General features: G+C 50.8%; 11 protein-coding genes, 1 long non-coding RNA gene and 1 pseudogene across 27 annotated transcripts; 6 read left to right on the forward strand and 7 right to left on the reverse strand.

Annotated features, from left to right (window-relative positions):
• Window positions 1–10,326: 10,326 nt before the first annotated feature.
• PRODH2 (proline dehydrogenase 2) lies at window positions 10,327–21,150 on the forward strand. Of its 2 annotated transcripts, none has more exons than XM_053607241.1 (10): window positions 10,327–10,569; window positions 10,645–10,841; window positions 10,931–11,069; window positions 11,156–11,242; window positions 15,329–15,409; window positions 15,492–15,647; window positions 15,717–15,883; window positions 19,274–19,384; window positions 19,735–19,820; window positions 20,865–21,150. In XM_053607241.1, the coding sequence occupies exons 1-10, from the start codon at window positions 10,393–10,395 to the stop codon at window positions 21,110–21,112; spliced, it is 1,449 nt and encodes a 482-aa protein (XP_053463216.1). In that variant the 5' UTR covers window positions 10,327–10,392; the 3' UTR covers window positions 21,113–21,150. The 2 variants fall into 2 exon arrangements, with proteins under 2 accessions (XP_053463216.1, XP_053463217.1); XM_053607242.1 differs by having other exon boundaries at window positions 20,928–21,150.
• An 866-nt stretch (window positions 21,151–22,016) lies between these two features.
• On the forward strand, window positions 22,017–30,830 carry LOC128596608 (inactive serine/threonine-protein kinase TEX14-like). The gene is made up of 17 exons (XM_053606174.1): window positions 22,017–22,063; window positions 22,649–22,793; window positions 23,526–23,715; window positions 26,700–26,877; window positions 27,202–27,367; window positions 27,445–27,590; window positions 27,671–27,731; window positions 27,807–27,931; window positions 28,025–28,117; window positions 28,554–28,889; window positions 28,979–29,136; window positions 29,207–29,400; window positions 29,486–29,558; window positions 29,646–29,734; window positions 29,824–29,967; window positions 30,170–30,557; window positions 30,645–30,830. Exons 1-16 carry the CDS (start codon window positions 22,017–22,019, stop codon window positions 30,266–30,268), a joined length of 2,244 nt encoding a protein of 747 aa, XP_053462149.1. The 3' UTR covers window positions 30,269–30,557; window positions 30,645–30,830.
• Window positions 30,831–30,901: 71 nt separating this feature from the next.
• Window positions 30,902–42,897, reverse strand: ARHGAP33 (Rho GTPase activating protein 33). Its single transcript, XM_053607243.1, has 20 exons — window positions 42,782–42,897; window positions 42,596–42,680; window positions 42,134–42,214; window positions 41,891–42,028; window positions 41,184–41,276; window positions 40,244–40,366; window positions 40,081–40,158; window positions 39,930–39,996; window positions 39,792–39,851; window positions 39,553–39,705; window positions 39,369–39,471; window positions 38,086–38,230; window positions 37,923–38,005; window positions 37,730–37,837; window positions 35,701–35,846; window positions 34,913–35,066; window positions 34,683–34,828; window positions 34,520–34,594; window positions 32,644–33,315; window positions 30,902–32,552 (listed from the first exon to the last, which is right to left on the reverse strand). Exons 5-20 carry the CDS (start codon window positions 41,274–41,276, stop codon window positions 31,291–31,293), a joined length of 3,468 nt encoding a protein of 1,155 aa, XP_053463218.1. The 5' UTR covers window positions 41,891–42,028; window positions 42,134–42,214; window positions 42,596–42,680; window positions 42,782–42,897; the 3' UTR covers window positions 30,902–31,290.
• A 5,044-nt stretch (window positions 42,898–47,941) lies between these two features.
• Window positions 47,942–55,714, reverse strand: PROSER3 (proline and serine rich 3). 5 transcript variants are annotated; one of them, XM_053605434.1, is made up of 11 exons: window positions 55,607–55,714; window positions 54,696–54,792; window positions 54,195–54,397; window positions 53,270–53,397; window positions 53,057–53,151; window positions 52,161–52,243; window positions 51,916–52,055; window positions 51,291–51,466; window positions 50,204–51,176; window positions 50,032–50,113; window positions 47,942–49,869 (listed from the first exon to the last, which is right to left on the reverse strand). In XM_053605434.1, exons 1-11 carry the CDS (start codon window positions 55,615–55,617, stop codon window positions 49,764–49,766), a joined length of 2,094 nt encoding a protein of 697 aa, XP_053461409.1. In that variant the 5' UTR covers window positions 55,618–55,714; the 3' UTR covers window positions 47,942–49,763. The 5 variants fall into 5 exon arrangements, with proteins under 5 accessions (XP_053461409.1, XP_053461410.1, XP_053461407.1 ...); XM_053605435.1 differs by having other exon boundaries at window positions 51,916–52,025; window positions 53,057–53,154; XM_053605432.1 differs by having other exon boundaries at window positions 51,916–52,243; window positions 53,057–53,154.
• Window positions 55,715–56,776: 1,062 nt separating this feature from the next.
• Window positions 56,777–59,084, forward strand: HSPB6 (heat shock protein family B (small) member 6). Its single transcript, XM_053605439.1, has 3 exons — window positions 56,777–57,021; window positions 57,937–58,059; window positions 58,163–59,084. Exons 1-3 carry the CDS (start codon window positions 56,824–56,826, stop codon window positions 58,319–58,321), a joined length of 480 nt encoding a protein of 159 aa, XP_053461414.1. The 5' UTR covers window positions 56,777–56,823; the 3' UTR covers window positions 58,322–59,084.
• Window positions 59,085–59,134: 50 nt separating this feature from the next.
• Window positions 59,135–63,941, reverse strand: LIN37 (lin-37 DREAM MuvB core complex component). 2 transcript variants are annotated; one of them, XM_053605437.1, is made up of 9 exons: window positions 63,750–63,941; window positions 61,351–61,426; window positions 61,115–61,165; window positions 60,768–60,797; window positions 60,602–60,687; window positions 60,344–60,513; window positions 59,495–59,632; window positions 59,334–59,407; window positions 59,135–59,261 (listed from the first exon to the last, which is right to left on the reverse strand). In XM_053605437.1, exons 1-9 carry the CDS (start codon window positions 63,781–63,783, stop codon window positions 59,180–59,182), a joined length of 741 nt encoding a protein of 246 aa, XP_053461412.1. In that variant the 5' UTR covers window positions 63,784–63,941; the 3' UTR covers window positions 59,135–59,179. The 2 variants fall into 2 exon arrangements, with proteins under 2 accessions (XP_053461412.1, XP_053461413.1); XM_053605438.1 differs by having other exon boundaries at window positions 60,347–60,513; window positions 63,750–63,938.
• A 1,746-nt stretch (window positions 63,942–65,687) lies between these two features.
• Window positions 65,688–71,677, reverse strand: PSENEN (presenilin enhancer, gamma-secretase subunit). 4 transcript variants are annotated; one of them, XM_053605446.1, is made up of 4 exons: window positions 71,560–71,677; window positions 66,667–66,827; window positions 66,132–66,236; window positions 65,688–65,947 (listed from the first exon to the last, which is right to left on the reverse strand). In XM_053605446.1, exons 2-4 carry the CDS (start codon window positions 66,725–66,727, stop codon window positions 65,808–65,810), a joined length of 306 nt encoding a protein of 101 aa, XP_053461421.1. In that variant the 5' UTR covers window positions 66,728–66,827; window positions 71,560–71,677; the 3' UTR covers window positions 65,688–65,807. The 4 variants fall into 4 exon arrangements, with proteins under 4 accessions (XP_053461421.1, XP_053461420.1, XP_053461419.1 ...); XM_053605445.1 differs by lacking the exon at window positions 71,560–71,677 and adding an exon at window positions 67,482–67,599; XM_053605444.1 differs by lacking the exon at window positions 71,560–71,677 and adding an exon at window positions 66,958–67,129 and having other exon boundaries at window positions 66,667–66,789.
• LOC128596080 (uncharacterized) lies at window positions 67,249–69,390 on the forward strand. Of its 2 annotated transcripts, none has more exons than XR_008383062.1 (4): window positions 67,249–67,349; window positions 67,464–67,548; window positions 68,210–68,585; window positions 69,155–69,390. It is a non-coding gene; the product is annotated as an uncharacterized LOC128596080 (long non-coding RNA). The 2 variants fall into 2 exon arrangements; XR_008383061.1 differs by having other exon boundaries at window positions 67,249–67,315.
• Window positions 69,481–73,148, forward strand: IGFLR1 (IGF like family receptor 1). 3 transcript variants are annotated; one of them, XM_053605441.1, is made up of 5 exons: window positions 69,481–69,545; window positions 70,807–71,019; window positions 71,504–71,688; window positions 71,965–72,340; window positions 72,421–73,148. In XM_053605441.1, the coding sequence occupies exons 2-5, from the start codon at window positions 70,863–70,865 to the stop codon at window positions 72,744–72,746; spliced, it is 1,044 nt and encodes a 347-aa protein (XP_053461416.1). In that variant the 5' UTR covers window positions 69,481–69,545; window positions 70,807–70,862; the 3' UTR covers window positions 72,747–73,148. The 3 variants fall into 3 exon arrangements, with proteins under 3 accessions (XP_053461416.1, XP_053461415.1, XP_053461417.1); XM_053605440.1 differs by lacking the exon at window positions 69,481–69,545 and having other exon boundaries at window positions 70,453–71,019; XM_053605442.1 differs by lacking the exon at window positions 69,481–69,545 and having other exon boundaries at window positions 70,453–71,019; window positions 71,968–72,340.
• Window positions 73,149–73,460: 312 nt separating this feature from the next.
• KMT2B (lysine methyltransferase 2B) lies at window positions 73,461–93,858 on the reverse strand. Of its 3 annotated transcripts, none has more exons than XM_053605799.1 (37): window positions 93,486–93,858; window positions 92,299–92,371; window positions 90,048–92,053; window positions 89,724–89,837; window positions 89,467–89,617; window positions 88,910–89,195; window positions 88,677–88,732; window positions 88,156–88,434; window positions 87,768–87,862; window positions 87,388–87,486; window positions 87,135–87,248; window positions 86,841–86,987; window positions 86,640–86,735; window positions 86,118–86,235; window positions 85,474–85,587; window positions 85,099–85,283; window positions 84,934–85,023; window positions 84,749–84,853; window positions 84,551–84,624; window positions 83,846–83,961; window positions 83,657–83,748; window positions 83,439–83,576; window positions 82,602–82,760; window positions 82,244–82,364; window positions 82,088–82,166; window positions 81,833–81,993; window positions 80,490–80,717; window positions 79,115–80,408; window positions 78,947–79,036; window positions 78,759–78,868; window positions 75,415–75,552; window positions 75,257–75,331; window positions 74,988–75,165; window positions 74,579–74,686; window positions 74,379–74,462; window positions 74,131–74,260; window positions 73,461–74,047 (listed from the first exon to the last, which is right to left on the reverse strand). In XM_053605799.1, the coding sequence occupies exons 1-37, from the start codon at window positions 93,852–93,854 to the stop codon at window positions 73,772–73,774; spliced, it is 8,148 nt and encodes a 2,715-aa protein (XP_053461774.1). In that variant the 5' UTR covers window positions 93,855–93,858; the 3' UTR covers window positions 73,461–73,771. The 3 variants fall into 3 exon arrangements, with proteins under 3 accessions (XP_053461774.1, XP_053461773.1, XP_053461775.1); XM_053605798.1 differs by having other exon boundaries at window positions 87,732–87,862; XM_053605800.1 differs by lacking the exon at window positions 92,299–92,371 and having other exon boundaries at window positions 87,732–87,862; window positions 93,486–93,605.
• Window positions 93,859–94,876: 1,018 nt separating this feature from the next.
• Window positions 94,877–99,583, reverse strand: ZBTB32 (zinc finger and BTB domain containing 32). 2 transcript variants are annotated; one of them, XM_053605801.1, is made up of 6 exons: window positions 98,373–99,583; window positions 96,372–97,360; window positions 96,005–96,078; window positions 95,827–95,895; window positions 95,560–95,724; window positions 94,880–95,387 (listed from the first exon to the last, which is right to left on the reverse strand). In XM_053605801.1, the coding sequence occupies exons 2-6, from the start codon at window positions 97,259–97,261 to the stop codon at window positions 95,107–95,109; spliced, it is 1,479 nt and encodes a 492-aa protein (XP_053461776.1). In that variant the 5' UTR covers window positions 97,262–97,360; window positions 98,373–99,583; the 3' UTR covers window positions 94,880–95,106. The 2 variants fall into 2 exon arrangements, with proteins under 2 accessions (XP_053461777.1, XP_053461776.1); XM_053605802.1 differs by having other exon boundaries at window positions 94,877–95,352; window positions 96,372–99,583.
• A 21,656-nt stretch (window positions 99,584–121,239) lies between these two features.
• Window positions 121,240–129,604, reverse strand: UPK1A (uroplakin 1A). The gene is made up of 7 exons (XM_053607023.1): window positions 129,524–129,604; window positions 127,533–127,733; window positions 124,934–125,008; window positions 124,699–124,806; window positions 123,076–123,255; window positions 121,800–121,883; window positions 121,240–121,719 (listed from the first exon to the last, which is right to left on the reverse strand). Exons 1-7 carry the CDS (start codon window positions 129,602–129,604, stop codon window positions 121,675–121,677), a joined length of 774 nt encoding a protein of 257 aa, XP_053462998.1. The 3' UTR covers window positions 121,240–121,674.
• A 3,757-nt stretch (window positions 129,605–133,361) lies between these two features.
• LOC128597026 (40S ribosomal protein S3a-like) overlaps window positions 133,362–134,009 on the forward strand; it is an 849-nt pseudogene continuing 201 nt past the window's right edge.

Here is a 134,009-nt window from a genome sequence, read left to right on the forward strand (position 1 = left end):
ATTTTTTTATTGTTGTTGCAGCCGTTATTGTTGTTTGGCAGGCCTAGGCTGGATTCGAACCTGCCAACTCAGGTGTATGTGGCTGGCACCTTAGCCACTTGAGCCACAGGTGCCTAGCCGTGAAAAAGATTTTTTATTTACCTTCAGAGTGATGGGGGAGCAAAAGCCAAGACTCCTGAGCCCTTCCAGAGGAGCTGTCAGTGAGGCCAGACAGGGAGGGGCACACTGAAGGTGTCAGAGAGGTAAAGCGTCATTCTGAGTCTGTTTCTCTCACTCATTTAGCCCTTAGTTATTCTGGACCTAGGATGTGCTTCCCCAGAGACAGGGACTGCAGCTGTTGGGCCACAAAACAAAGACACCAGGGAAGAAGGAAGGAGTAATTTAGCGACAGCAAGGAGAAATTGTGGAAGGGCATTGGAAGCAGGTGTCTGTGATCCCAGGTTTGGCCAGAGTCTCTGTGTTTTGACTCCCTGGAATATGAGGTGTTGATGTGAAAGTTTTTGAGGGTCAGGGTGATGGGATACTGCCCCTCAGATGCCACACCCAAGTCTCCATCCCTGTCACCCTTGGGATTTGGGATTTCCATGAGTGGTAAGTCTCTCTGCTACTTACCCACACGTCCCCCAGTGCACCTCTCCCCTCCATCCCCACCCTAGTGAAATCCCATTCCTGCCCATCCTGTTCCTACCTCAGCTCCGCCTTGGGCTCCCAGCCTCTACTTTACTCTGATCTACTCTACACTTGGTGGCCAGGAGGATCTTTCTAAAGCCCAGATCTGACACTTTCCCTTCCCTGCTTAGAATCCTCCATGGCTGTTTAGCACCCTTGAGGTTAACCTACCCCCAGCCGTGTCTCCAGTTCTGTTGGAGCTGTCCTGGCTGAGCTGCTGAGGAATCTGGAAGGCCTAATACTGTGGTGGATTTATGAGGGGTACCCCGCGACCTGGGCACAACAAAGGGACCAGACACAGGACTCAGGAGACAACCTAATAGTCACCAGTGGGAGACAGGTGTAATAAATTGTGCTCTACCTGAGGGCCACATGCTGATTTAAAGACTATTTTTGCTTATCTGTTGGATATCATGAAAAGTATGCACAGACCTTTTTGCACAGACCTTTTTTTTTTCCTAATCAGCTTTCGTTAGTGTTTGTGTATTTAATGTGTGGCCCCAAACAGCTCTTGTCTAATGTGTGGCAGAAAACAAAAAAGGTTGGATACTTCTGTGTCTAGACCAAAACTCTGGCCTACAGGAAATACAGAGGTACACTAATAATACCACAAGGATATAATCAAACAAATCCACTATATGGTACATTCTACAAGACAGCTGGTCAATTTTTTTTTGTTTGTTTGTTTGAGACGGAGTCTCACTTGTCGCCCTTGGTGGAGTGCCATGGAGTCATAGCTCACAGAAACCTCAAACTCTTGAGCTTAAGCTGTTCTCTTGCCTAAGGCTCCCTAGTAGCTGGGAGGACAGGTGCCGGCCACAATGCCCGGCTATTTTTTTGTTGCAGTTGTAATTGTTTAGCTGGCCCAGCCTGGGTGTATGTGGCCGGAGCCCTACCCACTGACCTATGGGAACCGCCAAGGCCAATATTATTTAAAACAAATACAAGGACTACAAGAAAACACACAAAAGACAAGAAACAACAACCAAATGCAAAGCAGGAAGCTGGATTGGCTCTGGTTTAAAAAAAACAAAACAGCTATAAAAGACATTTTGGAGATAATTGGGGAAATGTGAACATGAATGAGACATTAAATACTAAGGAATTATTGATATTTTTCTTAGATGTGAGACTGGTGCCATGGGCATGTACAGGAATGTTCTCGTTCCTGAGACAGGCTTGCAATGTGTCACCAGGTCTGTGACTTACACTCAAATGAGTGTGGCAGGGGGGTGTTTAGATTCAGAGACAGAGAAAGAGCGTTAAAGAACAAATAGGGCAAAGTTATTTAATCTAGGAGGGAAGTGTATAAGTGATCTTGTGGCCATTCTTTAAGTTTTTTCTACAAGATTGAGAATTCTCATGCTAGAATGTCAAGAGGCTAGCGCTGTGGCTCAGGCCTATAATCCTAGCGACTCTGGGAAGACTGAGGCTGGAGAATTGCTTGAGCTCAGGAGAGGCCAGACTTAGCAAGAGTGAGAACCATTTCCGCTAAAAATAGAAAAACTAGCCAGGTGTTGTGGTGGGCGCCTGTAGTCCCAGCTACTCCGGAGACTGAGGCAAGAGGATTGCTTGAGCCCAAGAGTTTGAGGTTGCTGTGAGCTGTGAGGGCGTGGGACTCAACTCCAGGGCGCCTGAGTGAGACTCTGTCTCAAAAATAAATAAAATAAAATAAAAATAAATAAATACAATACAATAAAAATAAATAAATAAATACAATATCAGGGGGAGAATAAATCATTAATGATGGGACAGCCATACAACAAAGCCCTCTGCAAATGTTAAAAATGGGGCAGCCAACTGCAGAGAAAATTAACAAAGCCAATACTGGCATTTTGTAAAGATGAGCAAGAATGATAAAATCCCTAGTTAGACTGACCAAGAAAAAAGAGAGAAAGAACAAATTACCAATATCAAGAAAGAAAGGGAGGTTAGGACTACGGATTCTATAGTCATCAAAAGGATAAAAAAGAAGGCATTATGAACAACGTTGCGCCGACAGATTTGACAATTGTAAATGACATTTCCTTGAAAAATACAACATATGGACCTTCTTCGCAGAGTCCCTGCGGTTTCCTGCTTCTCAGCAGCGCTTCCGCGGAAGCAGCGTTCAGAGCCAGCCCTCCGCCCGCGCCGCCGCCGCAGCTCGGCCGCTGCCATGACGACCGCGTCCCCCGCGGGGGCCGCAGCTCACGGTCAGGGCTCCGACTCCGCCAGATCAAGCCGGCGCTCTATGCCTCTTACATCTGCCTGCCCGTGGCTTACTACTTTGACCAACGACGTGGCTTTGAAGCCTTTTGCCAAATGCTTGCTTGCGGGAACATGCTGAGAAAGTGATGAAACTGTAGACCCGACGGAGGTGGCCCCGTCTCAGACTGGGAAGACTGGGAGAGGGGGTCGAATGCGTCACACTTGGAAACTGCACAGACCGGCCACTGACAAAAAACGACCCTTCTCTGTGTGACTTCATAGGAACGCATTACCTGAAAGAGCAGGTGAAATCCGTCAAAGAACTGGGTGACCACGTAACCAATCTGCACAAGGTGGGAGCCTCCAGGATCTGGCAAGGCAGAGTATTTTTTGACTAGCGCACAGTGGTAAGGAGAGCCCAGCCTTAGGCTAACTCCCCATAGTCACGGGGTGACTTCCCTGGTCCCCAAGGCAGTGTATGTAGGTTGGGATTTTCTTTACCCTTTCTATAAGCTGTACCAAAACATCCACTTAAGTTCTTTCATTTGTACCATTCCTTCACATAAAGAAATCTGGTACTGTCCCCTCCAATACAGAAACAAAAGCTAATGTAAGATGAAAGAGAAAACATGAAGAGCCCCGTATTTATTAAGGAAACTGAATTCATTATCAACAACCTTCCCACAAAGAAAACTTCAGGCCCAGATGGCTTCACTGTCAAGTTCTATCACAGACCAAAGGAAGAAATAACATAGGCCAGAAACTGCATCCTCATCAATTCTCCCAGAAGCCACTGCTCTTCCTCTTCCTCTAAGCGGCCTGAGGTGATTTGTGAAAATGGTTCGCTATTCACTTGACCCAGAACACCCCACAAAGTGTAAGTGAACAGGAGATAGATAAATATGTATTTCCCATTTGGGAGTAGGCTAAAAGAAGATAACCGGAATTAACCAAACACCTGTATTTTCTAGCATGCAAGTCAAGAGGTTTAAATCTTCGTGGTCGGGCGGCGCCTGTGGCTCAGTGAGTAGGGCGCTGGCCCCATATGCAGAGGGTGGCGGGTTCAAACCCAGCCCCGACCAAACCGCAAAAAAAAAACAAAAAAAAAAAAATAGCCGGGCGTTGTGGCGGGCGCCTGTAGTCCCAGCTACTCGGGAGGCTGAGGCAGGAGAATCGCCTAAGCCCAGGAGTTGGAGGTTGCTGTGAGCCGTGTTGACGCCACGGCACTCTACCGAGGGCAATAAAGTGAAACTCTGTCTCTACAAAAAAAAAAAAAAAATCTTCGTGGTCATTTTAAGAACACAAGTGAAACTGCCCAGGCCATCAAGTATCTGAAGGATGTCCCTTTAAAGAAACAGTGTGTACCATTCCCATGTACAATGGTGGAGTTGGTAGCTGTGCCCAGGCCACACAGTGGGGGGCTGGACACAGGGTCGGTGGCCCAAAAAGAGCACAAAATTTTCACTGCACACGCTTAGAAATGCAGAGAGTAATACTGAACTTAAAGGTTCAGATGTAGATTCTCTGGTCATTGAGCATATCTCGGTGAACAAAGCACCCAACATGTGTCGCGGAACTTACAGAGCTCATGATCGCATCAACCCACCCATGAGCTCCCCCGCCACATTGAGATGATCCTTACTGAAAAGGAACAAATTGTTCCCAAACCAGAAGAGGATGTAGCACAGAAGAAAAAGATATCCCAGAAGAAACAAAAACTTACGGCACGGGAATAGATGCAACATAAAATAAACTCAAATAACAGTAAAAAAAAAAAGAAAGAAATGACATAAAATCTTTCAAGTTGGGGACAGAGCTATATGTGCTGAGATGACAGTGATCCTTCAAAATATATTAAGTTTAAAAAAAAAAAAAAAGCGGTGTGCTCCAGCCTGAGCAAAGTGAAACGTCACCTCTACTAAAAAGAGGAAATATTAACCAGGTGAGGTGGCACACATGTGTAGTCCCAGTTACTCATGAGCTTGAGGCAGGAGGATTGCTTGAGCCCAGGAGTTTGCTGTAAGCTAGGCTGAGGCCATGACACTCTAGCTTGGTGACAGAGTGACACTCTATCTTAAGAAAAAAAAAAAAAAGCTTGGCTTGGCGCCCATAGCTCAGTGAGTAGGGCACCAGTAACATACACTGGAGCTGGTGGGTTCGAATCCAGCCCGGGCCTGCCAAACAACAACCACAATCAAAAAATAGTTGGGCGTTGTGGCGGGCACCCATAGTCCCAGCTACTTGGGAGGCTGAGGCAAGAGAATCACTTAAGCCCAGCAGTTTCAGGTTGCTGTCAGCTGTGACACCATGGCACTCTACCCAGGGCAACATAGTGAGACTCTGACTCAAGGAAAAAAAAAAAAAAGCAGTGTGCAAAAGCAAAAGCAGTATTTTCTCATTTGTGTAACAAATAAAGGAGATATACAGGTGCCTTAGAAAGGTGCACAAACTATCTGTGTAAGAATATCTTGTTGCCTTAAAGTGGTGCACTGAAATTCAGGTGTGGGAGAAACACTTATTTTTTTCACTCTGCCTCCTTTTGTATTAATTTTTTATATGAACAGTGCATTTAGTTAAAAAAAGATTTAAAGACTTTATAGCACTGGGTTTGCTGGATTTCTAATGTGTCTCTTGTCACTAAGCTCTGGGAATCTTACATTGAAGAGAAGATAGCAGAAAGGGGAAATTAAAAGCTCATGCCTTAGGGTCTGGGGAAGGGATGTTAAATCTGCACTTGGCCACCAGCTGGCTGTGTGACTGCAGGCAGGTATCTCCATCTCTCTGAGCCTCCACTTTTAACATCTGTGAATTGGGAGTTGTACTAAAGGATTAATCTTGCTCAGCTCCTGGTGGATAACCTTGAAGCCAGGGGTGGGAAACCTTCTCCTATTGGAAGGCGGTATTAATTTAGCTGTAAGCAAACAAAGGCCATATCCAAGAAACTTCAATTAGATATACTTAAAAATGTATTGAGCATATCCCGGTGAGTTAGTTTGTAAACATCTAACTACTATACGCTTAATAACTTCAAAAAATGAAAACGATTTGTTAATTTTAAAGTTAACTACCCTTTTAATGATCTTGTTGTGTCAGCTTTTTGTTGGAAACGTTTGAATATTTGGTTGCAGCTTGGAGGTCTGCAGTTTCAGTTGATCCTCCAGATGGGTATCAATCATTTGTGACCTTATGGAATCTCTTGATTTGAGTTAGGTAGGAAAATGTAGATTTGAGGCAATTAAGTGTTGAAAAGCAAGAAAGTATTTTTTGGACATTGTAGCAAAGATGTGAGCTTTCTACTGCATTTTTCGGTATTTCTTTTTCTTTCTTTCTTTTTTTTTTTTTGAGACAGAGTCTCAAGCTGTTGGCCTGGGTAGAGTGCTGTGGTGTCACAGCTCACAGCAACCTCCAACTCTTGGGCTTAAATGATTCTTTTGCCTCAGCCTCCCAAGTAGCTGGGATTACAAGCGGGCACCACAATACCCTGCTATTTTTTGGTTGCAGTTGTCATTGTTGTTTGGCTGGATTTGAACCCGCCAGCTCTGGTGTATGTGGCTGGTGCCCTAGCCGCTGAGCTACAGGCCCCAAGCCCATTTTTCCTTATTTCAACTGGATCTTTCTTAGCATCAAACAATGACTTTAAAATGTCATCTACTGAGACATTTCCATCTGTAGTTCTTTAGATGCCTTGGTGATACTAACTGGTGAGGCTGAAATACTAATTTGAGTGTGATGTCACAGTTCTCAAAATCAGTAAATCTTTCATTGTGTTCTCCAATTAATAGGTCTATAACAGCTTCGTATTCTTCAAATGATTCACGCTTTGCTAACTTGGGAAAGTGTTCATCTGAAATTTCCTTTTGAAGAAGTTTTTTGAGAAAGATACCTTTTTTTCAAAATGCTTGGATTTTTTTGCCACTAAGTTTTGCAGTCTTAGTTTTACCTTGCAGAGAAATATTCAAGCCATTTGTATTTGACATGATATCACACAGAAATGCTGCATTCCTGTATAAATCTTCTTTCAATAATTCACACTGGCAATTCTTTTCTTCATAAAATTTAACTATCTGTTCTCTTAGAGATGAAATTTTGTCTGACACCTGTCCCTGAAATAGCCAATGCACTTTAGCAGCATTTTACACATTGAATACCTCATGTTCAACTTTGGCATGTTGTAAAACTGATGATGCTGTGTTGCATTTCATGAATATAGTTAACTATACTTATAACTTGCGGCAAAGTGTCACTTAAAATAGTAGCTTTGGCTTGGTGCCTGTAGCTCAAGCAGCTAAGGCGCCAGCCACATACGCCAGAGCTGGGGGGTTTGAATCCAGCCCGGGCCTGCCAAACAATGACAACTACAACCAAAAAATAGCCGGGCATTGTGGTAGGCACCTGTAGCCCCAGCTACTTGGGAGGCTGAGGCAAGAGAATCGCTTAAGCCCAGGAGTTGGAGGTTGCTGTGAGCCGTTATGCCACAGCACTCTACCTAGGGCAACAGCTTGAGGCTCTGTCTAAAAAAAAAATAGTAGCTTTAGCACTGAGATTTTGCTGACCCAAGATACAATGAAATGAGAGCATCTGGCGTGGTGCCTGTGGCTCAAGGAGTGGGGCGCCGGTCCCATATGCCGGAGGTGGCAGGTTCCAACCCAGCCCCGGCCAAAAAAAAAAAAAAAAAGAAATGAGAGCATCTGGCTCTGTTAATACTTTTTAAAAATCTGTGCAATAAACCTTTCATGTCTTTCTATCATGGAAGGTGCACCATCTGTACAGACACTCACTAAATTTACCAAATTCAGTCCAACTTCATAACATCTATCTTGAAAACTGTTGAAGACATCTATTCCCTGTGTTCTGTTCCCAAGAATGCCCAAAGTAACTCTCTGTAGCAAAGAAAATCTTCTGTTATGTCCCAAATGAAGTATAAAACCTGTGCCAAGTCAGTAGTATCGGTTGATCCATCCAAAGACATTGAATAAAACGTATTTTCCCTTTTGAAGTAGTACATGAGGTTGTTCTGTTAAGTTGAAGGCTAATTCATGCTACAAATCAGTCTCGGTTCGGTTCTCCTTGAAAGAGGCAGTTGTTTATACTTTGAAACGTTATGGAGGTCTAAGCATCCTACAATGTGATAGCACATTCCTTTCATAATTTTGACATCACTGAATGGCTTTTCTTTTTTCCTGAGTATACTTTATAAATTCCTTTGGTGGCATTATTTCCAGGTCTTATTGCTGTTTGAAAGACTTGTCTTTGCATTTCTTCCTTTTATTTCTGTAATACAAACTTCAGGGTCTCACCCTCTAATTAAAAACATTTGAGGTTCTTGTGAGTACGGTAATGCTGAATTTCTTTAATGTTGATATTGCGATATCACAAAGCAAGTGAGTAATCTTATCCTTAGTAGAAGCCAGATAATATTGAGATTCCCAATCCTCGTGAAAAGATCTGGTGTCTTCCTTCAGGGTTCTCCTCTTGGACTTCTTTGAGATGATGGGCTATTAAGCAGACAGAATTAAAGAATACCGTTGAGCTGTGCAACTATTCAAAAATTCCACTTCCAACAGAAACACGGTGCACCATTGTCAGAAGCTGATGACAGACCAGCAAACTCAACCCTAATAAACTCTTGCCAACCAGCATTGTGCAGTAGTGGCACCAGGCAGGTGGGGGAAGTTAGAACTAAATTATGAGTGTAGCAGCCGTCAATTTAGCCCTTATGGCTTACTAATGTTCTAATTATGGCTTACTAATGTTCTAATTGTGCCCATTAATCTGGGAGGATTATTTCCTTGAAATTTATTTTATTTTTTGGTGTGTTTATTTTATTTTATTTTGAGACAGAGCTTCAAGCTGTCGCTCTGGGTAGAGTGCCGTGGCATCACAGCAACCTCCAACTCCTGGGCTCAAGCGATTCTCCTGCCTTTGCCTCCCAAGTAGCTGGGACTACAGGCACCTGCCCCAACACCCTGGCTATTTTTTGGTTGCAGCCGTCATTGTTATTTGGTGGGTCTGGGCTGGATTTGAACCCGCCAGTTCAGGTGTATGTGGCTGGCACTTTAGCTGCTTGAGCCACAGGTGCTGAGCGTGATGTGTTCATTTTTAATACAAAATAAAACTATAAAAGATGAATCAAGGCTTGGTGCCTGTAGCTCAGTGGTTATGGTGCCAGCTACATACACCGAGGTTGGCAGGTTCAAACTTGGCCTGGGCCAGCCAAACAACAGTGACAACTACAACCAAAAAATAGCCGGGCGTTGTGGCGGGTGCCTGTAGTCCCAGCTACTTGGGAGGCTGAGGCAAGAGAATTGCTTGAGCCTAAGAGTTTGAGGTTGCTGTGAGCTGTGAAGCCATAGCACTCTACCAAGGGTGACATAGTGAGACTCTGCCTCAAAAAAAAAAAAAGAAGGAAGGAAGGAAGGAAGGAAGGAAGGAAGGAAAGAAAAGAGAAAACAAAACACAGAAGTCTCCCCAGGCTTCTACCCAGTTACAACTCCCATCCCCCAGGAGTAACCACCTCTCTGACTGCTGCCATAACCATTGCAGCTTGTCCTGTTTGGCTTCTGGCTTCTTTCACTCCTACTGTGGGGTTTAGCTACGTGGTTATATATATTAGTAGTTCATTCACTCTGTTCCGTTACTCTATAGTATAAACATACCACAATGTATTTACCCATTCTCCCAGGGATAGAAATTTGAGTGTTTCCCATTTGGGGTCATTACAAGCAGTGCTCTTCTGAACATCCTTTCCTATACATATTTCCTAAAGCTCATGTTCAAGGTTTCTGGGATATGTGCTTGGCGTGGAACAGCTGGGTTATAGGTAGCATGTATTTTTTTTTTTTTTTTTTTTTGAGACAGAGTCTCACTCTGTTGCCCTGGGTAGAGTGCCCTAGTGTCATAGTTCACAGCAACCTCAAACTTTTGGGCTCCAGTGATCCTCCTGCCTCACTCTCCCAAGTAGCTGGGACTACAGGTGCCTGCCATCATGCCCAGCTAATTTTTCTATTTTTAGTAGAGATGAGGGTCTCACTTTTACTCAGTCTGGTCTTGAACTCCTGAGCTCAGCCTCCCAGAATGCTAGGATTACAGGTGTGAGCCACCACACCTGATCTGGTAATATGTATTTTCACATTTATTCAATAACACTACACTGTTTCCGATTTTAAGATGAAGCAATTGCAACAACAGAGATTAGGTAACTTGCCTGAGATCCCAGAGCCAAATTGCCTGTCTCCAGAGATCCTTGCTCCGAGTCCAGACTCTCATCTGGCTCCTCTGGCACATGGTATGCACTTAGTTAGCATGAGCTGCTATGGTGTAGATTGTTGGGGTCTGTCACCGGGGGGCTCCTCTGTTACCATTATTCTGAACTCTGTCCCTATCAGTTAATAATTAACTGTCCCTCTAAGGAGCCTGTGGTCCTAAAGATTTGTCTGGTTAATCAGTCACTAGCCCCCCAGCTAAGCAAGGGGCAGTTGGTGAACCTGCTGCCTCCAAAGCCCCTTCCCCTGGTGTGGAGGCAGAGGGGGACTCATGATGCTCCGCACCTGTCGTGTGTTGTATTCCCAAGGTGGCCCCTCTGCAGCCAGCTGGCAGCCCCTGAACTTTGATGGCGGAGCCTTCCATCTCAAGGGCACAGGAGAACTGACACGGGCTTTGCTGGTGCTACGGCTATGTGCCTGGCCCCCTCTGGTCACCCACGGGCTGGCGGTGAGCAGTGACTCTGAGGACTGGCCTGGAGGCTCCCCATGCTGCAGCTCTGAGCATTGACTCCTTGTCACCCAGCTCCAGGCCTGGTCTCGGCGACTCCTGGGCTCCAGGATCTCCAGGGTACTTCTCCGAGCATCCTTCTATGGGCAGTTTGTGGCTGGTGAGACAGCAGAGGAGGTGAGAAGCTGTGTGCAGCAGCTCCAGACCCTAAGCCTCAGGCCGCTGTTGGCAGTGCCCACAGAGGAGGAGCCGGACTCAGCTGCCAAGACTAGGTAAGTAGAGGACCAGGGCCCAGGAGGGCAGGGAGGATGGCACGATGGGGCTTTGCAGGTTCCGGTCCTCACAACTGCTGGCTGGGCAGTGAGGCCTGGTATGAGGGGAACCTCAGTGCTATGTTGCGGTGTGTGGACCTGTCACGGGGCCTCCTGGACACCCCTGGCCCTTCTGGGAACAACCTCATGCAGCTGAAGGTGACGGCGCTGGCCAGCACTAGGCTCTGTGTAAGGGACAGGCAAGACTGGAGTGGGGGGTGGGGCTCACTGCCCACCAGGGTCCCCTCACCACCCCGCCTACCACCCCATTTCAGAAGGAGCTAACTTCGTGGGTCAGAAGGCCAGGGGCCTCCTTGGAGCTGAGCCCTGAGAGGCTAGCAGAAGCCATGGACTCTGGGCAGGTAAGGACTTTAAGTGTGGGGTGTGGGTCCCCTGGATTTGGAGGTAGCAGGCATCTATAAACAGAATGCTCAAAGTATTTAACTTCCACTAACTTCCCAGGCCTAGAACAATCAGAATAAATGTGACTGTAACTCAAGAGCATGGCTGAAATAAACGGAATAGAGGTCATCTGGAGGCTTGAGGTGAGGTGCCCGGCGGGCTCTCAGAAGAGGGCTTAGAACAGTAGCTATTTATCAGCCAAAAGAAAGTGTATCAATATGTTATCAATCAACACAGCCAATGTGTGCTGGCAGATGTAAATTCTGATTAGACCAATGGAATTTTAGTTTATTCATTCATTCCTTTTGATTTTCATTATCCTATTTCTATCCTCCCCACCATTGGTAACTACTACTCCATCTTGTATAATGGGTATCTTTCTGTTGCTAAGAAACTTTTTGCTAAGTTTGGGGGGGTATGTTTTTCCCCCCCTCACCGTCTCTCACACACTCACACTCACTCTCTCATACACTCAAACTTGGGGGCATTTTTCTGTTTTACCCAACATTTTTTTTGTTTGTTTTACCCAACATTTTATAAAAATTTTAAACATAAGGAGAAGGTAAAAGAATTGTACAGTGTTATTGTACCCTCAATGAATCCCCAACAATAAAAAAAAAAAAAAAAAAAGAATTGTACAGTGAATACCCATATGCCTGCCCCCTTGAATATTTAATAGTGTTTTCTTTAAATCACATCCACCCTTCTATCTATCCCTCTATCCATCCATCCTTCAATCTGTATTATTTTTTGAGCATTTCAAAGCTGCAGACATCAGTACACTTTCTCCCTACATGCTTCAGGATGTGAATTATTAATTAGAGCTCAATAATTTTTTACAGTGCTTTTTAAAAAGTAAAACTTACATACAACTATAAATTGTTTGCAAATGTGTACCTCTTGGTAAACATTGACAAATACACTCACCCAGCAATCAAAATCCCTGTCAAGACAAAGAACATTTCCCTCACATCAATCAGGGGCGTGATTTAAATGTACACAAAACAGCATTACGTCAGCTCTCCCCTTCAGTTTCTCACTTTCCCACTGAGTACTCTGATTTTAAGACCTATCCACGAGTCTGTGCTCGTCTAATCCATTGCTTTGAATCACTGCTTCTAGAGGTGTCACTTACCACTCTGGGGATGGACACCTGGATGGCCTCTGAGTCTCCACTACCCCAAGTGATGCTATGGTGGACATGCTGATATTTCTTTTTCTAATCTTGATGTTTATATGTTTTTACTTTTCTTTTTATTTATTTATTTTTGTTTTGGTTTGGTTTTTGTTTGTTTCTTTTTGAGACAGAGTCTCACTCTGTCACCCTTGGTAGAGTGCTATGACATCATCATAGCTCACAGCAACCTCAAACTCTTGGGCTTGAGCAATCCTTCTGCCTCCCCCAGTGGTTGGGACTACAGGACTACAGGACTACAGACCACTATGCCCAGCTAGTTTTTCTATTTTTGGTAGAGATGGGGTCTCACTCTTGCTCAGTTTGGTCTCGAACTCTTGAGCTCAGGTGATCCACCTGCCACAGCCTCCAAGAGTCCTGGGGTTACAGGTGTGAGCCACCATGCCCAGCCTTGATTTTTTTTTTTTGAGACAGAGTCTCAAGCTGTCACCCTGGGTAGAGTGCCGTGGTGTCACATCTCACAGCAACCTCAAACTCCTGGTCTCAAGAGATTCTCTTGCCTCAGCCTCCTAAGTAGCTGAGACTACAGGCACCCACCACAACACCTGGCTATTTTTTGGTTGTAGTTGTCATTGTTGCTCGGCAGGCCCAGGCTGGAATCGAACTGGCCAGCTCCAGTGTATGTGGCTGGCGCCCTAGCCTCTTGAGCTACAGGCGCCAAGCCCAGCCAGGATATTTTTTTTTTTTTGGTAATTTAAAAATGTATCAGGGCAGCGCCTGTGGCTCAGTGGGTAGGACGCTGGCCCCATATACTGAGGATGGCGGGTTCAAACCTGGCCCGGGTCAAACCGCAACAAAAAAACAGCCAGGCATTGTGGCAGGTGCCTGTAGTCCCAGCTACTCGGGAAGCTGAGGCAAAAGAATTGCCTAAACCCTGGAGTTGGAGGTTGCTGTGAGCTGAGACGCTACAGCACTCTACTGAGGGCGATAAAGTGAGACTCTGTCTCTACAAAAAAAAAAGTATCGGAGAACACACAGAAGCAGGATTTAGCAGTCCAGAAAATCAGCTTCGGATTTTCTCATAAAGAGTTTCACCTCTTTCTGAGCGTTAGTTTACTCACTTGGAGACAGTGATAGCAACTTCTCAGAAGTTTTCAAGATGAAAGCAGATGAGTTTGGAAGGCTCCTGCCAGGCAGGCATCCGGCTTTGCACAAAACAGGGGGCCACCCTCAATGCTTCTTCATTCACTTCCCATGGCCTCCCCAGTACCTTTGTACCTGGTTTTTGGGTCTAGAGGTGGGGAGGTACTTGGCATTTCCAAAGGGTGGCAGGGAAGCCAATGTGGCTGAAGGGCAAAGAGTGAGGAGAGAGAGGGAGCAGAGGAGCCACAGGGGGCCAGACCAGGTGGGCCTTGAGGGCCACAGTGAGAACTTGGGCATTTGATGAGGAAACCGAGGTCCTAGGAGCCTAGTTTCAGGTAATACATATGGCACTTCATACGAGCTAGCTGTGCTCTAAGTGCTTTCTGTATGTTAATTCCTTTCCAAGCCTCCATCTCCTCACTGGAAGATGGGGCTTTGAAAACACTTGTCTATGAAGATCATTGTGAAAATTAAATAAAATAGTATATGAAGGGCTCGGCCTGGTAGCTCCCCCCGTAACTCCAGCAATTTGGGAGGCTGAGGCAAGAGGATCTCTTGAGACCAGCCTAGGAACATAGCAAGACTTGGGTCTCTACAAAAACGTTTTTAAAAATTGGCTGGGTGGGCTAGGCGCCCATAGCACGGTGTTTATGGTGCCAGCTACATACACCGAGGCTGGCAGGTTCAAACCCGGCTGGACCAACTAAACAATGACAACTGCAACAAAAAATAGCTGAGTGTTGTGGTGAGCACCTATAGTCCCAGCTACTTGGGAGGCTGAGGCAAGAGAATTGCTTAAGCCCAAGAGTTTGAAGTTGCTATAAGCTGTGACAGCACAGCACTCTACTGAGAGCAACATAGTGAGTCTCTGTCTCAAAAAAAAAGAAAAGAAAAAAATTGACTGGGTGTGATGGCATGTGCCCATAGTCCCTGCTACTTCAGGGAGGATCTCTTGAGCTCAAGAGTTGAGGTCGCTTGCTGTGCATGGTGGCTTATGCCTGTAATCCTAGCACTCTGGGTGGCCAAGGCAGGTAGAAGGCCTGAGATCACGAGTTTGAGACCAGCCTGATCAAGAATGAGACCCTAGTCTACTAAAAATAGAAAAAGAAAAGCACTAGCCGGGCGTGGTAGCAGGTGTCTGTTACACAGGAGGCTGAAGCAAGAGGATTGCTTGAGCCCAGGAATTTGAGGTAGCTGTGAGCTATGATGCCACAACACTCTACCCAGGGGGACAGAGTGAGACTCTATCTCAAACAAACAACAAAAAAAAAGAGTTGAGGTTTCAGGGAGCTCTCATTGTGCCAATGCACTCCAGCCTGGGGACACAGAGAGACCATCTCTTAAGAAGATAGCATATGAAATCATCTCCGAGTTCCACTGTTATAACAGCTGAGTGTGAAATATGTGTTGGTACTGTTCTGCCCTGATTGTGTCCAGGCACATCTCACATGTTACCCGGTTTTATGTACAAGACAACCCCAGGAAGTACATACTATTTATTTTCATTTTACAGAGGAGAAAACTGAGGACCAGAGAGGTTATTTGCCTTGCCCAAGGTCCCATAATAGGTTAGGGAGCCAGGATTCGAACCCTGAGTGTGGGCTCATGACCACCTCAATAAATAGTATCTGTCTGATGTTGCTACTCCGCAGATTTCTAGTGACATCTAAACTTTTTACCCCTTTCCTGGTGGGGAGGGAGAGGAGGCTGAGGCCTTGGAACTGTCCAGAAGTCCTGAGCTCTTCTCACCTCTCTTGCTGCCCCCCAGAACCTCCAGGTCTCCTGCCTCAATGCTGAGCAGAACCAGCACCTCCAGGCTGCCCTGAGCCGCTTGCACCAGGTGGCACAGGTAACATCTCCTGCCGTGGTCTGGCTCCATTGCCCTTGCTGGATACCCCTGGGACCCTGACTGTAGCCTCTCTCCCCATCAGCATGCTCAGGCCCAGCATGTGAGGCTCCTGGTGGATGCTGAGTATACCTCACTGAACCCGGCACTCTCTCTGCTGGTGGCTGCCCTGTCCTCGCGCTGGAACAGCCCCAGGGATGGCGGGCCCTGGGTGTGGAACACTTACCAGGCCTACCTGAAGGTGTGTGGTATGCTCTGGGAGGTGCGGGCTGGGATTCCAGCACCCTAACCCACCCAGACCGGCCTGCAGAACACATATGAGCGGCTGCAGAGGGATGTTGAGGCTGCACGCAGAGCCGGCCTGGCCTTTGGAGTGAAGTTGGTCCGAGGCGCGTATCTGGACAAGGAGAGAGCCGTGGCCCGGCTCCAAGGGACAGAAGATCCCACTCAGCCTGACTATGAGGCCACCAATCGGAGGTAGGCCTGGGCCGGAGGGAGCTTCTGTGTTGAGCTTCCCAGGGGTGTCTAAGCTGTCCTCCCGCTCCCTGGCCCAGCACTTCCCACCCTCCCCACCTCTTCCTTGTCCCCTTTCCCCACATTCATCCCCACTTGCAGCCTGAGTCAGGTCTTATTCCTCCTCAGTTCACACTCCTTCCCTCTGCCACCGACACTCTCAATAAGCTCCAAATCCTCCAGTGCTCACGGGCCCCGTTATCCCACCTTCTCGTACTTCCTCTCCTTCCCGTCTTCCTCTCAGTCGCTTCACTCTAGCCACACTGGCCTCCTCCATGTTCCCTGGGGCCTTTGCACTTCCTTTTCCAGTTGCCTAGAACGTTCTTTCTTCAGACAACCACAGGGCCCAATCCTTTGCCTCCTCCTTAGGTCTTCACTCCTTGATACCTCCTCAGGGGGCCACAGGGACTTACCCAGTTTACAGGACAAGTGGTCAAACCATGGTTGGGAACTAGGTTGATATTCGAGACCTTCAAGGGCTCCTAGGCTTAATACCAAAGGCTTAAAAACTGGTACCAAGCCAAGCGCAGTGGCACACACCTGTAGTTCCAGCTCTTCCGGAGGCTGAGGTGGGAGGATCACTTGAACCTAGGAGTTGAAATCCAGCCTGTGCAATGTAGCAAGATCCCATCTGTTAAAAAAAATAAAAATTAATAGTTTGTACCACTTTTCATATACTATAAAATTCACCATTTCAACATGTACGAGTCAGTGGAATTTAGTATATTCACAAGGCTGTGCAACCATCACCACCATCTAATTCCAGAATATTTGCAACACCCCCAAAAGAGACCTCATGCCCATCAGCAGTCATCTTCCATTCCTTCTTCCCCTCTGCCCCTGGCAGCCACTAATCTATTTTCTGTCTGTAGATTTGCCTTTTCTAGACAGTTCATATAAATGAATTTGTAAATATATGGCCTTGTGTATTTGGCTTCTCTCAAGTAATGTTTTAAGGATTTGTCCATGCTATGGTATGCATCAGTACCTCATTCCTTTTTATGGCTAAATAATATTCCATTATGTGGATTACCACATTTTGTTTATCCATTCATGAGTTAATGGACGCTGGGACTGTTTCCACTTTTTGGTTAATGCTGCTATGAATGTTCATGGTTTAATATTCTTTTTGGGGTTTTTTTGAGACAGAGTCTCATTATGTTGCCCTCAGTAGAGTGCAGTGACATCACAGCTCACAGTGACCTCAAACTCTTGAGCTTAAGGGATTCTCTTGCCTCAGCCTCCCAAGTAGCTGGGACTACAGGCACCCGCTATTTTCTTGGTGTTGCAGTTGTCACTGTTGTTTAGCTGGCCTGGGCTGGTTCGAACCCACTAGCCTTGGTGCATGTGGCCGGCACCCTAACCACTGTGCTCTGGGTGCTGAGCCATGGTTTAATATTCTTGTGTTAACCTACATTTTCAATTCTCTTGGGTGTAGACCTAAGAGTGGAATTTCTGTCATATGATAACTCTGGTGTTTAACTTTCTGAGGAGGTTCTAGATGATTTTCCAAAGTGGCTGCATCATTTCATAACTTGCACCAACCATGTGCGAGTGTTTTAATCTCCCACATCTTTTCCAACATGGTGCCTTTCATGTTTTAATATAGAATTTGAAGACATATTAAATTCACATGATTCAAAAAACCCAAACGTTGTGAAAATGAATATACTTACATATTTCATTTCCTTCTATCTCCCTGTCCTTCCCAGGGGACTATTTTTGTTAGTTTCTTACATACGTTGCCTGAGTTTCTTTATGTATGTACAGGAAGATATGACAATCTTGTCATATTTATTTTATTTTTTGTGCAGAAGGCATCATGCCTGCACTATGCTCAAGTGTATATCTAAAGGCAGGACAGTCCACTGAGAATGAGCCAGGCTCTGGAGCATCGGACAGCCTGAATTCAAATCCCTGCCTGGCCATGTCCAGCTGTGTGACCTGGAGACAAGTGACAACCCTTTTCAGCTTCAGTCTCCCTCTCTGTAAAGTGGAGATAACAACAACATCTACCTCATAGCATTGATTTGAGAATTAGATGAGAAACTAGATCTTCTCAGAGGAAAGAGAATTCCAGAATTCCATGCAAAAGGGTTTAACGAAGGGAAATGTAGTGATGAGACTATTTATAGAAGTGCAGGCAAGGTTAGGGAAACTTCCCCACAAGGAATGTTTTTTTTTTTTATGGTTTTTTTTTTTTTTGGCCGGGGCTGGGTTTGAACCCGCCACCTCCGGCATATGGGACCGGCGCCCTACCCGCTGAGCCACAGGAGCCGCCCCCCACAAGGAATGTTGAGGGGGCAACTCAGAAGAGCAGGAAGTATTTCGACCTCTATGCTATAGCTGAGGGAGACAGGCCACCCTAGCCGAGCTGTGGCCACCCAAAGAGAGCAAGGGAGGCGCGCTCTCCCTCCTTCCACCTTCTGATTTCCTGCACACGATTTCAGGGGTGATGGTGCACGTAACAGTCAGCTTCCTGAGGGGCAGTTAACAGACATGGGGGGCAATGGAGAGTGCCCTGCACAGCCTGTGACAGTCACAGTGTGGCATACGGGCTGCAGAGAGCTTGGAAAGCACTGGCCAGTCTGTTTACCTTTCCGTGTCAGTGCCCAGAGTGCCCTCATTCTTTTTGACAGCTGTGTGGTACTTCACTGACCTCTGCGCCATACTTCACTTAGCCAGCTCCCTCTGTAGGGACTTCTGGGTTGTTGCTGATCATGATCTGTAGACAATGCTGCAGCAAACAGCCTCAGGTAAACGTCACCTCGTGGGTGTGATGTGACCCTTTGCTGCGAGACTGCCATTCTGCCAGACCTTATACACACCCTCATCTCACTCCATCCTCACAGCAGTCAGCGAATTCATACTGTTACAAAGTGGCTCAGGGGGCCAGTTGTGGTAGCTCACGCCTGTAATCCTAGCACTCTGGGAGGCTAAGGTGGGTGGACTGCCTGAAGTCACAGGTCCCACACCAGAGTGAGACCCTGTCTTTAAAAAATAGCTGGGCATTGTGGCAGGTGCCTGTAGTCCCAGCTACTTGGGAGGCTGAAGGCAAGAGTTGGGAGGCTGAAGGCATTCTTGGGAGGCTGAAGGCATTCTTGGGCTCAAGAATGTGAGGTTGCTGTGAGCTATGATATTACAGCCCTCTACTGAAGGTGACAAAGTGAGACTCTGTCTCAAAAAAAAAAAAAAAAGGAAAAGAAAACAAAACAAAAACCAAAGGGGGTCAGGGAAGGGACATCCCTTGCAGTGGGTGCAGATGGAACTGAGCCACTTAGGCACATCCCACCCCAAGTCCCGGGGCCCTGACCCTCACTCACCAGGTGAGCTGAATGGAGCATCCCCCTTTAGTTACAGCCGCTGTCTGGAGCTGATGCTGACCCAGGTGTCCCACCACGGCCCCATGTGCCACCTCATGGTGGCTTCCCACAATGAGGAGTCAGTTCACCAGGCAACCAAGCGGTATGAGGTGGGGGATGGGAAACAGGGACCCACAAGAAGGTCCCCCACTTTCTCCTGCTTGCTCACTATGCCAGGCGAGGTGCAATGGTGAGGTGTCCTGGGGAGGACGTTACAAGCATTTAGCCCCTGGTATGCCTGAAGGTTTGTAGGCCCCAGAAGGACAAGGCATTGTCTCTTATTTCCTGGGCCATGGGGAGGTCTGAGCATTCCAAGGAAGTGGCTGGGACTAATTGGGGGACTTCCAAGGGACTCAAAATGTAGTTATTTATCATGGAGTTTGGAAATACTTCAATAGACGTGCAGCTCTGGATCCAGCCACTGCCTAGATTGATGATGTGGCTTTTCTGCAGCATGTGGGAGCTGGGCATTCCTCTGGATGGGCCTGTGTGTTTTGGACAACTCCTGGGCATGTGTGACCACATCTCTCTGGCACTGGGTATGTGAACAGCGCATCCCTCCCTTCACACCCTTCCAACCCCGGGCCTCCCTTCCTCTCAGCTAGATCCTTCTGCTATTCTCACCCCAGGCCTGGCCGGGCTCCTATCCATAGCCTGCTGCTGGCCCAGCCTCCAGACCCTGCTGGATAAATTTGCTATTCCGATATGTAGGGCCTTGCAGGGCTGTGTCTCTGTGTCTGCTGTCTGTTGTTTCTGCTGGTTCTTGATCACGGGGTCTTGTTTCCTGTATGGTTTGTTATCTTTATCATGCTGCTCCCCAGGGCGTGAGACCGGATGGTTTACGTTTTCTTCTGCCATGTGCTAAGGGGTACAAAATCACCTTATCCTACATTCACAGCTTGAGGTTTCTTGAGATATCCCAGTGATGCAAATTTGGGTTGCAAATACAGTAGAACCTCCACAGTTGACCTCCTCCCTACATTGACCACCTTCTTAAGTTGACCTGATTTTCATAGACCAGACATGCACCACATGTACATATCAGTACCATAGGCCTAGTTCCTTATGTTGACCAGTTTGTTATAGTCCCTTGGGTGGCCAACTCACAGAGCTTCTTCTGCTGTATGTGAGGGGGCTAACCCCTTCCCAAAGATGGATTTTTATGCTTTCTTCCCTGGTGTACTTATGGCCAAGGCCATTCTCTGGGTGAGGAAAGGGGGGAAGGATTGACTGAAAGTGTAACTTCTCTGGGTTGCAGCTTAATTTGGGGAACAGTCTCCTCTTATAACTTACTTTGGTCAGGCTTGACCCTCAACTGTACCCCTGCAACTGAGTGAAGTCATCAGATAGCAGCTCAATTTTGCATTCAGGAAAGAAGCGGCTGCCTACGTGTCCCTTCCCTCTATGAGTTTGCACTTCCTCTTAATTCTTGGAGTTATAAATTCCTTACTCAGTTGGCATTTTTAATAACTTTAAGAACGTTTAAAAAATATTTCCTCCAGGATTTTTAGTTTGTTCAGTGAGAAATTTTGTCCAATTCCCCTAGTCTGCCATGTTCTTGGAAATGGAAATCTCTGTTCCAGATGGGGAATGGGAAGCCTCCCTCAATCTCCAGCCCATATGCTGCCAACACTCTCCCCCCACAGGACAGGCTGGCTATGCGGTATATAAGTCCATCCCCTATGGCTCCTTGGAGGAGGTGATCCCCTACCTGATCCGGAGAGCCCAGGAGAACCGGAGTGTGCTTGAGGGTGCCCGCAGGGAACGAGAACTGCTCAGCCAAGAACTGAGGAGGAGGCTGCTGGGGGGAGGCCTAAGGGTACGCCATTAGCACCCCTGGGGGTCATGTGGTCAATAAAGGTCCCAAGGAATTTCCCAGGCTGCTGTGCTGCATTGAAGCCACTTCCTTAAGGAAGAACTCATCTTGACCTCAGCCAACCTGAGCTAGGGGATTCTGCAGCTCAAGAGATCTTGAGTTCACCCTGGAGTGCAGTAAAGACATTGATCGAGGACTAAGGAGGCCTCTCCTCAACTCTGAGGTAGCCTGTCTTTGGATGGGCTTGGTCAGTGACTGATGCGGGAACTTTCTTCACCCCAGTGAATGCCCAGATGAAGAGCAGAAACCAAGCCATGAAAGCCAAGAAGCTGAACCAAGGCCACATGTCCAGGGAAGGACAGAAAGAAGAGGCTCTCAGTAAATAAGCATTGAATAAGGCCCCTTCTGGGCGAGGGTCTGAGGTGAACAATGCTGGGGACACAACAGTGACAAAGACAACCCCAGGCCCTGCCCTCACAGGGCTCTTAGTCTGATACAACTCATCTTCACACTGTGAGAGCCTAGAGTGATCAAGGATGTGATGGGAGAAGCCCACAGTAGTCAGGGCTATGTTGTGGAAGCCCAGGGGGCTGTGTAAAGTCAAAGGAGGCCCCTGACCCACACTGGGGGTGATCAGAAGGGCATCCCAGAGAATTGATAAGGGCTTGGTCTCTGTCCCAGGGCACTAGAGATTCAGGAGGGTTTCAGAAAGCGGAAGGACCAGAAAGTGGAGACAGGTTGGGAGCCCAGGGGAGGGTGGGACAGGGCTGGGCTGCAGGGAGGGCAGATGGAGGCTAGTAGAAAGGACATCCAGGTGGCTGAGAGGGTGGGCTATGGAGCTGACAGTCCGGGGGAAGAGATGGTCAGGGGGAGTACCAGGCCTCTATTTTACAAAGGGGCACAGTGGAGCCAACCCTACATGGAGACGGGGAGAAAACACGGTTTTGGGGAGATTCTGAAGCCAATGTAGGATCTACATCGTATGACAGGACCTGGGGAATGTCCAGGGGGTGGCATCTTGAGGGGCTCCTAGTCCTGGGGCTCAGGGGAAAGGCTGGAGCAGGGACAGAGAAGAAACTACACAGGGGTCGGCTTGGCGCCTGTGGCTCAAGCGGCTAAAGCACCAGCCACATACACCTGAGCTGGCGAGTTCGAATCCAGCCCGGGCCCGCCAAACAACAATGACGGCTACAACCAAAAAATAGCCGGCGTTGTGGCCGGTGCCTGTAGTCCCAGCTACTTCGGAGGCTGAGGCAAGAGAATCGCTTGAGCCCAGGAGTTGGAGGTTGCTATGAGCTGTGATGCCACGGCACTCTACCCAGGGGGACAGCTTAAGGCTCTGTCTCAAAAAAAAAAAAAAGAAAGAAAGAAACTACGCAGGGGCGAGTAAGAAGCACGGGCAGACAGCCAAGGACAGCTGTATTGGGATCAAGGGCCTACACCCCCCAAAAGTTCTCAGGGTAGGCAACAAGGGAGGAACGTGCAGGGCACAGCTAAATACTCTGGGTCAAACACCGCAGTCTTCTCTCCCTGGTCAGTCCTGGACCCCAGGAAAAAGCTTTCTGGGGAGGCTGAGGTACTGCGCAAGCGTGGCAGGAGGCCATCGAAGCGCATGCGCCTAGCCTTCCCGCTCCTATTGCAGCAAGGGCTCAGCGGTCACGTGACAGTCACGTGCAGAGCACTATGGAGCCCAACGGTAGGTGCAAAGCCGCAGTGCCAGAGGTATGGGCCAGAGAACATTCCTCCAGCTTTCAAGGCCTTCAGATCTGTCAGGCACTTACCCCTCTGCCCCCAGCCCTTTTTTGCCCTTAGTCCCCACTCCCAGCCTGAAATCCCGCTCAACTCCCAGACCCCACCTCTTTAGCAGGCCCTGTCCTCATTTCCTGGGGCTTTCACCAGACACTCCTCACTCCCAGATTTCACTCAGTCCCTTCCCCCAGCCTGTAGACTCACCCCAAAGGCGGACAATTCCCTAGACCTAAGTTCACGCAGACCCAGGAGTTCTGCCTTTAGTCCCCTGTCCTCCTACCGAACTCAGACCCCCCCCATCCCTCCTCAGCCTCCTTTCCCCAGCCCTCAGGAGCGTCCTTCCTTGGATCCTCTCACAGCCTCTCAGATCCTAAACCACAGGCCTTATATCCTTCAACTAATAATTGTCAGAGCTGCCTCCTGCACCCTCGATTCCTTCACCAGGCTCAGATCCTATCCTCACAGCCCTTTACTACCCTTGCAGCTCTGCCTCATGCCTAAAACCCTCTCTCAGCCCTCACACTCCCTTAGATCCTTGAAGATCCCTGACCTTTGGGGGTATAGCTCTCCCAGAGCCCACCTGTTTTCTCATTCAGACTTCCCATCAGATCCCCTACCCATCTAGACTGCCTCCCTAGGCTTCCAGCCAGCTCTGTCTTTATTGCTTTATTGTCCCCAGAGGCCCAAACCTTCACTTCCTTCTGCCCTCATGAAACCCAGAGTCTGCAGCCTACACATGCCCTTGCTGCCTTCAGGCTTCCCTGTGGAGCTGGGCTCCATCCGGGATCCAGACACCCAGGTGGGCCGTCTTCATCGCCTGGCTGTGGCTGGGGGCCCAGGCTGGGGCCTGGCCAGGCTCCTGCGCAGAGGTGAGGGCCTGGTTGCTGGGACCGCCTGTGGGGGCAGGATCAAGGAGCAGTATGGATGGTGTAGCTTCAGTTGGCCAGACAGCAGTTTTGTCCTGGGAACTTTCTGCGCGCCAGGCTCTTGGTTCCATGATGGGATGTAAGGGTGAACATTACATCTAGATCATTGTGAATAAAACTGGCAGGCTGAGGCTGGGGATGAGGGGGAGACACATCAGACAGGATGGCTTTTCTTTTCTTTCTTTTTTTTTTTGAGACAGTCTTATACTGTCTCCCTGGGTAGAGTGCCATGGTGTTATCATAGCTCACAGCAACCACAAACTCTTGGGCTCAAGTGATCCTCTTGCCTCAGTCTCCTGAGTAGCTGGGATTACAGGCACTCACCACAGTGCCTGGCTAGTTTTCTATTTTCAGTAGATACAGGGACTCCATTGAGCTCAGGCTGGTCAGGAACTCCTGAGCTCAAGCAATCCACCCACCTGGGCCTCCCAGAGTGCTAAGATTACAGGTGTGAGCCACATGGCCAGGATGGCTTTTCAAGTGGGGTGGTGCTTGTACCCCACAGTATAGGAACCAGTCATGCAAAAGGGGGAGAGAAGGGAGGATAGACTCGTGGAGTGGGGGATAGCCTGTGCAAAGGGCCGTGCCGTCAGTCCCATGAACTGCGCATGTGTAAGTAGCCCACAACTCTGGGAGAGGACTGGTGCTGAAAGGGCAGCAGGTCCAGACAACCAAGGGCTTCAAAAGGAGTGATCATTGTGTTGGTTTTTGTTGTGTGTCCCATGGGGAACCATTGGCATCGCAAGTAGGAAATTAACATTACAAGTAATATTGAATTAACAATTTACAATGTCCATTTTCATTGATTTTTGGTAAGTTGATAGTGTATCAGGCCACTTTCTGAACTTAATAGTTGTCATTGTTGATTCTTTTCAGTTTTTTTGTTTTTGTTATTTGCCAGTGGTGACAGTTTGGTTTCAGCCTTCAGTAGTTAAACTCTAATTTCTTTTTCTTGTCTTAAGGTATTGGCCAGAATTCCTGAACTATATTGTTGGAGGATATGTTTCTTTGTTTTTGATGTTAAAGGAAATGAGTCTGTTTTTGGTTAAGTATCATTCTTGCTGTTGGTTTTGGTTTATAACTTTTAGCAAGTAAGGGAGTTTCATCTAAATTTTCTCAGGTGTTTTTTTCCTAGTTAGAAGTAGGCATTGAATTTTATCAAGAACATTTTCTGTATCTACTGTGTTACACATGTGATTTTTGTTCTATAATCCATCCATGAATGAATTTTATTACTTTGATAGATTTTCTTATGTTGAACCATTAACTTTACTTTATTATGGGTTTTGCCTATATGATTATAAATGGAATTGATACATGATCTTATTTTCTAATTCTAGAAGCTCTCATCAGGTTTTGGAATTAAGGTCATTACTGTCTTTCAAAAGGAGCCTTGCTCTCTTTTTCTTTTTTGGGGAGCAACTTGTACAAGATTATCTATTCCTTAAAATGATTTGTGTTTTAAGAAGAGACCTCTACGGAGCAAGAGAGGTGCAGAAAGTCAGTTAGGATGCCTTTGGAAAAGATGGTAATGCCTTTGGACTTGATGAGAAAAAAAAATGATGGGCTGGGTAAAATATGATGCAGCAAATATGGTGCGTTCAGAGGTTCTTTCTTATTCATTTGTTTGTTTTGGGACAAGAGTCTTACCCTGTCTCCCTGGGTAGAGTGTCTTGGTGTCATAGCTCACAGCAACCTTAAACTCTTGGGCTCAAGCCATCCTCTTGCCTCAGCCTCCCCAGTAGCAGGGACTACAGGCATCTGCCACAACGCCCAGCTAGTTTTTCTTTCTTTTTTTTTTTTGTAGAGACAGAGTCTCACTGTATCGCCCTCGGGTAGAGTGCCGTGGCGTCACACGGCTCACAGCAACCTCTAACTCTTGGGCTTACGCGATTCTCTTGCCTCAGCCTCCCAAGCAGCTGGGACTACAGACGTCCGTCACAACGCCCGTCTATTTTTTGTTACAGTTTGGCCGGGGCTGGGTTTGAACCCGCCACCCTCAACATATGGGGCCAGCGCCCTACTCACTGAGCCACAGGCGCCGCCCTAGTTTTTCTGTTTTTAGTAGAGATGGTGTCTGGATCTTGCTCAGTCTAGTCTCAAACTCCTGAGCTCCTTTTTTTTTTTTTTTTTTTTGAGTGGTGGGATCCCAGAGTGGTGGGATTACACACATGAGTCTCCATGTTCAGCCTTTACAGAGATTCTTGAAGGACTACATTTGGAGGGATTTCAAGGTGCGTTGGACCAAGTGTGTGATTAATTAGCCATGTCTACCAAGGACATAGGAGTACAAGGACAAGGACACTATGCATTTGTCCTCCATGGCATAGAGGCTGGAGGAAGTGAACTCAGGAATGATGTGTAGGGATATACAAGACCTGGGGCAGAGGAAAATGGTTGGAAGGGGGAATCTGAGCACCATGATGGTGGGGGAGAGGACACAGATGTGTAGGTGGGGTCTTGAGGAGGTTGCTACCTGGACTTAGCCCTTAGATGCAGTGTTCAGAAATACATTTAAGAGATTTCCTGATAAAATCCATAGAGTTTGATTTCCTTGAAGAATTGGAATCTGGCCTGATGGGACCTGTGTATATAATGCTGAATCAGCCCCCGGTGGAGGCTGTGTGGCCCAGCAGTGCACAAGGTTCCTGTAAGATGAAGATCCCAAGAAGTCCCCTTCCTCCTGGCACGTAGGGATCTTTGTGTGATTTTGACACCTTTGGAATAGGTGGACATTTGCATGGCAGGTAGATGCCACCCCTCGTTCCAGCTCTGTGGACATCATGGTGACTTTTGGAGCACTGTGTTGAGATAGTTGAGTTAGAGTCCTCAGCAGCTGGAGGGTGGCAGTTCTGGGACATAGAGACAGAACTGGAGTCAAGGGTCACCTTATCAAGGAGGGACTGTGGAGGTTGGGAAATAGTAAGGATGTTTGCCTAGTGGCTTTCGGGACCCCTGCCCCAGGAGTCCTAAGGCTCACTGTCTGTCAGTTGTCCAGGTAGATGGTGAAAACTCTGCTGGGCAGACAGGGCTCTTCCTCTCAGCACTGCTGGGCCACACCTCTGTTGTGCAGCTCCTGCTGGCCTTTGGTGCCAATCCCAACCAGTGAGTGGACAGGTGGTGGTGCTCCCATACTCCCGGGGTTCCTGTCCTCTGAGGCCTCTCTCCCTCATGATGCCTCTGCCACTTGGTGGGACCCTCCTGGACCTCTCCTCATTCCCCGTGACTACTCCCATTCTCCTGATGCCTTTCCTGCTCACAATGGTCTTTTTATCCCTTCAGAGACCCCATGTATCCTCCCATGACTCCTCTTATCCCAACCCCTACGTTCACAGTGACTCCTCCCATCCCCAGGGACTAATCCTGCCACTTTCTGTCCTTGTTTCATCCCTTTCCTAATCAATTCCCACCCTCATTGTGTCACCGTAGCCGCTGCCTTGATGGCAGCACGCCGGTCCACGCGGGCGCCTTCTCCGGCTGCAGCCCAGTGATGCTACACCTGCTGCAGGCGGGGGGTGACTTGCGTCTGCATGACCAGCAGGGTCGCACACCACGAGACTGGGCTGAGCAGGGTGGTGTCAAGCAGAGCTGGGAGGTGAGCAGTGGCCCAGGTGGCAGTGGGAGCATCAGGGCCAGCACCCGCACTGGCCTCACCCATACACCTTGATCCAGGTGCTGGAGCTGTTACAGCTCTGCCGAGCTCACATATCGGCATTAGTGCATGGCAATGAGCTGGCGCTCGCATCTCTGGGCCAGTTGCAGGCCAGATCTGGGAACAGCCTGCAGGGCTCCTTGTCTTCATTGTGGCAGACAGACAGGTAACAGTCCACACCCTGAAGCCCACCCACCCACCATACCCACCTACCCAGATTTATCCTCAGCCTGCCCTTTACCTCAGAGCACAGAGACTGGAACAGAGTGGGAGATCTCCCCAGGTCCCAACCTTGGGGTTCGGCCAGGTAAGTGGGAGAGGTTGGGGAAGTGGAATTACCCCTGTCATCTTCGTGCCTCATGGTCCTGCTCCCCATCCCCAGTTGAGCAGCTTGTGGCCACTGGGTCTAGTAACGAGTGTACCCCTTGCGGACCCCAAGGAGCTATTGCCAGCCCAGGGTGAGCCTGACCGAACCTACGAGAGCAGCTCCCACACCCTCATGGCCAAGTGAGAGCCCCTGGCATGCCCTTGCAGAGTCTCCTTACAAGGAAAGCTCACCTGGTCTCAGACCTGCACTTCCTCCCTGTCCCCATTCTCCAGCCTCCTATGGAAGGGACACTCCGTGACCATGCGGCAGCTGAAGGCCCCTGGAACCCAGCCTGATGTACTGCTGGCTGACCTTCGGCACTGCAGGTACCCCATTCTAGCCTCCCCTACCCCACCTGGTCCCACAGGCCGGTCTTCCACCTGCCTGCCCAATTCAAGTGCTTTATAAAACTGAAGACCCGGGAGTGTGGCCACCGTAGCCACAGTTAGCATCTTCACTTCTGGGCCAGCACCTGGCATAGCGCCCTCCTGTGGATCCTCACCCCAGTTCTGAAAAGTGGGTACCCAGTTCTGTATGAATGTCCTGTAGCCCCCAGAGAGGAGGTGGGTGCAGGAGTGGTACCATGGACAAGGTATGAACTGGGTGTTACCCCCGCTAGGCCCTGTGACCTGGTGTCTCAGATTCTCCTTTGTCCAAGGCGGGTGCCCCCAGCACCTGGTGGGTGGTCTGTACCCAGGAGCAGCTCCCCCCACCAGGTGGTTCTGGGCTTGCTCATAAGTGGCCTGCTGTCCTCCTGCCCAGCACCCTGCACCACCCCAACCTGTTGCTGCTGATGGCACTGAGCCCCTCAGCAGACCTGTCGGGGCTGTGCCTTCTCTTCGAGCCTGTGTGGCTGGGCTCCCTGCATGTGATTCTGCACCTGCGGGGACCGAGTGAGGAGGGGCCCCAGGCTGTGCCAGGCCTGCTGCCGGGCCAGCTGCTGCTGCAGGTGCTAGAGGCCCTGCTGTTCCTGCAAGCCCGCGGCCGTGCTCACGGCGGCCTCAGCTCCCATGCTGTGCAGCTGGTGCGGCCTGGCCTGGCTAAGGTGGGCAACCTGGAGCATGGGCGTTCACTGCAGCAGCACTGGCTGTGTCCCAGGTGGGTGCCTGCCCCACCTGCTTGCCCCCGTGTCCCCCGTGTCCCTGTCCTGCAGCCATTTTGCTCACCAGTCTCCTTGGACTCCACAGGCTGCAGCAGGGCCACCCCTGGGGAGGCCCAGGCCCAGGGCTGCCCCCACCCCCTGAATTGTACCCATGGCTGTCACTTGAGCTGATCTGTGGTGACTTGCCTGCCACCACTTCAGACCTCTACAGCTTCTGCATTTTAGCCCAGGAGGTCTTCACTGGTGAGTGAGTGATTCCCCACCCTACCCCACTGAGGAACCCCAGTGGGTCCCTAATCATGCTTCCTTGCAGGAGAGCTGCCTTGGGCTGGAAGAGAGGGCCCTGAGGTGAAGGCCAAGCTGGAGGCAGGTGAGAGCCTGGCCCTGGACCCCTTGGTACCAGCCCCCTACCAGGCCCTGATTCAGGCTGGGCTGGGCCTAAGGCCTGCTGACCGCTGGGGCAGCCTGCAGAGTACTCGATACCTGCTACGGGAGGCCATGGCCCAGGTACAGGACAGGTTAGCAGGGGTGGATGGCAGCCATGGAACCCCAGGCAGGGCTCATGTCTCCATACTCAGCCTCCCTTCCACAGGACTCTGTTCCTGAGGTGAGCTCCCCAACAGAGTGGACCACAATGTCCTCTGCACTGCTCGGCTCTCCCCCAGGTGAGTGGGCAGGAGGGGGTGATGGTGGGCACTGGGCACAGCTCAGCTGTGCTCTCCTCAATCCAACCAACTGGTCTGTCCCCATAGAGAAACTATACTATGATGTGGCTCCCAGAGCCAAGACTACACCCAGGCCTGTGCCACCTGTGATGTCCCCTGGCCCCATTCCATCCCAGGTAGGAGTCAGGGCAGGGATAGAAGGGACTGAGAGAGCTGTGGGACACCTGGGCAACCCATGTCAACTCTCTGACATCACTCTCTACAGGCCCTGGAGACTCCTGAGGTCACAGGCCACAGCGGGTTCCAGAGTGGTGCAGCCTGGGACTCAGGCAGCAGCTTGACTCTAGACAGCAGCCCCAGCCCCAGCCCCGGCCTTTGCCCTGGCCCCAGCCACAGCCCCACAGCCAGGGTCAGCCTGAACTGCTATCCGCAGCTCAACAGTATGGATACCCCAGGGCCCTGTAGGACCATCACATCACTAACCTGTGACCCCCGCCCTCCAGTTAGTCATCACCCCCAAGTTCCCTGGCTGTTTCCCCTCTTTCCAGGGCCCCCAAGGACTCCCAGCTGTCCCCTGACCTGTGACCCATGGCCAACCCTGCTTCCCCCAGGGCCCTGCCCTACACTCCAGCCTTGAGGATTCAGCCTCCCTGCTGGGGATCCAGAGCTCTGTGGAGCAGTTTGAGAGGAAGTTCTCAGCCAAGATCTAAACTGCAGCGGCTGCTGTGGCACGCTCACAGGGTTACCCCACTGGACCCCCAGCCCTGTGAGCCCACCCCCTGCCTGCTGACCCACAGAGGCTTCCCACACCTGGGAGACTGCTGGCAGGGAAGGCCACCAGGGCAGGCTAAAGAAAGGTCCCCTAGCCCATCCTGTGCCCACTCCCACTTCCCAAGTCCCTTGGACTTTGTGGCTACCAGGTGGCAGCTCCAGCTTTTTCCTCCTTCAGGCACCCAGTACTGAGCTGATTGGAGGAAATTTCTTCTCCAGTCTGCAGAAGTGAGAAAAGGGGCGTGGTGGGCGGGGATTGGGCCCCTTCCTCATCCCTGAAATAGCCCTTAGGTCCCACACCCTGCTGCTCCCCAGGATGGATCTGCTGGAGGAGATAACAGCAGAGCTTCAAAGAAGATGCCAACCCAGAGGCGAACCCCACTTGTCTGACCTTGGCCCCACTCCTGACACAGATTCCTGGAGTGCCCATGGTGCCCTCTCCGCAGACGTCACCCCACAGAGCTTTCCAGGAGTAACTCCCCACTCAGTGTCTGCCTCAGAGAAAACAAAATGATAGAGCCACCCGTCTGTGTTTCTTCATTCACTGAGTTGCCCCAGCGTGACCCCAGCAGTCACATTTTCACCATTTTTATTCATTAATTTTGTCAGATGGTTTAGTGGGGTGTGTAGGGAAAGAAGGGTTGGAGCTATCCCTGTGCCCCCTGTGCACAGGTCAGGACATGCTGGGGGCTCCTGGAGGGAAAGGGAGGACAAGGTGTCAGCCTAGCCCTCCTTCAGATTTGTGTGAGGGCACCCAGGATGGAGGATGGTGGGGTGAAGGGTGTACCCCTCTGCCCAGAGTAGGGAAGCTATGATTATTGGTTAGGGACCCACATCAGAAACAAGTTACAAAGTTAGAAACCTGGGTAGGGTCAGGAGCTCAAAATACAAAAAAGGGACTGGGTTGGGCCAAGATCCAGTGAGGGGGAATGGAAGGGAGGAAGGGCCTTCCCAGTTCTGCTCAACAGTAGCTTCGGGTCTGTCCCTCAGAGTGGAGGGACCAGCTGGGAGTGGGGTAAGGGGGTGGGGGACCAGCCCCCTCCCCTCTTTGCCCTCCATTTCTGTACAAGGACCCTCGGTGGAGCTCGCCCCCCCTCCCATAGGCTGGCGGGGCTGCCCTGTAGACCTGGAGTGGCTCGGGAGGCCCCCAGGGTCCAGGTACCCCATGAGGGGTGCAGGGGCCCCAGGGTGCCCGCTGTTTCTGAGGGAGGCGTGGGGCTGGAGGGCCAGGATCTGAACGGCTTCGGGGGTGGGCAGGAGGAGAAGAGGAGCAGGAAGAGGCAGGTGAGGGCCCCCTGGGCCCCAGAGATAGGTTAACGTAGAGGGGCTCAGGTTGGGTGGGACGCCGGGCAGGGTGCTGGGGGACCGAGTAGCCAAGGCGGTCAGGGGGAAAGCAGGAGGAGGGTGGTGGGTAGCTGAGCAGGAAGTTGGGGGACCTGTGGAGAGGTGGTGACTGGCCAACCATGCCATATGAGGCATTGAGCCTATCAGAGGCCATACGGCGAAAGGGACTCCAGGACCGAGTGTGACCAGAATAGGGGGACCCTTCACTGGCCCCTATCTCATAGTACAGGTTCTCTCCCCTGTCAAGTGGTGTGGGAGGGCCCAGGGAGCTCCTCCATACTGGGGTTGGGGAGCTAGTCTGGAAGGACATGGGGCTTATGGGGTATAAGCCTGGTTTGGGGCCCCCAAGAAAGGGTGGCAGGCGCTCCCTGGGAGCTGGGGAGAAGAAGCCAGGGGTAGGAACCTGTGAAGGGACAGAACACGGGGACTGGGCTGCTGTTTCTGGAATATCCCTGTACATACCACCTGCCCTGAGCTGGGCGCTGACTGGGGTGGGGACTCTGAGTCCCCTCCTTGAGGTCCCCAAGGGTCGCTGGCCCCTCACCAGGCTCCCATCACTTTGCTGCCTTGGTAAGTAGGATGTGAGTCCTGGGGCCCAGGCATCCTGCTGGGCTACAGAGTGAGGGGGTGGCCCACTCCCTGAGGTCCCTAGGGGCTCCTCGCCCACCTCCAATGACAGTGAGCGGCGGAAAGGGGAGTGGGGAGCAGGTGGGGTGCTCCCATGCTCCTGTTGGCTCTGTCGCTCTGCCACCTGCTGAGCCCGCTCAGCCAGGGCCAGGGCCATGAGGCGTGCTGGGTTCTTGGGGGGTGGAGGTGGTGCACCACCAGGGCGCAGGAGGGTCAGGGATGGGGGCAGCAACGGTGAATCCATACCAGGACCTACACAGAAGGGAATGGAAAGGTGGCTCAGCTTGGGTCCTGGGATGGCCTCAGGTCTGTGAGAGTGTGGGGTGGGCTGAACAGGACTCACCATACTGGCTCTGGGCTCCCCGGGGACCAGGCAGTGCCAGCTTGCTGCAGATCTCCTGTTGGCAGTGGTCGCTCAGCTGGGCCTCGGCTCCACGCAGCAGCAGGGGGATGAGATGGGGACGCAGGCCTGGGCCGGGGCTGACAGCTGGTGTTGGGGAGACTGAGGCAGGTGCTCCCCCAGCCCCCAGCAGTTCTAGTACAGCAGGTGGCACTGATACAGAAAGAGGCTCTGAGATGTCCAGGGCAGTGGGTGAAGCAGGGCTGGTGGGTTCACGAGGTGAGGGAGCCTGTGGGGTTGCCCTGGGTGGGAAGGCAGAGGCAGGGGCTGGGGGTGCTGGGCTGGCAGGAGGTGCAGGGTCCCCTGGGGTGGGGCTGCTGCAGCGGAAGGTAAGGGGATCAAAGTCGAGACCCCGGAGTCCCTCCAGGCAGCGGGGTGGGCTGAAGTCCAGCTCGTCACCATCATCTAGCCAGGCTGAGGTACGGTGTGAGGGGGACCCAGAGAGTGCTCCCAGCCCAGCTGCTGAGGACTCAGAGGATGAGGAGGAGGTCGAGGAAGAGGATGAAGATGAGGATGATGAGGATAGGCTCTCACAGGAGCCAGCAGGTGCTGGGCCCACAGGGAAAGCATCACTGCTGGAGTGTGGCCGCCGTAGCCTGTGCAGCCTCTGGAGGCCTAAAAGGATGAAGAAGGGGGCAATTAGGGACCAGGGGTCAGAACTTTACAGGCTCATCCATCAGAGAGAATAGGGCACACTGTTCAACAGAAAGCTGGGAGAAGAACATGAAGAGGCGCTTCCTTGGAGAGGTGCCCACAGTGACTGTGAGGCCAGGAGAACTGTTCACACCTATGGGTGATAAGGCAAAACCTTGAAGAGAACCAGGAATGCTGGCACAGTGGCTCACACCTGTAATCCCAGCACTCTAGGGGGCTGAGGCAAGTGGATGGCTTGAGCTCGGGAATTCAAGACCAGCCTGAGCAGGAGTGAGACCCCTTCTTCACTAAAAATAGAAAAACTAGCCAGTCATTGTGGCCAGCACCTGTAGTCCCAGCTACTCAGGAAGCTGAGGCAAAAGGATGGCATGAGCCCAAGAGTTTGAGGTTGCTGTGAACTATGACGCAACAGCGCTCTATCCAGGGTGACAGAGTGAAACTCTGTCGTTAAAAAAAAAAAAATGGGATAACTGCTTTTGGAAAACAAGTGGGCCTTGTCCTGTACAGCTGAAGGTGTTCATGGCAGAGCAATCTCCCAGGAACCTGAGTATGGCAGGGATTTGTCATAAGAGCCTCCAAATTCACCGAATAGTAGAAGCAAAAGAAAAGAATGAGCCTGAGCCACAATCAGCAGTGTGGATGGATGGTAGTTTGTACTGTGTGGTGAAGTCAAGTTCCACACACTGGGATACCCCCTTTCTTAATGATACCCTTTAAATAAAGTTTCAGAAATGAATGACTAGAAGGGAAAAATATGTTGTTGCACATATATCTGTATCTGATAAAACCCTAACAACAAGGGAATGAGGACCATGGAATTCACAGGACAACTCTGGTGGTGAGGCAGCAAATGGGAGAGGGGAGGAACTCACAGGTAAGGTATTGGGGTTCTTTTGGCTCTGGCCAGGGGGTTCATGGATGTTCATAACATTATTTAAAATTATTTTCAAAAGGCATGAATAAAAGACTGCTTTAAAGGATCCTGCATGGACCAAAGTGTACAACGTGTAGTGAACCAAAGGTGACTTTATCTAGCTCATTGTACCTAAAGTCCCAATTAAAATTTTTAAACACTCCAGGGCTGCCAAATTTGAAGTACAACATTGAAGGTTAAACAAGGGCCCCAGCTCCACTTGACCACAAGTAGGGCCCAGCCTGTCCTTACCAGCCCCGCTGGCCTGCGATGACAGAGACTCCTCGCTCTTAGCAGATCTCAATGTGACCGTGTCAGGTCGGCTGCCTGTGAGGACAGGTAGGAAGGTAGGAGAGGGAGGAGGGCACACCACAGACCACCTCCCACCCACCTTGCCAACTGCAGCGCCTCTGACCTGAAGGTTGTGGTGGGGCACGGGTGCCCCCCAGCCAGGGCAGGGGCTTCTTTCGGGGGACACTGGGGCCCCGACCCAGTGCAAAGAATGTCCTCCAGCTGCTACCCCCTGGCTTCCGCTGTTTCTCCCCTCTCTCCCCTTTCCTCCTGGGGTGTGGGTAAGAGAGAGGAGTTGGTCTGAGAAACCAGGGCCTGGGCCTGCCTGCTTCCCTCCCCCAGCATCCCACTTACCTTTGCACAGGTGAGGCTGGAGCCTTGGGAGTTGTAGGCTCAGTGGGTGTCCCCAGCCGGCCCTGGGTACGAGCCTGGGCTTCTTCCAGCGTCAGCAGGCGAGTGGAGGGACTGCTGCCTGCAAGCGACTTGGGCCTGGGAAGGAGGCAGCGGCCTGGGGAGTTGGAGAGGGAGCTGTCAGTTCTGGGGCCACCCAAGGCCACAGGCAAAGCCAAGCGCCACAGCCCAAGCCCCGGCCCCGCAGCGTGCCCACCCGGGCTGGCAAGGCAGGGGGCCAGGGTGGATCAGGCGGGAATGGGTGGGCAGCAGGCAGTGAGGAGGAGAGGTGAGGCAGAACAGGCTGATGAGGAGGCAGCTCCCAGCAGCCAGTGAGGGCAGCGGCTCTGGCTTGTTACCTCGGGCCAGAGGGCCCTCCGACGTGCTGAATCCTGACTGGGCTGGGGTCCGGGACAGGGCAGGGAGTCTGGGCAGGGCCAGGGTGGGGTCAAGTCTGGGGACCTCCCACCTCCTCCCAGGTGGACCCATGGCCCCAAGGGCCCCCAGGAGCTACAAGGGGTGAAGGAAGAACGGCGTCCAGGCCAAGAAGTGGGAATCCTGAGCGTAGGAGCTGAAATGAGAAGGAGGTGGGGCGCGGGGAGGGATAGGCCGGGGCGGGGTCCTCAAGGAGCCAGGAGGGAAGCCTGACTTCAGTGGGATTTGGATAGGGCTGGGGGCCCACTTGCCCTCCCACTGCAGCCCTGACAATGAAGGGACAGTAGCCATGACATCAGGGGCTGTGAGGAGCATACCTGCAGGGTCAAGACCAGCAGAGGTGAAGGTATCACTGAACAGGACATCCACATGGGTGAGCAGAAATTCTACCACCACTGACTGCACCCGAACTTCCCGGAAGGCTGCCGCCCCACCCAGCCCCACCGACTCCAGCTCCATGGACCTGGATAGGAGAAGAGGGTGGCCAGGTGCCTTGAGCCCTAGACGGCAGGTTCTGGCTACTCCAAGTGAAGCCAATGAAGGCAACAACTGTCGGTTCAATGTCTCTGACCTGCAAATGACCAAACCTAGAACGAGGTTCTCAGCCTTTCCCCAAATTTGCTACCTCTCTCCATCATCCCCAACTCAGTCAATCCCAAACACCCTGGGGTTGTCCTTCAGCCTTCTCTTTCCTTCGCATCCACATCCAATTTGTCAAAATCTCTCTAGAGTCTAAACTCTTCTCCCCTCCATCGTCTCCACCCTGGCCCGGCCCCCATCCCTTCCCACCTGGACATCCTGTCAGCCTCCTCCCTGGTCTCCTGCTCCTATGCTTGCCCCGATGGTCTGGTCCCCACCCACAGCCAGAGGGAGCCTGGGAAACCTGAGTCAGCCCCTTCTGGCTCACAGCCCTGCCCCAGGGGCACATTACTCCAGGTAACAGCAAAGTCCTTAGCTTGACCCATGTCACTGCTCTGTCTGGTCCCTTGTCACCTCTCTGATCTGATTATGTCCTCTCTCTCAACTCCTCACTCACTTGCTCATTCAATTCCAGCCACACTGATCATAAGGACACTTGTACTAGACTGTTTATGGCAGCTCAATTTACCATTGCCAAAATGTGGAAACAGCCTAAATGCCCACCAACCCAGGAATGGATTAACAAGCTGTGGTATATGTATACCATGGAATACTATTCAGCTATTAAAAAAAATGGAGACTTTACATCCTTCGTATTAACCTGGATGGAAGTGGAAGACATTATTCTTAGTAAAGCATCACAATTCCAGCCACACTGGCCTCCCTGAAATTCCTTTAACACACAGCACTGAACTTAAGCACTTGGTGTTCCTCCCCAGATGGGCACATAAGTCCCTCCCTCATCCCCTCCAGGTCTTGCCTGAAATGTTACCTTCTCAATGGAGTCTTCCCCATCCACCTTATTTGAAATTGTAAACCTCCTTCTCTGGACCTCAGATCTTTCTTTTCTATTTTCCCCCATACTTCTCATGCCCACCCTCTGACGTACCACTTGTTTTACTTATTTACATTATCTGTGTCCCCAGAAGAATTTGAACTCCTCCAGGACAGAGATCGTGCCTGTCTTGGTCACCATCAAATCCTCTAGGGCTTACCCTGCTATTGGTGGTAGAAGTATTGAAGCCTTCCCTGCCATTCTAGTTGAAAACTTTAAACTACCATTATCCTGGGCACCTACCTCCCTTGCTTCCTATCTTCCTCCTTGATGCTCATCACCATCACACATTATTACTCTGTATTCTTCTCGTTGATGATTTATTGTGAATTCCTCCATGAAAATGCGGGCCCCAGGAGGAAGTGTTCCTCACTATGCATCGCCAGTGCTAACAACAAGGCTAGGTACGTGGGAGGTACTTGACAAACACGTTTTAAATGGGCCAGGCACAGTGGTTCATGCCTGTAATCCTAGCACTTTGGGAGGCCAAGATGGGTGGAATGCCTGAGCTCAGGAGTTCAAGACCAGCCTGAGCAACAGTAAGACCCCATCTACTAAAAATAGAATAACTAGCTGGGCTTTGTGGTGGATGCCTGTAGTCCCAGCTACTTGGGAGGCTGAGGCAAGAGATGGTTTGAGCCTAAGAATTTGAGGTTGCTTGAGCTATGATGACACCACGGCACTCTAGCCAGGGCAACAGAGAGAGACTCTGTCTTAAAAACAATCAAACAAAAAAACCCCAACCAAATATGTATTAAATGAATGAACAAGAGAACAAAAGTCAGGGAAGCTCCTGGGGTGATTTGGGGGAAGCTTAAGGCCTGCCCCATGGGAGGGAGCTGAGGGTGCAGGCTGGTAAGCTGCCAGCTTACCGTAGCAGGTTGGGTGCCCAGACGATGGCCAGGTTGCGGGCATGCATGCTCGTGTTGGCACTGTGTCTTGCCATGCGAGCCAGATGCCTCAGCAGGTACTCCAGGGTCCTGGACGATGGGAGCAGAGGGAGGCACCTGAGCCTTACCTCTCTTGAAAACCCACCACAGCCCTTCCCTACCCCTCCTATTTTACCTGTAATGCGGTGGCGGCAGCTGCTGGATGACGTCGTGGACCCGTACCAGACGTTCCTCTTCCCTAGGCACTGACATGGCCTCCTGAGATGGTGGACAGGCGTGAGGAGGACTGGGCCAGATGTGCCCCAGCACCCTCCCGCCTGGGCAGCTCCCTGACTCACACTGAACTTCCCATAGAGCTGGTAGGTGAGCAAGGGGTTTGGCAGCTCTCGGAAGTAGAGCTTGCAGAGGGAGGACACACTGTGGATGTCCTGCAGGAAGGCAGGGCCAGACAGTTCAGGGATCCTCTCACTGTCAAACTCATGCCTGAGACCATGTGGCAAGGAGAAGGAAGAGTCAGGTCAGAGCTGGCTCACCCAGCCAAGTTCCCCTTACCCTGCCCCCCAGTGTCCACAGATGGGTGTGACCCTCTTCCCCAGGTCCTGCGCTAGGCTCTTCAGAGACAGAAACTTACTGAATTCCCCCAACAACACTGTGTGGCACAGACAAAAAGAAGACACTGAGGCTCAGGCAGGAGACACCTCTGCCTGTAGCTACCCAAGACTGACTCTGGAGTGTGAACATGTTCCTACCATGAAGTGGCATCAATCACCTGGCTTTAAGAGGTCACTGGAAAATGTGGGTAAAATCCCAGCATTCCCCTACCCATAACTCTCTGGTGGGGCCCTGCTGCTTGTGGCCTAAAGTCCCGCCCACCACAACCTCACACCTCTCTCACTGCTTTCCCAGGCTTCGGGTTGTCACTTGTCAGCCTCCTGTTCAGCCCCTTGCTCTTGCCTCATTCCTTCCCACCTCCAGACTATCCATCCACGGCTCAGAACCCTCCTCACTTGGAGTAAAAACCAAAATCCTAATAAAGACTCTGCATGTGCTGCCCTAATGACTTCTTAGATGTCATCTCCTGACACTTTCCCCTTTGCCCTGGCTGCTCCCCTGACAGCGACAGCTTTCCCACAGGGCCTTCTGTCTCCACTCCTGCACAGCTCCCCCACAGGCCTCTCTGACCACGCAACTTAGAACTGTAACGACCCTTCCTGGCTTATGTTCTGGTCCCCTTCCCTGGCCTATTTTCCCCACAGCACTTGCCATCTTCTGGTAAACTGACATTTCCTTGTTTGTCTTTTCCTCTAGCATGTGAGTTCTGTGAGGGCAGGGGGTTCTGGCTTTGTCATTCACTGCTGTCTGCCCAGTGCCTAGAACAGTGCTTGGCACGTGGCAAGTGCTCAGCGAAGCTTGACCCCTGTGCTTAGCGCGCTAGCTTCTAACTCTACTCTCACTTTTCAGGCCTTACTTAGCTGGGGAGTTGCCTCCTCAAGGAAGTCTACCTCAATTCTCTGCCCCTCTAATTCCCAATAACTATGTCCCTGGCACAGGGCGCGTGGCTGGAATAGAGATGGTGCTCACTAATGCATGTGGACAAAAGGGGTTGGCGGAGGGTCCTCACCGCAGCCTCTGAATGTTGGAAGACACGCCAGAGAGCCGGTAGATTCCATCCACCACCCCATGGGCCTCGATAAACTCGGAGCAGCAGCGCAGCACCTGGGGCACTGGGAGGAAGCAGCAGGTCAGGGCTGGGCAGGCTGCCTCCTGTGTGGGATGGTGGGGTCTTCAAGTGCCTCAGAACTTACCGTCCTGGCCTGAGTTGCTGAGATGCTCCCCAAGGTCGCAGCCAAACACCCTCTGCCGCAGGATTCCTCGCTGCCGCAGACGCTGCCGAGAAGGGCGGGAGCGCATAAAGGTGCGGAGGAGGCCAGCCAGTTTCCCACGTGGCCGAGGCACAGCTGTGACAAAGACAGGCCACATGGGGTCAGTGCAGCCATTGGCCTAGGGGGAGGAGGGCAAGTACCTGACCCCTTGTTTGTATTACCTGAAGTCAGAGATGAGATACCCTGAGGAGCCGGGATGCCACATGAAGGACCATCAGAATCTGCAGGGTGAACAATGGGTGGAAAGGACGGATGGAAGGTGGAAGGCTACAGGAGGGCCTCCCACGCATGGCACTTACCAGCTTTTAAGCCTGGACCTGGCCGCTCAGTGAAGAGTTCCACGCACTCACTGGGGAAGAAACCGACCTGAGGAAGGATCATGGTCAGTGGCTGGGCTGCCCAGGCTGGCACAATGCCCTAGCCCCAATTCCAACCACCAGCTGGGCTCACCTGGAAGCCTCGTTTGCCCCGCCACCAGCTCCGATCCTCCGTGGGTGGCATGTCGATCACTGAGACAATGTCTCCCACCTGGGAGTAGGCAGTTGGAAGGAGGGGATCAGAGGGGCAGAGGAAATGGGGATCCCAGATGGAGTCTGCTCCCCTACAGCCTCACCTCAAAGGACAGCTCATCTGGTGCCTGGGCTGTGTACCGTTTAACCACATGAGCAGCGGCCACTGCGGGGATGTTAAGTGAGGCCTCCTCACTGAGGAGCAGTCGCCGGCCATGATTGTCCAGCTGAAGGGGAAGCAGGATGTGGCAAAGAGAGGCCAGAACGTGTTAATAAGGCAGAAAAGTTCTTCCATGCCCAATGAAGCTACTGCCTGTCCCTCATCTAAGAGCTTCTGTTGCTCAGAGCCATTAGTCAAACACTTAAATTCCTGCCCCCTCTAAAACAAATTCCTTTCTTTCCCCTCACAAGTCCTAGAACTCTCCTGCCCCTGTCTTCCCAGCCACCCTGCACCTGCAGCCTCCATGGCAGACACTGCGTCACTATTTGCTATCTAAAACCCTCTGGGGCAGCACCTGTAGCTCAGTGGGTAGGGCACCGCCACATACACTGGGGCTGGTGGGGTCGAGCCCAGCCTGGGCCTGCTAAACCACAATGACCACTGCAACCAAAAAATGGCCGGATGTTGTGGCAGGGGCCTCTAGTCCCAGCTAATCGGGAGGCTGAGGCAAGAGAATTGCGTAAGTCCAAGAGTTTGAGGTTGCTGTGAGCTGTGACACCACAGCACTCTACCGAGGGTAACAGTGAGACGTTGTCTCAAAAAAAAAAAAAAAATACCCTCTGGACTAGGCCATTCTATAGCCAGGTGTTCTGTGAGCTACAGCCAAATCCATTTCTGATACACCTTTAAATCCTTACATTCCCACCATTCAACATCTTCCAGCCACCCCCACAACACTCTTTCTCTCACAGGCATGCACCCACACAGATGCTAAAACATCAATGGCCCCTTTCTTTTCTGTGCCCACACATACTCCCAGGCAAGTTCTTGTCCCTCAGACATCCCCATCCATTCTGAACTCCAAGCCCACTGCCCAGGTTCACCTCCATCCAGGTGAGTACAGGCCCACAGTTGAGGTTACTGTCCACCAGTCCTGACAGAGTCTCCAGGTACTGCAGCAGCAGTGGTACCAGCATCTGGGGGCAGGTTGTTATGGTGGACTCCTGTGAGTGGACCTTGAGGCAGCCCACTGCCCTCCCATATCGCCCTAGCTCATCTCTGGGCAGGGTTGAAATTCCACCTGAATGCATGGGTGCTGCTTAGGCTGTTAAGTATTGAAATATAATAGAACCTCTGTAAGTTGACCACCCAAGGGACTGTAACAAACTGGTCAACATATGGAGGTGGTCAACATAAGGAACTAGGCCTACTGTATTGACACTTACCTGTAATGCACGTCGGGTCTATAAAAATTGGGTCAACTGAAGGAGGTGGTCAACTTCAGAGGGTCTACTATAGTGGCCTACCAATTGGCAAACTAGGCTGTGGCAATCTCCTGAGTAACCCAACTGGTATATCCATGCTGACCCTCCCATGGAGCCCTCTGGACCCCCTAATGATCCTAAAAGTAAATAGAGCTAAAGGGAGTAGAATCCTGCTGTAGTTCTAAGGCTTCTCCATTTGGATTGGTTGGGACTTGGGCCACACCAGTGTTTAAATGTTTATCTATTTCCCCCTACTTTGATAGTTTCACACATTACTGATGAGGACATGCTGATGGTTGAGCAGGCTGAGACAACAAGCAGAGTACCTGGGCAGCCCTTGCACCCTCCGGGGGTGGGGGAAGCTCTGGAAGGCAGGAAAACCTCCTGTCAAATATGCACCGGTGGAGGTGAGCATCCAGGGAACGGAAGTCATCATAACTCCGGAGAACTGGCCAGGAACGGCCCTGTGGGAGCAGGAAGGACAAAAGGGAGCCGTGGTCCCATTACACTGAGCTGAGGACTATGGTGGCCAGTTACTCAGCCTAGATAAGAAGCAGGGGTAGCCTCACCTGACAGGTCACCTGTACCCCAAATACCAGCTCATTCTCTCCAGAGAAGCTGGGACCTTCACGGTCTGGAGATAGTAGAAGCTGCAGTGGGAAACAAAGGCCCAGGTGAGAGCTTCACTTTTGTTCCCGTCCTTACCTTTCTAGGCTGACACTATCTAGGGATGGATTTGGGTCCCTCTCCTGTACCTCCCCAAGAATGGACCTGGTGATATGTTGGTCAGAGTACAAGACTCTGGCATAGAGCAGACACCTAACAAAAGGTTGTTGAATGAACACAAAAGCAAATGGATGAATGAATGAGCAGCTCTCCCCATCTGCTCCAGCCCCTGCAACTTTTGCTACTGACTGCTCAGATGGGTAGAAAAGCCAATCATAGGGACAGGTTTCAGGGGTAAAGCATCTGATATTTTTGCAGAGGTGGGGAGGATCCCACCTTTCCACCTGGGTTTAAAGCACACCTACCTGAATGTGGCCAAAGTCAACGTTCTCATAGTGAAAATGGGCACAGTCAGCCAGCCGGGGGAAGGGACCTCGAGGAGCTGAGAGTCTGGGAGACAAGTGACACATTACCAGTGGCTCCACAAGGCCCATCTCCCACCCCCTTACCCCATGCTCCTAAGCTGAGCCCTTCCCTCCTTCACCCCTCACCTCTTCCCAGGCTTCCCTTTCACATTGGGCCCCCCAGTGGGAGGTAAGGGCTGCACTGAGCCCTCTCCCGGGCCATCCAGGCTGTCAGTGCTGCGAGCCTGTAGATCGGAGAAGAGAGTCAGAGGCCCCCAGAGATGGGAGCAGAGAGACAACGAGAGCATTGTTATCTGCTGGCCTGGGCCTAGAGGCTGGGTTGCTCCACACACTGCTCTGAGCACGAAGTAGGAGAGTAGGTCAGGGAGAGGTGAGGGCTGGGCTCAGGACAGGCCTGCTTCTTCGTGTGTGGTCTGGGGTGGTGGACTGGGGCCAAGGGTGAGGCAGGCGACAGGAGAGAGAGCATTCTGATCCCATTCCTCCCTGTTTAAAACCCTCTGTAGCCCCTACAGTGTACAGTTCCCTTCTACCACTGCCGGGAGAATCATAGCCCCTATTTCATCAGCCTGTCTGCTTCCAACCTCTCCCCTCCCACCGCTAGCTTTTTCACAAGCGGCAGAATCATTTCAGAACACAAATTTGGCCCGGTTTCTTCATGGATCCTGGACCTTCAATAGCTCCCTGTTGTCTTCAAGACAAAGTCAGAATTCTTTGGTCTGATAATCGAGGCTTCCCTGAGCTGTTTTCTGTTACCTCCCTGGGCCCATCTCTCCCTAGTGCCCCTGCTCTCAGAGCCCTCAAACTTCTGAGTCCGACTAAACACCATCTTTTTGCTTCCTTCTCCGCCTTTGCAAAGGCTATTCCTTTGGCCTAAAATACATGTCCCCACCCTTTCATTCATCCTCACCTCTCAGGTCTCAACTCACTTGTGCCAACCTCCAGCAAGTTCTCACTTTCAGACCTTTCAGATTGTGCCAGGTATCTGTTATGGACTCTTTCCATTTTCCTGAGGTTCTCCTATCTCAGGCTCCACGTCTCTACCTGAGCTTCCTCCTTCACAGCCTTGAGCATTCTGAGATGTCACTGTCTTGGTGACAAGTCTATCTTCCTCACTGGACTGTGATCTCCCGATAATCAGGGCCACAGGCTGAGAGCCCTGGTATGCCTAACACAGAGCTGGGCACATAGATGGTGTGCTACACAGATAGGATTGTTCCTGATTTCTCTCTGGGTCCTTGATTCCCAGGGCCAGCCCAGTCACACATCAGGGGCTGGGTAAAATCTGATGAATAAATTAAGCATCAGCCAAACAAGGAGGGATTGGCCCAGACTGGGCTCTAGCTTCTTCCTCCTCCATATCCTTGCAACCCGGAGTTCACTCTCAGGTCTCAACCTCAGGTGCTCTTCCCCTCCAGCCTGTGAAGCTCCCCAAGGAACGATGGGACTTGACTCTCTCTGTGCCTGGAGCACGGGCCTCACAGAGGTGGTCTCAGGGAATGCTTATTAAACGAAGGAATGAGGGAATGAATGGATGAATGGGTGGAGCAGTATGGTGGGAAAGGGAGATGGCGGGGAAGGGGGTGAAGACTAAAAGATGGAGAGGACCCAAGGATCAAGCTCAGACACAGTGCTGGTTTGCTGGGGTCCAGTAAGGAGGAGAGTGGCTGGAGAGATGGGGTAAAGGTTCAGACTGGAGGGGGTGATGGGTGCGTTTTGAGGACTAGGATGGGGTAAAAAAACGAGGGAGGAGAAGAAAAGGGTCAGGCTGAGGAAGGAGCTGAGTGGGGGTGGGGCTCAGGAATAAGAAAGGGGCTGTTGGGAGGAGGCGGCGACGGCTACACCCGGGAGGGATGAGGCTGGGATAAGGATGCTAAGGAAGACGCTGGGATGGGGGCTGGTGAAGGACCCAGGAAGCCCTGCGGGGGCCACCCAAGTGGCGCGGGTCTTTCCCTAGACCAGCCCCACCTTCTCCCAAGCCCGGATCCTCAGCCACTGTCATCCCCATTCAGGGCGTGGATGGGGATGCACGTTGAGGGGGCGGGGTCGACGTATGGGCTCCAACTCAGGACCGGGCCGGGGTACGAAAAGGACCGCTACAAAAGGGTGGGGGGCTGCACAGGCCCGGGGCTCGGGCGGGGCAGGGGGTGGAGCGCACTGGGCGGGGCTGCACGCGGACAGACTGACACGCGGACCGACCGACTGACCGCCGCATGGGTCCCTCACCACCATGGTCGCGTAGCCTCCTCAGGCCCCGGCTGCGTTCGACCCCTCGCTCATCATCCTTGTCGCCGCCGCCAGCGCCGCCGCCGCCGCCATGGCGACACAAAGGGGAGGGCGCGAGCCGCGCGCGGGCGGCTGATGGCCCCGCCCCTAACGGCTGCCCGTGGCTCCGGCGCGCGCCCCACGGGGGCGGGGAGCAGCGGGGACGCGGCGCCGCTTCTTATTGGCTCCACTCTCGGCCTTAGGAGGGCGCCCCGCCCACCTGACGGCTTTTCATTGGCTTCGCTTTGGGCCCCGTCCCGGGTTCTACCACTTCAGTCCGGCCCCCCGAAGTTTGACAGCCACACGCCCATGCCTGCTTTTCATTGGCTGTTATCCCCTTCCTGAGACACACCCCCAGCTTCTTTATGCTTTGCTTCCGACACTTCTAGCACTAAGCAATGGACCCTCCCCCTTTGTCCACGCTCAGTAATCACTCCTCTGACATTCTTCAGTGGATTCTCCCACGGCCTCAGGGCTTTGCTCCATTGCTCAAGCCGCTTTTCAAACACCTCGTCCTATAATACTGAAGGAAAGTACTACCAAATCCAAAAAGGGGGGGGGGGACCAGATATGTAGCAGCACCCCTCGCCCCCTACCATAAGAATGTGACCTTTTGTAACTGTCCTAGGAAATAGCCCCGAGCTGAAGCAGATAACCGGTAACTGGTTCTGAAAGAAAAAAGCTAAGCAAATGTTTAACTGCTGATCTTGTCTTAAGACAGATGAGTAATGAACCAGAGTTCTTCTTATCTGGAAAAGCCCCTATGTCTGCTACCCCTCCCTAAAGCCCCTGCTATGTCTGCTACCCCTCCCTACTTTGTGCTTTTTGCCTTTATAAGCTTGTAAAACCTGCTGTTCAGGGCTTGACTCCTCGGCTCCTAAAAGGGTTGTGAGTCAAGCCCCAGCATGCTGGAATAAAATCCTCTTGCTGTTTGCATCAAGCTCCGTCTCTTGCGGTTGATTGGGGTCGTCATCGCTCAGGGCAGAGTGGGGGGTCCTGCCCCAAGTCTTTCAATACCATCTTGTCATTCCTTTCCTTTTCTTTTTTCTTTTCTTTTTTTTGAGAGTCTTACTTTGTCGCCCTTGGTAGAGTGTCGTGGCTTCATAGTTCACAGCAATCTCAAACTTGGGCTCAGCCTCCGGAGTAGCTGGGAGTACAGGCGCCCGCCACAACGCCTGGCTATTTTTAGAAATGGTTTGGCTCTTGCTCAGGTTGGTCTTGAACTCCTGAGCTCAGGCAATCCACCGTCCTGAGCCTCCCAGAGTGCTAGGATTACAGGCGTGAGCCACCGGGTCCAGCACCTTGTCATTTCTGACTCCGATCCTGCCCTCAGAATGCTGAGGGTGCTTCGCCTATGGACGGTTTTTTCATTGCCTCAGGCAAGTGACACAGCCCTAGGGTCTCTGCAATTTGGCCTGGCCTTAGGAACAGGATCTCACTATGTTGCCCAGACTAAAGTGCAGTGAGCTGTGATGGCACAGCACTCTACCAAGGGCAACATAGTGAGACTCTATCTGAAAAAAAAAAAAAAAAGAAACTAATTGCCTTACTCACCTAGCCTTGGAAATCACATCTTGTCAATTCTACTGTTCTCTATGGGTTGAATCCTGCCCAGATTAATGGGAAGCAGGCTTAGACTCCATCTCTTTTTTTTTTGGTTTTTGGCCGGGGCTGGGTTTGAACCCGCCACCTCCGGCATATGGGACCGGAGCCCTACTCCTTGAGCCACAGGCGCCGCCCTAGACTCCATCTCTTGATGAGAGGAGTGTCAAAAATTTTGCAGCCACGGGCACAGCCTGTGGCTCAAAGGAGTAGGGCGCCGGCCTCATATGCCAGAGGTGGGCGGGTTCAAACCCAGCCTGGGCCATAAACTGCAAAAAAAAAAATAAAAAAAATTGCAGCCACATTTTAAAACTGGTGGTATATGGGGCCAGAGTCTTACCCATCCCTGGCCAAACTGCAACAACAACAAAAAGTAGCTGGGCATTGTGGCAGGCGCCTGTAGTCCCAGCTACTTGGGAGGCTGAGGCAAGAGAATTGCCTAAGTCCAGGAGTTAGAGGTTGCTGTGAGCTGTGATGCCATAGCACTCTACCAAGGGAAATAAAGTGAGACTCTGTCTCAAAAAAACAAAAACAAAACTAGTGGTAGGGGGCGGCTCCCTAGCTCAGTGGGTAGGGTGCTGGCCACGTACACTGAGGCTGGCGGGTTCAAACCTGGCCCAGGCCAGCTAAAGCAACGACAACTGCAACAACAAAAAAATAGCAGGGCATTATGGTGGGTGCCTGTAGTCCCAGCTACTCGGGCTTAAGAGATTCTCTTGCCTCAGCCTCCCAAGTAGCTGAGCTATGGCGCTGGGCCAGCAATGTTTCTTGTTCAATGTTCTTCTTGTCCACTGGAATGAAAAGGTATAGAGCTGTGAGGCATCATGCAAGAACTGTGACTAGGTTTGTGCTTTGCGGAAGCCCAAGCTAATGGAGGGATGTATAGGCATTGCAGTCAACTTTTCTTGCCAAGCCCCACCTTTTAGTCATTTCAGCCCTGGTGACAGAATGTGAGTGAAGAAGTTCTAGAGGATTCCTCCTCACAGCTGTCATCACCTTTGAGTTTTCCACTTGAACCCCAGACCTCATGGAGCAGAGACAAACTGTCCCCAACTATGCCTTGTCCAAATTTCTGACTCACAGAATTCTTGAACATAATAAGTTTTAGGGGTGGTTTGCTACCAGTAATAGCAATTAGGATTCTCTTTTGTCATGTCAATCGGTTTAAGTGTAATTTCCTCAGGAATCCGTCTAGACCCCATCAATGCCCCAACTAGATCAGCTTATGCAACTATAAACATCTTCCATTTCTCATATCTAAACAGCTATTTCTTTCTTGTTGATTTCATTTAAATGTATAGTTTGTTCAAAAAGGGTAAAAATAAATATGCATGTGTCTGTGACATACAGAAGGTGCAAACCCATCCTAACCCCCATTTTTAATAAATACAGATATCAAAACAATACTGATCATACTTCATCATAATTTTATTAAGAAAAGTTCCTAACATACAGAAAAGTTGAAAAAAATTAAACACCCATATATCCACCACTTAGATCCTACCAATAACATTTTACTACATTAGCTTTATGTCACTTCTGTTACTCTACTTATCCATTAATCCAACTAATCTTCAGAACCATTTCAACATAAATTGCAGCAATCAGTATATTGTCCACTAAATATTTCAGTGTATATATCTTTTTTTTTTTTTTTTGAGACAAAGTCTCACTTTATCACCCTGGGTAGAGTGCCAGGGTACCACAACTCACAGCAACCTCAAACTCTTGGGCTTAAGCAATTCTCTTGCCTCAGCCTCCCAAGTAGCTGGGACTACACTGCCCACCACAGCACCTGGCTATTTTTTTGTTGTAATTGTCAATGTTGTTTGGCAGGCCCAGGCTGGGTTCGAACCTCCAGCTCGAAGGTTGTATGTGGCTGGTGCCCCAGCTGCTGAGCTATAGGTGCCGAGACAGTGTATATATATTTAATTAGAGCCCAATATTTACTTCTCTTTTGAGGCAAACCTTACATACAATAAAATTCACAAATTTCACTGAATTTGGTAAGTGAATATATCTTTATAACCAAAGCCACCCAGCTGTCATAGCAACTGCTTCTTTTACATGGCTCTGAGGCATGTGTCAGAGAGAGAAGGGAAACCGGTTAGACTGTATCATCTGTTCTAATTGAACTTTGGAAGTTAAGTTCCTCTGCATTCTACTTGTTGAGGGGCCCAGTTCCAAGAGGAAGGACTTCCTTCCTGCTGATGGTAAATGTATCAAAGAATATGCAGACATTTTTACAGAAACAGTAAAATTTCGATAGTCCAGATAGGAGATGGTGATAGCCTAGACTGAGGTGAGGGTAGTGAAAGTGGGAGGAGTTGAATTCTGGATAGATTATAAAGGTGGAGATGGCAGGATTTAATGGTCAACTAACTGTGGGTGGAAAGGAAAGACAGAAGTCAAAAACAATCATAAGGCTTTTGGCCTGAGCAGGAAAGAACAGAGTTGAAAAAAGTGGGGGAGGAGCAAGTTCAAGGGGATCGGAAGCTCAGTTTAGGACCTATAAAATTTGAGACATCTCTTAGACTTTTGGGTGAGACAAACATGACAAAGGATGATGTAGGAACATGAAGTTTAGTGGCCAGGTCTAGGCTAGGGATTGGAATTTGGGCCCTATCAGAATAGAGATGAGATTCAGACACATTTAGACAAGAGTACCTGGGAGTGTGTGTAGACAGAGAAGTGAAAGCCAGAGCCCTGGGACAGGCCAAAGTTGATATGCTGGGCAATGAGGAGGCAAGACCAGAAACATAATAAGAGGTGTTCTGGAAGTAGAAGAAAGTGCTTCAAAGAGGGAATGATTAGCTGCACCAAATGTTACTGTTGGCACAAGTAGGATGTGGTCTGAGGACTGACCATTGTCCAACGTTCTGATGATTCTAGTAGCTTCATTCCCAGAGGACACTCCCTCTGGTCACATCTGAGACAGGACCCCTGAGTTGGGAATCTGAGAAGATGAGTCCTAGGCTTGCCTAAAGTCTTGCCTGGAAGCTCTCCGCCACCCCCCCACCCCCCGCCAAGGAAAATGAAACAAGAAAATAAATTTTGCTTCAGTGGTCAGGAAAGAGCCACAAGAGGAAAGGAAGGAATTCCTTAAGTTGGCATGACCCTTGCCCTTTCCAGAACAACCCTTTTCTCAGAGATGACCTGTAACCTGAAAAAAAAAAAGTTTCGTGGGACAAAATAGAGTTTATACAATTCAAAGTCGTCTGGCCTCAAAGGAGGCTCCTTCCCTTCACAGCAGCCTCCTTGGAGACCCAGGTGGTGACCTGGCTGAAGGGGACCAAGATTTGGGTTCTTCCACAGGGTTCAACAGGAAGGATAATTGGGCATCCACTTTCCTAGAGGAAGGCCAGGAGAGCAGAGGCTGTGGTATGTGCTCAGAATTAGGGTCTAGAGCTATAGATGGAATTCTGGGAAAGAGGCTCAGCAGGGGTGGGCACCTAACAGGAGTCAGAGAATTCAGGGACCCAGTATCCCAGACCTGGGTGATGGAGGGTCACCTTTTCTCCTCACGCAACTCTGCTCTTTGGGCTCTTAGCATCTGCAGCACAGGGTCATCCTGGAACTCGCTGCCATCAGAGTCTGGGGAGAAATGAATGAGTTTCATGGGGCCAGACTCTCAGGAAGCGGGTCTGTCACTGAGACTGGGACAGGCACCAGCACGTGGCTCACCTTCAGCAGCCTCCAGAAGCCGGCCTGCCAGGGAGAGCAGGTCTTTTGAGGGGGTGTGGCCAGCAGCCAGTGGGGGCGTGGCCACAGCCGCTGTGGGTGGCTCCTCAGTTGGAATGGGTGGGACCTTCGGCTGTTGATACCCAGCTTCAGGAGTGGTTTTGCTCTTCCAAAGCCCTGACACAGTTAGGGGTGACACAGCCTTGGCTTTAAATTGACACCGCGATTCAGATAGGGGTGGCATGACCTCTGAGCGAGGAGGAGTAACCTTGGTGTGGGGGTGTATGGCCTTGACTTTCTGAGGTTTAGCCTTAGGTAGAGGTGGGCCCTCCAGATGAGGGAGCGTGTCTTCCAGGCTGTCAGGGAACAGCCGAGCTGTCACTACCTGGCCCAGAGCACCCCTGAGCTGTGGGCCAGGCTCTTCGCTAGCTGTGGTCATTCGCTCAGCAGCCTTGCTCTGGGCTCTGTCCTTCCGAAGTTTGGAACCCAGTCTCTTGGGCTGGGCAGAACTGCATGGCTCAGGGGTGGGTGGGCCCTGGAGGGAGTCAGGGGGTGTGAGGGTAGAGGCCAGGGGAGCCGGGGTAGAGGCTGGTAGTACTGGGAAGGGAGCTGGGGTGGAGGCCATTGGAGCTGGAGTGGAGGCTGGGGGAACTGTTGGGGCCATTGGAACTAGGGTGGAGGCCAAGGGAGCTGTGGAGGCCAGGGTTACTGGGGTGCTGGCCAGGGGTGCCAGGGTAGAGGCAGGCTGTGTGGGAGGAACAGCCACAAGAGATATCCAGGGACCAGGCTGTGGGGCCCAGAAGAATCCGTGGGGGTTGGGGTCCCAGAAGAAGTGTGGAGAGGACACTGGGGGAAAAGGAGGTCTTTCCACACGGAAGGCCTCTGGGGGACCAGGCTGAGCTGTACTGCCCCACAGTGGTATACGGTTAGGCTGAGTTCCCAAAGAACCAAGGGTCTCCACAGGGGTAGAAGAAATCTGCAGACGGATAGAGAGATTTGAGAAGGAGAGAAAGTGAATAGAGGGTCCTCAGTCCTCCTCAGGATCCCCTTTTCTTTAACTCCCCTCAGACTCCTTCCTGCCCTGACTCACAGGAGTGGTGAAGGTAGGGGTCTGGGACAACACCCAGGTCCCATCACCCTTGCCTCCTTGAGCCTGTTCAAGCTTCCGCCGCTGCCGCCATTGATACAGGATGTCATCCTCTGGCTGAAGGGGTGCCCGAGAGGAGGCAGGGGCTGGAGCAGGGGTGGGAGCCGGGGCCGGGGCTGCTGTAGGGAAAGTCAAGGGAAGAGGGGTTAGCCAGGGGCGGGGTGATCAGCCTGCGCACACACGCACTTGGACTGTACCTGGGGGTTATCCAGACAGGTTCTCCAGATAATGTCCCAACTCTTCTCTGCAGTGGGACATGGGGAAGGGAGGAAAGTCAAAGGAGATGGCACTCCTGGGTTTCTCAACCTGTTTTCATTCAATTTATTCATTCAAAAGATATTTATGGAGCTCTTACTGTGTGTCAGGCACTGTTCTGGACATTGGGGTTACAGCAATGAACAAAACATATTTTCTTCACAACACCAACAAGAGAGGAAACACGATTATTAACTCTGTTTTACAGTTGGGGATGCAGATCCCAGAGAGGCCCAAAGTCTCATAGCTGGTTAAATGGCAGAGCTGGGACTCACATCCAGGTTGCCCTCAATCCTTGCCTCCCAGCACTTACCAGGTGCCCTGGGACCAGAGCCCTTGCTGGGGTCAGGAGTGAAATTCATGGAGGAGGGAGAGAGGCCATCCGAGCTGATGGGGAATGAGGAAGTGCTGGCATCGCTGGGGCTGAGGGAGGAGGAAGACATGGAGGCCTTGCTGCAGGGAGAAGCCAGATGTGAGGCGATGGAGGTCTTAGAGGCAGAGAGCCACCTGGAGCTATAGCAGTGGGAAGGGTGACAGAGGAGGCGGAGGCGGAGGCACCTGCGTTTGAGCAGCCTGGAAGCTCTGCTTTGTAGGCTCAGCGTTTCCAGGTCCACTAGGGATGAGTTCCATGTGTTGAGGTTCTGTAGGGTGAGAGGGTCAGAGGCTAGTCCCCACCCACAAGACTGCTGGGAAAGGGGCCCTAGAAAGAGGGCCTGGAGTGTAGGTCTCCACCCTTCCTGGCCCTCACAGCCCAGTTTAGAATCTGCTCCTTCTCAGGGAAGAGACCCAGTTTTCCCTACAGTGGTTCTCAACCTTCCTAATGCCTCCTAATGCCGCGACCCTTTAATACAGTTCCTCATATTGTGGTGACCCCCAACCATAAAATTATTTTTGTTGCTACTTCATAACTGTAATTTTGCTACTGTTATGAATCTTAATGTAAATATCTGATATGCAGGATGTATTTTAATTGTTACAAAGGGGTCACAACCCACAGGCTGAGAACCGCTGCTTTAGAAGCACCTTTCATGGAAAGGTGGAAATGGATAGATCCCACCTTCCTGACCACGGCTGACTAATCAACAGTTCTATCCTCTGGTTCACAGAGATTGGCTCAAAGATGAGTGAATGAGAGTGAGCTCTGAGGCTTTGGATGGAGCTATTAGAAAAGCTCCCACTTTCTTCTGGAGTAGTTGAATTAGTATTATGGGAGCCTAGAGCCACTGAGAGTCATCTTAGCTACAGAGATTGAGCCCAAGAGAGTTGGGTTTAACCATGTTCAAACACCTGGACCCAGCCATTCCTGAAAGCATCCACTCTGGCTTTCTCAATTATATTAGCTAACAATATTTCTTTTCTATATAAGCTTCTTTGAATGGGAGGATCATCTCTAATTCTAACACAGGGCTGGTGCTGTAGTTTAGGCACACAAAGGAGTAAATTAGGGATGTCACCTGATTTATTTCCTGAAGGGGAGCTACAGCTTGGGATTTACTGGCCACAGGAGTTGGGACTTCTATGTGGAGTCTTCTTTCTGGTTCCTTGGTTTCTGCTGAGAAGCTCCAATTGAGTTATGAGGGCCATGAGGAGTGACTGCTGGGGGGATTGATCAGGAAAGGTTTTAGGCTATGGGAAGAGGTTGCAATGAGTGGGCCTGAAGGAGGTACCTGCTGCAAGTTGACTGCTGGGGTCTGGAGACTCAGACCGCAGCCACCAAAAGTCAGCTGGGCTTGGGCCTGCAGTCTGGCGTTCTTCTCGGCTTGTGGGCTGAGCTTGGCGGAACCTGTTTATATACCTATAAACATCAGGGGATGGGAGGTGAGTGGGGTGAGAAGAGATAAATAATAACAATAATAATCGCAATAGGCAATGTTTACCAAGCACCATAGCACAGACTGGTAGTTCTCCCTTAAGTTGTTTTCTTTGCTTATACAGTAATGTAACTTTTACCTGGGCACACGGCCACTCTTTTATTTACAAGGGGCCCACCATTTACCAGGTGCCCTGGGGGCTAATGGTCATGTGACTACGTTCCTGACAAATAGGGTACAAAGAAATGTGATTTTGGAAAGTCTATGTGGTTGGGACCTTTTTGGTTTATGAGAGAAAAGACAACACTTAAGGATAGGACTGCAACCAGACAAAAGGAGCCTGTGTCCCTGAAACCCCCAGTTCTGCCTGGACTAAGGTAAGGGAGAAATAAGTCCTATCTTGTTTAAGCCATAATTAATATAGGACTCTTTGTTATAGCAGCTGAACCTGTATCCTACAAATCTAGTGTTCACTATGTAAAAGGAATTGATAGAGATCATTACGTATAGTAATTCACTGGAAGTTCAAAGCAGCCCTAGTATTTATATACTCAGTTGAAAGAAAAAAAAAAAAAACCCTGAGGCCAAGATCATACAGAGAGAAAGTGAGAGAGCTGGGATTTGAAGTCAGGCAGTGTAGCTCCAGAACTCTTAATAGCACACATGAAGTGCCTTGTCCTAAGACTGCTGCATAAACAGCTCTGGGTGTGATGATTATTATGGCCTTTCTTTTCCCTCCCTCTAACCCAAATTTCTTTCCCCCCAGGGCTACGGTACTTACTTGGCCACCACGGAGTCCCCGCTGTCAATCAGAGTGAGTGGTGGGGAGGCCCCCATGTGTTCCTCAGTGGTGCTGAGTGGGGAAGGGATCCCTGAACTGGATGGCCAGGACTCCTCAAAGAGCTCAGGGGAGTTGGGACCTGTAGCTAGAGCTTTGAAAGCTTGTGGGAGCCTGGATCTCTGGGATCTGGATGGGCTCAGGGTCTAGGATGGGGGAGAACACAGGAAGAAAAAGTAAGGGGTCTGAGGGGTCATTCCTGTTGGGAAATGAAGATACATATGAAGTCTCAGTCCAGAGGGGTGGAAACACAGTCTACAATGGTAACAATCTAGAATAAGTGGGGCTGTGATGGGGGATTCGGGTGGTAGAGATTAGACAAAGGCAGAGCCATGAGAGGGGAAGAGGGACTAATCCCCATCTCTCAGATCATATGTCTTCTTACCCTCTAGTGGTCACTCTCTTGTTATTGGGCTGATGGTCAGCACACTCAGGTGTCCTCACCTTGGGGCACCAACTCTGGCTTCGGGATGGCCAGTTGTAGCTTTGACCCAGGGAAGCATCTCCCAAAGTTCTGTCTTGGATGGAGAAAACTGGCAGGCTGCAAGGGAAAAGGTAGGTTGGCAGTCAGAACATGATTATTACAACCCTGAGGAGGAGACAGGAGGGCAGAACCAGACAATTCCTGTGAATTCCCATGATGTACCACTGCACAAATAACCATGGTGGAAGTTGTGATTCCCATGAGCACTAGGAACAGTCTAAACCAGCAGTTCTCAACCTATGGGTCGTGACCCACAGGAAATGTATTAAAGGCTCGCGGCATTAGGAAGGTTGAGAACCACTGGTCTAAATAGAAAAGATCCTAGGAACTGGTAGCTGGTGCTTTTCAACCCTGAAATCAGTCTAGGAGGGGCCTTTTAAAATTACAGATGCGTGGTACCAACAGAATCAGAATATCTGGAAGTGGGGCTAGGCATCTGTCATAGCATCCCAGGTGACTTTGAAGTTTAGCTCAGCTTAGGAACCAGGACTAGACTTTATCATCAGATACCTCTCAAACCCTTGGGGGTGGGGATGGGGCACTAGGAGACACGCAGATGGACTACAATCCCCATGATTCCCTGGGCTCCGCCTGAGAAATTTAAAAACTCAATTCCCAACTTGCCTTTGGATATCTTTAAAGGTAAGAATCCCTTGGGACCACTCAGAGAGGAATATAGGACGCGGGGGAGAGCCCTAGGATGGTAAAATTTAAGGCTGCAGTGGCCAAAGGCTGTGGAACATCGTGGGGGTTGTAGTTCTGGTGTAGTTGAGCCAGAGAGACCCCAGACTCTAGCAAACTCGTCCCTAGGCCGTGTTGCCTTGGTCCTCCCCACGCCTCTGGTGGTGCTAGGAAGAGGGATCGGCCTCACCTGCAGTTCATCCCGCAGCTACTTCAGCACTTCCGCTGGCTCGGCTCAGACACTGGACAAACCCCAGGGCTCATCTTTGTCGCTTAGCAATGGCCTATTAGCCCCGCCCCACTCTGGGAGTTCCCGCTCCGGAAGAGAGCCGGCCAATGAGAGAGAAAAAAATAGAAGTAACTGGAAAGTGGCCAAAGGGAGGTGTCTCACTACTGGCTGCAATGCCAGCCTGCATAACAGACAGTGTTGATTGGAGAACCTGTAGCGTGCGTCAATAATTGGCAAGACCGCGGACCAACAGAAAGGACCTGAGGCTGGGCTTGCGGTCTAGAGGTGATTTTAAGCACCCTTGCTTTCCTTCAGTCTCGCTGTCTCACCGATCTCCTCCTTGCTAAGGAAGTGTGTTCTCCAGTCTGACTACTATTCTTTCTGTTGCACAGGCAGTGGGTGACTCTATCCTCTCACTAGCCGCCATTCCTCCATTGGTTGGGACAGTCAGCCTGTCCTGATGGTCATCTAACCACTTTCCTCTTGCTGCAGGAGCAGCTGATTCCATCAGTTGCCAGGCCAGGGCTCCTGGCCGAGGTAGTGGGATCAAAATAAGCTATTTCGGGCCCCAGCGCTCGGCCATCGGGGAGCCAGCCTGGACTGTTCATATTTGCGCTGGCTGCTGCGCGCCTGAGGCTGAGTCAGAGGCACAGAATTAGGCCTGGCCTGCTGGGGTACTGGGCCCAAGGCCTGGCTGAGGATGAGGGAGGGTAGGGTCTGTTCTGTGTCCTCCTGACAGCCTGGCCCATCTACCGCATTTTCCAGGAATCTGCTCCTAAGCCCTCCATCTGCGTCATCCTCAGAGCTGCCAGACTGGGGAGGACGTGGATTAAAGGGACTGGAATCTTCAGTGGGCCTCTCAGACCCTGGGTCCCGATTGTTGCTTTGTGCTCCCCACACCTGCAAGACTCTGCCCCCTCACCTTAGTTTCCCCTTCAGGAAATTAGGAAATCTTTAATGGCACCTTCCTGGCAGCCTTTGCCACACATCCAGCAGGCGCTTAATAAATGGCCAAGTCATTGTTGGGGTTTCTATATAAGGCTCTATTAATGGCTGGGTCTGGCCACGGTCCCAGTGTCCCCGGGCAGCATCTGAGGGGCCGGCATAAGGCGCACTATAAATCGGCAGCTGCGCAGGCAGGGGCACTGCAAAGCTCAGGACCGCGGCGGCAGAGCAGGATGGAGATCCCGGTGCCTGTGCAGCAGTCTTGGCTGCGCCGAGCCTCAGCCCCGTTGCCCGGATTTTCGCCTCCCGGACGCCTTTTTGACCAGCGCTTTGGCGAGGGGCTACTAGAGGCGGAGTTGGCTGCGCTCTGCCCCACCACACTCGCCCCTTACTACCTGCGAGCACCCAGCGTGGCGCTGCCGGTCGCCCAGGTGCCAGGCCTAGGGAGGGGATAACTCCACTACTTCCAATGCTGGGGGTCTGGGTCAACCTGAAGTGGGTGAGGGAACGTCCGTTGACTTTCAGAGGGGTGGAAAATCTGGGCACAGAGAGGAGCTTCCGGAGTTTCTGAGTTTGTAATCTTAGAGGCCGGTTACTGAAGCAATAGGGAAGTCCCTGTCGCTCTGGCGGGGGAAGTGGTGTCTCTTTAGCTAAGAGGGAGTCTTGAAGGGCTGAGTCATTGACAGGGTGGGGGAGGTCACTTTGAGGAGTTCTGGTGACTCTGTAGGAGGCTGGTGACTCAGGGAATTTTGAAAAAGGTGGTAGTAGGGGCCGTGACTCCCCAGGGATTACAGTGTTGTTAGTCTTGGGGAAGAGTTTGAAGACTGTGGTGAACCCAAGTCTCCTGGAGGGGTAGAGGGGAGAAGAAAGCAACTTGAGAAACCGGGCCTGGCCACTGTGCAGTGGAGGAAGGGTACCAGTAGCTGCGGGGCGTGCAGGAGGTCCTGTGACTTGAGTGGGAGAGTAAAAAGAGGATTCTATAGACCAGGGGATGAGACATCTTGGAGATTTCTGGTGCGGGTAGAGTGAAGAATAAGGGTCTCAGAGGGCGAGGGAGCTAAGGAATGAATCAGTGTCCTAGAGAACAAAGTAACTGTGGAAGTCCTTGACACTGAGGGGAGGCGGGCTTCCTCACCCTGTGGGGCGGAGGCCCCTGACCTTGAAGGGGAAGGGACCCTCATCACTCTGGGTTAGAGAAGGGTCATAGTTATTCTGGGCAGAGGTCTTTGGTGACCCCAAGTAGGAAAGAGGACTTGGCACCAGAACCAATAAGGGCAGGGTCTTCTTGGGACCCAGAAGCCTCAACCAGCCAGATGACAGTCCTGTCCTGCCCTGGCTGTGCGCAGGTGCCAACGGACCCCGGCCATTTCTCGGTGCTGCTGGACGTGAAGCACTTCTCCCCGGAGGAAATAGCTGTCAAGGTGGTTGGCGAACATGTGGAAGTCCACGCGCGCCACGAAGAACGCCCGGTGAGCCAACATATGGAGGCGGGGCCAGGATGCGCCCACGAGTGGGCTGGGAAGGGGTGGGACCACGGAAAGAGGCGGGGCTGCTCAGGCCTCTCTCCTGCAGGATGAGCACGGATTCATCGCGCGAGAGTTCCACCGCCGCTACCGCTTGCCGCCTGGAGTGGATCCCGCTGCAGTAACCTCTGCGTTGTCCCCTGAGGGCATTCTGTCCATCCAGGCCGCACCAGCGTCGGATCAGGCCCCACAGCCTGCCACCAAGTAGGGGTCTGGGATGTCTGGACCCTGGGAGTCGCTTCAGGCTCCCTTTTTTAAAGCCGATCTGACTCCGCCCAGCCAGATGTCCCTAGCACACTGACACCTCCGTCCCACCCAATCCAGGATCGTGCCCTGACACCTCCTTAGCTTCCAGACACTACAAGCACTACCCTAATCCTTGTAGTCTGCCGACTCTACTTTCTTGGTCTATGTCCCCACTCAAGACTCCCTCCTTTACTTCATTCTGGCTTCTCTACCATAATATCCCAGCCCCGACTTTGACACCAGATTATGGTGTCAACAGCCCAGCTGACCCTATGCGTCAGGCATCACCTGTCCCGCCCCTACATGTCCTGGACTGCACGACCTCCAACTAGACCATCTAAGACTCTGGGTCCCTCCCCTGCAACTAGATAATCCACTTCCAAGCCCTTTCCCTGACTTGAAACCCCAGCCAGCCACCCAACTCTTGAACCCTTTTCTAAACCCCCACCCTTGGACACCCATCCCAGACCAACTAGAACCCCAACCTCAAATTATACAGATACCCTCCCAGCACCTCCCCATCCCCACTCTGCACAGATGTCTTAGGCCCCCTCCCAACTCAAAGCAGAACCCTCCAGTTCCTTTGTACTAAGTCTCCAACCAGATATCCTTGGCAAATCACCTTCCACACTCCTCTTAACCTTTCTTCTTCTCTGAATTCCCTGCTACCTCATCCCCCCACTCTTAGCTAGGCTTACTCCTCCAATAAATGTGCTAGAACTGTGCCAACTGCTTTATGTCTAGGCCAGAAAGTATGGGCTCAAACAGAGGCCAGTGTAGAGTCAGGGTGTGTTTATTGGGGGGGGGGGACCTGGACGCATTACTGTCGCTCATACATCTCCCGTAGAATCTTCATGCTTTCTGAGTAACGAAGCTGGTTCCGGTGAGATGCCTCCTTCCACCTGAGGAGGTAGAGGGAATACTCAGAAGTTGCAAGAGTCCACAGGGGGGCAAAAAGATTGGGGGATGCTCACCTCTGACGGATGCGTTTCCAACGCTGCATGTTTCGATAGATGAGTGTAGAGGGTGAAGGCTCAGGCTCTGAAGGCTGCATGGACAGAGAGGCAGGCAGAGTACCCATGTCTGAGCCCCACAACATATGCTCTGTAACCCTGGGCCAGCCTTGCACACCTACCTCATCATCGGGGGTTCCCTGGGTCTCAGGCTGTAGTGGGGATGGAATGCGGGATCTGGGATCTCCAGGTGGGCCAGGGGCTGTGGGTGGAGGCAGCTTGTACACATCACGACTCTTGCTGTTGGTGACCTCTGAACCCTAGGGACATAAAGGCCTCACACCAGGCCCAAGAGAGTTAGAGCAGAGGGCTGGGAGTACACGTTTCATCTCTCTGCCTTTTCTAGCAATAATAGATTTCAGGTTCTTGCCAAGAGACCTGCATTTTCAAGAGTCATGTCAGAAGGACAGACACCTTCACTGGCCTAAGGGTCAGATCTGGTGAGCCTGTCTTCTGTCCAGCCCAGGGTTCCTCATCTATACCTGCCCAGGAAGTCAAATCTGCTTATCTCAGGCAATCCTGTCTAGGAGGTCACATCTGTGTCACCTAAGGACCCCTGTGCATTCTTGATAATTCATGTCTATCCTGGGGACCCGTCTACCATGTCAAGCCAGATGACTTACAGATCCCCATCTACCCCTGACCAACCTAGAGGGTCTCCATCTGCTCCCTTACTCCAGGTGGCCAAAATTGTCTGAACCAACGACCCCTGATAAGTCAGTCTGTCTGTCTAGGGCAACTGTGTTCCCTTTTCCCTGAGGCTAGGTGGCCATATATGTCTGCCCTAGGAACCTCCATCCATACCCTCAGCCTAAGGGGGCACATCTGTGTGCCTCCTGGGATCCACAATTCATTTGAGGGACACAGAGATCTGTGCCTGCCTATCCTGTCCCACTAGCTTAGTGGGAAAGGTCCCCTGCACCTGTCACATTGCCCTCTCTGGCTGCCGGGCTGGAGCCCGCCACTCATACCACCTCCTCATCTTCAGGCAGTGGGGGCAGCGGTGAGCTGGGTGAGCATTCTCGCTCGCGCACTGTGGGGCTGTTGCGCATCCAGGCACGGCAGATCGGGTACAGTGGTGTGTTCTCGCTGAACTGTGCCAAGTCCACGCTCCGGTCAAACAGCTTGATCACATAGGTGTCTGGGGTGGTGGGGGTGGGATGTATGTGAGTATCTTCACATAACCCTCTGGCTCCTTGCCTACCTTTCTAGGGCCACCATCTACTCACTGGATCTTTGTGGCCCTCCCTCGGCCAGCCCGTCATCCATCTCTCTCCTTTTCTTCCTCCGCTGGTGGGGGAAGCGGGCAGATGGCCTGTGTGGGAAGGAAGAGTGTCAGTATCAGGGTAGGGGTAGGAACCTCAGATTAGTTGGCCAGGGCCTCTGCTGCCTTACCTTTTGCCAGTGGCTGCAATGGAGCAATCCCTGTGGGGAGAGATGGGCCATGAGCAGGCTGATCTTCAGACAGCCACCCGCTCAAACTCCACAAAGGCTACCCTAGAGATCCTGAGATCAAGCCTGAGATGCCCATGTGAACCCACCTACCCTTGGGCCCTGTTCCATCTGCACCCCTGGTGTCAACTACGAGGGGACCTAAGCTTCTTTTGGCACAATGCCTTTGTATATGTCGAGTGGTTAGGAACAGACAGAGGAAGCACAGGGCAGAAGGGCTTAGGGCTTGGACGAGGGAAGAAGTTACCCACCATAAACTCTTAGACCCAGACCCAGTCAAAAAGACTTACTTATTGTGGGAGTCTGAGGGGTTTTTCCCAGCTTCTTCATCCAGACGCTCCCTGGTAGCAGAAGAGAATAGTTGGCTCAGGGTTCCAAGGGCCAAGTGGGAAAACATGAAGTGGCCTCCCCATTAGGTACCTTCCTCCCCAGGGCAGCCCGAGGTCCCACCTAGACCTGCCCAGGTTCAGAGTCCAACCTGCCAGGGTCCCTAACCCCGTGACCCCACGCTGGACCAGGGCCCAACCTGTCCATGTGACTCTTCTCCAGCAGACACTGTAGAACGGCATCCAGTTGATTCCGGGCCTTGGCCATCTCCAACTCTAGGGGAAGAGGGTATCAACCAGGAGTTAGTTCCCAGGTCCTGTAGATGGACAGCTATGTGGGCCGGGAAAGGGCATGTATATCTTCTGTCCTGGCCAATCTTACAGCCAGGCTCAGGCACAACAAAAGGGTGTAGCAGGCAGAGACTACTGAAGTGATGAGCAAGAGCTGAGTTCCAGGTGGTCCCATGTGATCACTAAGGCAAATCACCTTCCTTTCCTGAGCCTGTTTCCTTGTCTTGAAAACGGGTCTCTGAATGATACCTCTACCTGCTAGGGCTGTTGCAAGGTTTAAATTAAGCTTATGTTGTATACAAACCTCCTTTTTTTTTTTTTGTAGAGACAGAGTCTCACTTTATCGCCCTTGGTAGAGTGCCGTGGCATCACACAGCTCACAGCAACCTTCAACTCCTGGGCTTAGGCAATTCTCTTGCCTCAGCCCCCTGAGTAGCTGGGACTACACGTGCCCGCCACAACGCCTGGCTATTTTTTTGTTGCAGTTTGGCCGGGGCTCTTAACAAGAGGGGAAAAATAGTAAGTAACATGTATAGAGTGCTTATTATGTGCCTGGCATTGTTCCAAGCACATCACACATACTAACATATTGAATTCTGACAACAACCGTTAGGAAGTAGATATGATTTTTACTCTCATTTTACAGATGATGAAACTAGGCACAGAGTTGTTAGACTAGTTGCCCAAAGTGACACAGTGAAAAAACTGAAGAGCTGAGGATTTGAACCTTGGCTTTCTGGCTCCAAAGCTGAAGTTATAAGGTAGAGGTTCAAACTAGATACAGAATCTGCCCCACCCCCTCACTCTGAGACTTGCTGTCTTTGGCTGAGGCACTTGGTGTTATTTTAAATCTGAATTAAATCTGAATGAGTTGAAAACATTTAAAAATAAGAAGATTTCATAAAATTTTCTTTTTTGCTTTTTCCTTCCCCGAAAATGAGATGTAGGCCCACCTTCCTGCATGTCACAGGCTCTGATTGGCCCTGTTGGCATGTGTGTTTGCCTCCCTTCATCATAGAACTGAAGGAAGTGATGTTATGAATGTTGTCCTCTCCTTCCGACTAGGACGGGCTCTGGTCCTATTGCTCAGAGCCTGGAGGGACACCTGGGGATATGCCTTGCCAGTCCAGGAACTTCCTGAGGAGACCAGGAGACACAGGGATTCCCAACATGGCTCAGAGGAGAGACAGGGTGAGGATAGAGGTTGGGGGGAAACTGAGATTGTAGCAAAGAGTCCTGGGCAGGGCCAAGGGTATGGATCATGTCCACAACTCTGTCCTCAGGTTCAGTTTCTCTCCTGAACTCCAGACTTGAGGATCCCATGACCTCCTGGCCACCTCTCCTAGGCTCTTTCTACTCACTGGGTCCCACACTGGCCTCAGTGTCTCTCTAAACTTAACCCTCTTCCCTCAAGGTGGCACCATTGCCCCCCACTCCCTCCCTGCACCTTGCCATAGATACCACTCTCCCTCCCCAACCCCAACCCACCAATCCCATGGCCTGTCCCCTCAGCTTCCTGAGAGCCTCTCCCTCATAGTCCCTCCCTACCTTGCCCACTCTGGTCCTGACTTTCCTCCCCCTGGGCTCCCTGCTCCATCCACATTGGCCTCCTTGCTGTTCCTTGAACATGCCAGCAAGGCTTACACCTCATGGACTTTTCCGACTTTGTCTGAATCACTGTTCCCTCACGTATCTTCGTGTCTCTCTGCCTCATCTGTTCCATTCCTGATATCTTTACCTTCTCCTGTTTTGTTTTACTTTAATAACACACCATCTAGCAGTTGACATCGTTTTCTATTTTATTTTTGTCTGGATTCTGTGCCCTTCTCACTGCCCTTACCATGCCAGGCCTGGGATCCCATCAGCTCTGCTTTAACCCAAAATGCCCTCCTCTTTCTGAGCTTCAGTTTCCTCATCTACCACAATTCCCACTTCCTAGAGTATAGGAATATAGTGATTGTGAAGATTAAAAGAATTCCTGTACTTAGGCTCACAGCATAATGTTTGATCCATGACCACTGATGAAAATGGGGAAACTGAGGTGGAGCCAAGAAAAGAGCCCTTGTCAGAGTTACCTGCTCGAGATCCCCATGTTTTACCCCACCATTCAATCTCAAGGCTACTGACAGCACAGGCCAGGAGGGTATGAAAGTGGCAACAAACTCTCAATGCCTGATATTGCGACAGTCAGGTGGGCAGCAGGCAGAAGCCAAGTAGTCCTCTGTTGGCGATAATCCTGTCTCTCGGGGCTCCCATACCCTGAACAGCTGGGTGCTTCCCTACAAGTCCCTGACTTCGGGGTTCTCACCTGATTTCTCCACTTTCACCTTCACAGGGAACATGGTTTGGGTCCGGGATCGGGCCAGCTCAAATCAAGGGCGAAGGCGGGAGGGCAGAGGTCAAAGGTAAGCGTGGCGTAGTGCCAAGCCTCCCGCCTTTAGCAGTGTCCAGCCGCTACCAATGCCACCGCCTCCCTTCTTCCACTTCTATTGGGCGGGGGGTGGGGGTCCATTTGGCAGTATCTTGCTTCTACTGCTTAATGCAGCTGTCAGTCTCAGACTCTGACCAATTGGAAGTTCCCACAGTTCGCTTTCTGCTGTAAGTCCTACCTTCCTAAGGCTCCGTTTCCGGAAACAAAGCAACTACCAGACAGCTTCCGGGAAGGTGTAGTTCTTGGTCCCGAGACTCAACCGGAGTAACGGCGCCTGCGCCGCGCAGGGCACGGTGGGAGACGAAGGATCGTGGGACGAAAAGATTCTTGGGAGTTGTAGTGATAGAAAGTTTTAGTAACACCAAATTATTAGTTATTTACCCAATTTAACTAACTGTGCGAGTTCCTCCCGTCCCTAAGAGGGAAAACAGGTTGGAGTTAGTTTGGGTTGTGAGTGAGCCCTGGCTAGGTGCCACCGGGCTGTTAAATACCTTTTCAGGAACAACCCTATTCATTTAGCAAATACTTGCGTATTTATTAGTGTGCAAGGCATTCTTCTAGGACACTAAGGACACTGCCAGGACAGAATGCACCAAATATCTTTGCTCTTAACAGACCTTATCTTTTAGAGGAAGGAAGATAAACAGTAAACATTATAAGTGAAATGTGATTGAAAGAATATAGCCTGAAAGGGACATAAGGAGTATCAAGGTGGGGACTGAATTTTAAATAGGGTGGTTAAGGAAGGATTCTCTGCGAAAGTTCTGGAATGTGTGTATTCCTGCAGAAAATGCTTTTGTCAGAGAATGAGAAACTTCCATTCATGTGTGTCCTGGCCTAGATAAATCCTAGGAGGCAGTATCATGATCTGTACTTCTGATGAGAATACCGAGGCTCAGAATAGGAAAGTCATTTTGCCAAATTCACTACTACCCTATAAATGGAAGCACTATTCTTTTTTTTTTTTTTTTTTGTAGAGACAGAGTCTCACTTTATGGCCCTCGGTAGAGTGCTGTGGCCTCACACAGCTCACAGCAACCTCCAACTCCTGGGCTTAAGCAATTCTCTTGCCTCAGCCTCCCAAGTAGCTGGGACTACAGGCGCCCGCCACAACGCCCGGCTATTTTTTGGTTGCAGTTTGGCCGGGGCTGGGTTTGAACCCGCCACCTTTGGTATATGGGGCCGGCGCCTTACCGACTGAGCCACAGGCGCCACCCGGCACTATTCTTTTTTTTTTTACCTCCTCCATCTATAAAATATGGTTCCTGAGCAGGAAAGCTTCTATTTTAGAGGATTGTGAGTAGTATTCGTTGGGAAAATATCCACATAATGTGTGAGTATTAGGCCTGACACAAAGTAAGCACTCAATAAAATTATTTTATTTTTTTTGAGACAGAGTCTCACTATGTCGCCCTCGGTAGAGTGCTGTGGCATTACAGCTCACAGCAACCTCAAACTCTTGGGCTTAAGCCATTCTCTTGCCTCAGCCTCCCGAGTAGTTGGGACTACAGGTGCCTGCCACAATGCCTGGCTATATTTTGTGTGCAGTGGTCATTGTTGTGTTAGCTGGCCTGGGCCGGGTTCAAACCCGCCAGCCTCGGTGTATGTGGCTGGCACCCTAACCACTGTACTACCGGCGCCAAGCCTCGATAAATTTTTTTTTTTTTTTTTTGCCAGGACTGGGTTTGAACTCACCACCTTCAGTATATGGGGCCAGTGTCCTACTCCTTTGAGCCACCGGCGCCGCTGGATAAATGTTTTTTAATGTTAATTATTTTATGCTTAACCCTCCAAACGATCCCAGAAAGTCAATAATTAGAAGTTAGAGTCCTTTATTGGGGGATGTCAGCAGAAAATAGGACATGGGAACAAGTCATAGGGCAAAAGAGCCTATCCTGGGAGAATAAGTAGGTTCCCCAGCCAGTGCAGAAGTTGTTAGGGGGTGCCCAGGGGTATGGTGAAGGAGAGGTAGTCCCCTAGGGCACCCCAGCGGGGCCTGTAGATCTGGAAGATGGTGATCCATGTAGTGAGCACAATCACCCAGAAGAGGAAGCCCACAGCTGAGCGCCAGACATCTGTAATGGGGAACAGGAGTGGTAAGGTTGGCCTTTAGCTGCCCTCTGGATTACCCTAGACTGGCCCTCTCCTCTCTCCCACATAGGCCCCGAATTCTGGAGCCTCTATCATCCCTTCCCACCAAGGCTCCCTGCTCCCCCATCCCTACCCACTGGTCTCCCTTCATCTGTATATTAGACTTACAGCCTTTGATTTGGCTCTGCTCTGTGTAGGCTGGGACAAGGAAGGCCTCTCGGAAGAACCAGAAGATGTTAACCAACCAGAGAAAAGGCAGGAAAGCAAACCCACCTGGGGTTGGAAAAAAAAAAAAAGTACACACGCTGGGTCCTAAAGGCAACAAGGACCTCCCCCCAACTCCCCCCTAGAAGAATTGTTAGAAACTCTCCTACACTCAAGTTCAAATGGGGATATCTGCTGTCAGGGGCTTCAGAATCCTGGCTTCTCCCTGGGATCCAGGAACGTGATTCCTCAACCGCCTTTCCCAGGACGCAGGATTCCAGTCTCCAAACCCTGCTCCTCTCTTAAAAGACTCAAAAGTTAAGACCTCAGCTGCCTCTTCTCAGGACCCAGGCCGTCCCTCCTTCGCTCATACCCAGGAGTCGGTGTTCAGATGCCTAATCTCTTAACACCCACGAATCCAGATCCCTACACTTCTTCTCTCAGATGGCCCAGTCCAGTTTCCTCTCGTCTTCTGGGACCCTAAGGTATTAGCCCTTACCCAGGTAGTATTTCCGGCACAGATTCAACTTCTCCTCATTGGACACCCGCTCCAAGTTCATAGTTGCGCTGGGGGCCGGTCGTTCCAAGGGTCGGTCTGAGGGGTGAGACCCAAGCCTTGACCCTAAGTGACAGATGCGAGAATCACGAACAACCACGCCCCTAATACAACAAATAAGAGACAAATTTAAAGGTTAGATTGCTGAAAGAAAGGCTTCCCCGCCCCCATCAGCTCGTTGGGTTGAGCAGCTTTTTATGTTTATTGGGTTGCGCGAAACGACTCCTAACTCACCAGTGGGGCTTACTTCCTCCGGCTGGTTTGCCTTTTCTACTCTCAACTATACACGTTCGGTCGAGATGCCCAAGGTTTCTCTCTAGATTTTTTTTTGGCGGGGCGGGGGGGAATGCAGCAACGCTGTACGCATGCGCCTTCAGACTATACCGGGTGGTGATTCTTTAGGGAGGGTGCGGTCCTCTAACACGCAAGCGCACTAGAGTTTCCGAGCACACGATGCACACAGCGCCAGCCAAGAACTACCCTTCCCAGCGCTCCTATGCAACGGAAATGACGTAGGCAGGACACAGAATCGAAGGATTCGAGTAAAAATGGCTTAATATTTAGCTTCGATATTCGAGACTGAGAAAGACAAGTGAGAACGGGCGCAGGGAGTGTCATCTCGCGGGGTAGAACTGGGACACTTGGGTCCTTGGTGGCTGGGCGGGCGGCTCGGGGCTGTGTTTCTGGGGTATCCGGCTTTTCCGGCCCTCAGTTCACCTCTATCTTTGAGTCTCTTCCAGGGTTACTGCTCTTCTTACTTTAATATCAGAGCCTGCCGGCGCAGGGACCAGAGCCCCGACTTCACAGCAACCGACTTTCAGCCAGGTGAGACTCGGCACGGAACCCTGAGGTTAACGCGTCCTGGTCTTTCCCCTCCTGCTGTCCATCATCACGAGGTCCCACCTTTTCCGGTTTCTAAGCCCTTCCTACCGCCCTACTTTTTATTGATCAGACCTCTCTGTAGGTTACTCCCCCACCCCTCATGCCCTTCTCCCAGGAGCTTGGCCCCGTATGTACAGACTACACTCCTGGACTACATGCATACCCATTACTGCTAGTATACCCCAGCCACCTTCTGGTTTCTTAGGGGCAGGGATCGCTGATGCATTTTGATGCTCAGGCTCCTCTGGTGCAAGGTCCCACCCCCAGCCTTCATACCTGCCTTTTTTTACATACAGCGCTGAACTCAGGCGCTGCCAGGTTTAAAATTCTGTACAGTCCACAGTGTTGCTCAACCTGAATCTATGGAACATAGCCCAAACCGTAGACGGATCACACTGTGAGTGAGGGACCAGGCCTAGGGACAGGGCAGACAGCCCCAGCAGGCCAGCCCTGATTCTACCCTTCTCCCCTCCTCCAGGTCACGGAAATGACATGCAGGTGCAGGAACACTATGATAACTTATTTGAAGTGAGGGTTGCTGGGGGTTAGTTGGACTTCTTTTGAGGCCAGGAGCTCAGCCGAGTTTTCTCACTGTCTTTCACAGGAGGTGTTCACGGAACTGCATGAGCAGTACAGGGAGATTGAAGAATATGTGCGAAAACCTGGGGGACCACTCGTGGACCATGTCTGTGTCAGGGTCCTTTGCTGTCCCTCCCTCAGAGCCCAGAGGTGGAGGCTTTCAATGCCTCATGACCACCACTGAAACCTCACAGCTTGAAAGGCTCACCACTAAATTCAGCCCAGCCCCAGAGCTGGTAACTGGTCCCCTGAAGATCTCCAGTTTCTGCTGCTGACCCTGACTGACTTTCATCTCAGTTCTGACAGGCAGTAGCTGACCTCAATACTGCTGGTTAAATGAGCAGGCTGTGTGTGCTGAGTTGTCCCCTGTCAACTGACTTCTGGGAGTCATGCTTTCAGCAGTAAGAGATGGGGTATGGTGGTGTAAGGATGGGTTGGATGCATTGAGCCCCAGATTCTTGACTATGTGGTGAGGGCTGATAGTGATAATTACCTCCTTCATCTGTCTGCCCTAGTCTACCTAGGGAATGTACCTGTGATGGCTTCTGCAACTTCATACACCTAGGACCCATTTCCTAGAACCTCCATTGGCAGCTCTGTGGGTAGAGATCCAGGTGCAGGTACCTCAGACTCAGCCTGCTAAGACTCCTTATACCCTAAGGTCCCTATACCCTGAGATGAGCATACCCTAAGCATCCCAAGACTTTAATACCCTAAGAATAGTCTTGAGCCCCACCTAAGAGATCAGCACCTAAGTTCTGATTCCAAGAACAGCCTGAACCCCAAATCCAAGGCCAATCCTGGATCTCCAACCCCTGATATTAGTCATTAAGTACCTATCCTGAGACCACCTCCTAGGTTTCTAATTATTTCAGCAATTATTCTGTCCCATCCCAGGGCACACAGACAGGCCAGGGGTTCTTTGAACTATTACTCACAGCTCTGACCCAACTCTCTCCACTATTCTCAGGTCACTGTGGAGGTCCCATACTGGCCATCATCCTGAGAAAGGGACCAGCGTGTTCCCCAGATCACTGGCATGGTTGCTTCTAAGACTCTTGGTCCCTTCCCCTTTATCCCTGAAAGACACGGATGTTCTGGCCAGGACTCCTCTTCAAAGCCCCCTTGAAGGTTCCTGGCTTCATAATGTAGTCTGTTCAGCAGAGACCTCCTACCACCTTTCCCCTAATAAAGTTCTATATCAAGCATTTAGAGATTTGTTGCCAGAGTTTCCTTCCACCTACACATCTGACAAATGATGAAAAGAGGAAGTAGTCTGGGCTTTAGCCACAACGTCGACTGAGGAACTTCAAACAAGTGGTAAAGCAGCCAACTCAGGGCCTACACCCCTAATGGTTTAGGTAAGGTGGGAACTTTTGTGATAGAAATCTCAGTACCTCCATCTGAATGAAGCTTTTTCAAGAGAGAGATGCCTGGTTGTGGCAGGTTGGAGGAGTCTTAGCCCAGAGATTGGGGTTAGAAGCTGAAGTGAACTGGCTGGGAGTTGGGTGGGTGTCCCAAGGGAGTAAGGGGCTAGGTCTTTGAGGCCTGTCACTTTGAGATAGGAGTTAGTAGTACTTAACCCTTAAATTGAGTTTACCATATGTCAGCTGCTGTACTAGCACTTTACTCTTTACTTTTTTTTTTTTTGGAGACAGAGTCTCACTTTGTCACCTTTGTTAGAGTGCCATGGCATCATAGCTCACAGCAACCTCAAACTCTTGGGCTCAAGTGATTCTCTTGCCTCAGCCTCTGGAGTAGCTGGGACGACAGGCACCCGCCACATGCCCCACTATTTTTAGAGACAAGGTCTCGATCTAGCTCAGGCTTTTGAAGCGGTAAGCTCAGGCAGTCAACCTGTCTCAGCCTCCCAGAGTGCTAGGATTAAAGGTATGAGCCACTGCACCTGGGGTATTTTTTTTGTTTTGGGTGTTTTTTGTTTTTTTTTCTGAGACAGAGTCCTAAGCTGTCGCCCTGGGTAGAGGGCCATGGCATCAAAGCTCACAGCAACCTCAAACTCCTGGGCTTAAGCGATTCTCTTGTTACAGCCTCCCAGTAGCTGGGACTACAGACACCCGCCAAAATGCCTGACTATTTTTTGGTTGCAGTTGGCCTGGCTCGGCCCAGTTCAAACCCACCAGCCTCAGTGTATGTGACTGGCGCCATAACCACTGTACTATGGGCACTGAGCCACTTTTTTTTTTTTTTTTATAAGTGGTCTTGGTATGTTCAGGCTAGCCTTTAACTCCTTCTGGGGCTAAAGGGATCCCCTCATCTCAGCCTCATCAATCCATCCAGCTAAGTGCTTTACTACTTTTTCCTTCCTTTTTTTAAGAGACGAGGTCTCTCTATGTCACTCAATGTAGAGTGCAGTGGCGTGATCATTGCTCACTGCAGCTTCCAAGTGCTGGACTCAAGCGATCTTTTTGCCTCAGCCCGGTAAATTCTAGTAACGGTTCTAATTCTCGCAATGGCTCTATGAAACAGGTGCTATTATTGTCTCATTTTAGGGCTAGAAAATGGAGGCTGGGTGGTTCAGGACAGGGCAGAAGTGGTTTTCAAAGGGCCTGGGAATCCTGTCACCACACATCCAGTGCCTTCTTCGCTTAAAGTGCGACATAGGCGCTGTGGTTGGAAGTTCTCCGATTAAGGCCACCTAGGCTTCAGTCCCCAGTCTGATGGGGCCCAGGCGCCTCCTGGTGACAGCTGTGCTGCTACTGGCCTGGGCGGCGCCGCGAGAAGCTTCCGAGTACTGTGGCCGCCTTGAGTACTGGAACCCAGACAACAAGTGCTGCAGCAAGTGCCTGCAGCGCTTCGGGCCGCCCCCCTGCGCAGGTGAGAAGCTGGGAGCTTAAGTCAGGGAGGAGCTAGCGGGAGATAGGGAAAGGAAGAAAAGGCGAGGGTTGTGGGGGTTAGACCAGTGAGGCTTGGATAGGGGTAGGGTCGGTGGGCCTTGCGTGGATACGATAGGGATGGTCTACTGAGCCTGTGCGGAAGGCCAGTGTAGTTTAGAATGGGATAGTAACGAAGGGATGTGGCCTGAGAGGCCGGTTATTGGTCGCTCGGAAATAGCTCTAGGTAGGTTAAGTCTGGGCGTGGGCGGAGCTCAGCGCAGAGCGGTAGGCGAATAAAAAGGGTCAAACCAGTAAAGTGTGGTGAAGAGGGAGGGGCCTGTGTAAAGAGAGAGAGCCGGGGCGTACGCTGATAGGTTACCCGAGTATAGAAGGCGGGACCTACTGGGAGGGCGAAAGAGAAAGGGCGTAGCCAGAGCAGCGGAGGCGGGGCTCGGCGGCCACACTGGAACCTGGCCTTCCGTTAGACTACGAGTTCGTGGAAAACTGCGGGTTCAATGATTACGGCGATCTCCTAACATACCCGTTCAAAGAGTGTTCTCCCGGGAAGTGCAACCCCTACGGCGCGGAACTGTGTAGCCCCTGCGGCGGCGGAGCCACGGCTCCTACCACCACCTTGAGCCGGGGAAGAAGCCTGTGGCGCTGCGGAGAGGTGCTGGAAGGCGCTGTGGTTCGGGACGAGGGGGCGGGGAAGTAGGGCGTGGCTTGAGATCGGACGGGCGGGGTCTGGATCTAGGGAGAGGATGTAGCCCCATTTAAGAAGATAGGAGTGGGCACTGGAAGTGTCAGGCGGGGAACCTTAAGGGGTTGGGGCTGAGGATCCTGGATCAGGCAGACAACGTGACCCCATTGAAAGATGACATGTTTGGGCTGAGGGGGCAGGAGTGGAGTGTGGTTACCCCTTTTTACTCCAATCTCCTATTCCCAGAAGCCAGTCCCTACAAAGGGGCGCTGCACATTGACATCTGGAAAACCAAGTGCCTCCAGCTTTGAGGAGACCAGCTCACCAGCGAGTTCCAGTACCTTCTGGACACCCGAGGCCAACGTCTCTCAGCAGGCCAGGCCGAGTTGTGTCCTGGCCTTGGCGTTGGTCCCACTCCTGATCTCTACAGTGATAGTGATCCTCCTGCTGGCTGTGCGGAGGAACCTCTCCTGGCCCAAGAGAAGGGTCCCCTTTCCTCCTCCTGGCTTGGTTTGCGGAAGCCCCAACACCCACACCTCACACTCTTCCCCAGGCTCCATGAAGGCGTTGGAGACAGAGAAGGCATGGAAGGGGGTCTCTCTGCTTCCACTCCTGAGTAAGGGTTAGTTGAGGAACCCAATGGGGGAAAGTGGACTGGGAGCCCACCCTTCCTCCACCTTTATTCTTCCCTCCATCTTCCAGAACTGCCTAATCTGGCGTCACAGCCTCTGTCTCGGCTCCTGGATGAGCTAGAGGTGCTGGAGGAACTGATTGTATTGCTGGACCCTGAGCCTGGCCCAGGTGGAGGCATGTCCTGTGGCACTACTCGACACCTGGCTGCAAGATACGGGATGCCTGCTACCTGGTCCACCTTCACTTACTCTTTACGGCCAAGTCGTTCACCGCTGCAGGCTCTGATTGAGCTGGTGGTGGCAAGGGAGCCTTCTGCCACTCTGGGCCAGCTTGGGGCACACCTAGCCCAGATAGGGCGGGAAGATGCACTGCAGGTGTTGTCCAAGCTTGGCTGAGCTGTGGTTTGCTAAGCCTAGTACTCAAAATAATAATATTATTTCTTTCAAAATAAATGCCTTCTTTCTTGGGGCCTTGGATTTTTTTTTTTTTTTTGGGGGCCAGGGTCTCACTCTATAACCTAGGCTGGAGTACAGTAGCATAATCATAGCTCACTGTAACCTGGAACTCCTGGGCTCAAGCAAGCCTCCCACCTCAGCTTCCCAAGTAGTTGTGGCTACAGGCGTGCACCACTGCACCCAGCTAATTTTTAATTTTTTTTGTAAAGATGGGGTCTATAGACTATGTTGTCCAGGCTGGTCTCCAACTCCTTGCCTCAAGCAATCCTCCCAATCTTGGCCCCAAAGTTGAAGGATTACAGGTGTTAAGCCACTACCCAGCCAAATATAATCTTAATTAGACCAAGACTCAAAAGACATTTTCATTTCCCTTCCTCCCAGAAGGGCCCATTCCAACATACACATTTGACATGTAGGAGAGGAGTTGGCCCTAGCTGCCTCTGGGTAACCAGTCTCTGCTGAGCAACAGCCCTGCTACCCCTGAGAGCTCATCCACTCTGTTCTAAACTGGAAAATGTAAAACACGTGTTGTTCTGAAGCTCCCACCTACCTGTCGAGGCTGACAAACTTCCTTGGCTCAGGATGGGTGTGGGGTATAGAGAAGCAGGAGTTCCTCCTTGCCCCCTAGCACCCTACAAATGGAAAGACAACCTCTCCAAACATTGACAGACTTTATTGTGGGGGGCTCCCACCTGGGACCCCACCCTCTTAAATAAAAAAGTGCATAGAAAAGAAGGGATTTAGAAACCTTTGTACAATATCTACATCCTGGGCCCCCAGGGCAGGAAGGGGGCAATTGCTGGGTGGGCTAGAGGGACAGAGGCAGGGCCCTTGCCACCTGCATGCCCACATCCACCCTGAACATGAAGGTAGGGGTGAGATGCTCTGGGAAGGATTAGGGAATCCCCAGGCTGGGGCAAGATGGCAGCAGAAGGTGTGCGGGGTCGTGGTGGGTGGCCACGGCCTCAGTTAAGGAACCGGCGGCAGCGCTTGGCGCCACAGTTGCAGGGCAGCTTGTTGCTGGCATCCTCAATGGGGAACTTGTAGTCATAGGTGAGCTCCTCACCACGCAGGATGCGGCGTAGGGCAAAGATGACAATGTGTTTCTGGCCCTCCACATGGATAACACGAGAGAAGCAGTTGGGCTCACATGAGTGGTTGATAAAGCGGGCCGCGTTGCCATGCATTGTGGCATCCACCACGTCAAAGTCATCCATGCGAAACATGTAGCACCCGATGCCCTGCAGGGGTAGGGTGGTAGGAATCAGGTGCTCTGTCCCCATACCTGGCCCCACTTCACCCACCTCATTTCCATTGTGAGCACCTTCCCATCGTAGAATTTCTCCCGCTTGTCAGTCAGCACAGACCGAATAACGATACCAGAGTACTCGATGACCATCTCACCGGCATCGATGTTGCGCTTACAGAACAGGCCTCGGCCGTGGATGGCAGATCTGTAGGGTAAGATGAATAAAGGCGAACTCAAGGGACATGGGGACAGAAACCAGGCAGCCTCCACCAGTGCACCTCTCCATCCACCCAAGGGGCATCCTCCCCCCCAACCCCTCTAACCTGTAGACACCAACAGCCTCTTTGGATGTCTTCTTGAGGTGACGAAAACGCATGGCCATGGGCAGCTCCAGGCTGGTGGCACGTCTGGTGAGAGACAGCAGTATCACATAAGCTAGTACCCTAGGAATGACCCTTCTCAATCCTGGTCACCCTCTTTAGGACTCTTCCAGACCACCCCCACACCCCAGCTTGCCCCATACCTGGTTGACCTCAGCTGTACCTCATCTTCTTCCTCATCACAGGTGGCCCCCTCAGGGAGCACCCGGTGCTGGGAGGCCAGGAAGTTGAACATGTCAAAGGTGCACTTCCTGCAGGTGGGAGGGAGGAAGGGAGGGAAGTTCATTGCCATTCCTTCAAGGGGATGATGCCTACTCATTCTTTGATCAAGACTTGCTGCCGGTAGGGTAGGAGGAATACACTATGGAAGACACAGCCAAAGGGGAAGTGGGTGGGGTTTGTTCTTCTGGTGTGACCTCTAGAAATAACTCTCAGAGTGGCCTACTGTTTCCTTCCCAGGCCTCAGTTTCCAATTCGTTGAGACTTAATTCCCACCCTCAAGACCTCCCATGGGGCTCTCCTGACCCAGGCACTACACCCCAGACCTCTCACCGGAGATAGACCTCAGCACGAGCAGCCCCATGGGGATTCAGGGGTGGTTCCTCCTGGCCCTCTCCCTGCTGGTGGTAGCGAAACTTATAGTGCTGGCAGCGCTGGGCCCCAGGTAGCTGCTCTGCTAGGAAGATGACAGCATCGTGGTGGATACCCAGGAGCCTTGCCCCACTCATTCCTGAGGAGACAAGATGAGGATATGCCAGTCATAAGGGCCTATCTTGTCCTTTAGGAGTCATCCCTGCCCCCCAGTACCCCCATGGACTTACCACTAAAGGAAAGGTGCCTGAGCCGGGCATGCCCTCGGGCCTCCTGCACCTTCTCAATCAGAGTTCTCCATGCCCCTGGAGAGAGGGCAAGGCCAGAGCAGAGTCAGGATGTTGTTTTATGGACACTTTCCCTCCTGCCACTGCTCCTTCCAGCTCACCCTCCAAGCTCTCTGCCTCCACGCTGAACCCATCCTCACTGCTGATCTCGAAGCGCAGATGTGGGCCAGTCCGTTTCGGGGCCTGGTTCTCTTTGTCCTCTGGGGATGGAGGCTCTTCCTCAGAGCTTGAAGCTTCACCTGTCCCAAGGAGCAGGTAGAATAAATGAGGATCACCTTTCTTGGACTCAAAAGCCCCTCACTCCCCACTGCCCTGATAAGACACCACTCTCCCTCCCCACAAAGGCACTGGGATCTCATGGCCCTCCTGCTCCAATTGCCCAGGGAGGCTAAATTTCCTGGAACAACAGGTGCCTGGCAGTTCCTTTTCTGCAGGGCTTCTTGGTGGGAGAGCACTCCATGGGAGATTAGACTATTTTAGCTCTGCAGGACACACCTACGGTGCGCACAGACCTAGTCTACTGTAAATGCCCATCTACCCATCATTACTCTCTCATACAAAATGAAAAATACTGAAAAAATCATGCTTTGTACATGAATTTTTTATATACAGCAAATTTCTGTTAAGTATTATAAATATAGGTTGGACGTGGTGGCTCACGCCTGTAATTCTAGCACTCAGAGGGGCTGAGGCAGGAAGATTGCTTGAACTTAGGAATTTGAGAGAAGCCTGAGCAAGAGCGAGATCCCATTCTCTACTAAGAATAGAAAAACTAGCCAGGTGTTGTGGCAGGTGCCTGTACTCCCAGATACTCAGGAGGCTGAGGCAGGAGGATCGCTTGAACCCAGAAGATTGAGGTTGCTACGAGCTAGGCTGATGCCATAGCACTGTATTCTGGGCACTAGTGACATGCTGCCTCAAAAAAAAAAAAAAAAAAATGATTACGAGCATTATACAGGCTTATATACACAGAGCCAAGTACACTGTACAGCATGAGCTATTTAAAGGATTCCTCAGGGGTTAATACTTTTTTTTTTTTCTTGAGACAGAGTCTCACTTTGTCACCCTCAGTAGAGTGCCCTGACATCACAGCTCTCAGCAACCTCCCACTCCTGGGCTTAGGCGATTCTTGTGCCTCAGCCTCCCAAATAGCTGGGACTACAGGCACCCACAACAACACCCGGCTATTTTTTTGTTGCGGTTTGGCCAGGGCTGGGTTTGAACCCAACACCCTCAGTATATGGGGCTGGTGCCTTACTCACTGAGCCACAGGCGCTGCCCAGGGGGTAATACATTTTAACAACATAGCAGACAGGAGCTGCTGATGTAGCGTATGCAGGTGTGAGAAAAAGCAGGGTGGACAAACACAACTCTGAGATGTGAGGCTGAATAAGTGGAAGGATTAAACTGCCAGTGACTGAGATTTGAGGGGAAGGGAAGAATGAGTTTGGGGTGAAGGCAGAGGGCTCAGTTTGGGACATGCTGACTTTGAGATGACTCTTAGAAAATCTCCCCCTGTAATATGCTGGTGGAGATTTGAGCAGGCAGTAGGCTGTAGGAGCTTGGAGTTCAGGGACCAGGTCTGGGCTGCAGAGAGCAACGTGGAGACTGTCAGAATACACGTGGAATTTAGAGCCCACAACAGTGTCCGGGAGTGCAGCTAGTGAAGTCAAGGCTGGGGTCCTGGGACACATCAAAATTGATAGGCTGGGACAACGGGGTGGTATGACCAGAGAGGTGAGAGAAGAATGTGGAGTCCTGGAAGCCAGGGAAGAAAGTGGTTCAAAGAGGAAGGGATGGGCTGCACCGAATACTGCTGCCGGCTGAACTGGGATGTGGTTGAGGACTGACCAGTGTCTGGTGGGGGAGGGGCACAAAAGTCTGAGTGGAACATGCTTTAGGAGAGGTGGGGCTCCCATGGCCACACGCTTCCCACATCACTTCTCTGGGTCACCTACCACACTCTCCCCACTGAGACTCTAAACTGGACTCTTGCAGGGTGACTGACATCACCTCCATTCAGGCCCCAGTGCCCCAGAGTTTACCTCCAACAACTTCTTTGCCTCTTCTCTTACCTATCTTTTCATCCTCACCTCATTCTGAACATGACAGGCCTGAGTACAGGGCCCTGCCCAGAACTCATGCCAATCTGCAGTGCGCTCTTTTTCTTTTAACAAAGCGTCACTCTGTTGCCCTGGGTAGAGTGCTGGGGTGTCTTCATCGCTCACAGCAATCTCAAACTCCTGGGCTCACACGATCCTCCTGCCTCAGCTTCCCAAGTAGATAGGACTATAGGCACTCACCAAAATGCCTGGCTAGTTTTTCTGTTTTTAGTAGAGACGGGTTCTCACTCTTATTCAGGCTGTTCTCAAACTCCTGAGCTCAGGTGATCTGCCTGCCTCAACCTCCCAGAGTGCTGGGATTACAGGTGTGAGCCACCGCGACCAACCTGCAGTGGCTTGTTAACACACATGTCTGTTTCTCCCTGCTAAAATGTGGTATGGTCCCCGAGGTCAGCAACTTGTCTGTCATGGTCACTGGCGTATCTGGATGCCATCTCTGACCCCCAAAGCAGCCTCTCAGTTAAGCAGTCTCAGTTCACCTCATTGCATTTCCAGAACCAGCTGCTATACTCTATGTAATGAGAAAATTCAAAAATCTAGACAGGACAGGTCACAACAGATTCTGAACCTCAGGCTACACGACTACTAACCTACCTGGCCAAAGCCTGCTCACTCTCCCACTGCCCTCAGTGACCAACAGGGAACTTCATTTCCAGCTCCATTGAGTCCACCAGCTGAAACTACTCCAAGTGCCCCCACCCTGTGTATTAAGGTCTCTGCATAGACAGACACCCACCTCACCTCCTTCCCTCTGTCTTCAGGGTCACCTGTTCTCCAGCCAACATGCTTGCTCCTACCTCCTTTCTCACCCATAACCACCTTCCCCCTCATTCTGGCTCCGCTATCTCAGCCCTCACGCCAAACATCTCTAACCTGCTGCCCCACCTCCTCCCCCTGATGCTTAGCTGAACTTTTTGGTGAGGTGCCTGGGGTTGTTTTGGCTTCCTTAACACACCGTCTTCAATTCTGGACTCTGACATAACATCCTCCCCACCCTGGCACCATCTGTGGCAGCTGGGACTACAGAGTACTCCCTCCTCCTGGACTCTGGGACATCACTCCCTTCTCACTTTCTTCCCATTGTTCCTCCTCTCATCTGGATCCTAGGTGGGCTCCCTCTTCTCTGGACCATCTCAGAACTTCATCTTTGGCTTTACCAGGTACTCAGCCTCCTGACCCTGGCAGGCCCAGTCTCTCTGTAACTCTAACGTCTAGCCTTGGCCATGCACTCTTTTTTGAAGTGGATTGATTCTGTGTCTGTCAGTCACCTAGCCTAGCCAAGCACAGAGAAAGGGCAGTGAGAGGAAAAGGCTGGTCCCTACCTGAATAGTGGTGCCACTGAGACTCGAGCAGCAGGTCTGGGGGACCATCCAGGGTCTGAGCGGGACCACCTTCTGGAAGTGGCAGCAGAGGGGACCGTTCCTGAAGGGGCCTGTGAGGAAACACCTGTCAGGAGGGAGAAAAAGACAGGGGTCCCAGAGCCTCCAAGGAGAGGGGCCTGGCCTCTCACCTAGGGCTTTCCTCCTCAGTGGGCTCCCCAGGGTGATCCAGTTCGAGAACTCCACGCACTGTTGGCGTTTTCATCCTCACTCGGCTAAATCTGGTGGGGAGGAACCATGAGGTTGAGCTCCCTCCTTTCAGCCACCCCCTCCCTTGCCTGTGTCAGCACTGTGCTTACCCGCTGTTCCCGAGCCCTGGAACTTGTTGGGTATCCTCCAGTGACTCTCCATCTTCATCTAGCCGTGGGGTTTTGTTTGGGGGAGGTGCTGGCGGGGACCGGCCAGAGTAAGTTGACACCCTCTTGACACGGATGGCCTGGCGGGGTGGGCTGGCAGGTCCACTGCTCAAAACCAGCGTCAGTGGAGGGGGTTGTGGGGGCGGGGCAGGGCGGACTACCCCTACCACTGGCAACACACCAAGCAGGGGTCCTGGGGGCAGAGTCCAGGAAGTGGGGCCTGTCGGGGGAATGGTAGGGGCCAGAGGTGGTTGCCTTACTGGGGGTGGGACAGGTTCACCCTCCCCAGCCATCTTCACAAAGACTTGCCCTAGCTTGTTGACAAGGATGATTTTGGAAGCAGCAGGTTTGGGGGGCTCAGGGGTGGGGCCCAGGCTCAACACCCGGACCCCTGGGGCCCCAGGGAGCCAAGCAAATGTGCGGGTGGAGTCAGCTGGGCTAGGGGGCAGACCCTGGGGGGGCTGGCTGCCATTAGCCAGGGGAGGTGTTGGGGGGAGTGACTCCTCTCTGGGACCAGCACCTCCCTCCCCAGGCCCCCCTAGGTTCTTCAACACAAAATCCACAATTTCTGAAGGCAGGTCCTCAGGAGGTTTGGCTCTGTCCCCTGCAACCCCGAGGACCCCAGCTCGGCCTACTCCTGGCCCTGAAGGAGGAGTCCCCTGGCCCCGAGGTTGCTGGGCTGCCTCAGCTTCGCTGTCTGTGCCGTCATCCACTCCATCCAGCTGTTCGATGCGGGGGGCCCCAGGGAGGGCCCCAGGGGCCAGAGCAGGGCCAGACACCACAGTCACAGGGAAGTGGATATAGCGGGTGGTGGGGCTAGCCTCCTCCTCTGAGCTGTCCCCTGGGACCCCATGGCTGCTTCCCACTGCCCCAGCAGCCACAATCTCTTCCTGGAAGGGCTCAGTCTCCAGCAGGCTGGCTGCAAAGTCCAGGTCAGCAGCACTTAGTCCTGATACCACCTCCATGTCCTCAAAGTCTGGGCCCAGGTCTTCAGGGGGTGGTGGAGATGGAGCCGGGCCAGAGGGAGCCAGCTCCCCTGAGGTAGGTGTTAGGGCTGTAACGACTGAGGTAGGAGGGGGCACCCTGAGCTGAGGGGAAGTTCGGAGAGGAGGGGAGGTCCGCCGTGATAGTGGCAGCCTGTGGGCCAGGGGGCTGGGACGACGAGAGCGTCTGGGCGGAGCTGGGAAGTCCGTGTCTCCCACTGTAGGGATATGGTGGGTCAGAGAAGATGGACTTCCTGTGAAGGGAAGGGTTGGTGTCAGCCCAGCAGCTCCAACTACCCCTGCCCCGCCCTCCTCAGGCACTCCCAGGTGCTCACCAGGGGAGGGGAGGGGGCCAAAGGAGACACCACCCAAGGGCCTCCGGGATGGCGAGTAGTTGGGCACTTTGATTCGAGCCCCTGAGAAGGAGCGAGGGGCTGGAGGAAGGGCACTGCTAGAATCTGGCCGAAGCTGGGGGTCCAGGTTCTGAACAGGAGAATGGTGCTCAGGAGCTCCAGGGATAAGGGCATCTGAATCTGGTAGGGGGTCCTCATGATCTAGGGGGTCTAGAGAGGCAAGAAAGCTGCATCAGAGGTAGCAGGGGTGACAGAGGCTTTCCATCAAAGTCTCTCATCACGTGTTCTCCCTTCTTTTAAGTCAACTGTGCCTTCCCAGGCCCTGACCTTGACCCAGTCACAACATGCACTGGTTTCCAGTTACCTTTCAGGCTCCAAACCCTACCTCTGCCATCTATAAAACCTACACACACACACCTGGGTCAGGGTCCCTTCAAGACCTCTTCTCACCTGTGCTTTGCCATCTTCCCACTTCCTGGCTCTCTACTGTTCTCTCTCTGCTTCAGGCCCCCACATGCCATGACAATGCTCTCTCTCTAGGATGGCCAGTCCCACCACTCTCCCACCTGCTCCGTGCATCCCCACCACATCAAAGCATCCATTTTGTCCTGGTGCTTGGGGCTCTCCAGAACTGGCTATACCCAACCTTTGGTAGCTGACTTCAGCCTCCTCCTCCCAAGATGCCCTTGTTTCCAACCAGGGTAGGTGCACCAGCCTCCCTTCTCCACTTCTTATCATGCTCCAACCTGGAATAAATCCCTTATCCACAAACATAATCCAAATCTCTTCCGCCTCCTGTTCTGCCGACAGTGACCTCTCCCTCTCTGCTAATCTCTCCATTCTTTGCTCTTTGCCACCCAGCTCTCAGCTCCATTCCTCACTGTAGCATGTCTGCAAGGGTGCAAGCTTGAGAACTGAATGAATCCAGACTCAAATCCCAGTTCTGCTACTCAGTTACCGTGGACAGCAACTGTCCCCCTTCAAAGTGCACTGTGGAGGAGTCTTTACTTCATCAGAGGCTGGGAGCATTACATGAGCATGGACTCCAAGTCAGGGAGTGGTAAACTCTGCTCTCCTCAGTTGTCCCCAGGTCACCACCCACCTCAAGCAGGCAACACAGTGCTCTCCCCACCGCACTTCCTGTGAATTGCTGAGCATACCCCCGGCACACAGTGCATAGCCAGTGAATTATCTGTTATTACAGTGGATGAAAGAATTGTAAGCACGCTAGGTTTTCTTGAGGGGAAAGGGACACGGGCATCAGTGGGTGACCAATAAGACTTAGGGAGGACAGCACTCAGGAAGGAAAACGAGGTAGGCCTTACCTGAGGAAGGGGCAGGGCTGTGCACAATGGTCTGGTTCTCCTCTGCTGCCTCCAAGTGCACAGGCTCTTCCCGAGGCCCCCAGGGTCGATACTCCAGAATTCGGCACCGATACCAGCAGCGCCTCCGAGCATCTACCGTGCTCCAGTACAGACGGGAACACCTGGCAGGTGAGACAAGCAGGTTAAGACAATTTGGGAAATGGGATCTGTCCCTCAAGTCCCCCAACCCTACTGGGGTCCCCCTGGACCGCTCACTGGTAGCCAATGGGGAATAGCCGTCCCTCGCAGTCTGAGAGATCAGACAGAGTACCCAGGGAGTCAATTCGGATGGAGCCTGTGGTGAAAAGGAGAGGTCAGCAGAGGCAGGCTGGGGAAGGTCAGGAGGATGAGGGCAGAAAACGAGTGGCTTACCAATGAGCACATTGATGGCATCAGGTTCAAGCCCCGTCAAGAATTTGCGCTTGAAGTTGATGCCCTCAAAGTCCACATAGACTCGGCGGAGAACATCAAAACCGTCGGGGGTCACGATCTCCTGGGAGGTGGGTGGCAAATGGGGGTTGCTGGATTGGAGGGGGTGAGAAGGGGATACCAGGGAAAGGCTGTGTGGGCAAGGTCTAAACAGTCAGGAGCTTGGCCTAAAGGGCTCTGGGAGAACATACAAGAAGACACTGAGAAGAAGCAGGAACCAGGGCTCAGTGTTGATGGGGGTCCCCTAAGTGGAAGGGGAACAGAGAACAATGGGGACTATCTCTCCACGGTTCTGTCCCACCTTGCCATCTAGGAGGTCCGTGTGTTTCTGGCAGAAAACTTTCTTGTCATCCTGGAAGATGCAGTAGCTGGCCCGGGCACACATGAAGTGGAAGTTGCTGAGGCAGGAGGAAAGGCAGCAGCCTACGGTGGCTCCAGGCTTCAGACAGAGCTCACAGCGCTGTGGGGGGGGGGGGGGGGGCGTGTGTGACACTGAGCACTACTGTCTCTGAGAGCCTGCTTATGTCTCTGTCTGGCCCAGAATCTCACACAGCAAAAGCCCTCACCAAACACGACCTCTTCCCCAACGGCACCCATGGCCAGGTACACACACACAGTCTTTCAGATTTTTTGAAGCAGAGAGTAGGGAGAGAGAGAGCAGCTAATGTTCGCTTACCACCTTTCTCACACAATCCTACTTCGGGACCTCTACTACTGTACTTACAGCCAGTAGTTACCACTATCATCCCAACTCCTGACAGAGAGCTTGAGGCATTCTCCAGTACCTAGACTAGGTCCCACCCTGGTGACTATGGGAATTCTAATTAGCTCAGGGAACACCTCACTCCACCAGAACAAAATAAAAGAGCTAAATACCACACTGTATAGAAAGCATCCAGTATGTGTCAATTAAAGAGATCTTCTTTTAGTTTCCCATGCATCAGGCCCAGATCATGGCCAGAGGGCACAAATTTTAAAAAAGCCACTATCAGCACAAGAGTTAGGACAACTAAAAAAGGTACCCAGGATCAATGATGAAAGGACATGCCCAGGGAGGAAATGCAAACTAAGAGTTGCCCCCACTGGACAAGCACTCCACATGAGACCTGAGGCCGCCTTTCCAGGTCTAGGCCCTCACCATCTGCCTCCCTCGGGCCACAGCAGCATGCACGTTCTTGAGGGAGCCGTCGTTTTCTTCAAACACTTCAGCTGACCAAATGGCACAATTGACGTGTGTCCACTCATTCTGCCCAATGTACAGGAGCCGCCCTGCCTCCTGGTGGCAAAAGGAGTGACCATGATGGGGGGCCCTAGGGCCCAGGCCTCAAATCTAGGGCTTTACACAGCAGCCCTCACCTTGGAGTCCGCATCCCCATATTTGAGACAGAGTGCACACTGACGGGGGTCCTCCAGGTGTGAAAAAGCAGCTGGATCCTTGCCCTGGAAAGCTGGAAAAGGATGAGGGAGGAGAGGTCTAAGAATCAAGATCTGGAGCCTGGTCTGCCAACTTAGGGGCCCTGTCTTCCAGCCCCCACTTCCCGGTACCTGCTGACACATCCCCTGGAGGCTGCCCTGATTCTGGGGTCTCTGGTTCCTGCTGTCTCCATTGAGCATAGACGTGGTCCAGGGATGGGGGCAACACGGCATTGGGAAGGACTCCGCTGTGGACAGGCAGGTCAGCATCTGACACGTCTAACAAAGGCAGCTGGACTGGGGCCTGCCCACAATGCCAGCTTATACCTGCCATTATAGCTCTCCCCATGTGCAAGTTCTCTCAGTTTCCCCAAAAAGCCAGACCCCCTTGTGCCACCTTTGACATATAAAAATGCTGTTCCTCATGCCTGGAATACCCTTCCTCCTAATCTCAGCTTAGGTGTCCTCTCCTAGGAAGCCTTCCACAATCCCCATGCTCCTCCAGGTGCCCCCTCTGGGCTCCCACAGCCTCCTGGGGTTCCTCATTATGGTCCTGAGCAAGTTTACCCAGCTCCCCAAAATGAGCTCTTTTAGCAGAGTCCAATCTTACTTGCTCACTGCTGTTTCCAGCATTGCCTTGCATAATACAGTAGGAGCAATGCTTTGCTAGTCTAGAACCACAGGAGAATCTCATGCTGATTCCACTACCTCCTCTCTAGCTCCAGACCCTGACTCTGCTCTCATCTATTCTCAGCCTAACTTGACCCCTGGATTCCCACGTGCCCTTGCCTTTGGGCTTACTCCCTGATGCCCCTCCCGCTACCCAGAGTTGCTCACTTCGGCAGCCGGGTACTCCGTCGCCAGTACTTGGGATCATGGGCGTCGAACCAGCCGAACGCAGATTCTAGCAGCTGGGGAGTGAGTTAACAGGATGAGAAGAACTGGCTTCCCCAGGAGAGTCAGCAGGAGCCATGTCTAAAGGTCTCACTCCCCATGCCCCACCCACTGCCCTCAGGTATCCCTTAAAGAGCTCACCTTCAGTAGGAGCCCCTTCATCTGGCCTCCAGCCCGGTGCTCTGGGGTCTCTCCTTCTTCTGAGTGCCTTGTCAGGATGGCCACCATGTCCTCCATGAAGCTGTGCTGTAAAGGGGGTTTGTAAGGGTCTGACAACCCAGCTCTCTTCTCCTGGCATCCACCTGTTACCTCTGTGTCCCACGTACCACAGACTTGTAGTGGCCTTCCTCAAAGCGCTGACTCACAGTTTGCAGACCACAGGGTCCTGGGTGCAGCTGCTTCCCATCCTGCCCACACTGCAAAGGGGGGAAGTTAGCAGGGCTGGTGCTGGGCCTGACCCCACCCTATCCTGCCACCTGGACTCTCCAGACCTGGGTGCACAGCAGCAGTGGGCCTGCCACCTTGGAGTTCAGCAGGCCCTGGAGCACCTGGCGCAGGCCCCCCTGTAGGGCCCCACTCAGGGCCTCTCGCCACCGGGGCTGTGTTGCCCCAGCACATGGTCCACACGTGTACAGCACCGAGTCTGGAAGTCCTGAGAGGATCTCATAGTCTTCATCTAGAACAGCCAAGGCAGAAAAAGAGAAGATGGATGGGAGGATGTGAGGGTTCTCCATAGCCCCCAGGCCACCAAGAAAACTGAAGAAAAAGTTTCACAGCTAGAAAGGCCACCTGCCCTCTACAGGCGTGTGATGGGGGCAGGGATCTTCACAGAGCTGAGGCTGCACCCAGGCCCTGGGCCTGCTCACCCGAGAGCCCCTCACACTTGGCGTGTACCCAGTGGTCACACTGCGCGCACTGCATCATCTTGCTCTCGTAGTCATTGTCTTCATAGCAGCGCGTGCAGATTGGACAGTAGTTTCCTAGAGAGAAAGGGAAGAGAAAGAGTCAGAGGGGCTGGGGTCACCATCCACCCCTCAGAGTCCTTGTTCAGGGGCCAACCAGCCGGGACTGCTCCACAACCTGCCTCTATTCTGCCCTCATCTTGGGTCTCTACAATTCCCAAAGGAAAGGTTAAAAAAGAAGCCTCTTTCCTAACTCTGCCTCCTCAGCACCTCATACAGCACCAGACTTTGTTAAGCAGGCTGACCAAATAAATGAGGAGAGCCCAAATTTTCAAACTGCTCAGTGAGAGATTTGAGGTTCCAGAAGGTATCCAGAGACCAAGGTGGTGGAGTCCCAGGCCATCTACTCCCATTTCCCTCAGAGGGGTTCTGTGGCCCTGTTTTATCTACTGGATGGACTCCTGTGGAAGAGAACCCTGAACTGAAGAAAAAGTTTTGTGGCTAGAAAGTGGAAAGCCACACGCTGAGTATCTGTTTTAACTGCCTGCCTAGGAGCCTGGCCCACTCCCCTCTGGCCCCCAGGGTCCAGCCCCCTGCCAGGTCCCCACCTTTCTCATAGAGTTGGGTGCACCTGGGGCAGAGGCTGTAATCTCCAGACCACTCGACGTCCCAGTTCTTGCCTGGAGTTGCCCCACAGCTCTTACAGCGTACACAGGCTGAACAGATCTAAGGAGCAGGTCCATGTTAAGGGAAAGTCAGACACTGAGCAATGTGAGGGGGCAAAGGGCGAGGGGGTGTAAGGGTATGCAGGACAGATGAGGAAGAGAGGAGACATGCTGGAGAGAGGAGGAAGGAGGAGGAAGATGAAGAGTGGGGCAGGGCTGGACTGCAGGTTGGGGCAGGAAATTGAGCCCGGAACACAGAATCCATGGGCTCCTGAAACCATTATGTACAGATTCTGCATATAATATTGTTTATGTGAAGTTTCTAAAGAGAAAATGTTATTTATAAAATTCTCAAAAGGATCCCCAACCCTCCTTGGCCTCCTGAGAGCTCAGCCTACAGCGAGTCTGGGGGTGGTGGTGCTAGTCATTAGCACCAAAGCAAGAGGCCCAGGCCTCATCTCTCACCCAGTGGCGCCGTCTGCGTGTGGCCCGAGTTGGGTAGCTGGGTCCGAGGCAGGCCGGGTGGTAAGCATGGCGACAGCGCTCACACTCCAGAAGATGCTGTTGGACATGGGAGAAAAGACAGTGATAGCAAAACCTGGTACAGGGACACCCCCTCCTTGCCATCACCCCCCCGCACCCCCCAGCTGGCCCCTGGTTCCAAACCTTGGATCCTCGGCCTTTCCGTCCACAAACATGGCAGAATTTGCAGCGGCGGCAGCACCAGGTGTCATGATGCTGGGGTAGGGGCCGCTCAGCTTCTTCCAGGCAGAATGGGTGGAAAGGGTCGCAGCAGACTTGGCAAAACACCAGCTGAGGATGGGTGTGGGAGAGAGTGATGGGCACAGCGTGAGGCCAGAAGGCCAGGAGATGAGACCCAGCTGAGAGGGCCTAAGACATCAGGCAGTTAAGGGCCAACAAAGACTTGGGGGTCTGTGGAAAAAAAGGCAGAGATCCAACCTCATGCAGTCCTTTGCTGGCACACAGCAAGCACACCATTGGTGGCCCTCCTGGCACGGAAGTGAGCACGCTCAGACCACCCATCAGCCACACGTTCTCTAGGTCACAATCCTCCTGGGGGAAAGAGAGGATGCAAGATCAAAGAGCAGCCAGGAACACAAGTCAGATCCATCCGTAAAGCCCTAGCTTCTCTGCACAGTCAACAAGTTTCTTCCAACCACAGGCCTGACACCCACCCCACTCAGTATCACACCTTGAAATCCACACGGACTCGGTGCACACCATCAGGGGATTTCTGTTTTCCAGTCCAGCCATTGGGAAAAGAAGCAAAGGGACCAGGGGCCAAAGCATCCTAGGGAGGGATGGTGGTGTGGTTAGAGGCTGCCAGCCCCACCTAGACTCCTCTCCTCACTGCCCTTCCCCCAGCCTGCCAGACCCTGCCTTTCACCCAGATCCTGATTTGCTCTCCAGACACACAAGGCCTCCTCCCTCTAGACCTGTTCTCTGACACTGACACACACACACACCACTGCACTCAGGTACGCCTGGCACTCTGACTTGCCAGGTAGCTCCTGGAAGGCAGGAACCATGCCTTACACAGGGTTTGAGGTTCTCGAAGTGGGCCATGCTGACCTTGTCCAGGCGCCTTCGGGCCTTGAGCTGCAATACAGGCTGCAGGGTGGGTTTGCGGGGCCGGCTCTGCTCCTCAGGCTCTGGCGCTGGTAGCTCTAGGCAGGATACGTAAACAGTGAGGTCCTGTCCTTCCACACCCCATTTTAACTCCTCTTCTACAATGCCAGGGTTCCCAAGGTTTCCAAGGGTTCTTTAACCAAGACCCACTAAGATGACTCTTCCACCTCACTGTGCTGAGAACCTCACACACCACTTCTGCATGTCCACCTAAAACTGCCTCTTCCTCAACCCTTAGTCACCTTCTCTATCAGTCTGATAGAGCCCTGTCCCTGGGAACCTTGTCCCTTTCATGCAGGAAACAGGACAAATTGCATGAAGTGGTTCGCACCATTTTCTCGGGGGGTCCGACGACGGGGAGCAGGGGGACCCCCGGGATCTGAGTCATCTGAATCCTCGAAGATATCATAGGAGGGTCGCTGTTTGACGCAGCGCCGGGCTGACTTGCGCTGCAGTAGGAGGGAGTCCTGCTCCTCGGACCCTGGGGGGGCCACCACCTCCTCCCGGGCTCCCCCAGCTCCCGCCCCCCGGCGTGGGCCTGGAGGACCAGGGGAGGCCTCAGGAGATTCATCGGAATCCCAGGGCAACAGCGTCTTCACTATCGTCCGGCCTGCGGGAACAGGGGACTTAATAGGATTTGAGCTCAGTCAGGGACATGGGGCATCAGGATGGAGAAAAGCCAGAAAGTGGGGCAGGAAAGAATGAATGCGGGTGATAGAAAAGCACACGACAGAAAAGACAGACAAAGGTGGCGAACTACAAAAACAAGGGAGGAGAGCAAGGAAACATGGTTTCTTACACACAAAAATCTAAATAACGTTTAATGAAAAAACACCCTGTGAGCCCCGTTACCTTTTTTGGCCAGGCGTTCCATCTTCCGAGCCTCTATCTTGTCACATTTCCGGTATCTGGGGAGGGGAGCAGCACGTCACCAGGGTAGGGGACTGGTGGTCTAGGGGAAGAGAGGAAGCTCTCCACAAGGATGCCCATCCCACTGCTCTGGCTGGGCAGAAGAGGAGCTGGGCAGGAGGCCTGGTGACTGGCAACTATGAGGGGAGAATGGAGGCAATGCCCTGGCTACTCACACACAGCACTGCTTCTTGGTATTGGGGCCCCCAAACTTGGGCTTATCCAGACAGTTGACACAGGACCCACAGTCCTGCACACGGAGGCAGCCCCGACAGTGTCCACACCGAGCCATCCGCATCTTCTTGCCATGGTGGGAGGGCAGGGAGCGCCGGGGTGTATGGGCCAGGGCCCCTCCAGACCCTGTAGGCTCTGAGTCTCCTCCAGGCCCTGCTGACTCCACCTTTACCCGCTGGGACTGTGATGGGACACTCTCCGTCTCAGATGCTGATGATGTGTCTATTCCTGCAGACAGAAAGGAGAAAATGGGTCTACAAAGCCGCCAAGCACTCTCCTGTATTTCTCCCACTCAATCCCCTTTTGGCTCTTACTTTTCCACAGTATAGATTTCAAGCGCCCTTCAATCAACTCGCTTTGCCTAAGACCTAGTACTCCAATCCCCTTGCCTACCCCTAAGCACCTGACTCAGCTCCTTCTCTCCCAGCTTCTTGTCCACTTGCTCACCCCCAAACCTGACACAACTGTCAAGTCTCCCCACAGCACAGCACCCCCCTACCCTCTGTGGCAAGATCCTGCCGATCCCGGAGAGGGAGGGCACTGAGACGGGGGACATCTTCAGGCACCATGGCCCGGGCCTGACCCAGGGCCACAGCAGCATGACGGCAGACGTGTTTGATGCGGGGGCCTTGCACAGGGGACTCAGGGCCCTGGGGGAGGAGAAACCAGGAATACGTATGGAGAGCTGTGCCTTGTGCTCCTGGACCCTAAGCCTCCAGCCAGCCTTCTTCACAGGGGCCTCCTCCCATCGCATACCGGGGGTCTCTCTCTCTTAGCTTCAATTGATTCATCTTCAGACCTTACAGAACCTCTGTCTGAGATCTGCTTGACAGTCCCAATGACCTCCTCCATTCGCTTCCCTGGGCTCGGCTGGTAGGGGAATAAACAGGGTCAGGGGCTAGAAAGTGAAGAAAGATGAGGACAGGGGAATAGCACATGGAAGGAACATGGGAAGGTGGGAGATAAGGGAAGACTGGCCCTGAGGGTTCTCTGCAATGCTGGAAAGTATCTAGGGAGGCAGGAGATAAATGAGCTGCAGAGAATTGAGGCTGGAGAGACTGGGTGGAGCAGTACACTCACTGGCATTGAAGATGCCACCTTCTGCTGCTGCTGCTGGTCAATTTTGAACAGCTGTACTTTGGCTCTCTTGAGGAGGCTGAACATTTTCTCCTCTACCCCAGACAATGGTAATGAACCCAGGCCTGCAATCCGGGCTTTTTCCAGTGGTGGCATCTGCTGCGGTGATGATGGTGGCTGCAGCTGTAACTGTGGCTGCTGTGGTGGCAATGCTTGGGGCAGCAGCTGGGTTTGCAAGGCTTGCAGGGGTTGCTGTGGCTGAGCCTGAGGCGGCTGCCCATTGCTCAGAGCTGGAGCCCCAGGAGGGGGCACCTCAGCCTTAACAGGAGTGGCGACCACAGGGGCAAACAGAGGCAGGCTGAGGTGGTTGGTGCGGCCTACTGCCCGCAGCTCAGGCTCAGCTGGAGAGTCATCGGCGGGAGGAGGCTCTGGCTCAGGGGCTTCAGGAGCCCCAAGAGGAGGAGGAGTAAGCACCGATTCGTAGATCTTCAGGTGGGCTTCGCTTGGGGTAAACTGAGGGGCCCGAAGGAGCAGGGGTCTCCGGGAGGGAGTGGCAGGGGCAGGGGGTGGGGATGGGACTGGTGGAGGAGCAGGGGGAGGAGGGGGCAGTTCCCGGGTCAGTGAGGTCCAGCGAAACGTGGGTTCCCTTAGGATAGACCGTCTTTTCTCAGGGAGTGGGACTGGGGTAGATGGGGGGGTTGGGGCACGTGGTGGAGAGGGGGCTGGTGCTGGTTCCGGGGAAGCAAGTGGGGAGGTGGTTATGGGAGGTCGCAAAACAGGTGAGACCTCCACTTTGAGGGGTTTGGGGGGATCTTCGTCCATAAATCGCCGGGGGGTCTTGATGATACGGGAGGAGCGGGCACTCACCACAGGCATAATAAACTGTCGAATATTCTTCAAGAAGGTGGCACTTTTGGGAGCCATGGTGGGACTGTCTTCTGGAGGGCCTCCTGCGGTGGTGCTGGGGGTTGGAGTGGGAGGAGAAGTGCCCTCTGGCCCAGCCCGAGCAGCTTCTCTTTCTGCCCGCTGGCTGGGAGTCAAGGGAGGTCGGCCTCTCTTCCTGGAGCATGTAGTTGGGACCACAGGAGGGGATTCTTCCTGCTCCTCAAGGGCAGGAGGTGGTGGAGGGGATGGTGGGGGAGACACTGGGGGTGGTGGACAAAGTGGTGGTATAGGAGATGTTGAGGGAGATGGAAGGGGTGGAGGTGAAGGGGCTGGAGAAGTCTGAGGCGGTGATGGTAGCTTTGCCTCTTCCTTTTCCTTGGGGAGTATCATCTCTTCCTCAGCTATACCTCTCTCTTCTTTTTCTTCTCTCTCCTCTTTGTTGTCGTCATCTTCTTTTTCTTTCTTTTCCTCTCCCTCCTCCTCCAGCTTCTCCTGCTTCTTCCAGCAGGGGCTCCCTCCCTGTCCAGATCCAACTCTTCTTTGGGGGGCATCCTGCCAACTTTCCTCATGTTGACCTTGACCCTGACCTGATTCAAGTCCCAAGGACAATTGTTCCATCTTTGCTTTTTTGGCCTTTAAAACAACTTTGTTCACCAGGGGGAGCCCACCTCGGCCTCGGCCCCTGCCTCCACGGCCTCCTCGCCCTGAATGTCCTCCACGCTTGGCGGTCCCAGGTCCTGGGCCTGGCCCCTCCTTGCACTTCCAGCTGCCAGTTCGGTGTTTTACTGGAACCACAGGAGGTGGGGGCTCTGGTTTGGGGATTGTCACAGCTGCTTCTGCCACCACTACTGCTTGTTGCTTCTTCCTGCAGGGGCCTGCTGGCCGTCCTGGGGGCCGTCCCCGAGACCGCCGTGGGGTGGAGGGCTCACATGCCCAGCTCCGGGAGGCTGGGGGTGCCTGGGCCCGCCGGAGAAGTTCAGTCAGTGCCTGCACCATTCGTTCTGTGCCCTCCTCACCCCGTTTCCGGGCAGGGGTCTTTGGGGGGGTAGAAGCCACATCTGCTAGGCGAGGAGGAGGAAGGGGGGTCGTCTTATGCTTGCGGCCCCGACCTCGGGGGGCTCGACCTAAAAGGAGAATAGGTGTGGGAAGATGGGTCAAGCTGGCCCTGAAGACTGAGGAAGGCACTCTAGGAGGACGGAACTAAGTCTTCCTCATCTGATTCCCCCACTGCCCAGCCTAGCTTGGACTCTGAACACAGAACACGCTCAGTAACTGATGGAGACTAGTCCAATGGGGAAGAGCCAACACAAAGGGCAAGAATAACAATTCCTCTGTAAAGCTATAGAGGTAGAGTTCCCCCAACACTCACCTCGCTGGGATCGGAGCGCAGAGCGCAGGGAACTGGGGGCCACATCTTCATCTGAATGAAAACCCTGAAACTCCTAATTTAGGGGACCAGGAGTGGAGGGGAGAAACAGCAGTCAGTGCCAAAACCCTAGTTCCACCTGTGACTCAGATACTGAGGAATATCCCCAGATTCCCCCTTAACATACCCTTACCTACTCGCAAAAGAATTAGACGCAAAGGTCAAAGAGGAGTAGAAAACAGGGTCTCTCTCTGGGGATGGAGGCACAAAGTATCCCAAACCCAGTGCCAGACCACTCAGCACAGCCATCAGTGGTCCGTTAGCCCAGAAGAGAACACAACAGGTTCTCTTCAGTGAAGATAGTAGGCCTTATACTCAGATTCTTTCAGAGTTCAACTCAAAAAAAAAAAAAGTGGGACCTCCATTTATCTCCTTTAGCATAGTTTCTTCTTGAATAAAGATGGGATTAGGGGCACCCAAGCTGAGGGGTGGGGGGAGGGGATCAAATGGCCTATCAAATGGGGATCCACTCTGAGCCCTCAGGTTGCTATTAACTTGTAAGTAACATAACCCACACCTTTCTGCCTTTCTCTGGAAAAGCTGGGGGATAAATCCTAGTCTGAGCTGAACTCAGACCAGACCTGTCCGAATGCCCAGTCACAGCTTTCATTCCATTCCTCTTCAGGAGGAATGCCTCAGGAGAAAGCCCTCCACCACTCCACCTTAGAAGAGAAGAGGAATTGGGGCACTGGTGAAACCGGGGAGGTTTCAGGCCCAGCAGGGCAGCCTACAGGTAAGAGCTTAGACAGCTCTAGTCTCGGTCCACTAAAGCCACGCTGCTGTCAACCACTCCTGGCTGGGCATGCAGTCCACACTGCCTCCTCACCCGAACCTCTACAGCTCTAGCTTCGCCAACTACAGAAAAGGATCAGCCCAGGACACTTCAGCAGGACCTGCCTCGGGCCCAAGAGCCAACTAGCTGCAGCGGGCTTCTCTACCTACTTTCAGAGGCCCTTTCCAGGGAAAGCTCCATGCAACCTGCCTCCTTCCTCGCCTACTACTAGGCTTCCTTCTCCCCGCAGGAGCCCTGGGGACTCCACTTTCCCAGCCGTCCCGCCGGGTAACCCAGAACCCTGGAAGACCCCGGCCTCCGCCCCGCCCGGCGCTGGGGACGCCTCCGACCGCCTCACCTCATCGTCGGATTCTCCGTCACTGCTCTCCTCCTCCGGCACGCAGCCCCGGCTAGGGCCCCAGCCCCAGCCCCGGCCCCGGCCCCGGCCCCGGCCTCGCTGAACGCGCGGGCCGGCACACAGGCGGCGGAGCCGGTGCAGGCCCCGGCGGAGCCCCAGCAAACAGCGCAGGGCCGTGTCTTCCCCGGGCTCGGCTCCGCCCGGCCCCGCCGCGCCGCCGCCGCGCCGCAGAGCTACCCGCACTCTTTCGGCCCCGCTGCCCCGTCCGCCGCGGCCCCCGCCCCCGCCGGAGCCCCGCGGCCGGCCCGGGAAGCGGCCCCGCGCGGAGCCAGGCCCGGGGCAACTGCCGCCGCCCGCCGCCGCCGCCATCTTGGCACCGTGAGAGGGGCCGGGGAGGCGGGGGGAGGGGCGGCCCGTGCGCAGGGCCGGGGGGAGGGGAGGTAGAGGAGGGGCGGAGCGGGGCGGTCACGCCAACAACCAGCGCCGCCGCCGGGCTGGCGGGAGCCGGGGGCTGGGCCGGCCACGCGCGGGGCACCACGGGAACAGGAGTCCGCAGCCGGTCGGCCGTCAACCCCAGACGGCTCTTAGAATAGGTCAGTCCCCGCAGCGAGGCCGGAGAGAGGCGAGACGCAGGGGCCTCCGGGAAATGTAGTCCAGACGCCTTGCTCCTTCCGCGGGGAGGTAAAGCACTAGAACTGGGACTATTCGGACCCTGACCAGGACTCGGAAAGCCAGTTCCCGGGTCTCCGGGAGGTGTGGTCCTCGTCTCAGACTCCTCCCATTGTTTTTGTCGGAGCCGGCAGCCCGCTTGGACTACCATACCCAGAGTGCAGCGGACTTCGCACCCTGAGAACCCGGGAGACACTGGGAAATGCAGTTCGCGAGCGTGGGAGGCGTGGGCTGGAGAAGGGGCGGTGGCAAAGGAAATGGTCTTAGTTCCAAGGGCGACCCAGCCGCCGTTCCGCTCCGTGTGGAGGGAAGATGCCGAAGAGGCCGCGATCTCGGGGCCCTTGTGCTTAGAGAGGAGGCAGGTGGCCGAAAGCAGGGCGGGAGCACTCGTTCTCCTCCAGCCCAGTGCTGGGCGCGCCCAGATCAGACTCCGCGCTCCAAGAATTGCTGTGAAAGGGACCAGTGACTTGGGGTTTCACAGCCCCCACTATCCCAGGGGATGCTGCGAAGTTTGCTTGGACACCGACCCCTTGCGGCCGGCTGCTTCCGAGAGAGGATGAGACGCCCCCGGGGCCAGAGGAAGTGTCCACCCCGCTGGACAGGGGACTCATAGCCACTAGGGGCCGCTACAGGACAAGGGCAAGGCTGGGGGACCTAGACGTACAGACTAAACTCGGCTTTCTAGTCTTGAAAGGAGAGTACAGGAAACTCTTTTATTATGGTAATGAGATCGACAGCCCCCATACAGTTTACCTTTACTCATGTAAACTTCAGTGCCCTCACCCTATAGGGGCTGATTGGCCTAGGGGCCTGCGACCTGCGGTCATCCCGAGGCTCTCCTGGGGCCGAATTTGCTAAGGTACCTTAGCAGCGGTGCTGGGTCAGAAGCCCAGACGACCCGATTTTCATTCTTAGAATCTTGGCTGAGCCCAAAGAAGTTATCCACACCTCCTCAGGTAGTGGAGGAGGAGGGACTACAAGGAGAGGTCGAGGCCCGGGATGACCTCGAGGAGGAGGAAGAGTAGAGGAAGGTGGAGCGAATGGTCCATCCGGGTGGGAGCTGGCTGGGCGAGTGGCCTCGCATGTGTGCCTGCATGGAGGCCAGGCTGGGACAGCCAGCACTGCACAGAGGACAGCGATATGGAGCGGCCCCGTGCGTCCGCAGGTGCTTGGTCATAGCAGAGAAGTCCCGGGAGCGCTGAGGACAAAGGCTACAGGAGAAAGGCTTCTCTCCTAGGGCAGGCGGAGGGGGAAGGTCGGTGAAAGAAGAAAGAAGGAAGCAAAGGCTGCCCAAGCTGAGGGTAGATTGGGCGACCAGGGAATTGTAATGGGAATGGGGCTCAAGAGTGGGCAGACTGGAGTTGGGAAAGAAGCAGGTGATTCACACCAGGCAGAGCACCCATACCTGTGTGGACTCGATAGTGTGTCTCCATCTGATGCTTGAGTGAAAACCTCTTCCCACACACAGAACAAGCATAAGGCCGAGACCGAGGGGAAGGGGCTGGGGGAGGGTGTTGTTGAGATGGGTGGCCTTTGGTGCCCTCATGACCCACACAGGTTGCAAGTGCTCCTGTGGGGACAGACAAGTTGAAGGAGGGCAAGGCCGGGAATCCCAGGCAAGAAATCAGAGACTACAGTGGGGCTGAGGCAAAAGTGCCCTCACCCTACTCACCTGTGTGCCCCTGATCAGACTCTTCCATCTCCCCAGGGCTGAGCTGTGCAGGGCCCTGGGGGAGGGAACCTGGAGGGAGCAGAATGAGGTAGGGGCCCTGCTCAGGCTGGACTCCAGGAGCACCAGCCCCAGAGGAGAGACCGCTTACAGGGTGTATGCAGGACAGTGAGGGGCTTACCTGGGGTGGGGCTGGAGGAGGCCAACTGGTTCTGGCTCCAGAGCCCTTTGGGGGGGTTCAGGGCCAGTGGGATCCTGGAAGTGGGGTGGGAAAGTTACAGCCTGGGAAAAACCTTGGAGCCTGGCCCTTTCCTGAAAGGGGGTGTGTGTGTGTGTGTGTGTGTGTGTGTGTGTGTGTGTGTGTGTGTGTGTCCTGAATCCTCAAGGGCAAGGCTTTGGCTTCCCCTGTGGCAGTAGCTTCTTGTCCCATCCCCAGCTCAGAAAATACACAGTAGAGATAGGACATGGTGCCTTTCTAGCCATCATGGCCACCTCTCCTGAGCCACTCCCTCCCAGCCTGAAAGCCTTCTCCTAGACCATTCACTCACCTCTGGTCCTGAGGCCAGACCTCCTGCCAGGCTCCAGTCATGGGGGTGCTATGGGAGAAGGGAGTGCCGTATCTGGGGGGCAACAGCAGGATGCTCCACATGGCAGGCTGGCCGCCCCCCAACCAAGGGGCCTCAGCCCACCAGGGCCTAGGGATGATGCTGGTTTGGAAGGAACCTGGTGGGGGAAGGGAGCCAGGGAACTCCCGCAGACTTTCCTCAGAGCTCCCTAGACTCTTCCTCACCCACATGACCATGCCTTGCTTCCCATCTGCTGTCCCATGGCAAATAGGGGATTGGTTGAGTTTCTCCTCCTTTGATCTCACCTGCTCCCCCTGACCCTCCCTTGTTGCCCCTGCCATCTCAGGGCTCTCTCTTGGTGGTCTGTGCTTGTGTAACATCTCCTGTTCTCTCTCAGCAGCTCTAAGATACTTCTCTTGTTTCTGCTTCTCTCCAAGCCTTCTCTGTCCTCTCTCAGAATCCCTTGTGGGTTTCTCTGGCTCTTCCTGATGTTTCTTCAGCCCTAGATCCACCTCCTCTTCAGTCCTGTCCCTTCGAGCCCTTCTGCATGCCTCTTCCAGGGACTGCACTCCCAAGGCCCTGGCTGCCTCCTCTAGGGTCCCCAGCTCCCCAGGCTGCAGCTCTACACTCTCTCCATAAACAAAACGTAGAAGCTGGGCAAAGGTGGAAGGACTGATGCCTTCTACCAGAGCCCATTGGCCCCTGTGGCCCAGCTGCTGGCTTACACTTGCTAGCACCAGGCTGTGGACGGGGAACTCCTGGCTGCCTACGGTGATCAGGGTATCACAGAGTGCTGGCCGGAGCCTGGCTGCCAGTCGTACCAGCCGATCAGAGCCATAAGGACTGGGCAGTCTTATGGCAGGCAGAGGCATTATATCTTGCCTGGGTACCAGTCTCAGAGGCTCTAAAAGAAGGGCAACAATGTGGGCTCCATGATGGAAAAGGTAGGGAAGAACAGCATATTCTCAAGCCTGTGGAGGTGAGGGGAGAGAAAGTGAGTTGCTCATTCTAGATCAGAGCCCTCTGTCCTGAGTGGAACAGATAAACTACCCCAAGAGAGGACTTGAGCTTATCCGGAATCAGAACAGGAGCTGGGGGTGGGGATAATGGAGGGAGAATGGAAATTAGACCAAAATCAGGACTTAAAGAGCAAGGGCCAGGCAGTTGACACAAATATTAATTAGTGAATTTAAGACTAGTATATATGGGCAGTCTCTGACTTATACTTCTTCCTCTCCAAGTTCCTCTGCAAAGAAAGCCCTCTCAGTAAGCCAGGCTTTCCTCATTCATCCCAGACAAAGGGATCATCAGGAAACCCAGTCAACCCTAGCCTTTAGGGATGGAGCAAGACACAGCTTCATGGGAGAGCTTCAAAAGCTAGTGGCCCTCTCTCCACAAGCCCATCATCCCTGAAATATGGGAGGGCAGCAAGACAGGGGTTATGGCTGCAGGAGGACAGGCTCTAAGGTATTGGTCAATCGTTGCCCTGAAGCTGAAGCCTCTAGAACATATCTTTAGAGAACAGACCAAAGACTCCCACCCAGTAAGTTAAGAAAGTTGGTGCAGAAGCCACAGAAGAAAAGGCTTCTGACCCAGTGATGGAGGGAGATCTTGGAGAAGTGACTCCAAGGAAGTAGGAGACGAGAAATGTGAACTCTATAGAGAGGGAGGCTATTTCCTCTCAAGATTAGGATAAGGAAATGGCTTATTCTTGTTTTTCAAAAGACAAGTGAAGAATAGGAAGACAAAAACCAACATGGCAGGAGTTTATCACACATCAAAACCACCACATTGGCTTTTAAGAAGAGAACTGGGAACCCAGGCACGAGGAATATAGAACCTAAGTATCTTAGCATTCAGCGGGCATAGTCCTAGGTGCAAGCTCCCTGTGAATAGGGGAGAGGGCTACAAGTTGGCAGGGAGTGGACAAAAAGAGAATTGTGATGGGAAGAAAGCGTCAGCTGGGGAGAAGCAACCACTCACCATTGTAGGTTCCTCTGGGATGCCACATGCTCTGAACTGCTGTTGGGGCTCCTGGACCCCCCTCCCCCAGCTAGCCCCGCCCACAACCTCACAGTCCTCTATTGGATGTGCCAAATAACAGTCTGCTGCAGTCCTCCAAGGGGGTGTGGTTTTATAATCCTGGCTCTGCTTTATAGGAGACACCACCCCCTCTACTTCCATAACCCAGACATTCTGCCTCCTAACTGTGTGTTTTCTTATTTCGTTTGTGAACTCCTAGGGTCAAAAAACTGTAGTTGTAGCTCCAAGGACTGTATTTGAGATTCATCTGTGCCATTTACTGGTTGAGTAACCTTGGGCAAGTTACCTCTCTGAACCTCAGTTATCTCATTTATGATATAGGGATAGTCTCTCATTTGGAGGAGATGAAATGACATGATGAATGTGAAAGTGGTTTCTAAGTGCATAGCACTGATCAAATATATTAGAGGTGATGGTAGAACATTAGTAGCTGGAAGCTGTTTTACTTCCAACTACAGAAGCAAAAAGGACTGAAACATGTGGATTCCAAGGAGAGGGTGAATGAGGACCAAAAGGACCCTCCCTCCCGCTCCCTGACTTGGTGCTAGGAAGCCTCATTCGCTCTGTGGTAATGACCCCTGTCATCTGGGTCGCCATCAGGGACAGGGTGTGTGAGTGACTCAGATCCTCCCATCAAGCTCTGAAGGGGGCAACCCCAGGAAGGGCCTGCGGTGGTCTTCGAAAAGAAAACCTCCTTTTCTTGGGCTGATGACAAATGGCATTTCTCTGAAATTAGGACTCAGGGGTTTCTTTCACTTCCTGCCCAAGGAGTCAACGTCCCCAAAGGTTTCCCCTCTTTTCACACTTCAGCACTCTTTCATCTGAGGAAGGGATGAGGTCTGAGATGCTCAAGTTTCTTTTTATGTTTCTTACTATTCTGTTATCCCTGATCCTGTAGATTTCTTATTCATTCAACAAATGAAGCACTTATGTGCCTGGCATATCATATAGGTAACAATAAATAATTGGAAGGGCTGGTCGCGGTGGTTCACGCGGTGGCTCGGCCTCTCAGAGGTGAAGGCAGGTGGGTTGCTTGAACTCAGGAGTTTGAGACCACCTGAGCAAGAGTGAGACCCCGTCTCTACTAAAACTAGAAAAACTAGCCCAGCATTGTGGTGGGCACCTGTAATGCCAGCTACTGGGGAAGCTGAGACAAGAGGATTGCTTGAGCCCAAGAGATTGAGGTTGCTGTGAGCTACAATGATGCCACAGCACTCAACCCAGGGCACAGAGGGAGACTCTGTTAAATAAATAAATAAATGGAAGATAAATGCCCCCTGGGCTCACCTCTTAAACCCAAATATTGTGTCTTCAAGTGCCCATTTCTCCCATTTTCTCCAAAATGTTCAGACTGGCTTCTTATTTTGTCCCTCTAGACCTACCATACCTTCTTTCTCATTCTAGCTTGGGTGCAGACACCTACATCAGACAGGGTGTGTCAATGGGTGAGGCTGGTGGAGGGGCACTCGGGTAAGGAGAGGGGAAGATGAGTCAGAGTGAAAGGGAAAATGCAAATGTGCAAGCTGTATTCATCTGCTACCCGGAGGGTTAAATATTTTCCATTTCTGAGCTTTTTAATTCCTCATACCACCACACCCAGGGGCACTTTAGACATACATATAAAAGACACAAAGCAGCAATCCCTCTGATGCATATATTCACAGAGGGAAATGTCCTTCCTCCAACATAGAAATACACTATCATTAAAGATAAGGAATAACTGGGGAGTGTTATGAGGGAGAAGCCCCAGGTATAGAAGGAAAGGTACAGGGGTCTGGAAGATGACATCATCACCCAGTGGGGTGTGATCCCCTCACCTCCCAACTCTACATCATGTGCCTGTGAGTCAGCTCCCCCCAACGTGGTTTGCAAATTGATGATCAAGAGAGTTGGAGACTGTGCTTAATGAGCAGCATCCTCTGTCACCCAAATGTAGTTGACAAGGAGCATGAATGGGCTTTCAGGGAACCTAAAAGGGAGGAAAGAGGTGAAGGGGACTTCCCATTCTGTGAAGAAAAGCCCCCAATCATGGGAAACCCCATCTTGCCTCCCACTTGGTGTCTACCCCACCTAAGGATATCCCTTATGCTGGTGACATTCTAGGTGCTTGCCTAACCTCTCCCCACGTTTTTTGACAGTGCAGACCAGCCATCATGTATGAAGCAGTGACAGCAGAAGCAGAAGCAAATAGCACTTTGACTTGGAAGGGTAATGACACTGCTAACTGTTGCTGTTTTTGAAAGTCCTCCCTTTCCTGGTCTCATAAGCCTTGCCCACCTTCCACTTCCCAAGATGACTCAGTGGGAATCATCCATAGTTGTTCCACTGGGGAAGATCAAGGAAATCACAGGTTATGAGGACCCAAGTCTGCATCCTGGCCGAGGGGACAGTGGGTAGGAGAGATTAGGTTGAACATAATAGGAAAAAGAACATGTGGGAAAAGGATTTCACCTCTCAGTCCCTTTTTATTGCTGTTATCATTGAATAAAGCATGAAATCTGATATTTTTTATTCTTACTGATAGGCTTAACCAAGGAGATGTTCAGAGAAAATGTGTGAGGGGCTCAGTGCACACCCTGATTGCAAAATCAGAGCTTTCCAGAAATCCTTGTACATAAACTCCTCAGGCACAACCCAGCTTGATGTAACAATGTCAACACCACAATATAAATATATATTCTCTTTAAATATTAGAATTAAAATTAAACCATCAGAATAGGCCACCTAGAGGAATGATTATATGTTTTATGAGAAATATTCTACTTTTATCTCACTTTTTTTTTCTTGAGACAGAGTCTCAAGCTGTCACCCTGGGTGGAGTGCTGTGACATCATAGCTCAAACTCCTAGGTTCAAGCGATTCTCTTGCCTCAGCCTCCCAAGTAGCTGGCACTATAGGTGTCCACCATATATCTCACTTATTTTAAATATTGGCTCTTCACAATCCAAGTTGAACAAGAATGAATTTAGAAAAAATCTGTGAACTAGCCATTCTTCCTAAGAACACATCTCTTTCCACAAATTAAGGTTAAATTCCCCATAGCATTTTATATAGATTAAGACCAATTATCCAAATATTGCATGAACTATAAAGATGTTCACTCTTTCTAGTTAAGTATATCTAACACATATCAGAAAAGAGATACCACAGGGTTATTTTTTTTCCCCCTTAAAAATCTATGCTGTGTATAACCCAAGAACCAGATAGAGTCATGCCCAGGTAAGCTGAATAGGTGCTTGAGACCCTATCATAGCACATGTGATATGTGGATTAAATGGAAAAAGAACTAGAGTAGAAGTCAGAAGACTTAGGTTCCACTGCATCGTCACATTGAATGGCCTTTTTTTCTTTTTTCTTTTAAGACAGAGTCTCACTTTGTCACACTTGGTAGAGTGCCATGGTGTCAAAGCTCTCAGCAAATTCAAACTCTTGGGCTCAAGTGATTCTCTTGCCTCAGCCTCCCTAGTAGCTGGGACAACAGGCACCTGTCACAATGCCCAGCTATTTTTAGAAACAGGGTCTCAGTCTTGTTCAGGTTGGTCTCACACTCCTGAATTCAAGCAATTCACTTGCCTCAGCCTCCCAGAGTGCTAGGATTACAGGTGTGAGCCACTGCACTTGGCCATGGGCGCCCAGCCATGATTGGCCTTTTTCTTTGGCACTCATATGGTACTAACTCTTCCAAGAGCCTCAAATTCCTCATAGAAGCTTTTTCAAGACCAGTACTGAATTCCAGTATTGACTTAATCCTGGGCAAAAGGCCCTTACTCTGACCTCCTCTGGCTGGTTCCCTTCCTATGGGCTGAGTTCAAAGGCATCGAGGAAGTACCTTGTGAGCTCCCCTGCCATCTCACATCTAGATGATGTTCTCAGAATTTGGAACCCTGTATTTCTTGGACCAGAAGACTTTAAGCCTGCTTTCACGGCCTACACAGGCTCCAGCTCCAGGTATATATTCATGTGACTGATGTACACATCCTAGGCCCTGATCATGCACTCACATAGACTGAGCTTGGATGTGCAGGCCAGTATGTGAGACACTCTGAAGGATGGGCCAAAACCAAATGTGAGAAAAAAGAATCTCCATTCGTGCTCTTGCCCAGCCCCCATACAGGAGCCTACTTTATTCCGATGGTTCTTAACCTCTTAGGGGTTTACCATCAGTTGAGAATATAAGCCATGGGACCAACTATTTGCATTAGGAAATTATAGATGCTCATGCCATTTTTTACATGAACGAATGACAAGAGATTAACAGATTCCTCTGATGCCCATCCCTGGACAGGTTATTCCTTCTTGCTTATCCATATAGCCCCTTTGCCTTCCCTTACCCCTCCCAAATACATACACACATATAGTTTGTAGGATTTCCAGGAGCTCACAGTCTTTGAAGTCCACTCATAGACCACCTCCTTTACCTCCACCGCTGGTTTAAGAACTTGGTGTACATGAAAACACTCCAAAAGCTTTACTACCTGAGTGAACAGCTGAGTGAAATGATATAATAACATCCTGCTCTGTGAGTATAAAAATATCATCAATACAACAACCTGGGTTGATTTCCTAAAGAGCAGACTATCTCATACACCTTTTCCTTCACTACAACATTCATCTTCCCTGTGCACCTGCCCCATACTTGCAGTCCAGCATCTTCTGGGAATGACCAAAAAGAGTATGGAGGGGAGTAGGGACAGGGAGACTGAAAAACCCCATACAGTACCCAATCCTCATTCTGTCCAGAGCCACAGGGCTATAAAACCTCGTGTAGGCTAAGAACCTCCAGAGTATCACTGGCCTAACCTCCTGATCACATTGTCCAACCTGGACTCAGTATTGGAACATCTCCCAAGAGCATCTCAACTCAGAGCCCAGAAACCCTGGAAAGCCTTGAAACTGCATGTTCCCAGCACGGTTTGGATGCAGTGGCCCTTGACAACTTTCGATGGACTTCCAACATCAGTAATATTCATTCCCAGACAAAGTTGGGTTCAAATACCCCAGAAAACCTCCCAAGTGCACATTAGGCCATCTCTTGGCCAATGACTCCCTATAACCTCCAGAGAGCCACAGAACTCTTCTGTCTGTTACCAGATCCAGATTCAGTCCAGAGACCCCCAGATAACCTCTCACTGTCCAGAGGCCAGGCCTTTTGGCCAATGACCCCGGACTGAGCCAAGGGCCTTCAGCTTCCCTAGAACATGCTTCCAACTTAGGCTGGCCTCAGAGACCAATGGCCAACTCAGAGGGCAGGCTGGCTTGGCCTCTGCCCAACCTAGGTCCGAAGATGTCCAGGAGCCCCCATTTCCAGCCTCTACAGGACAGAGGAAAACCCCAGGACCTAAACTGGCACTTTCTAATCTTCAACAGCAGCCACTCAAGCCCCAATACTTCAGCTTCGTCTGGGCCCAAAAAAGAAGAGTAAGAAAAACCATGACACTCACCAGCTCAGACCCTGTTCCTCCTCACCTATGCTTAAGGCGGCGTAAGCTGGAGTGACCGTTAAAAAGTGGGTAGTGACGCGAAGTCAGGGGCACGAGGTCAGGGCGCGTGCACAGCCCGCTGGTCACGCGCGGAGCCCGAGGCAGACGCTGATTGGCTGCAGTGCAGTCTCCTCAGCTCACACCTGCTGAGCGCTTTGAACCAGTTGGTGTGGCACCTAGGACAGCGCCACTTCTCTCCTGGGTCTAGGGCTCGCAGCTGATTGGCTGTGGAACTCACCCACCTGCCTGTGGAGGGGCAGGACCTTGAGTCTGATTGGTCCGGGGCCTTGGGCTTCATTCCGACTTACCTTCAGCCCCAGTGTTGATTGGCTGCGGAGCAGGCACTTTCCCACTCTCTGCAAGGAGTTGGTTCCTGAACTTCCTTCACCTGAATAACCTTGGGGACTCTGTTGACCTGAGATTACTCAGGAATACCAACTGCCTTTTTTGCTTCTATATTGCCACCCAGAGCAGCTCTAGTTTGAAAACCCTTTCACTTTTCTTTTCTCTTTTTTTTTGTAGAGACAGAGTCTCACTTTATGGCCCTCGGTAGAGTGCCGTGGCCTCACACAGCTCACAGCAACCTCTAACTCCTGGGCTTAAGCGATTCTCTTGCCTCAGCCTCCCGAGCAGCTGGGACTACAGGAGCCCGCCACAACGCCCGGCTAGTTTTTGGTTGCAATTTGGCCGGGGCCGGGTTTGAACCCGCCACCCTTGGTATATGGGGCTGGCGCCTTACCGACTGAGCCACAGGCGCCGCCCCAAACCCTTTCACTTTTCTCCCCACTCTTCACAATCTGCAGAAATTTACAATCTGGGAAAGCGTGAGGGGGGTGTGTAGGCTGCCGCCACACCTGATCAACTGGGCTACCCTCAAGAGCCAACCAGGCTTCAAGGTGCCTGTGGGAGGTTCCCTTTTCCCGACCTTTGCCCTACCCACCACTGATTGGCTGCACAAGTCACCCTGCCTCACCTGAAAGTATACAGGGACAGGAAAGATACAAAAGGGGCAGTGCTGTGACAGGTATTGGCAGCGTGACGTTCTCACTGACCCCTCAACAGATTATCTGCTGAGCCACGATTAACTGCTCGCTAAATGTGCCAGACCCCCACCACGCCGTAGAGAGAATGGCCCATTGCGTTGCCTCAGCATTAATTGGCCCAAGGGTTACAGTCTTGCCAGCGGGGTTCCCGCCTAGGCAGGACTTTGATGCTGAAAAAGCTACGAGCTCGCGCCACTGCCAGTCTTCTGTGGCTAGTCGACTGCGCCCGCCCTACACTAGCTCGGCTGCGGTTGCACTGCTGATTGGCTGGCCCAATCTCTTCAAAGGGGAGTAGCCTACTTGCGCTCAAATTCATCCAATGAGGTGCGAGGGCGCTTTAAGGAGGCAGGCATTGATCACCTATGCCTCTTCTGATTGGTCCTGAGGATTCTGATTGATCGCGGAGGGTAAGGGGTGGAGTGGGAGCCCAACCTAACAGTTTCAGGAGGCAAAGAGTTCTGTGGGCGCCTCCTTCTTCGCGCCTTGCGGAGGAACTGCAGGTGGGAAGAGAGAACCACGCGGAAGAGCCTGTGACAGTTGCTGGAGCTGTAAGTCGCGACTGAGACAGCGTGAGATGAGCCCCGACCTGACAGAAAAGGAGACCCTCAAAAAGGCGGAAAGACTGGAACTGCATTAGTAACAGCATCTCCCGCTTCTCCAGCCTTTTCTGCACACCGCACTTTGTGCATCTTTCATCGAATCTAAATAACCCACGAGGGAGAGAGTTACTATGCCAGGTGACGCTCTGAGGTCCAGAGAGGTGAAGTCATTTATCTCAGGTCACGCAGCAAGGTAGCATTGCTGGGACGTGAACCCTGTTCTAGGGAGACTCCAGCCTTTGAGTTACACTATAATTAAGAAGGGTTGATCTTGTGGATGTAGGATGGAGTTTGATGTAGTTACCATGGTCCTGGTTTCCTTTATCTGCAAATGAGGAGTTTCAGTGTTTTGGTTTTCTTGACTTGGATCTGATCCTGAAGACTTTGGCACTCAGTTCAAGTCTTCAAACTTTTGGGGAAATGCATTGGCAGGAAGGAAAGGATATTTTAAAAATCGCTCTAATAATAGTTTAGCCTCTTATTGGCTACGTACACTGAACCCAGCCCATTTTAATTGCTTTAAAATTAAAGCAATTAAATGATTCAATCCTCATAGCAAACGCCACCAGATAGTTACTGTTATTGTTCTCATTTTCCAGATACACAAACCAAGGAGGAGAGAAGAAATTGATTTCCCTAAGATTTCACTGGGAGTAATTGTCAGAGCTGGAATTTGACCTAGGCATGTTGCAGTCTGATTCTAGAGCCTAATCTCCTCATCATCGGTGTACACCGTCTCCCATCCTAGTAGCTACAGCGCCCAGATTGTGGACACTTGTGAGTCCTCACACCCACTCTTGGAAGAGGAATGATGATAATATCCATTGGAACAGACATCTAAGCCTCACCGAGGTGAGGATACTCATCTCCATTCACACAGTTGGTCCATGGCTGAGCAAGGAGTAAAATGACACATGAATGCAACCTGAATGCAAATCTGAATTCTTAATCCACCTCACACCACCTCATTCCTATTTGACATATGGAGAAACCGAGATTCTGAGGAGAAATTAGAGCTGGAATTCAAAAGCAGATCTATTTGATCCAAGAGATCACTCCCTGAAGGGCATTATCTCCAGGAAGTTCTTGTCTGGTGGATCCTGGGTTGGATCATTTAGAAGTTTTTTCACACAGCCAGCCTTATTTACAAACAATGAATTCATCTGGTCCCAACTTTGACTCCACAGAGGATAGGGGGTATGTTTTACATCCTCAAAAACTTTGGGAGTTTCTCACGAGAAGCCCCAATGATAGGTGCTACAATGTATTAAGTAATTTTTATTAATATACAGACTAAAGAAGGTGGAAAGTATTTTGCATGTATCACCGCACTGACTCCTTGAGCCTTTTTTTTTTTTTTTTTTGGTTTTTGGCCGGGGCTGGGTTTGAACCCCCCACTTCCAGCATATGGGACCGGCACCCTACTCCTTGAGTCACAGGCGCCGCCTGACTCCTTATAATAATTCTAGGACATAGAGATTGTTATTGTCCCTATTTCACAGGTGAGGAAAGGGTGTAACATTCCTGTGTTTATGGAGCTAGTGAATGGTGGAGCCTGGATGGCAGCACAGAGAGTCTGACTCCAAAGCCCTCAAATTCAGCCACCCAGTGTGTACAGGCATGAGAAGATAGAGTGAGGGACCCAGGATTCTGGCAAGAGGGAATAGGAAGGGGTTGTCAGATTGGTTCTGGGGGTTGTATTATAAGATTTGGAGAATTAAGTGCCTGAGAGGATAGGGAAATAGCTATTGCTCATTGAGCAACCACCCCATGCCAGCCCTGATGCTAACTAAGCTTTTTTATATACTGAGAAGCAGAGCCTCGTGGTTTAAGTAGCTAGACACTGGATCCAGACTGCCTGCATTCACATCCTGATCCTGCTACTTACTAGTTGTGGGGCGTTTGGCAAGTTATCTAACACCTCTGGGTCTTAATTTTATCATCTGTAAAATAGGAATTAATAATAGTACATACTTGGCTCAGCACCTGTAGCTCAGTGGCTAGCACGCCAGCCACATACACCAGAGCTGGAGGGTTCAAACCCAGCCCGGGCCTCCCAAATAACAATGAGAACTACAACCAAAAAATAGCCGGGCGTTGTGGCGGGTGCCTGTAGTCCCGACTACTTGGGAGGCTGAGGCAAGAGAATCGCTTAAGCTCAAGAGTTTGAGGTTGCTATGAGCTGTCAATGCCATGGCACCCTATCAAGAGTGACATAGTGAGACTCTGTCTCAAAAAAAATAATAATAGTACATTACTCATACCTCTCAGAGCCATTGAGAGGATTAAATGAACTAATAGAACAGTGGTTCTTCTCTTCTCCAATGCCCTGAGTTGTTCCTTTGCAATCAATAACAACCTTTCTGCCTTGACTCTGGTGTAGGCCTTTAAAACTAAGGTTGAATATTTCCCATGAGACAGTCTGGGGGAAGAGTGTTACCAGAAGAGGTAGCATGTGCAAAGGCCCTGAGGCAGGAGTTAACTTAGTATGTTTGAGGTACAGTGAGAAGTCCTACAGGAGCCAGGCATTTGACTATGACTAAGGAGTTCAGCTCAACTGCATTTTTCCCAAGCTTTGATCTTGGGAGAAACCCAAGGCCCTGATTACCTGTGATTACCCATGGTTAGGCCATGAGGCTCAGTGCCCAAGGTTGCACAGAGATTTAGAGATAAAGCTTAGAACTTAGGTCTTCTAGCTCTCCATGGCCCACGTGTCAAGGTCAAGAAACTTGTATTTGCCAGGGTTGGTGGCTCACACCTGAAATCCTAGCCCTTTGGGAAGCTGAGGCAGGATGATCACTTGAGCTCAGGAGTTCCAGACCAGCCCGAGTGGGAGTGAGACCCCTATCTTTACTAAATATAGAAACAAAACTAGCTAGGCATCATGATGGGTGCCTGTACCTCCAGCTACTTGGAAGGTTGGTTTCTTCCAAAGCCTTTCTCCTGGGCTTGCTGAAGGCTTCCTTCTTAGTGTATCTTCTCATGGCCTTTCCTCTGTACCTGTGCACTTCTGGTGTCTCTTTCTCTTCTTATAAGAATAGTCCTATTGGGCGGCGCCTGTGGCTCAGTGAGTAGGGTGCCGGCCCCATATGCCAAGGGTGGCAAGTTCAAACCCGGCCCTGGCAAAACTGCAACAAAAAAATAGCCAGGCGTTGTGGCGGGTACCTGTAATCCTAGCTACTCAGGTGACTGAGGCAAGAGAATCGCCTAAGCCCAGGAGTTGGAGGTTGCTGTGAGCTGTGAGACGCCACGGCACTCTACCGAGGGTGATAAAGTGAGACTCTGTCTCTACAGAAAAAGGAAGAAAAAAGAATAGTCCTATTGAATTGGGGTTCCACCCTCATGATCTCATTTTACCTAAATTCCCCCCTTAAAAGTCCTACATCTCCAAAAACAGGCTCTTGGGGATTAGGGCTTCCACATGTGAATTTGGGGTAGGGGAAGGAGGTGACACTTCAGTCCATTGCACCAAATATCCACCATCAAGGGACTAACAAGGTAGAGGAGACACATGTGAGGGGTCTTTAGAAAGTTCATGGAAAATGTGTATTGTGGAAAAACTATGCATGGATTTCAATTTTTTGGCACCAGAATAAACTCCTACTAACTTGTTATAATTTGTCTGAAGATTATTTTGTTTGAGGCACTAAGGATCGGACATTAGTTTGAAAAGAGGCCCTCTAAGAGCAACATGAATTCTGCTAAAAATTGAAGCAAGAACAAACATCACAATTTTGGTGAATTTTGGCTGGAAAAATGGTGAAATCATTGATGCTTTCCAAAAATTGTGTGGGGACGATACCCCAAAGGAATAAGCATAACTCGTTTTATAAGGGACAAGATGATGTTACAGATGAAGCCCACAGCGGCAGATCACTCACATCGATTAGTGAGGAAAAAATTAATCTTGGTCATATGCTGACTGAAGAGGACTAATGATGAACAGCAGTAGGCAACATCCCAGACATCTCAGTTGGTTCAGTTTAACAATTCTGACTGAAAAATTAAAGCTGGACAAACTTTCCACTTGATGGGTGCTAAAACTGTTGCTCCTGGATCAGCTGCAGACAAGAGCAGAGTTTTCGGTTGAAATTTTAAACAAGTAAGATCAAGATCCTGAAACATTTCTTGGAAGAATCATAACGGGGGACGGAATGTGGCTTTACCAGTACAATCCTGATGACAAAGTACACTCCAAGCAATGACTACCAAGAGGTGAAAGCGGATCGGTCCAAGCAAACATGGAGGCAGTCGAGAGCAATTCTTGGCAATGGTTTGGGATGCTCAAGGCATCTTGCTTGTTGACTTTCTGGAAGGCCAAAGAATAATAACATCTGCTTATTATGAGTGTGTTTTGAGAAAATTAGCCTAATTTTAGCAGAAAAATGCCCAGGAAAGCTTCAGCAGACAGTCCTCCACCGCAACAATGCTTCTGCTCCAACAGTGATTTTGTCAGAGTTTCGATGGGAAATCATGAGGCATCCACCTCACAGCCCTGACTTAGTTCCTTCTGACTTTTGTTTCCTAATCTTAAAAAATCTTTAAAGGGCACACTTCTGTTTTCTGTTAATAATGTAAACAAGACTGTATTGACATGGTTAAATTCCCAGGATGCTCAGTTCTTTAGGGATGGACTAAATAGCTGGCATCACAAAAGTGTCTTGAACTTGATGGAACTTATGTTGAGGAATAAAGTTCATTTTAAAATTTTCATCTTTTAATTTCATTTTTCCATGAACTTTTGAAGTCCTCTTATATTTCCTTTAGAGACAGGAAGCAGAACAGAATAGTTAAGATGGCAGCTCTGGAGCCAGACTGCCAGGGGTTAGCTTCCCCCAGCTAAGCTGGTGTCTTCTTTCAGTGCCTTGAGAGAACTAAATGAGTTGACACCACACAGTAGTTAGAACAATCTTGGGGACAGAATAAGGGTTCATTAAATGTTGGCTATTACCATTAATTACAAGTAAAATTAAAACTGTGCTAAGTGCTCTGAAGAAAACTCCCAAGACAGATACTTTCAGAAAATAAAACAACTCTCTGACCTGGCCAAGGTTGTCAAGGCTTCCTGGAGGAAGTGATTCTTATGCTAAGATCTGAAGGATGAGTGCTCATTAACCAGAATAGGGAGAGGGAAGAGTCATCCAGCCAGCAGAAAAGTAGGTTCCAGAACTCCCGGGTGCAGGAGGAAGGGTGGCTCAAAGTTCAATGTCACTGAAGCAGAGCAGGCAAAGCAAGGCAGAGCAGGAGGAAGCTGGGGAAGAGTGCAGATGGGGCAGATGGCCAGCAGGCCTATGAGGCCACGCTGGCTTCTTTAGCAGGAGCAATGTGAAGCCACATAAAGGGGTATTTATTTTTTACAGAGAATTGTTTAATACCCTCTCATCCAGATGCAGCAGTTCTCAACATTCTGCCTTTCTTATTTTGTCAATACGCCCTTCACTTTTTTTCTTTTTGAGACAGAGTCTCACTTTATCGCCCTCAGTAGAGTACTGTAGCATCACAGCTCACAGCAACCTCCAGCTCTTGGGCTTAAGCGATTCTCTTGCCTCAGCCTCCCGAGTAGCTGGGACTACAGGCACCCACCACAACGCCTGGCTATTTTTTGTTGCATTTTGGCCGGGGCCGGGTTCAAACCTGCCACCCTCAGTACATGGGGCTGGCGCCCTACCCACTGAGCCACAGGTACCACCCCCCCTTCCCTTTTTTCAAAAGGGGGTTTCTCCTTGAACACATTCTTCTTAACAATGAGCTATATTGGAACAAAAATCTCTTAGGGAGGGGAAAACATACACAAACATAATTGACTGTATTAGGGGGGAAAGATATACACACATAGCTGGTTTTAACTAATGATAATGTATTTTTCTTTTTTTGAGACAGAGTCTCACTTTGTCACCCTCAGTAGAGTGCAATGGTGTCATAGCTCACATTAACCTAAAATTCCTGGGCTCAAGTAATTCTCTTGCCCCAGCCTCCCTACTAGCTGGGACTATAGGTACCCAGCACAAACACAATGTGTTTGTTTTAGCAGGCCCGGGCTGGGTTCCAACCCACTAGCCCCAGTGCATGTGGCCAGCACCCTAACCGCTGAGCTATGGGTGCCCAGCCAAGATCTCAAATTCCTGGGCTCAAGTGAGCATCCTGCCTCAGCCTCCTGAGTAGCTGGGACTACAGGTGTACACTACCCTGCCCGGTGAGTGTTTGTTTGTTCGTTTGTTTGTAGGGACAAGGTCCTGCTATTGATTGCCCAGGCTAATGAATAGTTTCTAATGACACATTTTGTGAAATACTTTGAAAATTCCTTCAAAAATATTTTTAGCAATGACCATTGACATTATCAGCATTTTAATCACATTAAATTTGATTAGGGTTTTATCACTCTGCTTGAGAATTTATATGGTAACCATCTTATGTGTAAGAATCTAGGTTCCAAATAGGGCTGTTTTCCACAAAATATCTTGGTATTTAAGAATAAGGTGTATGACACTTGTCACAGTGTCTATAAACCCCATTCCTTCTTGATCAGAAAATTTGCCTTTACTGAAGAAAACATTTGGTGGCATAGCATGAAAATGTGCCACAAAGGTGTTTTGTTTTGGGCTTGATTCGTAACCACTTTAATTAATTAATTAATTTAAATTTAATTTTATCTTTTTTGGGGGAGGGGGATGGTAAGTAGCAGAGTTGATGTCTCTATTTTTATTTTATTTTATTTTTTATTGTTGAATCATAGCTGTGTACATTAGTGCAATCAAGGGGTACAATGTGCTGGTTCATATACAATCTGAAATATTCTCATCAAACTGTTCAACGTAGCCTTCATGGCATTTTCACAGTTATTGTATGTAGACATTTGTATTCTGCCTTTAGTAAGTTTCGCCTGTACCCATTCTGTATGTTAATTTTTTTTGAGACAGAGTCTCACTCTGTTGCCCTGGGTAGAGTGCCCTGGCATCATAGCTCACAGCAACTTCAAACTCTTGGGCTCAGTGATCACCACTATGCCTGGCTAATTTTACTACTTTTAGTAGAGACGGGGTCTCACTCTTGCTCAGGTTGTTCTTGAACTCCTGAGCACAAGCAATTCACCTACCCTGGCCTCCCAAGAGTGCGAGGATACGTGGGCCACTGTGCCCAGCTGAATAAATGTTTATGAGATGAACTTGAAAACTAAAAATTTTCTTTCAATTATTTTTTTTAGCAAGGCTGGGTGTGGCTCTTCAGAAAGATCATTTTCTTGTTCCTTTACTTTCTCTGTTTTACATTTTTCTGTTTCTATTTTGTAGAGGATCTGAGAAGGCAGTCAACTCAGTGAGAACTAATGATTCTGCTTTATATTTTCAGTAGATGTGTTGGGTTACATGTTACATCTCTAGCTAGGCTCAAGGAGGCCCTGGAGGTCACCCCCTACAATGTGGAGAAGACTAACAGCTATCTGCTGCTGGTGAGGGCCCAGTCGGAGCCAGGACAAAGCTCTGGAATCAGGAAGAGAAGCCCCTAACATCTGCAGTGTCCTTCCAGCGCCCTCTATTGACAAGGCCTACCCTTGGGCTTGCCAGCAAATTGTTGAAACTTGGCCATAATAAATTGATAATTAAGGGCCTTGGTGTGTGTCACACTTTATGGGGGCAAGACATGATTGCAAGAGGGACTTTACCTAACAATTGCAATCAGCGTAACCTGGCTTATTGTACCCTCAATGAATCACCAACAGTAAAATAAATAAATAAATAAATTGATAATTAGCTTAGGTGAAGGATGTGGGTCCCTGCTATTAACAAAAACAACAGTGATGTTAATGGGTCAAATTAAATTCTCAGTGCTTCCTGTGTCATTTATCACAGAATCATCAGAGGAAGGTTGACAGGCAGGGTGGGGTGGGGATAGTGGTCTTTTCTGCCCCTAAGGTCTGTTGACCCTTGGCTAGGCTAAGGGTCCAAGCCTGCTGTGGAAAACCAACCCCTCCTTGCTACCAGGCTCAGCCCTATGGATGGAGCTGACCCCATCCCTGTTCCAAAGGACAAATAGGTACTCCAGGAGTGGTCAGAGCTTTCCCTGACCCCCCCTCTCTGAAAATTGAAATATGCAACATATACCAATAACAAAAGGTGAACGAACACAAGTCACACTGAGCACCTCTTGTAATCAAAGAAGTCAAACGTGACTGAAGTATTACAAATATAATACAGTTTTTCCTTTCCTAAAATGTGTATTTTTTTTCTGTATTTGAATGAATGAATGTATGAGTGAGCTGATGGTATTCACAATTTTATGGAAAAGATACTCACAGTCTTACCACCCTGTACAGGGGCAGCTGTAGCATGTCTCAGCAGAGTTTCCAAGGACCCCAGTCCCTGGGGAACAATGAGGTATCAGTGATACTGTCTGCATAAGATAGGTTCTCCCTGGCTCTGAAGAGGGAGTTCTATTTTTATAACATAGTCCTTGAATAGCCAGGACTTCCATCACCATTCTAGAAGAGCTTGTGCAACAATGTAAGCTTTTCCATTTAAGGGGGGTTAACCCACACTGGACTCTCGAGGTTCTCACCCATAACTTAGGATGATCAAAGCCCCCTTGAGGAGACAGCAAAGTCAGTGGCCAGGATTTCCTGAAGAATATCACTGCCCCCAGCTTTCATCCTCTGGAAAGCTCATTCTCTTCTTTCTGCTTTGTCTCAGACCTGGGATTCTTTTAGCTCAGTGGTTCTGAGGGGACCACAACATTAAAAAAATCCATTTCTGGGCTGGACGAGGTGGCTCATGTCTGTAATCCTAGCACTCTGGGAGGCCAAGAGAGTGGATTGCCTGATCTTAGCAGTTCAAGACCAGTCTGAGCAAGAGCAAGACCTCGTCTCTATTAAAAATTAAAAAAAAACTAGCTGGGCATTGTGGCAGGGGCCTGTAATATCAGCTAATCAGGAGGCTGAGGCAAGAGGATTATTTGAGCCCAAGAGATTGAGGTTGCTGTGAGCTATGATGCTACGGCACTCTACCAGGGGGTGACAGAATGAGACTCTGTCTCAATAAACAACAACAACAAAAAAAAAAATATGACAGACTGGGTGGCTTACACAAGGGGAGAGTAATGAGGATTTGTATGGTGTAAGGCAAGGAAGTTCATGAAAAAGGGGCGATGGCATCATCATAGCTCACAGCACCTCCAACTCCGGAGGTTGGCGAGGTAGTGCAGGCTGTGGGCCTGGAAGATGTGGGCTATCCCATCTGTGCAGCTCCTTGCTGACACAGCAGCAGGAAGAGAGGGAGACCCGGGGACACAGAGCAGCCTTAGGCCTCCAGAGATAACTTATAGTTCCTTGGGTCTGAGATGTCTTGCTCTGTTGCTTGGCCTCAGCCTAGCTCACAGCAACCTCAAACTCCTGGGCTCAAGAGATCTTGCCACCTCAGCCTCCCGAGTAGCTGGGACTACAGGTGCCTGCCACCATGCCTGGCTCACTTTTCTATTTTTAGTAGAGACGGGGTCTCTCTCTTTCTCAGGCTGGTCTCGACCTCCTGAGCTCAAGCAACCTTTGAGCTGCATGCTGGGATTACAGGCGTGGGGGACCACATCTGACCCAGGATATTACTGCATTTAGCGTCCATTCAGTTTTGTGCTTTGCACATTCTCACTGAACAATATATTTTGGAGATGGTTTCCTAACAGCAAATACATGTAAATGTGGCTTCCTTTAAACTTAACTGCACATATTCTATGGTGTAAAAGAAATGAGTTACTTAACTAATTGCCTTCTGATGGGATTTAGGCTGTTTATTAGTTATTGCTTTCCCGTTACCCGTGTGCATCGGTCTTTGTACAAACTCCTGAGTGCATCTGCAGCATAGAGTCTGGGGGGTGGGGCGGGCATCAGATGGGCCAAGGGGTGTGAGTTCTACATTTGAGTGAAAAAGCCAACTTGCCGTCACGGAAGGAGTGCAAGCTAATGTGGATATAAGTCACAGGCGCCGGCCCCTTTGGACTGCTATACAACATTATAGTTTATTCTTTCTAGTCTATGATGTCAGAGAGTGAGAGAGAGAGAGCTTGGCTCAGTGGGGCAGAAGAGACAGTGTATGCTTGGAGAGGCGACAAGGGGCCAAGCCACGTGGGTCCTCAGTGCTGGACAAGGAGCTGGACTTAGTGCTGAGGGTACGGGGGATCCATAGAGGGTTAGAGGCCAAAGAGGGATGTGGTCATGTGGGGTGTGATAGCAAAAGCCATCTAATGGTTGCCTTTCCCTCAGGGATCCTGACTCTACCTAGCCCTGACCTCTTTGCTCTCCTCTCTCCACAGGATCTGGCCTCTGGGTGAGGGGACGAGAGCAGACAAACTTGCTCTGCTAGCTGAGATGACCTCAGTCAAGCCACACTGCTGCCATTCCGGCTAGCCACACTCCGCAGGTATGTGGCCAGATGGAGCCAGAGATTGCAGTGGTGGACCTGGGACAGAGATGGAGGCCTGCCCACTCACCCAGAGGCCAGATCGACTCCATGCCCCCCACATCTGGCAAGGCCTGGCCTGCCCCAACTACTCAGATAAAGTTTGAAAATGTCCAGCAGAACAATTCTTTTTGCAGTGTACATTTCATGAAATGCCAGCAGTGGCATTTTTATTAACACTTCTTTCCTGGGGAACAAAGGCAATAATCATCACAGAATATTTGGAAAATACCAAAATATCCGAGGAATGAAGTAAAAGTTCCCTGCAAGTCTCTCCTCTTCTTTAATAACCAATGTTGACCTTTGGGACATTTTAAAGAAATACAAACACACATGTATGTATATTTTCACTGGAAAAGGAATTATACTTAGCATACTATATTGTAATCTGTTTTTTCACTTACAATTTCCCAAATTTGTTTTCATCTTATTAAGTATTCTTTTGCAGTGTAATTTTTAAGGAAAAAAAAAACACCCTGATTTAATGCATACCAATCAATTGCTACTAACTCCTCAAACTCTTTTTTTTTTTTTTAAGACAGAGTCTCACTATGTTGTCCCTGGTAGAGTGCCATGATGACACAGCTCACAGCAACCTCAAACTCTTGGGTTTAAGTGATTCTTTTGCCTCAGTCTCTCAAGCTGCTGGGACTATGCCCAGATATTTTTTGTTGCAGTTGTCATTGTTGTTTGACTGGCCTGGGCTGGGTTTGAACCCACCATCCTTGGTGTATGTGGCTGGCACCATAACCACTGTGCTATGGGCACCCAGCCTCAAACATTCTTTTTTTTTTTTAGAGACAGAGTCTCACTTTGTCACCCTTGGTAGAGTGCTGTGGCATCACAGCTCACAGCAACCTCCAGCCCTTAGGCTTATGCGATTCTCTTGCCTCAGCCTCCCGAGTAGCTGGGACCATAGGTGCCCACTACAACACCTGCTATTTTTTTTGTTGTTGCAGTTTGGCTGGGGCTGGGTTTGAACCTGGCACCCTCGGTATATGGGGCCAGTGCCCTACTCACTGAGCCACAGGAGCTGCCCTAGCCTCAAACATTCTTTAAAGACCCTCAGCCATATGTTATTAACTCTAACATATGCTGAGCTCGTGAGTTGGACATCTCTCATGGAAAGCACCAAGCATTTTCAAGTGTGACCTTACTTTTAAAAATGCAAATATGTGACTTATTTCCGCAAGTCGATTATTTCCATATGTCAAGGATAGATAGAGCTCTAACCATTTGAAATTGGGATTCACTGGAGACAATTGCAGCCTTAGCCAATAGTTCATTTCTGCATTTGGTTCTGATTGTATGGGATTAAGAAAATACATGATTCATAATAAAAAGGTCTACTGTTTCCTGCGCTCTATGCTATGAGGTAGGGACTGTTGCAGCTCCCATGTATAGAGGGGTTCACTGAGGCTCAGAGAGTCTGGTGGGTCTGGTGAGAACCCAGTCCTGACTTTTTGCCTCTCTCTGAGAATCCCAGTCGCAAACTCAGTCACTGTGAACTTGCTTGTGAAAACACCTGACTTCGAAAGCAGATTAGGATGGAATCCTCCCTTTCCCCGGCATGTTTATAAGCCATTCAAATATGTGCCCAAGGTGGAGAAGGAGTTTCATTCCAGAGCCTGCAAGAAGAGCTAGTTAGGGCCGGTTAACCGGAATGGGGCTCCTAAGTGAGAAAATATGATATGTATCACGTCTATATAGTGTTTTCAAAATTCTGGTTTGAAAATTAAAGCTATATACTGTTCAGTGCTTTAGAAATCTCTGTACTGGCTTTTGTTTATGAAAAATAATAGAGGCTGGGCACAGTGGCTCAGGCCTGTAATCGCAGCACTCTGGAAGGTGGAGGCTGGTGGATTGTTTGAGCTCAGGAGTTCCAGACTAGGCTGAGCAAGAGCAAGACCCCGTCTCTACTAAAAAGAGAAGAACTATTTGGGGTCATTTTCCTGGGTAGTCCCAGCTTCCTGGGAGGCTGAGGCAAGAGGATCACCTAAGCCCAAGAGTTTGAGGTTGCTGGGAGCTATGACGCCATAGCACTCTACCCAGGATGATAGAGTGAGACTCTGTTTAAAAAAAAAAGGACAATCTTCATAAAATTTTTTCACATACGATATGGTGAAAATTTCTCCTCTCAGCCTTTTATCCCACTCCCCCCGCCCCACTAGGAGTTGTTCCTGGGAAACACATAGAATTTTTACAAAAATGAAATCACTTCAGCACAATGTTCTGCTTTTGCTTTTTTCACTGAATGGTAAACAGATCATGACAACCTGTGACATCTGCAGTCTGGAATATACTTCAACAGTGGGTTGGTGTATCCTGGCTTAGAAAGATAACCGTAATATGTGGTTAGGGAAAGAAAGCAAGTTGTAAAGAGAGATTTGAAGCATGATTCCATTAAACTCACATGTGCTTATGTGAAGTATGTAGAGACACGTCTAAACACGTCGTAACAGCCGTTATCTAGGGGGTTGGGCCAGATTGTGTGGTTTACTGGCGTGTGGAACGTGGGACGCTCTCATTTCTAAATTTTTATACTCTTTTAAAACTTAAGGAAAGGTTATTTCCTAGCTATTACTCTGGGAGGCCAAGGCAGGTGGATCGCTTGAGCTCAGGAGTTCCAGACCAGCCTGTGCAAGAGCCAGACTCCGTCTCTACCAAAAATAGAAAAATTAGCTGGGCGTTGTGGCAGGTGCCTGTAGTCCCAGGTACTTGGGAGGCTGAGGCAAAAGGATCGCTTGATGCTTGAGCCCAAGAGTTTGAGTTTGCTGTGAGCTATAAGACACTCTATCGAGCATGACAAAAGTGAAACTCTGTCCAAAAAAAATCCCCCAAAAAACAAAGGATCACTTGAGCCCAGGAGTTTGAGGTTGCTGCGAGCTATGACTCTTGGGCACTTAAGCCAAGGCAACAGAATGAGGCTCTGTCTTAATAATAATGATAATAATAACAACAAACAAATAAATAGGTTACAAACGACTTTTACTTTTTTTTTTTTTTTTAGACAGGGTCTCAAGCTGTCACCATGGGTAGAGTGCTGTGGTGTCACACCTCACAGCAGCCTCCAACTCTTGGGCTCAAGTGATGCTCTTGCCTCAATTTTTCTATTTTTAGTAGAGACAGCGTCTCAATTTTGCTCAGGCTGGTCTGGAACTCACAAGCTCAAGCTATCCACCCACCTCAGCCTCCCAGAGTGCTAGGATGACTTTTACTTTTCTAAAAGTTTTGCCCCATCATCTTAAACATTATTTTAAAAACCTCTGTTTGACCTGCCCTGCTAATGTGTCTATAGAAATCAAAGTACTGTATATAGTTTTCAATCTTTCCTATGTGTACTTCTTGGAGTGTTTTCCATGTTAAACATAATGTTCTTGCTAATTTTTTACTACCATGTGGTATTCAAGAGCATAGAGATGGAAAAGCTAATTACCCAGTCCCCTGGTCATTCAGGTTACTGTAATGGACATCCTTATATGTGCTTTTCAATTACTCATATCATGATGGCATCTTTTTAATATATCAGTTCACTTAGAGCTATCTTCTTTTAAAATGTTGTTGTTATTATTATTTTTTAGAGACAAGATCTCTGTTGTCCAGGCTGGAGTGTAGTGACTATTTACAGCTGCAATCATAGCGCATTGCAGCCTCCAACACCCAGGCTCACCCTCCTGCCTCAGCCTCCTGAGAGAAGTTGGGAGTACAGGCAGGAAGCAGCCACAGGAAATTCCAGTCCAAGGGCTGGGTGTTTTGGCTCAAGCATATAATCCTTGCACTTTGGGAGGCCAAGGCAGGGGAGGATTGGTTGAGGCCAGGAGTTTGGGATCATGTAACACAGTGAGACCTGCCTTGATAAAAAAAAAAAAAAAAAGAAAAGAAAGAAGGAAAGATAAGAAACAAGAAAACTTAGCCAGGTATGCTGGTGCATGCCTATAGTCTCAGTTATTTGGGAGGCTGAGGCAAGAGGATCGCTTGAACCTGGGAGTTTGAGGTTGCAGTGAGCTATGTTGATGCCACTACCCTCTAGCCTGGATGACAGAGTGAGGTCCTGTCTCAGAAAGAAAAAAAAAAAGGAAATACCTAAGGACGTAAGATGATTGATTTATACAACCCATCCCTGATGAATGCTAGGTTGTTTCCAATTTTTTACCCTAATAAACTGTGGCCTCTTTGACCATTACAAATTTTTATATTGTTTTGTTTCATTTTATGTTTGTGTGCCCAGGCTAGAGTACAGTAATGGCATCATAGCGCACAGGAACCTCAGACTCCTGGGTTCAAGCTCCCGTCTGCCTCAACTTCAAGAGTATCTGGGGCTAAAGGCACCCGTCAGTACACCTAGCTGATTTTTTCTGGTTTTGGTAGACATGAGGTTTCGTTCTTACTCAGGCTGGTCTCAAACACCTGAGCTGAAGCAATCTTCCTGCCTCAGTCTCTCAGAGTGCTAGAATTACAGGCATGAGCCACTGCACCTGGCATATTACAGATTTTTTAAAGTGTATTTTAAAAAATGAAATCTGAACTCATCATTTGCAGACCGCTTGCAGCCTTATGGAATAAATAAGGACCCAGAGAAACTTTATTTGGTGGGGAAAGAAGCCAGGCCCTCCAGGCAAGGCCCAGTTGCTGCACAATGGCCAGAGGATGAGGCTGGTACAGCGAGGACAAAAGAGGGATAATAGGATTCTTAAACTGTTGGCTGTCACAGACCCCTTAGAAAACTTTCTAGAAGGCTGTTTATCACCTATAAATCTCAACAGCCCTGTACTTTGATTTTCCTTTGATAAATAACCCCTCTCCCCAGCACCACTACTGGATCCATCCTTAGCAGGATTATCAATCCAGGGACCCTCCCCTCCCCAACCACAGGATGAGCCTAGAAACTAAATCAAAGCAGTGAGATTCAATCCTTGACGTTGAATAACTGGGAGAGAGGCCCTTTCTGAATGCTGTGTTGCTTAGCTATAAAGATGAAGTCTGGTGTTGCCAGAGAAACCCTTTCTGCGAATGAAGCTGGTCTCCTGGAAACCTAGATGGAACTCCTGGATGCAGACATGCCTGAAGCCAGCCCTACTGACTCGGTTTCATGAGCCAACAAATTCCATTTATGCTTCAGTCAGTGCCATTCGGATTTCTGCCTCTTTCACTGGATGAGTTCTTGTTCATTCACCCTTGACCCAGAGAAAACAAATTTATTCATTCATTCATTCAATCAGTATTTATTGAATTTCTGATCTATACTCGGCTCTGTGGTGGGCAATGATGGGGACAGTAAGTGACCGTGACAGAACCTGTCCCTCCTCTCATGGCAATCCCAGTCCACCAGAGCTTAAACAGCCAATCACAAGTATTCAGCAATAACGGCAAACCTGCCATGAAGAAGGAACTCAGGGGGACATCTGTGAACCGGTTGGTGAGATCAAGGAAGAGGCTCCCAAAGACACCTGAAAGATAGGTCAGGCACCAGCCAAAAGTGAGGGCTAAGGGTTTGTGCACACAAATACTGGGCTTTCACGACACACCCAAGGCCCAGTAGAGCCCAGAAACCTGGGAAAAGATCTTGGAGGTGAAAGGAAGGCAGCGGAGAGGCGAGGTGGGCATCCAGGCCCCAGCTGGAGAAAGCAGGATCAGGAAGTGGAAGAGGCTGAGCTGTGAACGTCATGGTCTTCCGTTCTTGCTCCTCAAAGCGTGGTATAGAAATACATGGCTATCAGCATCACGGGGAGCTGGTGAGGACGCAAAGAGATGAGTGGCGCCCAGCCCAACTCCAACAGCCACATCCACCCGTCCACTCCCCAGTGCTCACCGTCCACATCAGGATGGCAAACCCAAACCACGAGATGCCCCACGTGTAGCTGTCGATGGCATGGCCAATGTGCTCGAAGCAGCCCTGGGCATGGGGACAGTGGGGGTTAGAGAAAATGTCCAGGGGAGCTAGCAGCTGAAGGCAAGAGTCACTACATGCCCCTGGGAAAGTCACTTTTTCCTCTGAGCCTTGGTTTTTCTCACCTGTGCAATGGTGATCACGGCAGTATCTACCCTCCAGGGTGGTTTTCAAGAGCCAGGGAGGTGAGCCATTTATACTTCGGGCCCTAGACAAGTAGGTGCTGCCCTGATGGTAGCTGTGACAGCCTGAGGGTGATTTTATTTGGAGCCAGCTTTCTGTGCATGACAGCCTGAGGGTGATTTTATTTGGAGCCAGCTTTCTGTGCAGCCCCTGAATTCCAAGGGTTTGAAATATGCCTTTAAAATTAGTCCAGAGATCATTCCTGCTCCTGTCACACCAGTGTTCCCTTCATACAGACACTTGTCCCATCCTGGAAGCAGCTGGGAACAAAGGTGCAGGGTGTGTGCCCTGCAGCTAGACAGGACCAAGTTGGGGTCTGCTCTGACCCTTTGTGTTGGCTTAGAGCAGGGATTTTCAACTGGTGTGCCGCGGGACACTGATGTGCCATGAGAGGATCTTAGGTGTGCCATGAAACATTTTAAAGACCATTATTTATTTATTTATTTTATTATTACTATTTTTTTGAGACAGAGTCTCACTATGTCACCCTCTGTAGAGTGCTGTACTGTCACAGCTCACAGCAACCTCAAACTCTAAGGCTCAAATGATTCTCTTGCCTCAGCCTCCAGAGTGGCTGGGACTACAGGCGGCCAACACAGTGCCTGGCTAGTTTTTCTGTTTTTACTAGCGACAGAGTCTCCATCGTTCTCATGCTGATCTTGAACTCCTGAGCTCAAGCAATTCACCCACCTCGGCCCCCTACAGTGCTGGGATTACAGGTGTGAGTCACAGCATCTGGCCCCAATTGTTGCTCTTATTCCCAGACAACATGAGAAAAGTTTCAGGTGGCAGGTCTGGATCACGCAGATCCCAAACACCTCCTGCTAACTTGCAGGGAGAGTTGGGAGAGAGGAGACAGAGAGAAAAGCAGAGAGAGGAGGAGAGGGAAGGAAGGAGATGGACAAACAATGGTAAGGAGAAAGGGAAAAAAGAAAACCAGAGAGGGAGGAAGAGGGGGCAGAGCCCAGCAAAGTCAGACCAACAGACAGGTGCAGCAAGGGCAAGGGGGACACACCTTGGTGAACAGGTAGTCTACGTGGCCCAGGCGGCAGCCCTCTTCATTGACGGAAATGAAGTTTCCTGTCCGGCGACAGCACAGGGGGGGCCAGGGGAATACCACCTCAGGAGTGGCTGCTCGGAAGGTTGATGTGAAGTTCACCCAGTCCATGGGGCCAGACGTGCCACAGCACTCTTGCTGGAGAGAAAGGTAGGGGTCAGCAGCTTCGGCTCAGAGAGGAGCTGCTTGATAGAGGTTGCAGAGAGGAGAGGCAGGGCCGGCTTTCAACTGCTGGGCCCAGCTTCCCATACCCGGGGCCTCAAAGTGGGTGCGGGAGTGTGTCTGTGGATGTTTGTGACCAAGTATCAGGTAATATTTGTCCCAGGACTGGAAGGTTGATAGGGGATTTGGATCAAACCCACAATCACAAGAATGATGCTGACAAAATAACAGAAGGGGCAAATGCTGTTTTTTTCTGCCCCTGGTGAGTGTTTAATTTGTGGCTCCTCCCAAATGATGAAAACACAGGCCTGGGTGTCCTTCACACGTGGGTGCAAAGCCTGGCCAAGTGGACCTCAATGTCCCTTGAGTCCTCAATTTCTTCCTCCTCTGGGACAATATAATGTTGGTTTAATTAAGAGGGTGGCTTCCGGAACCTGGCTTTGAATGCTTCCGGTTCTGTGACCTACCAGCTCTGGGACCTCACACAAGCTATGCCATCTCTTGCCGTGGTTTTCTTATTGCTAAAAAGTTGATCTCCCGGCTGGGTGCAACTGCTCACACCTATAATCCCAGCACTCTGAGAGGACGAGGCAGGTGGATTGCCTGAGCTCACAGGTTCGAGACCAGCCTGAGCAAGAGTGAGACCCCATCTCTACTAAAAATAGAAAAACTAGCCAGGTGTCGTGGTGGGTACCTGTAGCCACAACTACCACAAAACTAGCCAAAAAAAAGCTGATCTCCCTTGAAGGGGTGATTGTAAGGATTAAATAAGTTACTTGGCTTTTTTTTTTTTTTGAGGAAGAGTCTCACTTTGTCACTCTTGGTAGAGTGCCATGGCATCATAGCTCGCAGCAACCTCAAACTCTTGGGCTCAAGTGATTTTCTTGTCTCAGCCTCCAGAGGACCTGGGACTACAGGTGCTAACCACAATGCCCAGGTATTTTTTAGAGATGGAGGTGGGGCAGGCGGTCCTCAATCTGGCTCAGGCCAGTCTCCAACCTGTGAACTCAGGCAATCCACCTACCTCGGCCTCCCAGAGTGCTGAGATTACAGGTGTGAGCCACCACGCCTAGCCTGGATTAAATAAATTTTAATAGTACTTTGAACAACACTAAAAACAAGTTAGTTCTTAATAAATGATTGCTGTTACTATTATTGTTACTACTACTGAGGCAGTAGTAACCTGGCTGCCAGGTTCCAATTCCAGCTCTCCGGCCTAGCAACTATGACCCCAGGCCCTAGACTTTCCCTTTCTGGGCCTGGAAACGGGTGCTGACTAGATCCCGGCCCTCACAGGGGTCACGTGAGTGGATGTCTTTACAGCACTCACTCAACCTACCAGCGAGATGATGAGTAGGGCTATGGGAGCCCCACCTACCTTGGTGGACAGAGCCCAGGCCCTCCCAGCACCCCGCCCACCTCGATCATGATGCGGTCCCAGAGGCGGGTCAGTTCCTGGCCCTGGTCGGTGTCTGCACTGTAGAAAGTCAGCATCTGCTTGGTGATCAGGGATGGGTTGGACACCATCTGTGGCAAGCCAGGAAGAGCCGGGTGCAAAGGGGCTGTGTGGGGAGGGAGTTCGGCCTCCACACCCACCGGGGACCCTCCCCACTGCCCCCAAGTCAGCCCCTCCCCTGGCCGCTGCCCGCCTCACGTAGTCTCGGTGGGTGTAGGACGTGATGCAGGAGGCGCATTCAAAGATGTAGACGATCAGCATCAGCAGCAGGTACTGGGGAGACACGGAGGGCGGGGCAGCTCGTCAGGGCGGAGCCTGAGAGGCCACACCCCCGAGCGGGACGGATCCGTGCCTAGAAATAGGAAGGGTTTTGAAAGTACAGGACAGCATAGGCGCGGTGGCTGTATCCTTTAATACTAGCGCTCTGGGAGGCTGCTGAGCAAGAATCCCTTGAGCTCAGGAGTTCGAGACCAGCCTGAGCAACAGTAGGACTCGGTCTAAAAGTAGAAAAACTAGCCAGGCGTGGTGTTGGGCGCCTGTAGTCCCAGCTACTGGGGAGGCTGAGGAAAGAGGATCTGTTGAGCCCAAGAATGTGAGGTTCTGTGAGCAGTGACGCCAGAGCACTCTAGCCAGGGAGACAGAGTGAGGCTCTGTCTCCAAAAATAGATAAAGAAAAGACAAAAATAAATAAAAGTACAGGACAGTGTGAACATTACCACCTCCTGGTAGGGTATATGGTGTTCACTGTACAAGTCTTCCAACCTTTCTGTATATTTGAAATAGTTTACAATAAAATGTTAAAGGAAATTTTATCAACAACAAAAACATAGTGAATTTCCTGAGATTAACTATTGGCTTGGAATTGATAAAACAAATGTCTACTACAAAAAGAAAAAAAAAAAACACCAGACATTCACGTCAGGGACAGTGAACACAGATTGGGTCTTGGAAGATATGAAGGAACGAGGGGGTGCCCGTGACATAGAGTGAAAAAAAACCAGTAGTTGGTGTTTAATAAAAATTCTTTTCCTGTCCTCACCCCTCACACTCCCTTGTACAGCAGTAGGAGGTTGGGTGCAGATGTACCAACCCCGCGCTGAGAGACCAGATGACATTGCATAACATGCCCTGCCACTTTAAAACAATGTCCTTATCGCTCAGAGAAGGGTGCTCTCAAATATTTACAGGCAAGTGACTTGACGTCTAGAATGAGTTTCGAAATACCCCAGTAAGAAAAAAATGTGAGCCGGCAAAGGGCGGAGGAGAGGCGCCAACACTGGTCAGTCCATCATGGACACTGTTGAAACTGGGTGACAGGGTCACAGGACTCAAAATGCCCTTCCTTCTACTTTCGTGGACATTCAAAATTTCTCATAAGAAGGTTAAAAACAAATTCTGTCTTAGTTAATGACAAATGGATAGAGGAGACACACAATTTTTTTGTTTTTTTTTGCTAGGTGGGTGCATTTTTAAGGCTTTGGTTAAATTGTTATGCCATAGAATTAACTATATGGTAAGAAGAAAAGAAAGGAAGGAAAGAAGGAAGGAAGGAAAGAGAGAGGGAGGGAGGAAGGAAGAAGTGAAACCCTTCCATGGCTCCATCTTATCCAGATAAAGCCAAAGTCCCACAAGGCACTCCCTCCTTCCACATCCCCATCCCTCACTGTTCTCCCTGCTGGTCCCCTCATTTCCCCTCATCTCCCTTCCCTTTCTCAGTGGGCCTCTGCCATCTTGGACTCTTGGCTCCCTCTGGCTTCAGAGCCTTTGCTCTCTCTTTCCTGAGCTTGGAAATGGCTCACTCCGTCAGCTCCTCCAGGTCTGAGGCGCTGTGAGGTCTCCCCTTGCCATCCCCAGCTCCTGACCTCCCTTCCCTACTCCTTGTGCCCCTAATCAGAGCTTCTCTCCTCTGGGTCAAGGGCTTTTATGTGTTGCTAACTCCAGTAACCCCTCTGCCTAGCGAAGGGTTTGGCTCATATTTCTGCTCAGTAAACATTTGTTGACTGAATAAGTAGTTGCTCCTGAAAATCTGAAACACCCTGTCAGCTGGGCCTAGATTGGAATCTATGTCTCCCAGTCACCTGGGAGAGGCTGCTGGCCTCTGGGAGCCTCAGTTTATTCATCTGGTAAATGGGTCAAAAAGCACCAACTTCAGAGGGCTTCTGGGAGGCTGAGAGAACCCATTTTCTAAACTGCTCACCTGGGTACAGGGGAGATCCCTGGGAAGTGTGGGTTGTTGATGGAGAGAGATTAAGAGCACAGACTCAAGAGCTGAACTGCTCAAGTTCAAATTGGCTCTACCACTCCCTTACTGTGTGACCCTGGAAAAATAATGGCACCTCTCTGAGCCTCAGTTTCAATCTCTGTCAAATAAGGTCATGATGATGATGATGATGATAGCATCTCATGGTTGGCTGTGAGGAATAAATCATTTAGAACAGCTCCTGGCATGTAGCAAAAACTCATTACAGGGTAGCTGTGCTATCATTATTTTTGTCATTGTTATCATTGGCAGAATTCACGAGTATCGGCTTGGGAGCCCAACTAGCTGGGGTTCAAATCCCAGCCCTGCTATTTGAGTCATCCTGCTGTTCAGGGCTTCCCTCCCTTCCCTGCACCTCAGCTTATTTGTGCATTGGGAATACCAGCTGAGTCTATGTTACTGGCTATGGGAGGATAAACTGAAATGATGCCCATAAGGGCCTGAGTTGGGTGCCATCTGGAATCCACCCTAGTTAGGACTCTTGGACAATGATCTCTGTGCCCTCCCATCCCACCTGTCCACCTCCTGGGGCCTCACCGTAAGGATCATGGACCGGCGGTGACAGAGTGCTGCACCCACACCAAAGCTGGCCACCACGAAGAAGGAAAAGCCACAGAAGATGGCGATCCAGGCGCCAGCGAAAACGTCATCCTTGCCTGAGACGCCCATCAGCGGGTACACACGATACTGGTCGGCAGTCACCCATACCGTCTCGGCAAACAGGGCCAGGCCTGACAGCTGGACAGAGCATCTGGTTAGAAAGTTCAGCAGCCCCAGCCCTATGAGTGCCACAAGCAACTTGCTTTCCTGTTGTAAGCTTCCCCTGCCCTCTTGTTAAAGTGGGCATGCCATAAGTGGTAAAGACCTTGCCCTCCATGAGCAGGGATGAGGCTGAGCAGTGGCCAGGAGGGAAGGGAGTGCCCAGCTGGAACATAATCCCCACATCCCAGCTGCCAGCTGCTTCAAACATAAGAGGAGATGCCACAGGTAAAGCCTAGAGCTTGGGACTGGCACAGAGGCCATGCTTGGTTTACCTGCCCGCCCTTGAAAGTGTTGTTATTCCCTGAGGGAGGAATAAGACTCACAAAAAATCATAAAGATCACAAATGCATCAACCCAGCAATTCCACTGCCAGAAATCAAGCAATGTGCAGGAATCATATTTTTCTTTTTCATTCATTCATTCTTTCTTTTTTTTTTTTTTTTTGAGACAGAGCCTCAAGCTGTCACCCTGGGTAGAGTGCTGTGGCATCACAGCTCATAGCAACCTCAAACTCCTGGGCTTAAGTGATTCTCTTGCCTCAGCCTCCCAAGTAGCTGGGACTACAGGCACCTGCCACAATGCCCGGCTATTTTTTGGTTGTAGTTGTCATTGTTGTTTGGCAGGCCTGGGCTGGATTCGAACCCACCAGCTCTGGTGTACATGGCTGGCGCCTTAGCCGCTTGAACAACAGGCACCGAGCTAACATTTTTCTTTTTCTTTTTTTTTAGATAGAGTCTCACTTTGTTGACCTTGATAGAGTGCAATGGCGTCATAGCTCACAGCAACCTCAAACTCTTGGGCTCAAGCAATCCTCTTTCCTCAGCCTCCAGAGTAGCTGGGACTACAGGTGCCCACCACAACCCCCAGCTAGTTTTTCTATTTTTAGCCCAGATGGGGTCTTGCGCTTGCTGAGGGTGGTTTTGAACTCCTGAGCTAAGGCAATCCATCCATCTTCGGCTTCCCAAAGTGCTAGGATTATAGGCATGAGCCACCACGCCTGGCCCAGAATCACATGTTTAATTTAACTAATTAATTTATTTGTTTCTTTGAGACAGAGTCTCACTCTGGAACCCTGATTAGAGTGCCATGATGTCATCATAGCTCACAGCAACCGCAAACTCTTGAGCTGAAGCAATCCCCTTGCCTCAACCTCCCATGTAGCTGGGACTACAGGCACCACCACCATGCCTGGCTAGTTTTTCTAATTTTAGTAGAGATGGGGTCTCCCTCTTGCTCAGGCTGGTCTCGAACTCCTGAGCTCAAGCAGTCAACCTGCCTCGGCCTCCCAAAGTGCTAGAATCCCATGCATTAGCCACTGCACCCAGCCAGGAATCACATATTTTAAAACGCAAAACACAACATTAATTGAAAGCCATTGTTGTTTGCTCATTATTACAGTCTCCTGGGTGTCAAGTGGTCACTCTATGTCCATAACGCTGTTGAGGACAGCAGTTAGCATTTGCCAAGCACTTCTTCTGAGCTGAGGGCTATATATACACATATCAACCCACACAACAATCCACACAATGAGGTCATGATCTGTAGATGAGGTAAAGGAGGCACAGAGAAGTAAAGTTGTTTGCAAAGGTCACACAGCTGAGGTGCAGCGGAACTGGAGTTTAAACCCAGGCTGTTTAAACTGACTTGAGAGTCTGAGGCAACCACCCACTAGGGAGTTCTGGGCCCTCGGCCTCCACCCTCCACACTCAGGACTGTCCCTCCCCACCACACACCCATTCAACCCCCAGCACTGGGACGTGTCTCACCAGAATGATGATGTTGCCCACGACCAGCAGCCCCACCACAACTGGAGATCCCTTCTCTGCCTCTGTTGTTGCAGAAGCCATATTCCTACCTGGGACACATGAGCAGATGAGGCCATGCAGAGGCTGGGGAGGTGAGGGGAGGGCCCAGCTGAATTCCCCCATCTCCACTGTACCCCCCAGTTGCCAAGATCTGCTCCAGCTCTCTGCTGAGCCCCGGCCTGTACCAGTGTGCCCACCACCCTGGGAGTGAGCCATTTTACAGGAGGGGAAAGCTGCTGAGCTCAGACAGGACAGTCACTGGGCAGAACCCAGCGCTGACTCTCCCTGAGCCTCAAACCCTCCCAGCACCCCCTGCTGCACCTAGACTCACAGAGCCCCCTCCTTACCTTCTCTGCCCCAAGCCTCTCAGTCCAGCCCCACTCACCCTGGCTCCCTATATATGCCAGGGCCCCTCCTTGGGCCAGTCTCCAAGGAAGGGGGGAGGGTGTCCAGAAGAGGGACAAGAGGCCAAGCAGGTAGACCCGGATGGGAGAACAGATTTTATGAGCTCCCCGCCACCCAAGTGATTTATAGACCTGAAATTCCAGCTTGTGGTAATGTCTGGCCACATGGGCAGGGTGATGTGCCCACGGCCTCTGGTTCCCAGGCTTCGGTGGTGGTGCAGGGTTGGGCCTGGGGGTGAGTGCACCCCCCAATGTCTCTCTACTTAGGACATAGGCCTTCCTGGGAGTAGGAGCAAGGTGCAGGCGGACCAACATGTGAATCCTGAATCCCAGAACTGTGTCTTCTGCTGCGTGTGAACTTGGGCAGGTGGTTCTACCTTTCTGAGGCTGGGAGTTCAGGGGGAGGCCCAGGCAGAGACCTGGGCAGGCAGGTGAAGACAGGGCTGGACATAGACAGGGTGGAGGGGAGATGAGGGGACAGGTGGAGGGGCTGCTTAGTGGGCTGAGGGGAAAGGACGGCCCATGAGAGGTGTGTGCCAGGGGAGCTTGAGGAGATGCGTGTACAAGAGGTGGGAGGGGAAGGTGCTAGAAAATGTGAGGGGGCAGACAGAACGGGCTTGGTTGAAGAAAAGTACCCCCGTCTGATACACACAGAGAAAGCCACTGGTGGAAATTTCTTCAGGCTGCAGAATCAAAGAGACCTAGGTTCAAATCCCAGTTCCGCCTCTTCTGTGTGATGTGACTTCACTTGTATGTTTGCTCATCTGCAAAATGGGGTATCAGACCCTTTTCTGGGGCGACGGTGCAAAGAAGCCTGCAACGGACGTGTGCAGCAGCTGCAGCTCCTCGCCGGGTGCGCACCCCCAAAAGCCCGAGTTCCCTCCGATGGCGCCCCCTTGTGGTACAAGGCTGGTTCTGCAGGCCAAAATGGTTTGGGGCCCCCAGAACTTTTCCACTCTGAGGGAGGGCCAAGGAATTTACTGCGTCTTCTGAGAGTGACTTTCCCACTGTGTACGAACTGGACAAACGAGTGGTACTTCTAATTCCATTGTTAAGACACTGTCTTTGTAATAAGACACATGAAGTGTTTTCCAATTGAAATGGTTGCTTTGGTTTTAGTTTTAGTCAACCCACTTTAGGTTTAATATCATTTTTCTCCTTCAGGTTACATTCATATTAAGGACTAATGAGAAAATTTAAATCATGTACACGAGCTAAGTATAAACTTCAGCTTAAATAACTCACAAAGTAATAGAGCCATGCCAACAATCTGAAGCATTTTTATTTTCAAATAGTTGGTACCTGTTAGTGTTTGCAAGTTATATAAAATGTCCAATGAGATTGCAAGAGGGACTTTACCTAACAATTGCAATCAGTGTAACTGGCTTATTGTACCCTCAATGAATCCCCAACAATAAAAAAAAAAAATGTCCAATGAAAACAAAAAAATAAATCAATGGAGCAGTAATATGCCACCAGTCATAGAAGGAACCCATTTTGTTCTGAAACATAAAGCCAATGTACTTTAATGTTAAACTCGAATTTTCAATATTTCTTACAATTACATAAGTCGGTCTTCAAAACAATAAATGTCAAAATGCTAATTAATTCTTTAAAACATAATAATGCCAGTTTTCCCCAAGGCTGAACATATGCCCACCCTATGACTCAGCCATTTGTCACTGGAAATTCCCTCATTTCTGTGAATGTAATTCCTAACAGCCCCAAACTGGAAACCACCCAAATGCTCCTTATCAGTAGAGCAGACAAGTACATTTTGGCACTTTCATATAATAGATAATATCTAGCAATAAAAGGAAATGAACTATTGATATACACAACTGCAAGGATGAATCTCAAAAGCGTGATGCTAAATGGAAAAGCCATACTCAAAAGACTACAATTGTATGATTCTAGCTATGAAGTTCTAGAACAAACAAAACCAATTCCTAGTGATAAAAATTAGGGTAGTATGCCGCCAGCTCAATGGTTAGGGCGCCAGCCACCTACACCAGTCCTGGTGGGTTTGAACAGGGCTTAGGCCTGCCATATGACAATGACAACTACAACAACAACAACAACAAAAATAGCTGGGCATTGTGGCAGGTGCTTGTAGTCCCAGCTGCTTGGGAGGCTGAGGCAAGAGAGTTGCTTAAGCCTAAGAGTTTGAGGTTGATGTGAGCTATGATGCCACGGCACTCTACCCAGGGTGACATGGTGAGACTCTGTCTCAAAAAATAAAAAAATTAGGGTAGTGGATACCTGTCGGGGCATTGTAACTGCAGGGGACATAAGGGGAACTTTTCTTTCTTGATTTGGATGCTGGTTACATAGGGGTACACAGATTGTGAAAATCCATCAAGCTGTATACTCATAATAAGTGTATTTTTCTGTGTGGGTCTTAAAAAAATTTTACAGTGCCTTTTAATGAGGGTAGATCATTGCATGAGAAAGTTATCCAGCTCTGGCCAGGCACAGTGGCTCACAACTATAATCTTAGCACTCTGGGTGGCTGAGGCAAGAGGATTGCTAGAGCCCAGGAGTTTGAGACTAACCTGAGCAAGAGCAAGGACTATTTCTACAAACAATAGAAAAGTTAGAAAAAAAAGAAGAAGAAGAAGAAGAAAAGTTAGCCAGGTGTGGTGGCTCATGCTTATAGTCTCAGCTACTTCGGAGGCTGAGGCAGGAGGATCACTGGATCCCAGGAATTGGAGGTTCAATGAGCTGTGATGATACCACTGCACCCTAGCCCAGGCAACAGAGTGAGACTCTGTCAAGAAAAGAAAAGAAAAGAAAAGAAAAGAAAAGAAAAGAAAAGAAAAGAAAAGAAAAGAAAAGAAAAAGAAGGAAGGAAGGAAGGAAACAATCCCCCCAAAAGAAACTAAAAATAACCAAAATGATGTTGACCATTCTTAGGGAAAGGAAAGTCTTCCCAATAAATGGTGCTAGGAAAACTAGATAGCCACATGCAAAAGAATAAAGTTGGAGTCTTATCTTACATCATATACAAAAATTAACTCAAAATGGGTGAAAACCCTAAAGGTAAGACTTTGAAGGGGCTGGGCATGGTGGAGCACACCTACACCTCCTAGCACCCTAGGAGGCCAAGGTGGGAGGACCCCTTGAGGCCAGGAGTTTGTGACTAGCCTGGGCAATATAATGAGACACTTGTCCCTACAAAAAAAGTTAAAAAAAAAAAATCAACCAGATAAGGTCGCATGCACCTGTAGTCATAGCTACTCAGGAGACTGAGGTGGGAGGATAGCCTGAACCCAGGCGTTCAAGACTGCAGTGAGCTGTGATTGGGCCACTGAACTCTAGCATAGGTGACAGTGAAACATAGTCTCTAAAAAAATAAATAAATAAATAAAAATGTTAAGAAAAAGTAAAACTGCCCTTTTGGCTCACTGAGCATCACACTGGTGGTTGGCAAGAACAAGTGCCTTACGAAAGGCAGAAAAAAGGGAGCCAAGAAGAAAGTGGTTGGTCTATTTTCTAAGAAAGATTGGTATTATGTGAAGGCACCTGCTATGTTCAATATAAGGAATATTGGGAAAACACTAGTCACCAGGACTCAAGGAACCAAAATCGCATCTGATGGCCTCAAAGGTGGTGTGTTTGAAGTGAGTCTTGCTGATCTGCAGAATGATGAAGTTGCATTTAGAAAATTCAAGCTGATTACTGAAGACGTTCAGGGCAAAAACTGCCTGACTAACTTCCATGGTGTGGACCTTACCCGTGACAAAAATTTTTAACTGTCTATGGTTAAAAAATGGCTGACTGTGATTGAAGCTCATGTTGATGTTAAGACTACCGATGGTTATTTGCTTCGTCTGTGCTGTGTTGGTTTTACTAAAGAACCGCAACAATCAGATACGGAAGACCTCTTACGCCCAGCACCAGCAGGTTCGACAAATCCAGAAGAAAGTGATGGAAATCCTGACCAGAGAGGTGCACGTGAAGGACTTGAAAGAAGTTGTCAATAAACTGATTCCAGACAGCATTGGAAAGACATAGGAAAGCCTTGCCAATCTATTCATCCT

Source organism: Nycticebus coucang, chromosome 10, assembly GCF_027406575.1.
Source record: "Nycticebus coucang isolate mNycCou1 chromosome 10, mNycCou1.pri, whole genome shotgun sequence".
In the NCBI taxonomy this organism is placed as follows: Eukaryota; Metazoa; Chordata; class Mammalia; order Primates; family Lorisidae; genus Nycticebus; species Nycticebus coucang.

Coding starts and splice junctions, on each gene's coding strand:
- PRODH2 (XM_053607241.1), top strand. CDS start 10,393: ATGATGCTCCGCACCTGTCGTGTGTTGTATTCCCAAGGTGGCCCCTCT. Junction 11,070..11,155: donor TGGCCAGCACTAGGCTCTGT/GTAAGGGACAGG, acceptor ACCCCATTTCAG/AAGGAGCTAACTTCGTGGGT. Junction 15,884..19,273: donor TATGAGGCCACCAATCGGAG/GTAGGCCTGGGC, acceptor ATCCCCCTTTAG/TTACAGCCGCTGTCTGGAGC.
- UPK1A (XM_053607023.1), bottom strand. CDS start 129,604: ATGGCTTCTGCAACAACAGAGGCAGAGAAGGGATCTCCAGTTGTGGTG. Junction 124,807..124,933: donor CCTACACCCACCGAGACTAC/GTGAGGCGGGCA, acceptor GGCTTGCCACAG/ATGGTGTCCAACCCATCCCT. Junction 121,720..121,799: donor TTGCCATCCTGATGTGGACG/GTGAGCACTGGG, acceptor CGTCCTCACCAG/CTCCCCGTGATGCTGATAGC.
- LIN37 (XM_053605437.1), bottom strand. CDS start 63,783: ATGTTCCCTGTGAAGGTGAAAGTGGAGAAATCAG. Junction 61,427..63,749: donor GGTGAAAGTGGAGAAATCAG/GTGAGAACCCCG, acceptor CTCTTCCCCTAG/AGTTGGAGATGGCCAAGGCC. Junction 60,688..60,767: donor ATTGCAGCCACTGGCAAAAG/GTAAGGCAGCAG, acceptor CTTCCCACACAG/GCCATCTGCCCGCTTCCCCC.
- ZBTB32 (XM_053605801.1), bottom strand. CDS start 97,261: ATGCCTCTGCCTGCCATAAGACTGCCCAGTCCTTATGGCTCTGATCGG. Junction 96,079..96,371: donor GTCTGGCCTCAGGACCAGAG/GTGAGTGAATGG, acceptor CCCCACTTCCAG/GATCCCACTGGCCCTGAACC. Junction 95,896..96,004: donor CTCCTCCAGCCCCACCCCAG/GTAAGCCCCTCA, acceptor TGCTCCCTCCAG/GTTCCCTCCCCCAGGGCCCT.
- LOC128596608 (XM_053606174.1), top strand. CDS start 22,017: ATGGAGACGGGGAGAAAACACGGTTTTGGGGAGATTCTGAAGCCAAT. Junction 27,368..27,444: donor GTGTCAAGCAGAGCTGGGAG/GTGAGCAGTGGC, acceptor ACCTTGATCCAG/GTGCTGGAGCTGTTACAGCT. Junction 29,559..29,645: donor ACTGCTCGGCTCTCCCCCAG/GTGAGTGGGCAG, acceptor CTGTCCCCATAG/AGAAACTATACTATGATGTG.
- PSENEN (XM_053605446.1), bottom strand. CDS start 66,727: ATGAACTTGGAGCGGGTGTCCAATGAGGAGAAGTTGAATCTGTGCCGG. Junction 66,237..66,666: donor GTGCCGGAAATACTACCTGG/GTAAGGGCTAAT, acceptor TTCCAACCCCAG/GTGGGTTTGCTTTCCTGCCT. Junction 65,948..66,131: donor GCAGAGCCAAATCAAAGGCT/GTAAGTCTAATA, acceptor TCCCCATTACAG/ATGTCTGGCGCTCAGCTGTG.
- HSPB6 (XM_053605439.1), top strand. CDS start 56,824: ATGGAGATCCCGGTGCCTGTGCAGCAGTCTTGGCTGCGCCGAGCCTCA. Junction 57,022..57,936: donor TGGCGCTGCCGGTCGCCCAG/GTGCCAGGCCTA, acceptor GGCTGTGCGCAG/GTGCCAACGGACCCCGGCCA. Junction 58,060..58,162: donor CGCGCCACGAAGAACGCCCG/GTGAGCCAACAT, acceptor TCTCTCCTGCAG/GATGAGCACGGATTCATCGC.
- PROSER3 (XM_053605432.1), bottom strand. Junction 53,155..53,269: donor CAGCAGTCAACTTGCAGCAG/GTACCTCCTTCA, acceptor GGAGCTTCTCAG/CAGAAACCAAGGAACCAGAA. Junction 49,870..50,031: donor GAGTTGCGTGAGGAGAAAAG/GTGACCCTCCAT, acceptor GCCTTCCTCTAG/GAAAGTGGATGCCCAATTAT.
- ARHGAP33 (XM_053607243.1), bottom strand. CDS start 41,276: ATGCTGGTACCACTGCTGCTGCAGTACCTGGAGACTCTGTCAGGACTG. Junction 37,838..37,922: donor CTGCCGCCACCGCATTACAG/GTAAAATAGGAG, acceptor CCCATCGTCCAG/GACCCTGGAGTACCTGCTGA. Junction 35,847..37,729: donor TGGGCACCCAACCTGCTACG/GTAAGCTGGCAG, acceptor TCTCCTATCCAG/GTCCATGGAGCTGGAGTCGG.
- KMT2B (XM_053605798.1), bottom strand. CDS start 93,854: ATGGCGGCGGCGGCGGGCGGCGGCAGTTGCCCCGGGCCTGGCTCCGCG. Junction 84,625..84,748: donor TGAAGGGGCTCCTACTGAAG/GTGAGCTCTTTA, acceptor CTCACTCCCCAG/CTGCTAGAATCTGCGTTCGG. Junction 83,577..83,656: donor ATGGGGATGCGGACTCCAAG/GTGAGGGCTGCT, acceptor TTTTGCCACCAG/GAGGCAGGGCGGCTCCTGTA.
- IGFLR1 (XM_053605441.1), top strand. CDS start 70,863: ATGGGGCCCAGGCGCCTCCTGGTGACAGCTGTGCTGCTACTGGCCTGG. Junction 71,689..71,964: donor GCCTGTGGCGCTGCGGAGAG/GTGCTGGAAGGC, acceptor TCCTATTCCCAG/AAGCCAGTCCCTACAAAGGG. Junction 72,341..72,420: donor GCTTCCACTCCTGAGTAAGG/GTTAGTTGAGGA, acceptor TCCATCTTCCAG/AACTGCCTAATCTGGCGTCA.